We start from the raw sequence: 143380 nt of genomic DNA, 5'->3' as shown, positions 1-143380 counted from the left end.
TGTATAACTTCTACTCTTAAATATTATTCATAGCTCCTGTTTTTTTTCATTTTCATAAATTTTAAAAATATTTATTTAATGTGTAAAAGAATATAGTAAGCATGTGTAATAATAAAGTCACAATGTAAAAGTTTAAAAGTCTTTTTATTAAGAAATCCGTGTTTGAATAGAGGATCTTACTCCCACAAAAGATAAAGAAATTTAAAATAAAAAATAATATTTTAACTTAATATAGTACATTATTGTTTCAAAATATAACCTCTAATTATTTCATTTACTTCACCACTTATATATTTTATTTTTAAAATTTTATAATGTACATATGAATGGTCTGTACTTTAAAAAAACAACAAAGAATTTATATTTTACATATTGAAGAAAAATGAATGAACTATCATGTTTAGGATGAAGACAAAGATCTATATTGTATTCTCTAATACTAACCTAAATATAAATATTACATAATACTTCATTTAAAATAAGAAACTATCAATAAATACAATTTATATATATAAACAATGCAATATAATAATTTATTAATTTTTCTTATAACCTCGTGAAGAGGGAATAATTTCAGTCACACTCTAATATGGATGTTGATTAAAAAAATTACCTTTAGGCTTTAGTAAGTGCATTATATATTTAATAATCATGATTAACGTAACTAGTGCATTATATATTGAATAATCATGATTAACGTAACGATCAAAAAACTTTAATTTTCCGGTATTCATCATTTAATACAAAATTATAATTTTTGTGTGGTGCCATTAGGAATACAATAAATTTTTCTTTCGAAATATTTACTTCAAGTTGCAATTATGAATTAACTTTTCGTTCAAAGGTATACCATCATCTTTGTTCAAAGTTTTAATTAATTTTGAAAATTTTTATTATTACTTCCTTATAGTCATTATTTGAATTTTATTAATTTCTGGTGTGGTGATATTAAAGTGCATTGAGATCCTTTCATAGTCTCAAGTTCTCATATTGTAGAGAATTTTTTTTTAATAAAGGTATGTTTTAGTGGTGCAATTAGAAGCTTGACGGTCACCAAAAACATCCAAATATGGTAATTCACCATAATTTACCATATTCTATAATTCATCTTTCTTTATACTATAGAATGGCGTATGAATGAAATAATTTTTATTTCCAAGTTTTCTTATTTCAATATTTGAAATACAATAATGATTTGTTCTGTGGTGAAGAGCGGAATCAAGATTTCCTCTAAAGGGATACAATTTAAATATATAAACTCATGAAGAAACCAAGAGAATTAAACGTATAATGAATATACATAAAAGTTGAAAAAAAAAAAAAAAGTTCAATAGGTTCCGCAAAAGAAAAGCCTCCTAAACTCGAACACAGAAGACTTGTTCAATTGAACACCAGGTGTGAATTGCAACCTTAGGATTTACTCAACAACAATTTCTAAAACCTCTGTTAAAACTTCTATTGAAACAGATCCAGCAGCATCACCATAGCAGTGATTGCAAGCTCTTCAACCAGAGAGAATAGAGAGACGAGATATTTTGTATTTCTTGTATGAAAAGTTACAAACTGAAAGTGATTAGTATCACTTTATATAAGCCGTCCTTTTCCTCAACTAGCTAACTAATCTGTTATTTCTTAACAAACTCTAACACACTAATTGCACAATCAGTCCCTCATTTATCTTCTTAACTAACTTCTAATTACCAATGCTTTAATAACCTCCTTACTCAATGAAAGAAAAACCACAACCTACACCTCGTAGGAGTTCAACCAAACTTCGATTACAACTCAATAATCAAAGAACTAACTCAAGCACCTAATTCTAACGATTAACTATAATCGCAATTCAAACTCTCCAAGAAGTCAAACGCACTTTTTGTTACCAGCCTCGCTTTCTACATTAGAAAATTATAACTCAATAATATTCCTAAGTAGAGTTCAAACACATGAAATAACTTTCAGAAAGAAAACCTAAATCTAGTTCTTGTTTCTTCGATGTTTTGCTCTTGAACTGCAACCTCGCCTTTTGCTCGAGCAATTGCGATATTAGATTTGCAAAAAGCCAAAGAATCCTTTGTGCGGCCTTTTCCTCTTATAGCATTGGTTTTTAAAGACCTAGTTGAGTCCTACAAGGAAAGTATAACTTTTGTTTTATTGTTTTTTCTTATAGGAGTCCTAATGTGCCATCTTTCCTTATTTCTACATTTTTAACTCGTATAAGGATTTGTCCAGTTTTCCGCGTTTACCTAGCACCATCCAACAAGTGGACTTGGTTCTCAATTGTCATTATCAAAACCTACTTGAATATTGTCAACAAGAAAACATGAAATAAGCAAGTTGACAACTTTGGTAAACACATTTTAGAACCAAACATAACTAACAACCAATAGATAAATCAAATTAAGAGGTTGTAACATGATTTTGAAAAAGAAAAATGTGTCTCCGAATATACATGTTTGAAAAAGAAAAAGGCGTCTCATACATAAACAAATATTATATAAGTAATTTTGGAGAGATCAAGATTTCCGTTGAAACGAAGCCATCCTTACCGATATCAAGTTGAGGCCATAATCCAACTCGTCCTTTTGATGTCATAATTCCAGTATCTTGAAGAGTAATCAATTCAGTCCAAGATGTCTCAGACACCATAATCTTTCATTAGCCATAACTTAGTGCCCGACCTCTGAATAGTAGTAGAGAAAATACAAAGCATTCCTTCTAATACTGAAACGTCTAACATACCGCAGTTCGCTCGGGCAATGGTATCTCTTCATACACCTCATATGAAACACTAAATGAAATCATAGAATAATTTCGTGAAAGAACGAGTCAATGAAATGATCCATGTACAAAGGCCAAAGAGCTCCTACAATTCAACAAATAGGAAATGCCACTGGAATATTTATCAATTTTACTCCACGAGCCATTTTTTAGTGAGAGAAGTTCAGTAGATACTTTAGGATCATCATTTCTGCCCACATCAATCTTAAGAACCTTGTAGTCATCAGTAGTAGTTTAGTCATATCCCATTCCATATACAAAATCCCATTCCATATACAAAGGTTCTCTTTGGTGGAAATTCTCGACTGGAAGGTACTATTGATTCTCTTGTGAAGGGGTTCCATAGCAAAAATATGATATCTCTGTCAGGATAATTACTAACCCCCATAATTGTCACGACCCAAAATGGGTCATGAGTGGCACCCACACTTAACCTCCTAGGTGGGAGAACCAACGATACAAACCCCAACTAATAAATATAACAATAATGCGGAAGCTCAAATAAATACATTTTCCCCAAAACCTGAAAGTCATCACATTAAGGACATCTAACTTCTAAACTACTAAGTCTAGAATGTCAAACACTAAAATAAAATAAGTGACATAGTTCGTGTCCGAACACTAAGGGCATCATGTCGTGACTAAGAGAATTCATCGTCAGCTAGAAGGATAGCTCACCCTGATATCTTATGAACTGAAGATTGACTAGAGCTGAAGTCAAGTCGAAGCCGATGGAAGACTCGCTGCACTCCACAAATAAAACAAAGAAAGATACAAGTATGGGTCAGTACAGGACAACATGTACTGAGTAGGTATCATCGGCCGACTCAAAATAGAAATCAATATACATAAAATAATAGTGGGAAATCAACAACAACACTTAACAGGTGGAAACCAACGAACAATTACATAACCGGTCAACAATATCAAGATCACACATAAGGACTCAAGCCTCCACACCACACTCTTTGAAATATGAGTTTTTGGAGATTGGGTAACATTAAGTAATTTTAATTTATTTCCCTTTAATATTACCGTGCTGGAACGTGACACCCGATTCAAATATACTGTGTCGGAACGTGACACCCGATCCAAATATACTGTGTCGGAACGTGACACCCGATCCAAATATACCGTGTCGGAACGTGACACCCGATCCAAATATACCGTGTCGGAACGTGACACCCGATCCAAATATACCGTGTCGGAACGTGACACCCGATCCAAATATAATTAATTTATCATTCCTTATGATTACATTCCACTTCATTAACAATATTTCATCAAGCCTTCTTTATTCAAGGCACCATTTTTTATGGGGCAAGTTCAAGATTATGGATTTCATGGCCTCGGGATTTTAGACCAATCACAACAACATATCAACCATCCAAACCACAACAATTAAATGCGTAGTAAACTTCACACATATTACTCAATGAATATCAATCACTATTAAGAGCCTATCTATGATATAGAATAAAAACCATAACCTACCTCAACCGAAGAATCGAAGTAATGCAAGTTAATCCACCAATGTCCCTCCTTTCTTCAATGCCTCAGACCGTTTTCAATCTATCAAGTATATAATATTTATAAGTAAACTAGTTTGTAGACAGCAATATTATTTATATGTTTAACCTAGACCCCACAACTCATCCAAATCTATAATCAAATTCCTAAGTTTAGATACAACTAATATCTCAAGTCTCATATTCCTAAATCTTAAGAAAGAGTTAAGCCTTAATTTCTTCCAATATCATAAATTTGATGATATTCATATAACACCTTACACCTAATATTTAATTACCTATCTCAATATATCAAAACATAAATTAAAATATGATAATTGTAAGAATAATTTACTACAAAAATAAGAAGTAAGTGCGAAAGTGGACAAATTGCAGAACTGAGCCACAACCTATGTACACTATTTTCATTATAGCTAACTTTTTTTTTCATATTACCCAATGTAGGAATGACATGTAACATGATTTGGAAGTTCAACTTTTCCATATTCATTACTCTTTTTCCCAATACTAAATGGACATTAAGTAATATACTATATATATATATATATATATATATATATATATATATATATATATATATATATATATATATATATCCTAGCAGGTAATTGACAAAACAATTCATCACCTGGAACAAATTTTCTTAAGGAGGCCTTCGATTGCCTCTTCGTCTGCCTCCGCAGGTACACCCTTCTCTTCTCCTTTCTTTTCTAATTAAAATAATTATGTATTACAATTCATAAACCCTATTCTTTTATTTTAATAATAGGTATAGAGTATTAAATAAATTATTAACTTAACCCACTAAATAAATTAGTTATTTAAATTTATCTCTCAACTAAATAACCTTAATTATCAATTAGTCCAAAGTACCTATTAAACATTTATGGGGTGAGTCTTTTATGAAATAAAAAGGCCTAATATTCAAAACGACCATTAAGGGTCGTTACAATAATAGACAAGCCATCGAAACAACAATAGATTGCAACAAGACATGGTTTAAACTCTGATGGCCAATCAAGTTTTTGTACAGATTCAACCAGTTGAATTGACGATAAAGAAGAGCAATAGTAGGAAAACAGACCATCCTTAGGGTACGGTCGGCAACTAAGAAATTTCTGGGAATTTTGATTATTCTTGGCATGATTGAGATGCTTCTTCTAAAGTAAGGCTCGGAGATTTATTTCTTCCAAGGTTTTGAAACACATTTAAATCAAAGAAGAGATTGCACAGATAACCTACTAAGGATGTCCATAATTATTTGTTCTTGTAAGTGAATACCCATTTCCTAGATAAGAAAAGGCAAGTGAAGACATTAATTTTTCGCATAAAGCAAGATCAGATATGAAAAAAGAAAACTACATAGAGAGTATTATATGTACACTATACCTTGATTTGGTCGAGAAGACCAACGATTGCTACGACTGTTGTTTCTAAGAAGGAATACTAGTGGAAAGTAGAGTTTTGCATTGCTCTAGATTGTGCTTTATTAGTAAGTACTACTATGTTTTATAATAATCGGAAGGAAAATATTTTATTTATAAATTCAAGTAATTCTCCGATATATTTCACAAGTTTTCTCTATTGAAAATAGAGAGCAGCACTCTATTTGTAATAGGCAAAGCTAATTTAACTAGAACCAGAAAACTTATTCCTATATTATTTAGAATTAAATAAATATAAAATTTTAAACAAATTTAATTTTCTACTTCAACTTTAAATTATTATTCCAACCTAATAATATTTTATTTACTAATAAAGCACAATCATTAGATCAATACTTTCCACTACTTTGATAAAATTTTATTTTCTATTGGCAGAAATAAAATTTGATTCATAAAAGCAGGAGTATGGAATTCAATATAACTAAGTTTGTTCTTTTCCTAAAAGGCCAGATAAAACTATGTCCTGTCAAAACTAGGATGATCCAGGAAATTCAGGATGATCTAAAATAATGACCCATCTTTATTCTTAAAAAAAGGGAATAATAAAAAAATATGAGTCAGCTAGGGATGGCAACGAAGCAGTACAGGAGCCGTTCGATGCGGGTTTAGACATATAAAATGCGGAGTGAGTTGAAATTGAAAATTTTCAATTTTATGTGGGGCGGATATGGGGGCGGATTAAGGATTTCTTTTATTGCTAAACAGGGAAAATATTACTTAACAAAACGTCCTCCTGTATTATGTGTAAATATTGATCCTACTACTACTGCTGACATGGTGACATCGCCACAACAACTACAATAACTACAATTATATGATACTAATATAAATTCTAAAATGATATTTCTACAAGTAAATTATTATATTATTAATATGTTATGCAAAGGAAACAGCCTCTATGAAGTCTGACAATCTCAAGAATATATAATTTGGCATAGTCCTCTACTGAATTAGTAGTCTTAATCGGTAAGAAGTGGGCTAATTTGGTCATTCTATCCACAATCACTCAAATTGAATCATGCTGTCTGCGAGATCGCGATAATCCTGTAATGAATTCCGTATTGATCATCTCTCACTTCCACTCTGGAAGCTCTATGTTCTGAGCCACACTACATGACCATTGGTATTCAACTTTGACTTGTTGGCAATTTGAACATTTTGAAATGAAACTTGCAATGTCCCTCTTCATACCACTCCACCAATAGACCTCTCTCAAGTCATGGTGCATTTTAGTAGAATCTGGATGGATGAAATATCTGGAGTTGTGGGCCTCTGTCATGATTATGCCTCTGAGATCAGCCACATTAGGAGCACACAATCTAGCTTGATACCTCAATACACCATCTCCCCCTTTGGTAAAACCCATCACTTTTTGTTTGTGCACATCTTCCTTTAATTGAAGTAACATGGAGTCTTAGTCTTGATTTTCCTTCACTTCCTCTACAAAAGATGATTCAGCTCCATTCTGAACAATGATATCACTCTCACTAGAGTCAACAAGACGAACTCTCAAATGTGCAAGTTTATGCACTTGTTTAGCCAACTCCTTTCTCTCCTTCTTAACATGGGCAATGCTCCTTATAGATAACATGCTAAGAACATCAGCAACAACATTAGCTTTACTAGAGTGGTAGAGAATTCTCATATCATAATCTTTGAGAAACTCAATCTACCTCCTCTACCTCAGGTTTAGCTCTTTCGGACTGAAGACTCTAGTGGTCAGTAAATATATTTACATGCACACCATAAAGGTAATGACGACATATCTTGAAAGTGAATACCACTACTATCAACTCAAGGTCATGATTCTGATATTTTCTCTTGTGGATCTAAGACATACGCTATAGCCTTACCCTTTTGCATCAGCACGCAACCCAGTCGAATTCTGGATGCATCGCAATACATAATGAACCAATTGTTCCCTCGGGTAGGAACAACACGGGAATTGAAGTCAATCTGTTTTTAGCTCTTGGAAACTTCTCTCACATGCATCAGACAATTAAAACTTAAAATACAAATACCTTCATCAGATATAATATGGCCTAAGAACGACACATATGCCAGCTAAAAATCACACTTCGAAAACTTAAAATACAACTCCCTATCCTTGAGAGTCTGCAAAATAATCTGAGATGGTTGGCATACTCCTCCTCATTTTTGGAGTAGACCTATATGTCGGCAGTGAGCATGATGACAAACATGCTTAGATACTGCTTAAATACTCGATTCATAAGATCCATTAAAGTTGCAGGTGCGTTAGTTAAATCAAAAGACATAATAAACCTCTATCTCTCTCTAATTATTTCCTTGACAAAATAAACATGTCCAATGATAAGCAAAATAGACGTGAGTCACTCTTAATAACCTAGAAAAGTTAACTAAATAGATGCGTTACACCCCTAAAAAATTATTTTTTCTCTCAAGCTTTTAATCTTTTTTACTCCTATAATTATATATATTTGTTTTGAACACTAAAAATTTGCTAGACTTTCACCTATCTAGTACATTGTCTTTAACCATCAATGTTTTGATATTTTGTTATGTCCATATTCAATATTTTAATGGACAACGGACTCAATGTTTAAGGGAAAACAAACTTAATGTTTGATATTTTGCTATGTTCATATATAATAGTCATCTCGCAATCCAAACTTGTTTGTCTATTAACCACATAACAAAAACACTAGGAATATTTTAATTTTCAACACAGATATTTTAAGCGAAACCACCAGGACCGATAACCAGCCCTCAAAACCTTTTACCCGTTAACTCCAGCCACGACTCCATCTTCTCCCGCGAAAGACCACAAGCCAGCGAAGCTTCGAATTCCGTCAAACACGAGTTCTTTCTCTGGGGAACTCTATTTCTGGCCAGGTTTGTCATTTATATGAGCTCTCACTTTCAAATTTGACTAAAATGGATGTTCCTCTATGTTCAATTGTTTTTCTCTTCTTTTTGCTATGTATTGTTGTGTTTTAGATAGCTTGTTTCAGTTTTGGTTAGAGGGGTTCAAATTCCGGCTATCATATTTATATATTTCTGTTCAGGTTTAGTTGTTGATTGTGCACAGTTCTTCTTTATTGATGATTTTCTTTAATTAATTTTGGTTATGATGCTATCACTATTCTAAATGTGAGTTTTTTTGTGTTGCTGTTAATTTTGGTTAATATTATTATTGTTTACTTTTTTTTATTATTATTTGGTCAAATGTAATTGCTTCTATTTCATTTGAATTACTCAAATCCACTTGTTAGAATATTCTATACTGTTATCATTTTGGTTACTATCGTATCTTATTGGATATCAGTTTATATTATTGTTTGGCATAGTTTTATGTAATCTTGTATTATTATTTTTGATGTTATGCATCAGTTTTCAAACATTCAAATTAATCGTATACGGGGTTGTGAATGTTTTTGGCAGTTTTAACATTATGGTTCAATCCCTCCTCTTTTTTTAAGCTTAAGACTGTTGAGAATCCTTAGCATTAGAGTAGTTTAAGTTGTATCTGCTTAAGAAGATGAAGAGTTCTGTATTAAAGTGAGAACAATTTCTATTGTTGCTATTCTGCATTGTATGTGTGTCTAAATATGTTGGACGAGTATGACATGAGTTATTAAATGCATGAATAAGTTAGGATCTACATTGATTAGGAGAAGTTTGAGTGCCCCACATACTCAAGTACGTGCGTGTTTTATTTGTACAGATTGATACTTAGTCATGGAATTGAAGTATAGAGTTATTAATTAAGTCGATGAGGACCAGGGACTGTATAAAATAATAGAGGAACTTTTCAACAATAATTATGTGAATTTTATTCAGCATTTTTCAACGGTTGACAGAGCAAAATATGAGATCGATGTGTTGTTTAAGCTGTATCACTCTCCTTATGTGGCTAAGGGAACCTATGCAATCAACGACAACGATAAAGGAATAGGTCTCCTTGAACCTTTAGTTACCTTAGACACTTGGGTTAAGAAAGAAATATTTGGTTTTTTTGAAATACAATCAACAAAGGTCTAAATGCATTGGGTTTGGAACGAACTTCAGAAATATATGTTTTTGAGTTATTTCTATTTTAATTTAAAATTCTTATTTGAAAATTTTTCATTGTATCAATTATTTATTATTTTGTGAATTGTTTAGCCAAGTTGCAAAAGTCCTTGAGAGCATACATAAAGCTAAGCTTTTTCATGACAATATTACCAAAAAAGTCAAACAAAGTCAGAGTTTGCTTATTCTGTAACGGTAGTTTGTTTGAACATTTTTTTATGTTTATTTATTTCTAATATATTATTCAATACGATTTCTTTTTTAAACATCTTGTAGAAACCAAAATTTTGTCTAATTATGATACAACATAAGCTCAATTGAAAGATGTTTCGGGATTCGTACAACTCTTACCATGTATGGGCCGGAGGAGTTGAATTATTTCATAAAGTTTTGCAATTTAATATTTTATTTTCAGATTTTTAATTTTCTTGTTTTCTTTAATAGTTTGATTATATTTTTCATTTTTCTTTGCAGTGGATTCAGAGGATTCTCAAAATGAACTTACAATGCCACCTTTTTTTTGGAAGTCACCAAGATGCCTATTTTTCCTTGATGCACTCAATGAAAACATTGGTATTCTTGACATGAGTGAGTAGTTTTCTTAGTGGGTTTGTTGATTGGATAAATGTGCTTTTGAAATCAATGAATCTACTTTTGTGGCTTGCTTACATTTTGACGATGGGGCCACAGAGTATGGATATCCTTTTGAGATCATTCGATTCATGAAGATCTACAAAAAAACATTCATAGAAATGTTACCAGAACATTAAAACGGAAGTTCAACCCATTGAGTTCGTTACAAGACAATTTCCAAATTTTTATGCCAGGATATATTATGAAGTTTTTCATCATCGGAATCTATCAATAATTTTCGGCAATCAATGTAGGACGTAAGATTTCTATAATGCTTTGACATCATGACTTTTTTCACTTTGAGATCAAATTAATATTTATTTTCTTCTTCTTCTTCATTATTCTAACAACTTGAGGTTTCATCTTCATTTCAGATTTGATGATATTTTAGGAAGTAATAACTCATTTTTTGATAGGGTAAGTTTCTCCATTTTCCAGCTTGTTATGTTCACTAGTACTAGTTTATTGAAAATCAATTAAATCGTACCCTATATTTTCGCAAGATGACTGTTGCAAATGAATTATGGTAAGCATAATTTTTTTTGCAGCATTCATACTAGACTAATTAATTGTCTCCAAATAATTTCTTTTCAGCCTTTTACTTCGATAAAGATTCTTTTTATGATGAATATTAATCTATTCAGGTTTTATAATTGATTAATATTTATATGACACCTTTCTTATTTGCAGGGATTGGATTGGTGATCTTATATTTTAATAAAATAATAAAAGTAGAAATCTTACATTCGGGCCTTTGCAATAAATATCTAATGTATTTAAGACCTTTAAATACAATATATAAATATTTTTATATTTATGTAAATTAAATTTAAGCTTGTTGATAAATGTTAGAATTTTATAGTATCAATTCAAAAATTCATAAAACAGCTAACTATCAATTTCAAAGAATAAAAATCAATTCCAATATTTTCACGAGTCTGTTAAAATGACGTGTGCGTATGTATATATTCTGAACTATCAATATATTTTAAGTCCAGTCAAATTAAAATTCAACAAGCAGGTAGAAATACGCTCTCTACAACTTTCTTTGAATCTTGATTTCAGTTTGTCCAAATTCTCATTTCTTTACTTCAAGAGACGATGGAGCATACCGAAAAGGAAATTGGATCTACTTCAACTACAGATGATCGTTGAAAGTGAAATTGAAACAAATATGACATTAATAGGTAAAATACAAAAACAAAAAAACTTATAAAACATCTTAATGAAAAAAGTGTACAAAAAAAGTAAAGATAGTTTGCAAATGTTTTTACTTTGAATTCAAGAAATAAAAAATAAAGATCGTCAATATTAATGTTAAAATTATATTTAAATATGTAAAAACAAGTAATATTTTAAGAGGAAGAACATTAAGTAATCAATAATGTAAAAACAAAATCAAAGTATATGAAATTTGAAAATATTCCTTTAAAGAAAGGTCTTAAACAAATGATAAGCATTCCACAATTTTAACGATTTCAGTTTTTTGAAAAGCTATTTTAATAAAATACTTTTAAAAATAAATATTTTTTAATAGCAACGCTAAACAGACTCTTATTTCCTAATGCCTCGACAAAAACAACGGGAAGTAAAATATGGCACTGGAATTATTATGTTTTCATCATTGGTTGCAGGATGTGATGCCACCCCAAGTGATATCGTTACGTGTTTACTAAAAAGCTTTAGTAACTTGTTAGACATGTAATCATATCATGAATTTGAAATTATCATCTTAAATTAACATTTGGACATATTTTAAAATGATTACATATTCCACATTTCCCCTCAAAAAAAACACGATTTAAGATTTTAAATCATAATTTCAATTATTTTTTTAAAATACGAAATATGACACATAAGTTTATATTTTTATGAAAAAAAAGATCTATCATTTTAAATTTGCAAAAAAACATCATGTTCAACCTGAAGTGATTGTAGTACCATGTAAAAATATTATATTAAAAAATAATCAATTACTACTACTGTTGAATAGTAGATCTTTATAAAATTATATGAATTTAAAAGTTTGTAATCGCAAATAATTATTTATAAAGTGAACATGCAGATATGTGATTTATTAATGCATCGATTTAGGATATTTTGATATCTTATTTATGAACTATGATTTGCTCATTTTGTAAGATTGAATTAGAACTTGCAATTTTTTGATAGTTTTTTAACTTATGAGATTTTCATGTTTATGAGGAAAAAATATACAATTTAGGAAAACTAAATTACATGTCAAAAATATGTACAAATACACCTCTTTTGACCATGAAGATCAAATCACTTTAGTTTCTTAGTTTTAGGGGGGAGTTGGGGGATGATACAACACACCTACACCTCATGTCGTTGCAGTTTGTGAACATTGTAATCTGCTATAATATGCTAAGCAATAAGTTGAAATGTGCTTTGGAAAAATGAAACAAGCCTCATATGCTTATAAAAGTAACATACCATACTAGGTCTTTATACAGGGATAGGAGTTTTCTCTAGCCTTTCTTTCCCAGTGATGCCATCTTTCAGAGTCTTGAAGTATTCATTGTAATCTTTCTCTGGAGGAGGGTTTTCTGGATCCACCGTGTACGGCTCACTAAATGGAATGATACTTTTAACCTGCCAGAGGAAGCAGTGACAAAACAGGAAAATAGATAGATCAGATTATTGAATAATCAATTGATATAGATCACTAAGTAATTGTTTGGCGAACCTAAAATCATTGTGAGGATTTCAAACACATTGCAGGAAACTGTCTTTACTTTCACGGATGCTATATAAGTGTTGTGTATTGATTTGCAGACACAGACACAGTATAAGTTTTCATGACAGTGTCGACACTAACAGAAGAAGAAGATAGAATGGAGTACTTCGCAAGAATCTAATGAAATTCTCATAGCAGTTCTAATGAAATGATATGTACACAGTTCTGAAGATTGCTACTATTTGTCAGCACTTCCAGACTCTTAAAAAAATTTATCTGCCTCCTATCCGTATTGATTAAGACACATGAATTTGAAAAGCTGAAAATCCAAAAAAATCTGCCTAAGTTAATGCTGATCCAGATAAAGATACCTTAAAGATAGAATATGCATATACTTTTATCAACTAGCCATTGGATTAACATTAGAGGCAATACAAGCACAAGATGCAATGACTCTGGTTTATAGCTAGTAAGGATCAAGAGAAGGTAGTCATACAACATGTTTCTTGACAGACAAATATAAATTTGCAGATAGTCATAAGGAAACATCAGAAATAAGCACATATTTGTCATATTGTAAGGACAAGCACCACCTCAAATGTCTTGTCACATGCATAGGGGCTTTTCAGAGCTGCCACACATATTCGAGCAACTTCTTCACGGGATATCTTCCCCTGTACATACCAGATATAAATGTTCTCATGAGAAATTAGAAAGAAAGCTCACTGCCATCAACATTATGCAAAGTGATCTTCAGCTAGACTTTATGGAGAACATAAAAAGAATTACACAGGCTCCACAAGACTTGATAAATCAGAAAACAACTCTCTAATTCTGAGCAAATACTGTGAAATTACACAGGCTGGACAAGGTTTTATAAATCAGACGATAAATTTCTAATTTCTGAGCAAATACCGTGATATTGTCTCCTTGATCAAAAATGAGATCAGCTCCTGCAGGCTCCTCAGTTAAGGCACAAGGCCTGACTATTGTATATGGTATCCCAGATTCTCTAATCTCATCCTCTCCCTGGCACGAAACTTTATTTGTGTGAGAATAGGGATCGCAAGTAGCAGAACACTCAAGATAGAAAGAGTTCGATGTCCTTTTTCCAATCGATACTAATAACAGAATGCTCATTCTAAAGCAAGATGGAAGCTGTTATCAAATGGCATGCTCAACTGCAGGCTCTGATTTGGGACTTCATCCAGACCATTAAGCATTTCTTTTGGTGGTTAAGCATCCTAACTATTAATCATTAATAAGGCATTTATCCTCGTTTTGGAGGAAGTAGGAAAGCTCAAAGTACAAACCTTTAACTTGAATGTCAGGATGAAGCCCAATTCCTTGTTCAATCGCACAGCAGGAGGCTGTTTGCTTAAATCAATTCCTGGTCTTTCCGGTCTAGTTACACCGGCAGAACTCACATGTACAAACCTGCAGAAGAGTAGAGTTGGTACAAAATCGAAAAATCAAGGAAGAATGCTGCACTAGTTCAAGTTCAAATACAAACCAAAAGATCAAGGAAGAAAAATCCACTGCTTCAAGTTTAAAACTAACAATATAAAAGTGGGATGTAGAATCCAACCTGGGTGTTATGGGATCTTTAAGATAAGCCCGAATGCATGATACAGGAAGTTCAAAAGGACCTTCTTTGAAGGTTGGATTCAGTTTACCATCAGATTCGAATTTGCTGAACATAAGCTGAGAATTTTGAAAATAAAAAGTAAAAATGCAGAAAGCTGGTAAAGAGTCTGCAAGGATGAACAAAAGCAACTTGCTAATATAAAATACCTGTAATGACGTGATTTGACTGGGGTCAAAAGGTGGTGCATCTAGTACGGTTCGCGCACGGAATATAGGCATCAAAGAAGAAAAAGGCAAACGGACCTGGAAATGATGCGCTTAGGGTAAAGTTTAGATATGAGGAATGTTGGGTAATAGTTAAAATCCACAAGAAACTAACCGATTGCCAACCCTCAACGGTATCGAAGATCAATGTATAGCCCACAGTATCCCAATCACGGCTAGTGCGAACAATTAGCTTATAACGACGGCCATCACCTTTAAGGCGCAACTCTAAACCATCATAAGCAGAAAGGTCTTCGGGTTCGGAAAAGTTCTGCAACACATGGACAAGAGAGTTAAAAAGTAATATCTTTCCCTGATCATATTGTGATTAAGACAAAGTACAGTTAGCTCTTGGCTAAGCTACTACTCGAACTTCACTCATGAAAATTACATCTCACATGCAACTGCAATTTTGTGTTAAATTACCAGCCATAAACCCATAATGAAAAACTCTTACTGGTTAAGTCACTTTTTAGGAAATATGATTCAGCTTATTCTTGGATAACACCATGCTAATTGGGGCGAAAGTAGGAAAGGTGTAAGGATGGTAGAACCATCTTTCATGTTTGATAAAAACAAAAGTAACAGATAGGGGAGGTTGGACATCCTCCATGTTGGATATTTGTAGCATCTCTAATACAGGTAGTTTGGCATGATCATATATTTCTTTCATTTCCCAAACACTGAAAAATAAAAAGTGAATGATGAATATCCAACTAAGGAGGTAAGTCAATGAATATCTCTCAAGTCAACAGGTTGAATTTTAGTCAAATATTATGCTCTATACAGAATATAATAGCTTAAATAACCAGTAAAGTGACAGGCCTAACACAGATATTAAATACTAATACAAGATAAAGTAAAGGATTATTGCTTATGAGCTAGATTCCACTATGATTAAAGACTTAAACAACAACAACATAGACAGTGAAATCTCACAAGTGGGGTCTGGGGAGGGAAGGATGTACGTAGACCTTACCACTACCTCAAGGAGATAGAGAGGTTATTTCTGAAAGACCCTCGGCTTAAAAGTCACAATCCTAAGTAAGATAGAAAAACAATATATAGCATAATGGCAAAAAAACGAAAAGCCAATGAAATTTTTTACAAAACAAGAACAATAACGATAGCAAAGTAATGTGATAATCATAGGCAATAACAACACAACTATAAAGGCACGTCTAGACCTACGACCACCCTAAGCCGACACAAGGCAAGACACTGTTCTATCCCTACTAGCCTTCTACCTTAATCCGCGACCCCCACTCCTTTCTATTTAATGTCATGTCCTTGGTGATATGAAGTAACGTCATATCTTGTCTAATCATCTCTCCCCAATACTTTTTCGGTCTACCCCTACCCCTCTGCATAACCCCCAAATCCAACCGCTCGCACCTCTTAACTGGGGCGTCAACACCCCTCCTCTACACATGTCTAAGTCATCTCAGTCACACTTTTCTCATTTTGTCTGCCACAGAGGCCACTCCCACCTTCTCTCGAATAACCTCATTCCTAATCCTATCACTCCTAGTGTGTCCACACATCCATCTCAACATCCTCATCTCCGTAACATGCATCTTCTGAACATGAGAGTTCTATACTGGCCAGCACTCTGCTACATATAACAACATTGGTCTAACCACCATTCTGTAGAATTTACTTTTAAGTTTACGTGGTACTTTCTTATCACGTAGGACTCCAGAGGCAAGCTTCTACTTCATCCACGCTGCTCTAATGCGATGTGAGACATCATCATCGATGTTCCCACTACTCTGGATGATAGATCCAGGATATTTAAAGCTTTCTGTCTTGGGGATAGGTTGAGTGGCAAGCCTCCCTCTTAAAAAAGAACTAAAAAAAAAAGAGAGAGACAAGAACGTTCTGGGATAATGCTACTTAAAATTAATCAGTCATCAATAACTTCAAAACCAAACATGAAGTAGGAAGCGAGAAAAACAAAGTAGAAAACCAGCTTAATGATTTTCTTAGTTTTTTTTTTACCTTTGTCCTAATACTGGCAAAACCCCCATTGTTAGCAGTGGTAACAATACCTGAACAAACACGAAACAAAGTTAAATTGATGATTTAAGAATTAGATATCACCACGAACCGACAGACTTCTAACAAAGTATCACCCGGAACATTTTATCTATTAAGAAAGGTAACCTTTGAAGAGTCCTGTTGGTCCACCATTTTCCCCACCAGTTAGATCTATCTGGAATGTACTTTGACTCACTCCACCCATCACAACATCATCCAAAGCACCCCAAGGAAGTTCTTTAAATGAATTACCTGCATGGAAGTACTGAACAAAGTCAATCTATTGTATGAAACTAAACAACCTTTTATTGACGTAAACTCTGAAAATAAAGCAGTAAAAAGACGGTAAAGGGAGAGCAACTAGCCTGGGTGATTATTCCATACAAATGCGAACTTAGACACTAATCAGTCACATAAGAGCAAGAAGATTATATATTATCCCTCCGCTTGTACCCCCATTCCCTAATTGCACATTGTTATATTTTATGTAATTTAATGAAAATCATTTTCAAGTACAGTTTTTCCAGCTCTAGTATCTGCCGCCAAGATATCATGAATACACAAATAAGGGGATATAGCTCTTGACTGGAAAGAGACTTCAGTTGTTTTACTCCATGATGATATACTAAAAATCTCGCTAGATTTTCATTCTGTTCATTTTTGCAATTTGTTCTAACGTTGGTATCTGATTTTAAGAGCCAAATATAACACTTCAACAATGGATTCTTCATTCTGCAATAGCATACCTTCATATCCAAATAGTAGTTTTCCTGTGCGAAGGCCAACATTTTCTTTAACAGCATTTATTAAATTCTTCATTCCAATGTACTCCACCATTTCGGGTGAGTCACCTTTAATCTGTTCTGCCAAGTAAACAAGAATGCTTAGTGAACTGGTGCCCCAACAACAAAGTTAGCTTATAAAATTGGAAGGGAAACAGTACAATATGACTCCAAGGATAGGCAATCAGTTGGCCACCTCGGGTTCAAAGAACTTGATTCCCTGCAGATTCGCATAAAGAGTATAAGCATAAGTAAGAAGTAATATTATGTTAGGCTAAAAGATGAAACCAACGAACACATACAAGGACTAAAAAGAAAAAGAAATGATTGTAGTTTTAGGTAAAGAAGGACCGAGAGTTGAATTTTACAGCCTAGCAACAGAGTGATGTAAAGAATTCACTACAGGAGTTTGTCAAAAGTTACAGCTTATTTACCTGACTGTATTTTTCCCTGTCAGGGGTATCCCCTTCCTTTGGGCCAACAATGACAGAAACAGCATTAATTACGCTCGTTACTCCTTTGAAGTACTCAGGAAGCAGAGAGTTTGCTTTAGTAACATCTCCAACAACCTAAGATTTATTAAGTAAAAGAAAGCGTAAGTTTACTTCATTGAATATGTGTGTATCGCAACAACTGTGTGTTGGTCCTGATATGAATTTTCCATGTTGAAGTAATATTGATGAAAAAATAAACAGAAGGAAGTTCATGACAAGGACAATGAATTTGGCAGGAGCAGTTGCCTTTTCGGAGAAAAAATACAGAAAAGATCAACTGTAAAATGTAATGGAGCATCTCAGCTGTAAATCAGAGGAGAAGAATCACTTTCCGAGTCTCAAACTATATGCATACAGATAAAACCATGCTAGATATCAGAGTAGAGAGAGTGAGAATAACATGAAAATAATACTCACCAGGTCAACATCTTCACCAAGCATTCTTCTAGCCTTCTCTTCATTTCTGACCTAAAGTATTTAAGAGTGTGAAGAAGAAGGGAATTTTAGTTAAAATAGAGGGAGTGAAGATTATTCTTTTCTACTCAAGTAACATGTTTTTCCATTTAGTAAGCAAAAGAAAGAGTTATACAAATCTCAGAAAGGAAACAACTAAGGTAGAAAAGATTAGAAGAAACATACAAGTACTCGGATGGGCAATCTTTTGTTGCGTAATACATCCACCACTCTTCTCCCAACACCACCAGTGGCTCCAGTTACCAGGGTAATTCCAGAAGAATCCATCGAGTTAACTGGTTTACTAGGTGATGGACCAGTTAGTATCTCAATCAGTGATTCAAAGAACTTAAAGAAAAAGAAAAATCGGTTAGAAGTTATGAAGCGCCACGAAAAGAGTCATACGTCACTTGCCAGAAAGGAAAAAGAAAGGCCAACCTTTGCAGGGGAAGGAGGGCCATTAAAAAAATACAATGTCTTTATAAATCTGCCAAAATCCCAACCTTGTTTTCCAGCTTCTGCCAATATGGCCCCCTTAAATGTCTTCCGCTTATAAACAAAATTTTGATGTTTCTTGTTAGGTCTAGATAATGGCCAGGAAAGATGAGAAGGGGCACCTAAGGATTTCTGGGACGATCTTCCACCAATAGATGAAATACCCTGCAATGCATTACCACATACAAAGGTATAAATGGTAAAAATTAGGAAAGGCCAAGAATGGAGTAAAGGAAACACCAAAAAAAGAGAATGAAGCAATGCAGTTGTCGACAGATATATCTGAAGTCCCATTTGCACTTCAAACAAATTGCAAGTCAAAACCTTTTTCTAGTGGTTAAAATGAATCCATATTATACTCTATATTTTGGAGCTATGATATCACCAAATGCATCACAAAACCGGAAATAACTCACAAACCTTCATGGTGTGTCTAGTGGCATAGAATCTGATGTAAACAGGTTAAAAAAATTCATGTAAACAACCAAGTAGTTGGCATCAAAATGAAGTAAAAAAACACGTACCACCCTAGCAAAAAACCCTCAAGAAAAAATCATAGTTTTGATTCACATCTAATACTTTCTTCCCCCTAAAATTACATGTATTACCTCTGTTTCATTTTATACTAAGACTACTACATTATGGTTTTAACAATAGCTTCTCTATAAAAGCTGGTTTTTTTGATATTTTGCATATTTTTACGAAATAGTATGAGTGATCGATGATTCTAAGCCACCTAAAAGTAATCAGAATCCAACAACCTACAAGTAAAAAGGGACAACTGACAAGTGAGGGTTGCTCAGTTGGTTAAGCACCTCCACCCACGACCGGTAGGTCCTGGGTTCGAGTCACACTGGAAAGTGTATAAACACTATAAATCCTCCAAAATGGAGGTTAAAAAAAAAAAAGAAAAAAAAGGGACAACTCTTTTTCAAATATAGGGCTATACAAGCATGTAGATAACAAACAAAATTCATCAATATTTCATCCAGTCTTTGCTAACGAGGCAGTATGGGCAGACTTTCTATGAACTACATTTGAACAACAAATATTGGAATATAATAGTCAAATAACTAAACTACCTCGGAGTTTGTACATGTGCTTATTTATCATCAAGTCTCACCATCTATAAAGAATAAAGAATCAATTTATCAACTGCACCTAAAATTTATGTAAGCAAAAATAAAAATGAAAAGAAAAATAATAATTTTGTTTAGCCTCCCTCTACACACTAAGGATTCCCATAACACAAATAACCTGTTGCTATTAGCTAATTCACCCACTGATTACATATTCAGATAAGTATATTACAGAACAAAAAGTACACAAATATTTAAAAATTGTGCCATCTAATAAAGAAGATGTTGAAAGATTGTACCTGAAAATTCAGAATAGTTGAAGAAGAAGAAGATGATGATCGCTTTGTCACACTAAAATAACAAGATTCCATATTCCCAAGGAAACTAACTTAATTTTGCTTCAGATGAGTGCAAAAAATAAAAATTAAACAATATGTGGTTGATAAAGTGACAATTGAAGTTGTAGAATTAATTTACACCACATATTAGGAGGGAACCTTTGAATTTCTAGAAGAAAATGTGGATCGAGCCATTTACTGGATAATTTGGCCCATATTTGATTAACAGTTGAAGCCCAAAAGAGTTTACTTTTCTCATTTAAAAGCCCAAGGAAAAATACTCTCATTTAAAGTCCAAAAGTATCGGACCCAAGTTGGTTTGTGGGGTTTGGGCACGATCTCAACCTGTACATGTATATATAAAAAATGAGCAAAATACGGAGGAGGACATAGACCATAGCGTCCCAGCAGGCAGCAGCAATGAAGAATGTAACATAAGGGCTTTTCCTTTCCCTTTTCATTTTTTTAATTTGAACTGGAGGTTTTTTTCTCGATAGAATTCACAAATAGCTATCTTTTAACTATACAATTAAGAAATAACTATTAACACTTAGTTTTAAATTTTACAAGTTATTTTATTTGATGTTGCAGTGAAATTTCACTTTTGAAATTTAAAACTCTATGATGGTGACTATTTCTTAATTACAAAATTGAAAAGTGGCTAGTCCGAGTTATTGCTCCTTTTTTTATCCCCGGGGATGCTGGTGAATGAAAAACAAGTAGAATGGAAATGAGACAATGACCCCTCCCCCTCCCCCAAAAAAAAAGAGTTGAAAGAAAAAGTTTTGTTGTGCAAAAGTCTAAGATTAAAGACTGGCATGTTTTAAAATGCAGTACATCACTCTCAGAGAATTTGTGTAACTATTATATATAATACACTAATTATTACTTGTAGATTTAGTCAAGAAATGAACACATCTTGGTATTAGATACATTTTCTTTAGTTTATAATAATGGCATTATTAAAAGGAATATTAACCTAATTGGTAAATTTACTTTCATGTGATTGGGAGGTCACGATCGGTTCGAATTGTGAAAGTAGTCAGAATTACTTACAAGACAAGAAAATGATGCATACATACGATATACCATTGTGATTTGGTCCTTTTTCGAACCCCAAGCATAACAAAAGTTTAGTACACCAAACTGTCCAATAATAATGTTGCCATCTAACAATCTAAGATTGAGATTCCTTATGATGAAGCTATATATGTAATAAATTAAGTAGTATTCTAGAATAGTATATATCAAGTAAATTAATTAAGACCATCACGCTATACGCCTGTGTATTTTATTATTACTCTTCGCTTCCATTTAGTTATTGGTGGCATATTTCTTATTTATATTATTAATACAAATACAAAAAATAAACTTTCATTATTATAGATTTAACGCGTGAAAATTAACAGCTCCTTTTTTGTATATATTCCTCGCATTTGAATAGAAAATTCAGAGTCCATAGACAAATGCATATTGCTGATGAATTTTTTCTTAATTTTTCCATTAGAATATTTTAGAAACAATTTATCTAGAAAACAAATTCGTCATAAATTAGGAAATGATCACTTCTTGAGTAAGAATAGGAAAAAACATATTTCTTAAATAGTATTTTATGTTAATTGCCTCCTCCTCACATTCGACCCTCCCTCAAGTCCCCCTAAACCCCCGTGACCTCGACCCCAAGCCTCCAACTCCTACCACCTCCAGCCCATTTTATTTGTGTATGTTTTATATAAATAATCTTTAAATAATATTTTTTACTTACTTTTCAAATATTAATATTATATTTTTCTAGTTTCTACTTGATATAAACTAAGAGTTAGCCAGTCCAATAATCTTAATTTATTAATTCCAAGAACTGACCCAATTATATAGAATTATACGTATTTAACTCATGATGTATTACTTAAAGTAGAGGCATGGTCTGCATGTTGTTTTCTTGGCTATTACGAAATCATAAAAAATATACATCATTCTCATAGAATACTAACAATGGACTATTATAAATCCAATCATTAGAAGTGATGGATTTCGTCAAGGAATGAACAAAATTCTCAGGTTAAATCTCTGACGACTCTAAGATTCCTTAATTATTTAATTAGGAGCTATTTAACTATATTCAATTATACTCTTTATCCTTGTATTGTATCTAACTTAAAGAAATAAAAAGATGTAAATAAATTAAAGGATATCGTGCCTCACATGAATAGTAATTAAATATTTAATTAATTTGATTAGTCATATGAAGAATAATTTCTGTTATAATTAAGGCAGCTAGAAAGCGCCTCTTTTCTTCTTCTTCTTTGGGGTTTCAATCAGAACATAAAATATACATCAGAAAAACTAAATCTAAAAAAAATAATCTAACAGAAGATTAGCTAGTTGGCTAGATCATATTATTGATAATAAGCCTAAATATAATGTTGAAAATGTATAACTCATAGGCCATAGCTAGTTGCGTCCTTTCTTTTAACAAACAATTACTCAAATAAGAAAGTATATATAACAAGTTACTTATTACCATAATCTAAATGATCAGGATGTCATCTAAGTTGAAGGCTTCAAGCGATCATTGGAATAAATGTAATATAGTATAAAATAACCTAGAATGTGAAGCAACATCTTTTTTCAATTCCTTCTTCGTACTTGTAGTAATTAATTGATCCATATATTATCTGCCTCATTATATTTTCAGTCGATGATCATTAATTTTTCATTTTCTCTTGTTTCTTTTAAAAGAAAAGGGGACATGTGTACTTTTCACATTTTACTATCAGAATTGAGGCAACAAGTTTTACATATATAAATGAGAAGCAAGACACCTCTAAAGACAAATTTCATGCTGCCAACTCCTATATATGCCAAAAGAATTTTAGTGGCTATTCACTACCATAAATTAGTGCTTACAGCTAATTTCAAATTGCCCCGGCCCATCAATTCAGTTTTTTTTTTTGGTTTTATTCCTTAATTAATACATTAATGTGTTTTCTGTATAATTTATCTGTTAGTACACAGGATAAATTCTACAGTCCTCAATTCAAATTCACATATAAGTTGAATTGCAATAATAAATCGATACTTGTTGCACAAAATCCTATATATATGTGCTATTATCAGGAGTTAAGTCTAATTATATATTTTTATCCATCCCAAAATATGAAATATATATATAACTATGTAAATGCAACAACAACAAAAAAAACAGCACATGGAGTAAAACACAAAAGGGTAGGAAGGGAGATATATGTGTAAAGTGTATATGGTTGAAAATTGTAACAATCCAATCATGCATATTCATACTAAAAATTAAGTAATACAAAACCCATTGGGCAGCTAGTAAGAATAGCCGGAAAAATTAATTGTTGTGTCCATAAACAAGTGGACAAGGAGCCAAGTGTACAATTTTTGCCTAGCAAACCTCTCTTTTTCAATGCCGACAATTCACCCCATATTAAGACACTACAAACAAAACAAAACCTTGGGGAAAAAATGTAAGAGAAAAAGTATGTATGTGTGTCTGTTTCCCACCCCCCGCCCCCTTCCATTTTGACAATATTACAAAAGTGTGTATCTGTGTCTGTTTCCCACCCCCCACCCCCCACCCCCTTCCATTTTGACAATTTTGTAATATCACTATATGTATAAGATTTCTTCTATAATTATATTAAAGAAGGTGTAACATAAGAAGGTTGGGGTCAACGTGTAAATAACAGAACCTAGAGGCTTAGTTAGCAAAAGTTAGTTAGATGGTTAGAAGATAGTTAGAACTAGCTCTGTATATATACATGTACTGCACATTGCAGTTAATTAACAGAGTATTTTCTCTAATTCATCTCCTTTCATTCTCTCCCAATGTAGAACATTCTAGATTCATGATAGTGTTCAACAAGATATCTTCATTGATGATATCTAACATGGTATCAGAGCTTCTCAATCACTAGTGTGATTGCAATTTCGAGCTAACACATACAGAGACAGAAATTGATATAGATCAGCAATGGGAACTGTCGATAATGAGTTACTAGAAAAGCTGAGTCATAATCATCCCCTCTTTCTAATATTATTGATAATTCAGGTGTTATGCTTGTCTCTATTCAACTAACTAGAGCTGAGAACTTCTTTGTGTGGAGTGGAGCCATGCAATTTGCCATTCTAGGTCACAACAAACTGGATTAATCAATGGGTCCTGCAAAAGGGAAAATTATCGTCCAAACTTGACGAATCTGTGGGATCGATGCAATGTCATTATATTATCACGGATCATGAATTGTGTGTCAAAGAAACAACTTGGAGGCATTGTGTACTCGACTAATATTGCATCGGTATGAAAGGATCTTCGAGAACGATATGATAAAGTCGATGAATCTCGTATCTTTCAGCTTCACAAGGAAATTGCTACTATCAGTCAAGGTACGAATTCCATTTCTGTCTATTTCTCACGATTAAAAGCTCTGTGGGTAGAATTTGACAGCTTAAATCCAATTCCTCGTTGTAATTGTCAAAATTCGAGAAAATTTATAGTGTTCATGCATAATCAGAAGTTGTTATAGTTTCTTATGGGTCTAAATGAGAATTATGAACAAGTTCGAGGGCAGATTTTAATGATGATACTTCTGCCTTCATTGAATAAGGCTTATTTAATATTAGTTAAAAGAGAGAGTCAGCATACTATTTCATAAACATCTTGTAGTCAGTCTGATTTGCATGTCTTGTTCACCACTCGAAATGCACCAGCTCCACAGCCTAAACACAAATCACCACATACTTCCAGTTGTGATCCAAATGCATTCTTTGATTACTGTAAATGTAAGGGTCACACTCAAGCTATTTGTTATCAACTACATGGCTATCCTCCTAGTTATGAGAGGAGGAGAAAAGAATATCCTAACAACAATTCCTATACTAGTAAAGGAAAGTCTAAAACTGAGAGGAGAACCTATCCTACTACTAATCATGTGGTTAGTAATCCACCACCACAAAGGTACACTGGAGATATAGACTATAACTGGAGTATCAATCAAGGTAACTCTAATTTTAAAAATACTGGAAGCAGTACTGGGCAATCTGAGCATCTAGACTACAACAGAGGTATGAATGTGTTGCATGAGCAATATAATCAGATATTGCATTTGTTTGGTCGAACTAATGTGTAGGGAGGCACTGAAGCAATATTCATGTCTCATAGCAACACCACAGCAGGAGCTAATCTGGTTCAAGAAAGCTTCTCCTCAGCAGGTAATGTATTTTCTCTTACTACAGGACTTACACATGATAATTGGGTTATAGACTCTGGTGCAACCATCATATGACACATAACTCAGATTTGCTTGATCATAAAGAGCAACTATCCCAAGATACACTTAGGAGAGTACATTTGCCAAATGGTGATACTATTATTGCGACACATACAGGATCATGTAATATGACTCAACATGATCTCATCAAAAATGTTCTTCTAATTCCTGAATTTAAATTCAACCTTCTATCAGTTTATAAGATTACTAGGGATCTAAAATGTGCAGTCTCCTTCTTTTCTGACTTTGTTATCTTTCAGGACCTCTATACTGGGCAGGAGAAGGTAATTTTTGGAGAAAATGATGGCCTCCACATAGTATTTATGTGTCTTCTTCTCCATTCAACTTGTTACGCATAGATGTTTGGGGACCTTTTAAAACTCTCACATATTATGGTAATAGATTTTTTGTCATAATTATTGATGATTGTACCACAATATTGTGGGTATTTCTAATAAAATTGAAAAGTGATGTTTGTGCTGTGTTGCAAAACTTATTCCCTTTAGTTCACGCTCAATTTGGTTCATTGGTTAAGGCCATCAGAACTTATAATGGTTTCGATTTTGTTAATACTGAATATTAGTAGTTATACACTAGTATGGGTATAGTTAATCAAAGGACATGTATTCACACTCCACAGAAAAATGATGTTATCGAGAGGAAGTATAAACATATATTAGAAGTGACCAGGGCAATCAGATTTCAAGGTCATATTCCTCTCAGATTTTGGGGACATTGCATTCTCGGTGCCACTTATATCATCAACAGGTTGCCTACTCCTGTCTTACATGAAAAATCTCCATATGAAGCCTTTCACAATAGAAAACCTTTCCTCCAACATATGAGAGTCCTAGGTTGCTTGTGCTTTGCCAAAAATATGCATATTCATGACAAGTTTCTGCCTAGAAGTGTCGTTGCCACACTTATGGGGTACAGTGAACAGACTAAGGGGTATATTCTTTATGCTCTGAAAGAGGGCATTTCTTTCTCAGCATAGATGTCATTTTTAGGGAATTCATATTTTCCTTTGTTGTTCACTCATCCAGTGCAGAGCGATTATTTCCTACCACTACTACTCCTTTAGAGCATACCCCTCATTAAGCAGATTCTGCAGTTCCTAAGATACCTGCAAATCATGTGGTACCAGTTGATCCTGGTGTACCAACTTCTATAGTTTCAGCTGAGAATGATCATGCACCTGTGCTTCCTGCTTAGAGAAAGTCTCATAGGAGCCCCAAAGCACCATTGTGGTTGATGGACTATGTAGCCTCTGCTACTGTCCACTCTCCACCTCAACCATTATACTTAATTAATCAGTACCTTGGTTATGATAATCTGGCTTTCCCTTACCAAGCTTTCCTTTCCAAGTTTAGCACTGATGTTGAACCCTCAACTTTTAAGGAGGCTTGTAAGGATACAAGGTGGGTTGAAGCTATCAAGCTGAAATCGCAGCCTTGGAATCCAACAACACCTGTCAGGTTGTTCCTTTGCCTAAGCACAAAAAGGTTATTAGTGACAAATGGATTTTTAACATTAAGTATACACCTTCAAGTGAGGTTGACAAGTTTAAATCCAGACTTGTAGCAAAGGATTTCAATCAGAGAGAAGGCTTTGAATACAAAAAGACCTTCTCCCCAGTGGTGAAGATGGTCATTGTCAGAAGTGTTTTGGCCCTTGCAACTACTGACAATTGGCCCATCCATCTGATGGATGTCTCTAATGCCTTCCTTCAGGTAGATTTATTTGATGAAGTCTATATGACTCTTCTTCATGGCTTCCAAATTCCCATTGGATTTAATGTGCAGGGGGATAAAGCTGTATGTAGGATTATTAAATCCCTTTATGGACTAAAGCAAGCTCCAAGACAGTGGACTAATAAACTGATAAAGGCTCTTATCATACTTGGCTTTGTTCAAAGTCATCTAGACTACTCTTTGTTTGTTAAAAGAATTATTACAATTATTGTGTTAATCCTAGTCTATGTAGATGACATGATGATCATTGGTAATGACCTCATGCTCATTCAAGAAACCAAAAAAATTCTGCAAGATACCTTTAAGATGAAAGACCTAGGAAAACTTAGGTACTTTCTTAGAATTGAGTTTGCCATATCCCAAGAAGGCATTGTAATGGAACAGAGAAAGTACTCTCTAGAAATCATCTTTAAAGCTGGACTAGGTGCTGCCAAACCAGCCTCTACACCCCTGGATCCTAATGTTCAATTGACAACCAAAGAGTATGATGAAGCTAATGGAAAAGGGAACGATGACAAACTAATGGAAGATACCACAGTATATAGAAGATTAGTTGGTAAACTCTTGTATCTAAATGTTACCAGACCAAACATCTCTTTTGCTACACAGACTCTAAGGCAGTTCCTACATCAACCTAAACAGTCTCATCTCAATGTTGCACTCAAGGTTGTGAAATACATAAAGGGCCATCTAGGATTAGGTTTACTGTTATCCAGCAAAAGTCACAAGCAGTTAAAAATATATTGTGAGTCATACTAGGAGCTTGTTTACATACTAGAAGATCAGTCACTGGATTATGGTTAAGCTGGGAGACTGAACTAGCCCTTTTATATTGGTTATTGGAACACTAACACTTACTAAAAAGAGTTTTCCTTGGTCTATAAACGGGAAGGATGAAAGCGAGTCAGTATGCTAATTCCTCATCCGCAAATCAGCCCTTCCCGTAGGTTCTTGAATCAAACATTCGATATCCTTTTCCTTCTGCGGCGAAATGGAAGAAAAGTAATGAAACCTGCGATAAAAAACCATCGATATGTGGGGTGATCGAATCGACTCATCTACAACTCATCTTTGAAAACAAGATGCGGACTCATTGATATCTTGGAAATCTAAACAGCAGGAAATAATATCTAGAAGTTCAGCTGAAGCAAAGTATAGGAGCATGGCTAGTGCAGTAGCTAAAGTGGTATGGATAGTCAGATTGTTCAAAGAACTGGGAGCTGAGGTTCGAACACCAGTTACCATTCACAGTGACAATAAATCAGCAATTCAAATTGTTGCAAATCCTATACTATATTAAAGAACAAAACACATAAAATTGGACTGCCATTTCATCAGGGAAAAAATACAACAAGGGCTAGTTGAAAGAAAGTACCTTCATACCAAGGAGCAAGAAGCTTACATGCTAACTAAAGGACTGAGAAAGAATCAACATGAATATTTGTTATCCAAGTTTAGAGTATCAAATCTGTTCATACCCTCAAACTTGAGGGGGAGTACTAAAGAAGGTGTAACATTGGAAGGTTGGGGTTAATGTGTAAATAACAGAACCTAGAGGCTTAGTTAGCAAAAGTTAGTTAGATGGTTAGAAGGTAGTTAAAACTAATTTTGTATATATACATATATTTCACATTGAAGTTAATTAACAGACACATTGAAGTTAATTAACAGAGTGTTTTCTCTAATTCATATTCTCTCATTCTCTCTCAATGTAGAACATTCTAGATTCATGATAGTGTTCAATAAGATATCTCCATTGATGATATCTAACAAATTATTAAGTATCTATCATTCAAATTTATTGGCCTGACTAATTCATATCTATGTCATGTAGAGTCGATAAAAAGAGAAAGTGCTCTAAGAGACTTTCCATTTCCATATGATAGTCATGGCAAATGAATCGGTTGATAATTGAGCTAAATCTAGGTGTGTGTCGAAAATCAAATGAGTAGAGCTAATAAAAAAAGTTATTTAAGCTGCAATAAGTTTGATTAAAATGAGCACAACAATGAGTCGTAACCCAACCTACCCGACTATTATCAAGTTTAAATTTCTTTATTTGTTTTCTTATAATTTGTTTACTTACTTAACAAAAACTTCCTTCTTTATTATAACTTTATAAATAAATATCAAATACCAAAAATGATTTTTTGAAAAAATATTTTGAGAAGGTTTTTTATGAGTTTATTTGTGTTACATATCAACTAAATGTATTGAATTAAGCGAGCAAAAATAAGGTTAATTAATAAATAGGCATGTCAAATGGACTAATTTTATTAGTTATATTCTCAAAGCTTAAATTCGAAACTCGAGTCATGGACTCGCAGTAATAAGATTCATTGATCTTCCCTTTGTTGGAAAATCTTTAATTTAATTCTATGTATTAACGGGGATGTTCCAATTATTTTCATTCATTACAAGTCAATAGTGTCGGCCATCACCGGGCCACCTATGTTGTTTTATGCTCCTATTTATTAATTCTAGGGCCATAAAAATTCTTGTTAATTTTATGCTTGTTGAGGCACGGTCGGTCCTTATTGGACAATTGGGGCACAAATTATGGGGTAATGAAGGTAGAAATAATTTTGTGGGTTGATTTGAAGCATGTTATATGGACGTAAGATTAGGTACATTATACAGAGGAACAGTACTTCTCGAAAATTAAGTTTATATAAACAGTTTAAAAAGGAAAGTAAAGAGAGTCGACTTAATTTTAATTTTAAAAAAATGAGACTATATGTATATAATTTCTAAATAGTACAGTATAGTGTAAGGTAACTTGGTTTTATTGCATTTTCTGTTTTCAACTCTCTGAAATTGCATATACGTGCTATGTGACTAGTTTGGTTCGAGTAACCGTTGAATGAGCCCTCAAAAGCTTGAGGATTAGGCATTTGTGCTAAATCGACTCAAATCCACATTACAGTATATTTGTTTCTCTTATTTATATTATTGCTCGATTATATATACTCAAAAAATAATTAAAACAATAATATGATCTCTATGGCGTGACGTACTGAACATGTTTTGCTAGTACACTCACGAAGGAATGGCCTCCAAGTCTTAAGAAGACTAAATTGCATTGTTTTTGTCTTCCTTCTAGCTCGTAAAGACAAAAATAGAGGTAAACTAATAAAAGAATAATGAAAATTAATCAATTAAAACATTATTATACAATCGAAACAGTACCCTTGGGAATATGACAATTAAATAAAATAAAAGAACCAATCAACGCAGTACCCTTGGGAATATGACAATTAAATAAAATAAAAGAACCAATCAACGCATATGGGTTGTCACTTAAAGTGACAACCACTGCCACTATTTTAGAGAGTTTGTCTTATGGACATAATTATTATTTAAAATTTTGCAAGAAGATTTAGATCAAGGATTATCGTTGACTTTTTAATTTTAAATAAACAGGAATACCATTCAAAATACTAAGAAGGTATAAAAGAAATAGCTTGATCACTAGGGACCATACAAGTTAGCATGGCAAAAATTATATTTTCTCTTATTACTTTTCCTTATAAGACTTATTACGTGAGTGTAACTACTGGATGATTGCATGCATAAACAATAACAATATGTGATTTGTTTATTTCATTTTTCAGTTAGAAAAATTCAAATTTGTAATCCAAACTTAAGTTTAGGTAGATTTACTTAATCTAATCCCGTGAAATCTATGGTATTATTAATGGTAGGTGCTTAGAATATTTTTTAGCACAAGATCAAGGAAATTAATCATGTACTCTATGATATTGGTATATACCTAATTGACCATTTAATTTTTAAAAAAAGACGCGTGCTTAATAGTTAATATTTTTCTCTGTTGATTATTATTATTATTTAGCATATCATATCTACTTCCTAACCGGAAATGTACTTCTGTTTTTTGTTTATAATTGAAAAATACAAGAAGATTAATTCAAGCATGCCTCTAAACATTTCATGTGCTCGATTAAAAAACAAGATTGGAATGAATCCCGGAATAGAACTTTTATTTTTTATTTTCTTGATTTAGTTGGTAAGTGTTATATATTGACCAAAAGTAAATATATATATATATATATTCACGGTATGTATCGTCCGATTAGGACCAACAGATTTTACAGATTGTCTTTTTGGTCTTTGGGTTACACCATCATCCACGAGATAAAAAAATGTGTGTACCATGTGAATTTATGTTATGTCTTATGCATCTCTTTACTTTCTTCTTTCATTTTAATGTGGGATTCGCCTCAGATATCATGTGCACTATTTTTCAAAAGCTTGTCAGCCTAAAATTTTGTCAGTCCTACTCTATGATCCACCCTCATTGGCTCCCACCCCTCTTAAAGACTCCACCTTTTCATTGAGGTCTTCCCCTATCATTGTAGTGAGTGAGTGTTCGACTGAAATATAATATTTATTACGATTCAAACCCATGACACGTATTGTGCACTTTGACCTAATAGGCCTCATATATGTCTCTTAGGTTATGCCCTGATCAGGCTCAAACACAAGTGTACCATCTACTGAACCTATGTTATGCTCAATGATTTATTATATTTGGAAGGTGCTGTAAATTACAAGAGTAAATAGTCCATTTTCTCAAACAGATTGTTAAGAAAAGGGAAAGCCAGCTGTTGATTTATGTGTCTGCCGGCTTAAGCGAGGAAGTTAAATTTAAGGGAGAAATTTGTCCTAACTCTAATTAAGGTTTGAATATTTTTCTAGCTAGTACGTACTAAAACATTACTCTTATGTTCCCCCCAATAATAGTATTATTCTGACACATTTATTAAGAATTCATTTGATGGGATTAATCATATAAAGGAAATGTGACTAAATTATGCGTACGTATAAATGAATTATTGATGTGCATATGCCTTCTTAGGGCTGTATTAATGTATTCGTACAATTTCAGAAAAAAAACTAATGACTTATTAGTTCGACAAATATTTTGAAACAATTTTTTTTGCTATCGAATGATAAAAGGATCTAAATAAGTATTAGTAATTATAAGAACAAAGAAAATTGCAAGAATATTAACTCCATGTCGATAACATTAATTAGACTCGTATTTGTTTTTCTCTTTTTTAATGCAAATTGTAGCCGGTTAATTAGATGCTAATGGCATGGAGACGACAGCAACAAAACAAAGGCCAAGTTTTAAGCTTGTTTTTTGGTAAATAGATCTTTTTTTGTTTTGTGGTGTCCTGGCACAACCAATCTTGCTTAATTAACTTAATATAATTATAATGGTACGGTAAGAAAAGTTTATGATAAGTTAATTAACTGCACGCGTGGAGTGGATGGACTATAACTTTTGATTTTGATCTATATTCGTTTATCTCACTTAAAGTTGGAGCAGTGGAATTTAAGGTTTTTCGGTGAGCATTGTTAGTAATCTGTATTGTAAAACGTTGAAAAAGTAACAATAATTTTTGGAACTAAAAAACAGAAACCGGACAGAAACTTAAAATAAGAACAGTATCTGAAAAATTATGTAAGAACAAAAATCGAGCCCACTGAATGCACAATATGTCCTTAAGAAATTATCCCCCTCAATGTACCCGAGGTTTTTTTGGAATCTTTTCTTCCGGGATAGAACTATTTACTAACCAAAATAGCGGTACAGCAAATTAAGGTGATTGCGAACCATTCGAATGCAGTATATCACTTTTTTTTAAAGAAGTGCAGAAAAGAAGAAGAAGATGATTATAAGGAAAAAAATCGCAATCAATTCTAAGGATCAACAGAAATATATAGCATGTTTGGAAAAAAGTTTGCAACTTTTCAGAAAAATGTTGCAACCTTTCGGAAAATTCCGCCTGTTGGAAAAAAGTTTGTAACTTTTCAGAAAAGGTTGCAATCTTTCGGAAGAAAATGTTTTAAATTAATCCGGGAAAGAAAGAAGTCGGGTCAGAATTTTTAATTAATTAAATAATAATTAATTAAAATTAAAGGAAATTTGGTCCAAAAATCAAATCCGAAGCCGAGCCAAACGGCGACGACGACGGCGCGAAGGGAGTTCTTGACCCTTTAACAAAATGAAGGAGTGCTTTTACTTTTAAGTAGGACACCTTTTCTTTCAACCACATATGTGGGACAAATGTTTATTTCATAAAGCAAGAGAAAACAACTCATTTTTTTCTCCACTTTTTTTCCCCTCAATTTCACATTCAATTTATTAATTAAACCCAACAAGCATCAAATCTCAGTTAAATGACTCACGATAATTTCAAAAATTGACTAAAAAGTAGTCTGCATAGGACAACATGAATAAAAGAAAAAACACGAAAAATGTTCATTACTTTTGACGAATTGTTTCGGCTATCGGCGGTAGGACAAGAAATTTTGTACATACACATAAGGTTACACGTGTGGGCAAGAATAATTAATTAAAGCGCTAATGAAACTTAGTAATCTACTCTCTATTCTTTTTACTTGTTAAATTTTGACTCGACACACCTATTAAAAAAAATAATTGATATATAAGTTTACCATTTTATTCCTATTAATTGATAGATTCTTAAACATATTTACTCATTATATTTTTCAAAGACATTAACTCTACGTAATAAATTGAGGATATAATAAGAAAAAAATATTATCTTTTCTTGATTTGTCAAAAATAACAAGTAAAAAGGAAAATTAAATTAAGAAACATTTTACAAGTAAATAGGAACGGAGGGAGTGTTTGATTTGGACTATACTACCTGATTAAATCCGTTTTTCTTGGTTAATTTGTTTACTTAATCACAACTGATGTTTGACTATTCACATTCATATGTTGTTCAAACACGTACCAATTAACTTTTAGTAAATTTAATTTCTTGTTCAATTAATCAGGTACGAAATCTATTGGTTTGATTAATTTTAATTTGAGTTGAATAGACCTACTGTAAAAAAAATAGACACTTTTATTAAATGATCGTAATTCTCAGGGCTCGAATAACTGTTATTATAAAATGTGTCATGACGAAATTGTCATAAAAGGGCAGCCCGGTGCACTAAAGCTCCCGCTATGCGCGGGGTCCGGGGAAGGGCCTGACCACAAGGGTCTATTGTACGCAGCCTTGCCTTGCATTTCTGCCAGAGGCTGTTTCCAAGGCTTGAACCCGTGACCTCCTGGTCACATGGCAGCAACTTTACCAGTTACTCCAAGGCTCCCCTTCCATGACGAAATTGTCATATGAGTAGAAATTTGCAAATCGTTGAATTTCAAGCAAATTGCCGAAGGGCAAGATCTTGGAAAAAGAATGAGCCCTTAATCTTCGCAGAAATTCAATAGAACCACTAAAGTCAATAAGAAGACCAAAATCCATAACAAGACAGAAATTAAGGTGAGCCATTGACTAAAGAGGATTTGGAGCATGTTGTTGACATTCATACTGTACATACCCATGTGATGGTTGAAATTTTGACAATAATTTACATCCAAAACAACTATACTATAAAAATTGGTACATTACTGTGGCTGTTGACTGTATCTTTTAGGTAAAATTGCAAATATAGGAAAATCGAAAGTGAAATGCAGAGTACCACTATATCTACCGCTCTTTCGGAGTAACTAAAAATGCAGACTTTCGGTGTGTTTGGTATGGAAAAAAATATTTTTCATGATTTTTTCAAAAAAATTAAGTGATTCAAAGGAATTTATATGAAATCTGAGTATGGGTGTAAGTGCGCGAGGAGGAGGGTGGAGGGGAGCAATTAGTATGAGATGTCATTTATGGAATTAGTTTTTCTCTTTTTCCTGAGAAATCATTTTCTAAAAAAAACTTATTTTCGTAAAAAAATATTTTATTCAACCAAACATAAATATATTGAACAATATTCCTTAGTACCAAACATCGAAATAGACACACTAGTATCGCTACTTGACTTTGCAATTGTCTGACAATTAAGCTTGGAGCATGAAAATATCGTAGCAAGGCTGTAGTATGTACTAGTTTATATTTTGTAGCTAGCTAATTAATTAAATAATACTTCTTTTATTTCATATTACTTATTCACGTTTTCTATTACACTCCCCTTACAAAAATCATAAACAAAAAGAATATTTTTACTAATTTATCCTTTTTAACTTTTTTAATACACTCTTTATTGCAATTAAGAATACAGGATTTAGGCAATTAATCAACTCTTTGATTAAATGTGTACATGAAAAAGATCAACAATGAAGAAACTCTTTTGGAACTTTAAAATATTTATGCATGTGATTAATATCATCTACACTTTCATAAAGAAACAATTTTAAGGGCAAAATAATAATAAAAAGTTAATTCTATTTTAATATGATTTCGTAAATTGACAAATGACTTTGAGCAAATACCATTAATAATGCAAGTAATATGAAATGGAGGGAGTATCATTTTCCCATTATGAGAAACTATAATTTTGGTCACGTAATTGAATTCTGTTGTTCCATGCCCTACCCAATTCATGAATCATGGGAGTAATAGGTAACAATGTTTGGTGACTTAAATTTGATTTTACTAAACGTCACGCTGTAAGAAACATGACTTCATACTTTTTCTACTTTTAGAATATAATTACTTTTATAACTTGGGTCATTAATATAAGTACGTGGCATATACTTAATTTGTTTTTAATTTTTTTTGATGTGATACCATTTTATTTTCTTGCGTGGGGTTCAACAAAAATAAAAGTTTCATCTCTTATTAAATGGTTTTTCAATGAACTTAATTTGCAGAAGCCAGTTAAATAAAAATCATTCTTTCTTTTTCGTGTTGATTATGGGCCACATCGATCAATGTGTTTAAAGATCGCTATTTGGTGTTAGGTAAAATGTACTGTAGACCCTACAATTTGATGTGTATTTTGATGCATTGATGTTTCTCTTTTAAAGAAGTAAATAAAACTCATCTATTTTAGAGGTTTTAATCTGAAATTAATTGAAAAGATAGCGGGGACTTGAGTAAATAAAATGGTCCTTTATTTATCACAAAATCCCAACTTGGTACTTTGTAATCTTATGCAGTTAATAGAATAACAACTATTTAATTTTATTTTTTAAAAAGGAAGATCCAAATTCCAAGCAGTAAATAATAGGATTTCAGACCGACACAATAAAATTCTGATTTCCCTCATTATATTTTTAGATCGAGGATTTTTAGTGCATGACAATGCTTACTTGCTTATATTAGTACTTTTCGTTTAAAGTCAGAATTATGAGATACGGTTTTGGTTTTCTTATTGCAAAATTACATAAATTATAGTATCAAGGAATTAGAGAACAATATTAATATTTCTTCTGTTTCACTCTTTGTCTCATTTTAACTTAATATGAAATTTAAGAAAAAATATTTAAAAAGTTGAATTTATTATTTTAATATTAAAAAACATGTCAAATATGTTAAATTATTTTTTAATTTTATGAATTTAAATACATTATGTGTAAAATTAAAATTAAAATAATATTTAAAGAAATCTTTTTAAACGGATTAAAAAGATAAAAATGACAAGCAAATTATAATAAAGGGAGTAGTACTTTTTCCTGAAATGGAAAAGGGAATAAAAGATAGGACAAATAAAAGGGCGGTAGCAGTGAAATAGCCGGTCGTTGAATTTTGACCAATTTACTTTCTTTGTTTTTTGGGGTAAACAGTAGTTTCAATTTATTTGAAAGAAAATGATTATTTTTTTTTTAATTGATTGAAATAATGGTTATTTTCAAAAAATTTAAGTACGTAAAATGTATTAAAATATTATTTAATTTTATAATTTAAATATGTCATATAGAAAATTGAGATTAAGAAGTTAACAAAAAAGAAACATAAATTCTTTTTAAAATGAAATAAAAAGAAAAATAGAAACAAAAACCGTGGGGGTAGTAACTTTATTGACCAATAGGGTGTGCAAAAATCGAAACGATCGATAAATCGAATCAAAAAAAGTATTATTGATTTATTGTTATTGAATTATTGGGTTAACGATTATTTAATAATTTTATAAAAAATAATTATTGAATTATCGGTTCGACATTGGTTTTATAATATTGGGTTATTGGTTTAGCCAATAATCCATAAAATTGCTACGATGGCGGCTCCAGAATTAGAGTATTTGTGTTAAAAAGTTTTTGTTATTGGTTAAACTGAAAACTGAACCGTTAAAGACCAAAAATTGATAAATCAAAAACTGATAACAAATATCCTATTAGTTTGGTTATAGTTTTAACGTATTGCGAAACTGAAAATCGATAAACTGAACCGATAATACTTAAAATCGAATTGAACCGATCGATGCATACCCTCAACAATGCCACTAAGAAACTATATTGAAAAGCTACTTGAATTTTTAGCTTGATGATGAAGGTTCGATTAACATTTTATAATTTATAATTTGCTCTTCATCTTTCCTTCCCCTACGCAACTTTATTTTTTATTTTTTATTTTTTTTAAAAAAAACACTATGGTGTTTAACTTTTGAGTACCGGAAATGTAGTTAAAATTAAATTAACCCATAATAAGATAATTATTTATATAACATATTTAACATTATACTTATAATTGATTAGATTGTCTATATTCGATTTGAAAATTAGCCGGTGGCTGAGCTCACTCTTCACCTAATTATTTTTCCACGTGTCTCTTCCATATTCCCATTTTACTGAAACAGAAAACCCTTTTCACGACTTAAATCTCAGATAAAACTTATTTTTTACTTATATCAACACGTTACTCTCTGAACGAATGAATAAAAGTCGGAACAAATTAAAGGGGTATAAAGTCTAAATTATGGTGCTGTAATCTTAATATATTCTGTTGAATCGAGTCACAACAACTTTTAATAACAAAAATAAAAATCATCGTAAATAATTTCCTGATGCCCCATATTCAATAAGCTTATTTTTTGAAATAAAAAAAAAGGTTTATTTTTTATATTTTGAAATTATTATTTCAATTAGTTCAAATTTGCATTGATAAGTTCGATAAAGGATAAACGCTACCTCAAAAAAAAAAAAGGATAAACGCTCCCTATTAAAAGGTTCTTCATTTTAAGACCTTAAACACATGAATCACAATTATTTTTATTAATGATAAAGTGATCTCCATCATCCAATCACATCCTCTAATAGAATCTACATAATTTACGTTTTTTATTTATTTATAAGAAGTAAAAGTGAATCAAAAAGATGGATTAAAGAATATAATATAGATAAATAAAAAATATGTTTATTAAAGAGCCAATAATATTTTTGCCCCTTTTCATATGTCCGTCCTCCTCAATAGGAAAAAGGGTGGACTCTACATTCCGCCCCTCATACCAAAAGAAAATTGTACACCCAAAGAAAAGAAAACGCAACAATTTCGGAAAGAAAAAAAAAATTGATATTGACTTAGCCCAACTAACTTGATCTCCACGCACTCCCCCTTCTTCTCTTCTCCCAAACCGTCACGCGTTCTTTTTTTCAATAAATAAAATCCCACACACCAAAACTCCATATATATATATACACTTCAACCTACCCCTTTCCCAATCCTCTCATATTTCATCTTCTCCTTTACTCAAATCACCAAAAACAACAGAAAAGAAAAAAAAAAACTTTTAATACCAGCAAAAACAGAGTCTTCAAAAATACACCTTCTTCAATTTTTTTTAATATAAAATGGCTCTTTCAAGGATTTCTGCATCCATTTTCTTGATGTTTCTATTGGTCTTAGCTTCTGTTTCATCATCAACGGAAGCAAGAAAGTTATTAAACTCGCATGAAGTGAAAAAAATACCAAATTTAGCCTCTCTATATCTAAATGCTCTGCCTAAGGGCACAGTTCCATCTTCTACACCTAGCAAAAAAGGTCACTCTTATACCACCGATGAAAAGCTTATCGCCCGTCACCTCGCTGCCATCGATCGGATTCTCCGGTCAGTTCCTAGCCCCGGAGTAGGCAATTAATTTAATAACAGGCATGCGGTCAGAGCCTTGACTCTTTCGGATATTCATGGTCTATACATGTAACAACCATTTTTTTTATATTACAGTTTTGGATTCATTTTCTTGATGGAGGGAATTAAATTAGGTCAGGATTCGTAAACATAATATAATGCAAAAAAAATGTACAGATGGAGACTTGAGAGTGATGATATAGGATTTTTATTTATTTATTTATGGAGTTGTACACAACTTATACTTTTAATTTTATTATTGTTGTTGTTGTTAGAATGATTTGATTTGATTATTGGTTATTTTGTTTCTTCAATTTTTACTATTGCAGAATTGCTTACAACTATTGATCTCTTCCTTATATTAAATTTTCAATTTATTTTTTTGCTATAGTATTGCAAAAATCAAACAATTTTATTGTTTTCTCCAACATTAGTCATATTGGGTGTGCTGGCAGTGACAATTTTTTTGAAGAAAATGGAAGATAAAAATAATGGTCATTTACTGATTATAAAGGCTTTAATTGGGTGATTTGTACATGTGGTTGATGTACCAATCAAAACATACGTGGCTTCGGTGTGGAAAATTTGACTTTTTCCAATACTACTTGACTACACTACACTACTTTTTATTAAACTTCAATTTGCACATGTTACTTCTTTAGGATTTTATGAAATTAATCGACGGGATTTTCAGAAAATTTCTGTGAATATTCTTCACAGAAATAAAAACGCGTTAGGAGACTTTCTTGTTCATTTTTTCTTCCTTTTTTGCAAATTTGCCTTTTTTATAAAGTATTTTGATCATAATCTAACCTTTTTTTATTATATATAATTTGCATTTTGAAGGGCCATAGGACCATGACATTACATAACAATTAAGAGGTAGATAGCTAGCAGATGCTTCAAGAATGTTGTTTCCGGTTTCGACGGCTTATTTTCCCCCCTCTCTTGGTGGATTATCTTTTTGGTTTTCGATTCTTGGTGCTTATTCGCTTATTTGAAGGAAAAGAAAAAAGTGGATACTTTTGATTATGGAATTTGACTTACGTGCACCGGCAGTGTGCAGTTTTTTTGTTTTTTTATTATATCATGAACATAAAACGACCGATAATGACAGGGAATTGTCTAATGTAATAATTTTAAAATTGTAACCTAAAAGTTCAGTAAAATTATTTTTTAAAGGCAGTTACAATACATTAATATAGTAAAATCTATTTAAATGACTAGTTTGTACGAGAAAAGATACCATCACATCAAGGATGGTCGTGGAATAAATATGATATCTTTATTTTTAATTAGAAATTTTGTATTTTAATTTTGAGAATAAAATAAAAAGTGATAGGGTTTACCATTAGTGGACCTTATTGTCATAGCCCAAGTTTATTACATGTATTGTTCGTTTTTAACTAAGGCCTCGTAGATTTGTCTTTTCGATATTTTTATCAAGTCAAAAAATATGCATATTATATGAATTTGTGTTATAACTAGTAAAACTCTTTACTTTATCTCTCATTTAGATGTAAGTTATGCTTAAGATGTTATATATACTTCTTCAAAAGTTTGCCAATCTAGAAGTATAATAGTCCTCTTTATTCCGCTCTAGTAGGAGTTGTGGCAAAGCCGCGAATTTAAAATATATATAAAGTAAAAGAAAGCGAAAATTACAGAATAACTAAAATGAGAGAAACAGTAAAGGATAAAAATAATCTTAACCTACTAAATTTTACCTCGCCTAGTCATGTCGCCTTTAACAATTTTTACTATTTTTATCCCACTACATCGAGCTCTTTCTAAAATCTATCATACTTTCTTTTTTATTTCACTTTGTAATGTTCTCCTTTTTTTTCCTGAATTAATGTCCTTTTAATTATATATTATCTTTGAAATCATAACTTTCTTCAAAAACAATTTTGGAATTTGGATCAAGTACAAATAAAACTCTAATATTGACAAATAAATAATTAAATTATATTGATTAGTCAAACACAAATTATTAATATATAAAAGTACTTTGATAAAAAGTACTTTTCATAATAACAATTCTTTAAAATTTAGTCAATCACACTATTAATTTTGTTATTTTAGCTTTTAAACATATTTATTAGTAGTACCCTATTCTAATTCCATATTATATTCTTCATAAAATAATATAGAATTTTGCAAATATTATTTATGATGAAAAAAATTAATAGAAATAATCAAATGTTATGTTAATTTAATTATCATCAGATAATCAAACTCACGATCATGGACATAATTCTAAACCTCCTAGACTATTGAGCTAAGCTTCTCAATTGCTGAAGGGGTTCATTTGGTTATATATAATCATAATTATTAAATTTAAATTTAACCTTATAAATAAATACAATGTAGCTTTTTTTGACGAGGTGAACCCCTTCTCACCCACCTACATCCTCCCTTGTGTAGGAATTCCTATCTGTCATGGGTGTTATGCTTACATGGTATGAAACTGAGTTAAATGAGCCCGAATATGAGTATCAAACGCAAGTACTGTTTTTATGCCAAACAATCTTAAGCTTTTAGTTTCTTACTTAGAAAAGAAATTGTAAAAAGATCTATTACCTCCAACTTTATCTTAAATGCAAATTTATCTTCTAACTTTTAGACTATAGTCATTTTCATTCCTCCTCTACAATTAATAATCAATCCCCCATTTGTGTGTGCGCGCACATATATATTTATCACCTTAATATTTTTTAAATAATAACATATATAGTGAAATTCATAATTTGAAAAGTAAATACATATTTTTTAAGGTAGGAGGAAAACAATTAAATTGAGATTAATTATCAGTTGTGTACACATATTTTTAGTTAGTTAGTTACTTAACATTATTGGTTTGTTAGTTTCAATTAGTTAGATATTCTTTTCCTTTGTATAAATACTGCGATGTACTCATCTCTTCAATTCTGTTTTTCATAATTCAGAAATGAGAAATATCTTGTCTCAGTTGATTTCCTAGAATCCACAATTATTGGTGGATCTTTCATCTATTCTTCCGCTTCATTCTGCATTCTAACAAATTATAATACAATTGCAGAAGAATATTATTTTTTCAAGGTAAATTTGGAGAGGAACTATGACTAGCAAAAACGAAATATAATAGATCGAGCTTTAATTTTGAAAAATTTTATAAGGTTTTAAGTTTCTTAAGTTACAGAGCCGATGGACGGTAGAATTTCTCTTTTTTATTATTTTTTTGACGGTAACGTGTGATTGGTATAGAATCAAGTTTTTGAAAGGCCATGAATGAGCTGCCTAAAAGTTGGGAAATTTGATTCCAACACTAATCTAATATTCTTCCAACTAAAGAATGGTTCAAAATCTAGCTTAATTTGTCTCAACTTTGGCTTTATTTGGTCTTTTCCATTAAACATATTTTAGTGGGTTATGCATATTCATTAAATTGAACTAATCGAAAGCATGAAAAGGACTTTTAGCTAATTTTAGAAGGTTGAAAATAGAAAAAGGGAAAAAAAGAAAATAATATGTATATTCAAATTAGACTGTGAGAAGCTCCAAGGTTTCACTTCCTTTTGTTCCTTCGATTTTCTTGTGTTGTTTATCATTGCAAATTAGAGACTTTGCTTGATTGGTAAATATGAAGAATAAATTAAATTATATTGTATAACGAAAAGAACCACTCGACTTTGTCTAAATATTTCAGAATGTTGCTGAACACTTTTTTTTTCCTTTATTTTTTAAAAAAAATATTAAAAAATCGCTCAATTTTACTAAAATATTACAACAATATAATTATGTCAACAATCTACATTATTTCCTTTAATAACTTATTTGATACTTAGAAAAAATAGTTATCTTCTTACTACGAAAAAATAATAGGAACAATTTCAAATATATATAATAAACTAATTAATTTATAACAATATAGTCATGTTTTATTTATATAAAAATAGCCAAAAATCATAGGAAATATACATTAACTATGCAATATAGCTTGCAAAAGTCATATAAAATCCACACTGACTATACAATATAGATTACTTATACATGAATTATACACTGAATATATATTATAATATATTATATACGTGAAATATACACCGGCCAAAGGGTACGTTCGTGAGCCCATGCTAAAGTTTCAATCAATTCCTGTCAATATCCACAATTATTGTCTCTAGAGATATAGTAATAAGGAAAAGACAAAATTGTTTCAAGCACCGACAGAATCGAAAGCGCCCGTTATTTCAAAGAGAATGAAATCCAATACATAAATCAGTTAATAAAAGAATAGAAAAAGCTTTTACTGTGTCACTTAAGTTATATAGGAATTCCTGAGCCGAACTGGAAGCAGACATTCTCTAATCTTACCAAATTCCCAATTTCACTCGAGCAGCAGATATGAGACCAATAAGAGCGGATTCAAGACTTTCAACTTGGCTCGGCGATCAAGTTGGTAATTTTTCTTACATCTTCCCCTCCCGGAGCCTAGATATCGTATACACCCCCAAAATAAAGAGCCTTGAATAGTGAAAGTTAAATAACCATTTATAAAACTAATCCTTGATTATTTGCAAATTGCAAACATGATGAATCTCAAAATTTCTCTCAACTTCTTTTAAAAATAAAATAAAATTCAATTCTCCGTTAATGGATTTGTTCTACTTTAGGTAATGTACTAGAAATTATGTTTCGATCGACGTTCAGTATTTTATAACTTTTTATAGAATAAAAGCTAAAGAATTTCCTTAGGGTTCCTATCAGCTTTTAATCAAATTGTAGGACCAAACAAAAATATTAAATCGGAACGAAATTGATAGATCTTTGACGTGTGAGATGAACCCAAGTGAGATCGATCAAAATCAAAGGAGGGATAGAGCAAGGGCTCCACGCTCGAGGGACGGTCTATTCTACATGTCACATTCACGTGGGCTGCAAAAGGTGTAAAGTGTAAACAATAACTTTTGAGGGACTTCTTTTCTATATATATATATATATATATATATATATATATATATATATATATATATATATATATATATACTTCAACTATCATAAAGTACTAATTACTACACTTTAGTATCCACACTAGGCGATGATTCCTTTTTAGTCACTCAAATTTTAACTATTGGTCAAGTGTGAATAGAAGTGTTTTCAATTTTTTTATTGAGTGGCTTTGGTATTGTTGTTAATGGATAACCAAAACTATAAGGGGTAGTTTGATGCGAAGGATAAAATTAATATTGAGATTAAATTATAGTGGTATTTAAGTTGGTGTTAAGTACGGAATTCGGGATTAATAAATAGTATCGGGATAAGTTATCTCTCTTTTTGGGTGGTATATTAATCTCGAAATAACTTATCCCTGTATAAAATAGGTAAATAACAAATATATCCCTTTAAATATTTTTTGTACCTCACTTTTTACATTCATATATATTTACATTATTTTTAATATCATATATAACAACATTCACTCCTTATTTTTATGATAATTCTTTATATTTTTTCTATTAAAAAATTACACTATATAATATAATTTTTATTTATAAATTTATTTGACTAATTCTTATGTTTATTTATATTTTAATTTCTCATAAATCCTTTTTTACTTTAACAAACTTAAAATGAAAGTTGTATTTTTAAATTAAATAAAAAGGAAGTTTTATTTTTAAATATATACGGACGTCATGAAAATGCACACATAAAAATATTTAAGGTAAAGAAGATGAAAAATTATTTTAAGAATGAATATTGAATAACTAAAGCGTGCCAAGAAAATATCAAAAAACTAAATAAAGTGAAGGATATTTTTGTAAACAAACAACTCATTCTTAAAATTTATGCAATGCATATTATTTTGAATACAACAAACTTAATACTCAATAAGAAATAATCTCACATAACTTATCTCATCATAACTAATCTCAACATAACTTATCTCATCATAACTAATTTCATCACAACTTGTGTTCAAACCAAACGATCCTAACTTTTCAAGCTACATAAAACGAACACTTTTAGGGACATTTTGATTAACAGAAGACAATTAAAATGTGCAAACAAATTAAGATTTAAGCAAATAATCGCGCTAATAGATCAAAGAATCCTTTGATATTGCATTACGAGGGAATGAATCTATGATAAGAATATTTGTATAACAACTAGGGGTGTGCATCAATTGGTTTGGTTCGATTTTATATATTATCGATTCGATTTATCGATTTTTGGCAAATCAATAAGATATTTTTTTTTATCGATTTTGGTTTTTAACGGTTCGATTTTCGGTTTAACCAACAAGAAAATGCATATAAAATAATTATATGACTTGTCCAACAATTTGGTGGACAAGACAATAATATAACTTTACGGAATGCTCATAAAATATAAACAATGGTGACTAACAGAAAAAGAACTCCATAAGAGCAACATAAATAAAAGAATTCGGACAATAATGTGAATTGAAGGCTAAAAGGCAAATGTAGTAACCAATTAATATTTAATATTTAATATTTATTTAGGGATAAAGTAGTAAATTACTATTGTCTTAATGAGTTATTGGGTAATAACCCAATATTAAAAATCAATATCAAACCAATAACCCAATAATTTTTTATTTTTCTAAAATCATTAGAAATTCATAAGAAACAACATTCTATAAGTTCAATATGTGTCAAAATGGGGTTGTAAGTGGTTGAAGAGTCAACTTAGTGCATGGATAGTTAAAGCAGAAGTGACGTTAAGCAAAAAGATTAGTCACTTATCATGGGGTTGGTGAGAATTTTACACTTGACTGTCGCATTATTAATTACTAATTTTTAATAGCTTTCACTCTGGTAAGGAACCGAAAGAAAGATCATTAATTGTCTATTTAGGTAAGTGTTGAAATGACTAATAACGTTGACTAGAAGTAGAAGATGGAATTTGAAAAGTACCCCCCATAAAATATGACCTGACCAACTCGTTTAAATTTGCATTTATTAACTTAATCTATGTTGATCCACCAATTTTGGCCATGTTAAAATATTTTTAAAAATACATTTTTGTTTATTATGTTATATAGTCATACACAACAACAACAACAATCCAGTGGAGTTCCACATCGTGAGTTTGGGGAGGATAAAATATACGCAGACTTTATTAGAAATTTATATATATATTATAAAAATAATAATTAAAACTTGGTAACAATTGATCAAATTGAATAATGACTCGTTTCTTAATACATTTCAGTTAAGATAACTTTTGGGAGGGTCGTTGACCCCATATTAACACAATCCATTTTTATATTTAGCTGAAACTATCATGTTATATTCAGATTTTGATGAATTAACAAACTATGGGACATGAAAGATGGACCTAGTCTAATGCGCAAAACATGTACATACCATAATAATTAATGAGGACAAGTTGTAAAGCCTGCCACCTCCTACTGTAATTGATAAACATAGTAGAGGATAGCAAATTGTCCAGCCAGTCAAAGGACACTAGGTTGTTTCTGTCCAACGTTAATACTCACTTCTCGACAAGAAATAATCTAGTTTTTGCATATCAAGAATACACACGCAAAAGTTGATTCTCTCTCAAGGAATAACAACTTTATTATGACAGCAAGGACCTGATAGAGCCATATGCCAGAAAGTTTCAAGTTGTCTTATATTGATGTTGTATCTTATGTTCTAAAGATTGTAAGATCAGTTCCTATGTTATAAAGGAATATTGATCGTTTTCATACTGTATTTTTAGTTCCGAGCTTATGGCTAGAGTTAACTTGATCGGGTTGTTTGAAGTCAATGTCAAGTAGAGTTAGTTTGGATAGTGGCCAATAGAACTAGCTATTGCTTAGGTTTATCTTGCAATAGAGCTATTACAAGGGTTGGGGATTAAGATTTTAATTCTTAAGATTGCAAGAGGTTGTAATCTGAATCTTTACTCTTTATTTAGTAAAATTGGTTGTTAAACCCTGTGGAATAAGTCGTGATTTTCCCTCTCTTGAACAAGGAGATTTTCACGTAAAATTATGTGTATTGCATTTAATTTTTTAATCTATATTATTATTCGTATTATTCTCAAGAGACCTGATTCATTGACATTGTAGTAGACTCGCTTAAGCTATCATGTCACTATGACACCCGTATGATTTCTGCTTCGACATTTTCCGCCCACTTTAAGGACAAATCAAAACTGACCTTGTTTTATAACATTTCTTTAGGACACACTGATTTCTGACCGATGAATAAAATCTGGAAAAAATGAATTCCAAAAATAGGAACAGTTAACGGAAGTTTTCTATATAAAATGCCAAAATAAATTGTTATCAAAAGTCTGATCTAATTAATAATATATATTGGAGACATTGCTATTCTTTTTGAAAACTAGTAAAATAATATTACGGCCACATAAAATGAAATGGAAAAAATATTAATTTTTGGGGTGAGAATTACAAGTAACTCTCATTTAAATATAAATTATAATTGAACCTTTTAAAGGTAGCTTAATTCACAAATTTTGAACCTTACAAGTTTCTTAGGAAATTTAGTTTTTCTTCTTTGTCTTTTTTTAAAAATAAAAATAAAAATTTAAAAAGGTCACTTCAAATGCTGTTTGATATTTATCATTTTTTTAACCTTGACTCTTTGTTCTTTACAGGGTGGGTGCCATTTCAAAAACTTACAGCTAATTCCGTTATTATCCGCATTATTGAATTTAGAAACTTTGGGATTATATTTTTTTTTCCAAAAAAAGCTTTTAACTTATAAATCCAGCATATATAAATGAGCTATAAATGCTTGAGAAAACATCAAGCCATATTCCTCCGGGAGGTACAAACTGAAAGACACATTACACAAGTTTATTGCAATTCAAGGGATATGCCACACCTACTTTGTCGAGCCTCTTTAAATATTTTACTCATTTCGTCCATTTTTACGTATTCATTTTGAACATTGTCCACCTTTAAATAAATAATGATTGATATGAATTTTTTATATAATATTCATATTAATTATTGTATAGTTTTAAGTTTTGAGGAGTAAGTAATTAATTTTAAGGATAGAAAAAATTGTCTTTTTTTAATATGTTTAAAATGACAAGTAAAGTGAAAATCTATTTTGGAAACACTCCCTCCGTCCAACAATACTTGTCAATTATTAATTTTGCATTACCTTTTGAATATAATAAATACAATGTTTTGAAAATGTATTAGGGGGGTGACTATAATTAAAGATAAGAATAAATTAGGAATTAAATGTAAAATTATCTCTTGATTTGATAAATCAAACAAGTATTGTTGAACATCTATTTTTAATATAGTGAACAAATAAAGATGGACATAGGAAGTACTAGACAGTAGTGAACGGAGGGAGTATTCAATACACTTGTAATTATATTATATATAAACAGTCAAATATCTAGTGGATTTGTAACAATTTTATGACAAAATTCATTAATATAAAAGATATCTGTCGCGATGCTATTCTTTTCTCCCAAATCTTTCTTCCCGACATTCAAATTTGAATAGATTCTTCCATCACAATTTTTTTATATAGTGTTTGATGCTCAATGGGTTCTTTTAGTACAGTATATTGGTATGATTGTACAGTATACACATTACTCTCTTCAAACTTCAGTCATAAAATTACACTATATATATTATTATTTTATATAGAAAAAGGAGCCATGTTTTTGGATTTTAATCAAAGAAAATGAGTACTATACATACATCATGTGAAATGAGTACTGAAGAGTAAATGTAGAACATTCGTGTGGGAAATAGGACAGTTTTACTTTAATCAGTAATACAATAAGTTAGTTACACAGATATTGGATCAATATATATAATTATTATAGCACGTTACTTTTGTATTATTTTTTTTAGGTTATCATATCAAGCTTGTTATAAATATTTATCGAATGATGTAAGTGAATTTAATTCCAAAATTAAACATGTTTAGGAAATTGCAGATGGAGTGCACGTGTGAAGAGAAAATACATATTTACGAGTTTCACGAGCTTGTGAGGACGTAAATGGTACAATGATTTCAAAGATAGAATTCAAAATTAGACAGCTCTTGTTGTTGTTGATCTTCTTTGACTGGAATATTAGTAGCAGAGAAAATAAATTTGAGAGTGACATATGATGCCCTCATTCCATGGAAATATCAACACTGCAATGCAATAAATATAGATAAATACTAATTAATTAACAAGACATATATATATATATATATATGTGTGTGTTGCACGTACGTTTTCACCGTTATCTCGTGACTTTGATTTCAAACTTTCTACACCCTTGAATTTTTATTTTTGTTTTTGCTACTGCTTTGCCAAAATATACATTAAATAAATAATTTTATCAGAAAATTGATAAATAGACACTTATTTAATTACTAAACCGTTAATTAATTTGTAGCTAGGTCAAAATTATTTAAATTTTAGTCGCTTTTTTATGCGTAGTTTAAATTTGGACAAAGATAGATACTCCTATATAAAAAAAGGAAAAACTATTTTATCCGGGCTAAATTTTACACTAGACTGGGTGTCAATTCTCTGTGTTTTTTTATAAAAATAAAAAATAAAAAAATGGAGGTAAGGGAAAGGGAAATTGGAGAGGAAATAAAAAGGTGAAGAAACAAACTTTCACCTACACATTAAAAATTCAGGTAGTTAACCAATCAAATGAGCTATTAAGATTCTCATTTACTTAATTAATATAATATATAATATTAATCACGAGTTTTAATATATGTTTTAATTTTACCAAAGATGACAATACTTTTTTTACCCAAAATAATAATTAAAAAAAATATATTTTTTTCTTTTTCTTCCCCTCTCACCCCTTTTTTTTCTTTTTCCGTTTTTCACTTTCTCTCTCTTTCTATTTCTCTTTGTCCCCCTCTCCCCCCCTCCCTTCTCTCTCTCCTTCTTCGCTTTTTTTTGGTCCCTTTTTTCTCTGTCTTTTATCTTTCTCTTTTTTTAAAAAAAAATAATTATTATTATTATTTATCATAATTTAAACTTAATTTTGAATTAAATATTATGAAAATGATAATTTTACTACTTTTTTAAATTAGATGATTTTTTCTTTGTAAATACATATATCATGCATTTCTAACCTAATAAAGGAAATAATTATTAACAATAATTGAAATACATTTTGAATTCAATATATTATATATATTTTAAGCAATTTTCAATATACATTGTGAATATATAACTAATTTATTTTATCGTGAAAATAATATATTTTTGCGTCGTTAATAAGAGAAAAAATTAAAAATAATTATAATATTTTTTAAATTCAATATATTATACATATTATAGGCATGTTTCAATGCACGTGATAAATATATAACTAAAATATTTTTAATAAAAATGAATTATTAGTATTATGTGTGATTTTAAATATTTCAGTACTATTTAAAGTAATTTACATTGTTAGAAACGTATTATATTTATTGAAATAACAACAATCGAATTTCTATATATAATATTGAATTTGATTTGTAATATATTTTGAATTCAATATATGTTTCAATGCACGTGGTAAATATATTATTGTATTAAAAATAATTTAGTTATGTATTCACTATGTGCATTGAAACATGTCTATAATATGTATAATTTATTAAATTCAAAATGTTTTACAATTATCGTATATATTTATTTCTTTTATTGGGTTAAAAATATATTATATATGTATTTATATAAAAAAATCATTTAATTTTAAAAATAGTAAAATCATCATTTCTGTAATATGTAATCTAAAATTAAGTTTTAAATTAAAATAATTAATTCTTATTTTTTAAAAAAGGAGAAAGCAAAAAAACAGACCATAAAAGAAAAAATATAAGAAGGAGAGAGAGGGAGGAAGAAAGAGAAAAAGTACTTTTCTTTTTCTTTTACTATTTCGGGGTAGAGAGAGAGTACCAAATGTACACACTATTAAAGATATTAAAGTTAAGTTGTGTCATAGATGGTAATAATTTTAAAATAGCATTAATAAGCGTAATTAACTAAGTAAATTATATTAGTTAAATAAAAATTTCATTCTAAATTCTCATCTTTTGTTATAGGGAATTTTATCAGTCCACTATTAAAAAGTAGGGAAGGCCCATTATCAGTCCATATTAAATGTTGGGAAACCCATTATCCAAAGACCAAGAACTAATTGGATCAATTTTGATAAATGAGTAATTATTTCCTGAGAAGGTTTTAAAACTTGTTCATTTTCACCTCATGTTATGATTTTCCTTCTTTCATCTTTTAATTGTTAATTATCGGTTACACCAACTATATATAGAGTGTACTATGTTGAAAAAAATAAATACTCCATTATATAGAGTGAAGGAATATATAGACATCAATAAATGATGATAAGTGATGTACGTAATATATTTTCAGCATTATCTCGTGACCTTAACTTAAATGTCTGTGTTTTCCCCCATCTTATTTCTTTATTTTTTTTGTTTTTCATTGGGTGTTCCGTGGAGTCCTTCATTTCTTTCTTTCAGTGGTGGAAGACGCCCTCACAACAAGGGAAATAACAGGAGGGTAAAATATAAAACAAACTTACAAGGCAAAGCCTCAACAAGTGAATTTCACTATATACATAGATCATAGAAAATTATACCCTATATATAGGACAAAAATTATTACTACATAAAGATAGTTATTATTGAAATAAAGAAATAAATACGGATTTAGTAGCTGAATTGGTTGACTATCAGAACTTTTACTGTATTGATAAGGATTCGATTCCCCGTCTTATAATCACCTTCCCATTTTCCTGTGGCCTACCCCCAAAAAAGAAATAAATATGCAGTGGATCTCAGTTTCAAAGCTTCCTTTTTTTTTGAAAAAAATATGTATTTCCTTACATTTTTAATTTTCAAAATATAATGTCTTTTCTTCTTTCGTTTTTTCACACTGTTAATTGAAATGACTCAACTCTGCAGTTGTCTACAGAAGGTCAATCTTTTTGCAATTGGACTAACCCACGGGATAGGGCTTCTGTAATTTAAAGGGGGAAAAAAGGTAATGATTATTAAAAAAAAAAAGTAGTATCATTTTCCATTTTAACGACCATGGAGTAAGATGGGAAATGAATATCAAATTATTGTTCTTTTCTGACGCAATTTCCATATTTAACATCAAGTCCACTGATTTCACTTGAAATAAAATGTGCAAAAACCAAGACATTGTCAAAATAACTTTCTCCAAAAGAAAAGAGACAATAATTGATATGGCCATGCTAAATTAATCTTCTTACTTAACTTTTGTCTAAGTGCTTTCTAATTAAAAGTAGTTGCACAAACATGTTCTATAAACCATTGGTTAAAAAGTTAATATATAGTGAAATTGTCCTCTTATATCATCATTGCAATGCTCATGAAAGGTAGGAGAAAAACAGTGTTCAAGAATTCCTTATAACCAAATATATTCACCACAAAAATTAATCATTAATTTTAGAACTACATCACTTTCAAATATCTACTAGCAACATGCCTAAACTTTCCAATCCCACCCTCAAAGAAAATCAGGTAACAAAGTTAACTAGAAAAGAAGCAAAAAACAAAACAAAAGAGAAACACCTTGTTCATGATCAATATGATATAAAAATGTTACAAATGTGATAATCATGTGATAGGAAAAACTTTTCGGTGACCTCTTCTGCTTGGACCAGAGGATGGCACTCTGCGTTTCGCCATACTAACATGTTGGTATTTAGTATTAGTAGTATTCATCATTCTTGCACTTGTTGTTGTTGTTTCCATTGGCATTAATAATCTGTGACTTGTTGCTGAAGATGCAGCCATTAATATGATCATCACCACTAGAATGGAGGAGGATACACAAGGACGTTTATAAACTAAGTTGTCCATGCAATTAAATGTATGAACTCTATATGTGTTAGAGAGAAAATGTTTGATGATGATGAGTGTGTTTTCGTTTGGTTGTTTTTGTCTTTGTGTGTGTGTGTGGAGGGAAAGCATTTATATGTAGTCGTGTTTAATTTAATTAATAAAAAAGATTTATGTGATATCATCAGATAGTGTACTATTTTCACCAATCTATGTCCCAAGTCCCCAATTCAATGTCATCTCTTTCCCCTAGAAAAGTAAAACAAAAGATTATACAAAAAGGGTAAAAAGCAGAGAGGACAAATTGACGGATTTTAGTGATCTAAAACCTTTTTTTTTTGTCATTTAACATTTAAGTAATGATGGATTAGCTCGAAATTGTAATTACCAATAGAAGAATTAATTACTATCTAAGGGGTTGTTTGATTGAGAATAAGTTATTTCAAAATTAATTAGCTAGGAATTAACTATTCTGGGATTAACCAAACACAAAAAAAAAAATGAAAAAAAAGCTTGAATAGTTCTTTTTAAAAGTTTGACCTATCTTGAATAGTTATTTAAGCTCTCCTCTGTTTCTTTTTGTTAAATCCTTTTTAACTATAGATGTGTCATCTGTTTTCTTTTTCTTCACATTTTTGGCAATTCATCTTTTGCCAAAATTTAAAAAATGGTTTTCCTTAAATTGTATGCTATAATTATAATATTCTTAGATTATGAATATTAATGTTTTGACCTTTTCAAAGATTTGTTTCAAGTCTTTGTAGGGACAAAAGAAGAAAACTAGTTGATCACATGTTTTGTATTTATCCCATCATACAAAACCCTAATTTAGTGGTACTAAATTTAGGAGGAATTGGGAGTAGGTTAAGTAGTTAAAAGGCTTTGACTAATGTCTTTTCTTAAATATAAATCGAAATCTCATAATTAAGAGGAATTCTGCAGCACATGATTTTGTTCATTTATAACTTTTTGACAAAGTCAAATTCATTTCTTTCCCACTCACATAGCTAAATTCTAAAAGCAACTCAGTGTCTATTTCTGAGTGACTTCCAAAAGAAAGTAAGAAAAATAATTTCCAACTTATAATTAATTTGAGTGAGTCATCAGAAAGAATATAGGTAAGAATGAACTTTTTTTTAGAAGTGCTAGTAGTTGTTATTGTGTTTATCTTCTAAACTACTACTCCATCCTTTTTATTATAACTGGTCCAGAAAATCAAGATAGTCTTATTAGTATTTTATTTGTTATTAAATAACTATATAAAATAGTAGTAATTAGTTTTACCCTCCAAAACATCGTTAATAAAATTAGTTTAGTAAAATACATATCCAATAAAAGTTCTCCTAAGAACTGTGTTAACTCAATATATACCAAGTAAAATAAAACAGGGGTTTATAATATATATATATATATTGAGAGAGAGAGACATTGAATGTGGCTCATCTTTTGTATCAACTGGCTATTATTTGCATTTAGTCCAACCTCCAACGGCTGAAACATGTGCCAACTTATAGGGTTCATGCATAGTTTCCTCCTACTTTCTTTTTCCTTTTACTTTTTTCTTCAGAGTAAAGAAAAGGAAATGCTTTCCCTTTTTTATGTCAACAACATCAATAGTGCTGCCTTGCAGTATCATTAAGATTTGTTTGGTTCAGACATAAGTTATTGTAATACATGTTGTATATTGTGAGAAATATGTTTTGTTGGTTGTTTGATGTGTCAAGTTAATAATTCAAAATAGGTGTTTATACTCGTTAAATAAAATAAAGATTGTTTACTATATGAATGTTGAATTTTTTAATTTATTTGATTTCATGTATTAGTGATATCCGTATTCTTATATAATATCCTGTATTAAAAGTGCATAAATCCTCATAAAAGCTATACAACAACAACAACAACAACAACCTAGTGAAATCCCACAACATGGGGTCTGGGGAGGGTAGAATGTACGCAGACCTTACTCCTAAAAATTGTATTAGCAATGCTACTATATATTATTTAGAATTAATATCTCCTAATGCTATTAACCGTCATCTTATAGCACACTGCACACTGTGATACTTTTACTTTTTTCAAATCTGTTAGGATAAGAAACTTCGTATCCTAAAATGCATACAGTAATGTTAGTGAAAAAGCTGTCATGTTTGTTGGGGTGATCCAGTTCAGCATGAATGATAGGCCTCTGGTCACGGGCTGACCTTCTTGAGATCCAACCCAAATGAAATCAAGATATATGGGCCTTTTGGTGACATGGCCCATGTTAACTTATGGGCTATCCTAGCCCAATCTAACCCATAAAGACAGAGTGGGCTTGAGTTCTAAATTACTCGTCATGACTTTCAAGAAGTTGATTCTAGCTAACAGGAGCGAATTTATCGACTAAAATACGAGGCATGTGAATCTGCGATCTCTTTGTATGATATCGGCTGAAATATTTTAGGGAATTTATTGGCTGAAATGCCGATTAACAAGCATTCGGTAATTACACCACGTGCATAAATATTAAGATATGTGTCTTGTGTATACACTTCTAACGTATAATCATGATCGGTAACATATATTCTCATTTTAACACACAACTCTTATAGTTCAATTGCTTCATTTGTTTTCTCTTGAATATTTTTTCTTAATGAATTATTGTTATGTTTCCGAGAGAAAACTCCCTTTGTCCTTTTTACTTGTTTATTATACAAAAAAAAAATGATAAATGTTCACTTTTACTTGTTTAGTGTAGAAATTAAAAAATAATTTATCACATTATATCTATTTTATCATTGTTATTTATTATTTCCGACATTAGATAACTTGTAAAAATTAGGAATTATATAGTAAAGTTACTCTTATCATTTTATTTTTTATTTCTTAAAAGGTCATTCAAGTCAAATATAAAAATAAAAAAGTAAACATGGGTATTCCAATGTTATTTTATATTAGTGATACTAATCTTTTTGGATATTTAATTACTTGGTCAAAATATTTCTTCATAACCTAATCCTATTGTGCTGCTGGACAATGTATTCATTAAAACTCATACAAGTTTGGAATTTTATCCTGTTATTAAAGAAGAAAAATAAAAGGGGATGATGTTTTCCACTTGAATATTATTCTAAGGAGACATTCTCGATCAGAGACCTTATAACTCCTAGTTTTAGCATATTTATAGACTAATATTCATCAAATTTATTAGGACTTATCAATTTAAAACATTTTTATCACCAAAAAGAAAAAAAAAACTAGTGAATCTCTTTTTTCAATGAACTGGAAGTTTAAAAAATTTATGTTGTAGATAAGTAATAAGTTCATAACTGCATGTTTAGTCAAGGAAATAAATAAAGAAGCCAAGTGAAAAATTAATAGAGATCCAGGTCTCATATTCAAGTCTTTGAATAGAGTCCTAAATAGTCATGTGATTCTAATTTGAATTAATCGGCCTAGTAATAAGATCCAGAATCAAATGATTTAAAAAATATAGAAGATAAATGGATAACTCTCTAAGGTTTTGTACTCTGGATAAATTTTAAATTGGAAACTAGATTGAATATAGCATATTTTTTTCTTGAATGGGAACCTGTGCATTATTATATTACACCTACTACTCCAAGGTCTCATGCACAAGTCAATTTTGGGAAGCTGCTCTCCTAACAGACACCCACCACAAAATTGAGCAAGAAAAATACCTAAGATGTCAAAAATATACATAACCATTTAAAAACTTCACGCGAAGGACTAGGGGTGAGCATAAATATCGAAAAATCGAAGAATCAAATCGAATTAAATTAATTTGGTTTTTTGGTGTTGGTTCTTCGATGTTTTCGATGTTTTGGTTTGGAGTAGGTTATTTTTTTCGAAAACTTCGATTCTTCGATTTGGTGTTCGGTGTTAGAATCACAATTCAACGATGCATCGAAGAATCGAAGTTTTATTAAATAAATATAAAATAACATTTAACATTTTATTACTTATATATTTTGACCCAATTCCACGATGTATTACTCTATGTTGTTAGTTTTTACTTTGAAGTGTGAACAACTAATTGATATTATTACTTACTCCTTCCGTCCCATATTAGATGGACACTTTCAACTTTGCACGGCGATTAGGAAATCATTAATACATTGGAAGACTTTACCATTTTGCCCTTTGTTTATATAATGCAATATACATAGAGTATAAAAATAGCTAGTGTTGGTAATTGTTTACATTCAAAAGACTATATTAATTATAGGGGTAAAATTAAAAAAATTAATTAATTTTATTTTGATTTAGTAAGTGATCAAGTAATATGGGACAAACAAGACAGAGTGTGAACTGTGAACTACTCTATGTCCTTTTTATTTTTTATTTGCACCGAAAAATAATCGAACAGAAGTTAAAAAAAACAAATTAAACTGATCTAGTTTGATTTAAAATACGATGCACACTTTTTCAAAATCGAACGCCAAAAAACCAAACCAAACTTTAACAGAATCGAACGCCCACGACCAATTTGTCTTGTTGACATTTATACCACTATCTTTCAAATCTACACGTTTTCTTAACTAAAACTTTCTGAATTGTAACAGCTTCAACAATATTAATAAAATCGAGGTACCACATATATATTTAAGACTAGATGACGGGCGCAACAATTAAGTGTTCTTTATTAAATTTTAGAAAAATGGTTTAAAACATAGTTAGCCTTTGGAGAATTTTTTTGTAACATGTACAAACTTTTTGGTTTTATCTATCAAAACCAGTGTTCAAGCATGTAACAAACAATAATTGATATCATATTTTTTCAAATTTGAACTCAAAGGAATCAATAATGGATGTCCAAATTAAAACTCAAGTTAAAAGTCCATCGGCCAATAACAATATTTTGTAGAAATAGCCATTGATTTGCTATTTTGTACAACTTGCAAAAAGTGAGAGTTAAATATAGCTAATAGATTTATTTATTTAAATGATGCAGGTAGAATACACTCTTTGAATTAAATGAGTATATGGTCCAACTAAGCAAATAAAGGTCACAAAAATACACTATTTAATAGTCTAGGGGATTTGGGCATGTTATAGCAAATTTCGCCAAAGTTTTCATATATTTTGAACCATTTTTCTTTGAACTTTTTAGCATTTTCTAAGTGTAATATTTAATTACTTTATCGGTTCATTTTCATTTTGTGAGGGTTACTCCTCATCGTATGAACCTTACAAAAAGGAAGTTCTAAATAATTTTGAGCTATACAAAAGTAAGTTCAGATAAGTCGATATTATTAAAATCCTTAATGACTACTTCAATGCTATTTAAATCCTTGCAACATAATCTACAAAAGCATTCCTTTGTTTTTAAAAACGTATTTTGGTGTTCGATATGTATTCAATATGGGACCGATTAAATTAGAATTCACATAAATAAATCTCATACTAACACTTCCTAACAAATGTAATTGCATACTCAAGATCCGAATCCAAAGCTGACCCCTAATTAGACATATAATATTAGTACTTATCACTCCACTATTACACGAGGTTAAAAAAAATACATTCTTCAGTCTTTCACAAATATCCAGGAATTTGACTAAAAATGTGTTGGTAGAAACAGTCTGGAGCCAGCCAACAACAAGGACAATTACAAGAAAAAGACACGGAAAACAATAAATCCAGCTGCAAAGGATATGCCAGTTACAAAAACAGGTGATATAGGGCATCTGTTTTTACAGCCAATTTAATTTTATTTCTACTTCAACTATACGTTATAGTAATAACCTAATGTACTGACCCATATGTCAGTAAATTATTCAGAAATTTTAAGTGATCTCATATATAACTTCTATATATCTGATGAATGAAGAAAGTATAAAAGTTTAAAACAATAAGTTCCCACTTGAATATTATTCTCAAGGAATTGTCGATTGGATGAACGTGGACAGCTCAAGCTATTAAATACCTAATTTATTCGTTAAGTCGTTGGGTTATTTTAATTCTTTCTATTAAAAAAAAACCACTTATGTGTTTATGTACTGTAATAGCATTAAAAAAAAAAAAAGAGGGGGCTGGCGGTGGCGGTAGTGACATTTTGTTTCTCAGAGAATAAAGAGTTTAACAATCTAAATTGGAATCCAATTCACTTTTACTTTGCATAAATTTTATTATCATATTTTAGTAGAAGGGCAACTAAATTATGCTATTGAACAATTTCTAAAAGCTTTTAATTAGCAAAAAAGCATCAAAACGCTCTACTTTGACCACATTGACTAAAATGAATAAAATTAGTTAGTCATAATATATATTCATTCTATTCCAATTTATACGATAGCATTTGAATTTTAATGAGAAATCACGACCATTAAAATTTAAAGTTTAGCCTAACCTGAAGGTACACACATAGTCCATGAAAATTTCTCTAGTGATATTAATGTTAGAGGATAAATTGAAGCTCTTTGGCAATGCAGTTGTAGAAGTTTCTTTAAAAGTTGCCCAAAACCAAATTGGATTTGGTACTTATATGATAAGATGCCAATGGATGATTTGGAATATGCCAAAGAATGTGCAAAGATGAACAGTTACTATCCCAATAGAAAATTGGAAGTACATCCTAAAGTACATTAGACATATCCTCATCCTCTTTTGGAGTTATGGTTTTAGACCAAACCTACTCACCATTAAGAGGCCTTGGCTTTTCCTTGCACATGCTAGAGTCAATCTTTTACCTAATATTAAAATATTATTAACACCAATAAATAATAGTGATATAACAATAAATAAAATGTCTTTAGGTTAATACATATTTCAAGTTGTTTAAGCTTTTTTCTAGTTAATTTATTGGCCCGACTAATTTAATTTTTTATTGGGTAGATCCACTAAAGAGATAGAAGCATAAACACTCCTTATCAAAAAGTTATTTGTTGATTTTAGGGCTTAAATTAAACATTTTATTAAGGTCGGGGACTCCAACTATTCCATCTTACCCGATAGTAAATTGTTTAAACCTTGATTTTATATGTCAAGTTTGTTTGGGTTGATTTACATTAATCATTGTTTAGAAACAAGGTTATTTCTTAATAATTATTAAGTGAAAAATTCAAACCTAACAAGACAAATTAGAGATACGATTATTTGGTGAAGTGTTTTCATAAGAAAATTATTGAACAATTCAAATAGTAGACATAGTTTGAAAATAATAATTTGAATATATTGATAGAAAATAGTGTCTTGATTGTTTATATTGAGATTGAATAAAGTATTTCATATTTCATCCGATAAAAGTGGAGTTCGACACAAATCAAAAAAAAAAAAGCAAAGAGGAATTCTAAATGAAGGACCCAGTCTCAAGGGGAAAGCTTCCCAGCCTCCAAGTGTCAACTCTTGAGATCTTGTGTCCATTAAGAACTTTTTTTTTCTTTTTAATCTTTCCTTGTAGGCACCAAAAGTATGACATAGTAATTAATAAAAGTAATAGGATAATCATGTGATTTCATTTAAAATTTTGATGGAAATAAAAATACTAGATTTTCCCCCCATCTACCTAAGGAAAAGGAGATAATAGAATAAAAATTAATCACATGGCAAGTTGAAGCAATGCTATGCCAAAGCAAAATGAAGAAGAAAAAACGGAAAGAAAGAAAAAGCAACAACCACCAATTAATAAAAATAGGCACATGCTAAAGTTATTAGCATTTAAAGAATATTCCAACGAATTTAAAGGAAAATAAATAAAAATAACGTGTACTCAAGATCTAAAGCGTTTCTCATTATTTTCATTTTAATCTTTGCATTAATTGCGCTAACGCAATTATCCAGCTTCACCTCATTAAAAAAAAAAACATGCTAATGCATTTTAAAACACTTGACACTATTTGCTTTTTTTTTTTAATGTCTGATATTCATGTTGAAACTCTTAAATCTATGCAGCGTAAATTGTAAATTTTTTATTTTTTAAAAATATTTACTAACAGAATCATTCTAAGAGCCGGTTTGGATTGACTTAAAAAAAGTAACTTTTATGTATGAAGTGTTTTTAGAATTTTGAAGTGCTGAAAGTTATTTTTATAAATAAGCAGTTGAGTGTTTGGATAAAAGTGCTTATGATGTGAATTTTAGGGTTAAAAGAATAAAAAAAGGTAGTTTGAGAATTTAGTTAAAATATAAGGGATATAAAAGTAATATCCATGGTCAAAGAAAATGACTTTAAGCACTTTGGAAAAAAAAGATAGGAATCCTAACTTTTCATTTTTGACTGACTTTAAGAACTTTATGGCTTAAAGTCAGCATTAGGCAAACACGTCCAAAAGCTAAAAAGGGGCTTTAAGTTGATTTTGACCAACTTAAAGCCAATCCAAACAGGCTCTAAATCTTTAACTAATGATAGAGGGATATATACATCTCATTATAATCCTAGGTGGTCATAACACTATTTGCAATTGTAAAAAAAGTAGCAAAAAAATAAAATTAGGTGAATTTTGTATTGGATAGTTTGAATGGACAGATATGTTTGGTCATAGCACTATTTGCAATTGTCAAAAAAAATACCAAAAAAAAAATTGGGTGAATTTTGTATGGATAGTTTGAATAGACAGATATGTTAATTAATATAATTAAAGAAACTTGTTATATATTTGAGGAGACAAATTTGACCAAAACACTACCATTGTTTGTTAAAAGTAGAGATGAGAAGAAATAGGAGAAAAGATGTGGAATTTTATTACGTAACAAAAAAGGAGAAAAAAGAAAGACAAAAGTTTGACGAAAAATGACGGAGCCCACTAAGATTAGGTAATAGTTTAATACTATTTGTTAAATTAGTATAAAATTAAGAGATTGTTCCACAAATAAAGAGAGTTTTGTCTCCACAACTCAAACCATCATAAATATTTGACAACTCAGAAAATGAGTCAAAAAACTCTTATCTCTTATCCACCCAACTCGACTATTTCCGTTTGGTCGCTTTTGAATATTAGCTAATTCCCATCTTCCAATTTTATTTCAAAAATACCCCTTTATTCTTTTGCTTTTTTAAAAAAATTATTTTTATTTTTGCATAAAAAATATATGCCTTTTGGATTTGATTGGCTCAAGAGGGGGCGCTTGTCATTCCATTTAAAATAGATATTCTTTAAAAAGAAAAAAATCAAATCAAATGTATGGGATTGTGTTTGGTCATCTAATGATATGGAACATTGGATAGTTTTAATGCATGATAACACAAATAGATGATTTTTTTGCTATAAGATGACGTGACATAAACTTTGTAAGTTGGCTTTCACCCTTTATATCACTAAGTATAAAACAACAATTATAAGTAATGATTAAATAAAATATACGTATATTTTTTTTCTATTTTCGTGAAATATAAAAATTATTTTTAATAGACATATTACTTAAAAGAACAATGCAGTTACTAAATAATACTACTAATAAAGAAAGAGGATATGGGGCAAGGCCGCTACCCCTCCCGCCTAGAGAGGCGAGATCACACTTGAATATCACCTGCTAATCTTCTACTTTAATTTTCGATCTTCATATTTTCTTATCTAAAATCACGTACTTAGTACTCTGAAAGTGTTTCATGTCGTGTCTAATCACTTTCACCTCCACCCCTTCTACCTCATTATTTTTTCGACCTATCTCTTTCCTTTCATAACTTATGTCACAATCGGCTTCTCACACCTCCTCCTACAAAGTATGATTACATCATATGATCCAAATTAAAAAAAATAACAATAATGTGATAAAATATTTATGTCAATCATTTCTTAAAGCGTGTGTAAGTCTAAATATATGATAATTAAAAGTAAACAAATTTTTAAAAATAATTTGATTTTACTATTCATTCTATTGACTTTTACTTGTCATATTTGTACTTGACATATCAATTAAAAAGATAATAATTGATGTGACTATTTTACAATATTATTTCTATTAATTGATGTTTCGTATTATGTCTTGAAAAATGATTTGGATGATAAATAATTAATAATAAAGGTAAGCATGAATTTTTTTTTTTTTATGATATATTAAAAGTGAAAATTTATTTTTAAAATAGTAAACAAGTAAAATTGAGAAGAGAGAGCTAATTATTTATTTGGATTTCCATTTTATCATAAACACCCTCAAGTGATGGAGAAAACTTTTTTTGTCAAAAAGGGCAAAACAGAACATTAATACGCCTACCACATCACCAAACTCCCTGACCTCAAACGCCCCAACGAGAAAATTGCCGGCAACGTGTAGCCAAGTCGACATGTTGATGTCACGGATGACGCGTTTTCATTTACCAGGTCATTTCTCATGCCTTATCCGCTAACTACACCCTGGATATGCCACGTGGAATAATCTCCTGTCCCCACCTTAATCCCAATTTTTTTCATATTTTTATGCTTCGCATCCACAACAATCATCAACTCCCTCATTCATTTTCATCCACGAGTCTTATATTCTCATATATAAATATGTCTTTTAACTTGATTTCAATTAATATTTATCTTTAATTTTTGATATTTACAACATAAACTTAAATTTATATAAAATTAAATAAATAAATACACATGACAATTTATATATGGTACAGTATTCACAAGTCTATTACAACATTAAGAAAAATAAAATCAGCGCGTGACATAAAAGACAACTAAGCCTGCCATTTGTCCTGGCAAGGCGGAAAAAAAAAAAGGCCAGTTGGCATAAGTACGCGTCTGCTGGCCGACCTTATCCTCTTTTAATTTTTTCCCCCATATTTTGGTTTGTAGTTTATAGTTTTAATGAAAGGAAAAGTAAATTAACATTGATAGAAAGAGAGGGTATGAAAGATGAATATATATATATATATATAAAAATATATATGTATAGAGAGAGAAAGAAAGAGTAAGAGAGACTAAACCCTAGATTTCATTCTGACTGAAAGCAGAGTGTTTTGTATTTTGACCAACAAAAAGCTTTGTTACATCAATTTTTTCCGTCATTATATACAAAGGTTAGTGATTAAAGTTTTCATTTTTTGAACATTTTATTAGTGTTAATGTTGTTTTACGTAATATTAATTATGTGAAAAGAAAAAAAAAATTGCTAATGGAGTTGTCAAACACCACCTGCATGTATGGTGATTATTAGGTATAGGTTGGATTTGATCTTGTTTCGTTCAAAGATTGAGTTTTTCACTATATTTAGCATACGGGTTTCTGTTTTATTGCTTGGATCCTATTCCAGTTTGATGTTTTTGCAACTATTTGCTTCTCTTTTTCAAGTTTAATGAGTTTATTTTGATTCTTGGATTATACCCATTTTTTTTCAGATCCTTTTGAATTGTACTCCGTCTGATAATCAAGAACAGGCTATTGGGTTTGGTTGGGTGTGATACATTCTGAGGAAGTTATTTTGATATATGTGGTTTTAGTTTGTTGAAGAGAAAAAAAGGTTTCTGTTTGACCTGTCTTCTTATTTGAGGATCTTGCTGAAGGAGTTTTTGCAAAAAGGCTTGTAAAGATGATGTCCAAATCGTATACCAACTTGTTAGATCTTGCATCTGGGAATTTCCCGGTGATGGGGCGCGAGAAGAAGCGGCTGCCACGGGTAATGACAGTTGCTGGAGTTATTTCTGAGCTCGATGATGATCAAGCTAATAGTGTTACATCAGATGTTCCATCATCAATTGTTGTAGATCGAATAATTATTGTGGCTAATCAGCTCCCTGTAAAAGCTAAGCGTAGGTCGGATAATAAAGGATGGAGTTTTAGTTTGGATGAGGATTCATTGTTGTTGCACATAAAAGATGGTTTGCCTGATGATATGGAAGTTATCTATGTTGGTTCTTTGAAGGTTGAGGTTGATTCAAGCGAACAGGATGATGTTTCACAGTTACTGCTGGATAGGTTTAAATGTGTTCCTGCTTTTCTCCCTCCACACATCTTATCTAAATATTATCATGGTTTCTGCAAACAGCATTTATGGCCGCTTTTCCATTATATGCTTCCGTACTCTGCCAGTCATGGCAGTCGATTTGATCGGTCATGGTGGGAGGCATATGTTGCAGCAAACAAGATATTTTCCCAGAAGGTGATTGAGGTGATAAATCCCGAGGATGATTATGTCTGGATCCATGATTATCATCTAATGGTTTTACCTACATTCTTGCGTAGGCGTTTCAATCGGCTGCGAATGGGGTTCTTTCTGCATAGCCCTTTTCCTTCATCAGAGATATATAGGACTCTTCCAGTGAGAGAAGAAATCCTCAAGGCCCTACTGAATTCTGACTTGATTGGTTTCCATACATTCGATTATGCACGGCATTTCCTATCCTGCTGTAGTCGTATGTTGGGATTAGAGTATCAGTCAAAGAGGGGTTACATTGGGCTTGAATACTTCGGACGGATAGTGGGGATCAAGATTATGCCAGTTGGGATACACATGGGGCAGATTGAAACTGTCCTTCAACTAGCTGATAAAGCGTCGAGAGTTGGAGAACTTAAGCAACAGTTTGAAGGTAAAACTGTTTTACTTGGTGTTGATGATATGGACATTTTCAAAGGTGTCAATTTGAAACTTCTTGCATTGGACGAAATGTTAAAACAGCATCCGAAGTGGCAGGGAAGGGCAGTGCTGGTACAGATTGCTAATCCAGCTCGAGGAAAAGGAAAAGATATTGAGGAAATACAAGAAGAAATACAAACAAGCATCAAAAGAATCAATGACAATTTTAGACAGCCTGGTTATGAACCTATCGTGTTTATTGATCGCCCAGTTTCTCTTAGTGAACGGACTGCCTATTACTCTGTTGCTGAGTGTGTAGTTGTAACAGCTGTAAGAGATGGCATGAACCTTACTCCGTATGAATACATTGTGTGTAGGCAGGGCATCCCTGGTTCAGACTGTACTACAGAGTCCAATGGTCTGAAAAGCAGCATGCTAGTAGTGTCTGAGTTCATTGGATGTTCTCCTTCACTAAGTGGTGCTATACGTGTTAACCCATGGAATGTGGAAGCAACTGCAGAAGCAATGAATGAGGCAATCTCAATGGCTGATGCTGAGAAGGTGTTGCGCCATGAGAAGCATTATAAGTATGTAAGCACACATGACGTAGCTTATTGGTCAAGAAGCTTCTTCCAGGATCTGGAAAGAACTTGCAGAGACCATTTTAGGCGACGTTGCTGGGGTATAGGTCTGAGCTTCGGTTTTAGGGTTGTAGCACTTGATCCTAATTTTAAAAAGCTGTCTATCGACACTATTGTTTCTGCTTACTCAAAAGCCAAAAATCGGGCAATATTGTTGGATTATGATGGCACTCTCATGCCTCAAACAGCCATCAATAAGGTCCCTAGTCCCGAAGTTATTTCAATTGTTAACTCGCTTTGTGATGATGAAAGAAATACTGTGTTTCTCGTGAGTGGACGAGGAAGGGATAGTTTAGGCCAGTGGTTTTCTCCATGTGAGAAACTTGGCATTGCTGCGGAACATGGATACTTCTTAAGGTATTCTTGGAACAAGCTTATTCTCATTTTGTGTCTATTTGTCATATCTCGTATGTCAGTATGTACTAATTGTCTTTATCTCTACCAGGTGGTGTGCTGATAAAGAATGGGAAGTGGTTGGGCAGAGCAACGATTTCCAGTGGATGCAGATTGCTGAACCTGTTATGAGGCAGTATACAGAAGCTACAGACGGGTCTTACATTGAAACAAAAGAGAGTGCTCTTGTTTGGCATCATCGTGATGCAGATCTTGGTTTTGGGTCTTGCCAAGCAAAAGAGATGTTAGATCATCTTGAAAGTGTGCTTGCAAATGAGCCTGTTGCTGTGAAGAGTGGGCAGTTCATTGTTGAAGTTAAGCCACAGGTGCGGTATCTCCTAACCTTTGCATTTGTCTCTAGTTTTTTGGATGAACATTATTTGATGTCTAAAATATAGTCCATTCATCCATTGGATCTGCTCTAATCTCCAGCATATATACTGAGTACTTATTTGGTCCTCTATCTTGACTTGCATTATAATTCTTTTGTTTATGGGATGTTATATACTGAGTAGCTGTATTTTCTTATAAGAAAAGTAGGTATGATCAGACTGTTTATGAAGTGGCTTTGCTGATTCTAGATGAATGTAGACATCAAAAGCTGCTTCATTCAAATATATTCAAAAAATTTGAATGTCATATTTCATGAAAGTAGTTAAAGGTGATGGTTGAAATATTTTTTTGGAGTTGGTGTTTTAATTGTGAAGTTTTTGAACTGTCAACCAAGAAAGTGCAACTGTTAGTTTGGACACAGTCAAACAGATGATAATTACTGTCAACTAAGTTAAACTATTCATTTGTAAGGAGGTTTAGAACAGAAGTAAGTAGACACCTCGTTGCTCTTTTTGGCTCTGTTTGTCATATTGAAGCCAGGCATGAGAGTTACCATGTCAAATAAAGCAATTTATCGGACGTTTGTGGATTTTGCCAAGTCACTCTTGGTTTGATTCATAATTTCTGATGGATTATTACACAACTGCAGGAAATAAAATTTTATCTATTAGATATATGCCTCGATTAAATCACTATATAATTCCAGCACAATGCCAAGTAGGTAGGGAATATATTATTCTCATTTTGAAATACTCCCTCCGTTTCATTTTACTTGACCCTTATACTAATATAGATTTTTCTTTTTACCTGTCCATTTTAGCAAATCAAGAAAAAATTATTAGTTTCTTCTGATTCTATCCTTGTCCTCATATAACTACATAAGGTACTTGTAGTCACCATTATTAATAAGGTTAGTTTAGTACAATAAACTACTAATAAATATTTTCTCAAAGGGGAGTGTCAATTCAACATGGGCCAAGTAAAATGAAATGGCGGGAGTAACAAGAATACAAACAACCATGTTCCTAATCCATGTACTTCTCAATCAGAAATTTTTAGTAAAATATATTGTTGAGAAGGATGGCTTGTTTACTTTCCATAATATTCTTCTTGCTATACCTGTATTCTCTTTTCTACCTGTTTTATCGCATGCACATCCATGTGACCTTATCTAGTTTCTGTTGCTGACTCCAGTTTTATCTAAACTTTTAATTTTTGCGACAATTCCAGGGAGTCAGTAAAGGTTTAGTTGCAGAGAAAATTTTCACAACAATGGCTGACAGTGTCCGGCAGGCTGATTTCGTGCTGTGTGTAGGTGATGATAGGTCTGACGAGGACATGTTTGAGATTATTGGAAATGCAATAAATAGTGGTATACTTTCTGCAAGCACAGAAGTGTATGCTTGCACAGTAGGACAAAAGCCAAGTAAAGCCAAATATTATCTTGATGACACAACAGAAGTTAGAACCATGCTTCATGCTCTTGCCGAGGAATCCACTCCTCCACCTTCATCAGAAATTGTAACATGAAGCTCTGTTTGGAGTATATCCTTTCATGTTTTCTTGTCTGAGTGCCCTTCTCATTGACTCAACCCTTTGAAGTTGTGCAAAGAAATAACATTAGAGCTTGTACTGACATGTGACTCATATTACATTATTACTCTCAAAGAATGAATGGAGAGGTATTGTACAGAATTCTTTGTCAGATGGCCAGTCCAAGCAGCATCAACCTAAAATTAGGCTTATCTTCTTCGAGAGACCATTGACTCATGGGGGTGAGATTTAATTGATCCCAAATGTTCCAAACCCAGAAGCACTGCTGGCCAACTGGTTACATATGTGTGAAGTTGACTCTGAAGGGAGAGCTATGCCAAATGGTAATCTTCATAGCCTTCAGAAACTATATACGTGCTGCGCTTGTTAAATACATACCCTTAATCAAGTTCTTTTAAGAAGGCTGCACCTCAGTTTCTTGCCTTGCATGTGGCAAGATGGAGCATTGATTGTCAACGACTCATAACTTGCATTATTAGATCAACTGTAAACAGGTGATTTTTCTTCTCTTTTACTTCATTTTTCTAAGGATCCTTCTTTTTCTATCTAGGAGTGAGGATATTGTTGTTTGGATACACCAATTTTATTGGATTCTCATAATTGTAAATGCTATAGAAATTTACCCTCTCTTTCTTCCTTATGATAAGAATTCTAAACTAAATTTCGTAGCCTCTACGACAAACCTGGTGATTGTTAATAGTGACATCAATGACAGTATTTGTAGTCCATCAAGTGCAAGTTTGCAGAACAAAGATAAATGTCTGATTTAGTTGTACTAAACTTTCAGTGGTGATCAAACTTTATTCTGTATTGCTCCCTACAGCACAAACATTTGATTCCTAATCTTTGTATCATGAAGATGGAAGTTTTTATCTAGATTTGTGTGCATCAGCTGTTTTTTAGTTCTTTCTTTAATCAGTCCATATTTTTCTTGTTGGTGAGCTAGACGCTCTACTCTCTCTCTCTCTCTCTCTCTCCCTCTCTCTCTCTGTCGCAACTCATGGTCAAATGGCTTCCGATGTGAGTTTTTATCTTCTCTATGTAGTACTGTAAGAACTGAGGTTACTTGTCCTACTTAAGCTATTTAAGGAGGGAGTCGAGAGAGAGAGTGGTAGCTCCTTATGCGGTGACCTTTCTTTAGTTTTGGCTTTCCTGCAGGCTGCAATCCCTCCCCTCATTTTTGATTCTCATCTTTTCATTTAGTTTATACCCATTATTGAGCAAATCGAGAGAGGGGAACAAAAACAAGACATAACAAAACAATCTTACAGTTTCATGCATATGCTGTTGTCGGGACTTATTGTGGTTATGTAGCATGATTTATGATTTTTCTCTGAAGGAGTTATAAGGTGCCTGTTATTATGGATCATAGCAACTAATCTGATTAGGTGGCTACCTTTTTTTCCACTATATTTTTATATGAATTACATTTGATTGGGATAGGCTTAAAGCTTTTGGGTTAGTTTCAAACTTTTGTTCCTGTGTTTTTTTCTATCTAGTTTTGCATAATGAGAAAGGGTCAAAATTATTCTTTAATATATTAGAAATGACTCAAAAATGTTTCTTTCACTTATTGGATCAATCATGAGCTTATGATGGATAGAGGGCACTTTTGAGTTCATTCTATTACGGCAAGTGCATTTTTTATCCAAATAGATGGAACGAGGACATTTTTTATCCTTTTCTGTTAGCTTAATTACCCTCTCCTCTCTGGTTTGGTAGTACATCGATTATGCCTTTATGTTTTATTACTATTTGCTTAGATCATCTGTGTTCTTATTTTCTCTCATGTTTCAAATTGTATGAATCTTTTCTATTTTGGGACATCTTGAAATATTTGACACCAATCATATAAAAGTACTGCTTTATAAATTCCACATCACTGAAGTTGGAATAGTCTAATCAAATTTAAGTTTTAAACTTGAAATTATCTTTTTCCAAATTGACCTTCAATCGTGAAGAAAAGGTTGGACAATTTTGTTATAATTTTAACATCTCTCTCATTTTAAATTCATACTATTCCTTCATACACTTGTTTTTTTAATGTTCTTTATGAAGTGTCACAGCCCTTACTAAATACATTTCCCTTTCTTGGTCATTTCTACAATTCAAGTTGTATAAATGATGTAAGTTCTATTGTTAGTAAGTACAAATTTGGCTAACATTTACATAATTTTGCATTTCTTCAACAATTTTTAAGTAAATATTTATTTAAAGGTGCATATCAAAGATGTTGAAATTAAATTAAGAATTCTCGCATTCGAGTGAAGTTTTATAAAATATAGGAGGTAACCTATAATCTTATCAAATTCAAGGGAGATATTCTAAATACTAAATAAGTACATGTATAGGAGAAATAATAAAGAAAGGGGCACGACATGCGAAATTATTATTATTTATTTTCTGAATCAAATAGTAATAGTTTGATAACACTAGTATCTTATATATATAATTTCACAAATAGCTATTAAGAGTATTTTAATTATGCTCCTTAGCTACAGTTTGTCTAATTACACTCCATAGCTGTAGTTTCGTTTTCTATGGGCATTATCCTTTGAATAATTCGCTGTCAATACACAAATATAATAAATATATACAAATTTTATATTTATACAGTTAAGAATTTTTCAGAACTTATACCAATCAAATAGATCAACATGATAATTATATACAAGTTAGCATAAACATATACAAATTCTGAATTTATACAAGTAAGAGCCGAATCATACAAATTCTAGACATGGACCACGTAATAATGATTGTAAGTTAGTGGCAAATGGTAATTTAATTAAACTATAGCTATATTAATTAATTAACTAGTATACATTTGCTTATCCGCTTAATTTTTCCTTCTTTAAGATCAACAATTCAGTCATAATTTTACAATCCAAGATCACCCATTGTTGCTAAATTCTACCATTTTGTTGTAATAAATAAAGGAAATGCAAAAACCAAAAACTTAATTAAAAAACAAATGAGAAAAGCACCCGTGAATCTGTTTTGTAAATATTTGTATTGTACATATATATGCCATTTCCTTTTCACTGTGTTGTGGTGTCCCCTTTGCCTGAGAAATAAGAATCATTTCTCCCAAATACTTCTGACAATAACTTCAATGATTTTTGGTACATGCATCATCCACATCATACTACTATTCAATTTGCACATCTTGCTGCTAACAATTACTAGAATTTTTACTAACTCAAATTCTTGCTCATAACATATTAATATTATAAATTTAAAAAAAATTAAAACTAATGACTATATATATATATATATATCAACCCCAAATCGAGGAGCAGAGGTTGATTTAAGGCAAATTATGTGTTCAACTTAAATCAAATATATTTCTTATATATAAATAAATTATTCATTTCGAACTTAGTGACTTCAAATTTGCCTAGGGATGTGTGATCCCAGGGAGGGAATATTGTTAGATTCATATTAGTATATTTTATAAACATCGTAGATGTTCATTTTAGACAAGATCTATCAACTCTTTTTGTCTTTGCCGAAAAGATTGAACTAGTGTACATTACACACTTCACCTTTTTGTTTGTTTTGTTTTACCACATACGTTCAATACTCGTATTAAGGCTAAGGTATTTCCGAATGCAGCATTTTTATTCATTTTCCTACCTGAATCGTCTTTGGAAAATTGGAATTATTCATTTGTAAATAAGTTGTTACTTCATAGTAGAGAAAAATTGTGTGCAAGTTACTTAGATCCAAATTCAAAGATACCATTGCATAATACTAATATTCATTTTATATATTAAATAGTACTACTTTAGCTAATTTTTTTATACACATTATAATGTCATATGCAAGTTGCAGGCATATGTCTGTCATTCTTTAACGTACAATAGGAGGAATAAACAACATTTTAGCTATTTTGTAATGCAGAAAAGAAGGGTCCCACCATGCCCCTTTCTACTTTTGATATACCAAAGAAACAAAGACGTATACTAGTTGGGCCCACAAACTGACTGAGCCTACTTTGCCTTTTGTCTCACCGCCCAATCTTTCTGCACTATACTCCAAACGATCCAGTTCACAATTTCAAAAAGCCCTGAACCACTTTCACTACGTGGGCCCAAAAGCCCACTTATACTTTGGGACCAAGGCCCATCACTTTCCAATAGATAATCCGTACCGCGTCAACCTCACGCGCCTCCCTCATTGGCAATAGGTATGTATGTCTGTGCTGTGTAAATTGTTTGATCAACTCATTTTTATTGAAAGGAAGTTTGGTAGCTGATCCAACCATTTACACGCTGTGGGAGGAAGGGAGATCCACCACTTGAGGTGGCGCGTGGTGATTAGAGCGAGTGGGGAGTTTTCAGCTAATATTTTATCATTAGTGCTTGGCCGGAGGAGTGATCGGAGATAAATATACCTGACTTTGAACTACCGTTTGACCGACTTTAAACCCTGGTACCACCGTGAACGCCACCTTGAACTCGCCGCCGGCGACGGAGAAAATCTCGTCTGTGACGCTTTCCATGTAGACCTCAGAGAATCTAGAGTTCTTCCGAACTTGAAAAATGCTAACTTGTTGATCAAAAGAGAATGCTAAGCAATGCAAAAGCCACACGCGCCTCCCCATCTCACTAAAAACCTTGAAGAATTCTGTTTCCGGGAACTCGCCGGAGTTCACAAGTTTCCTCTGGTTCAAGTTCCCGGAGAAGGAAAACTCCATTTTTGGATGAACCAAATGAAGATATTTGGCCTTCAAGAATTTCCCAAACAGAGAAGAAGGGTTCTGCTTGAGAAAAGGAGCAACATTCACAGATTTTAACTTCTTGAACTGATCGAAGAAGAAATTCCGGCGTTGCGTCACACCGGAAAATAAAGAATCGTCATTCTGAACAGAAAACGTAGGCTCGTTAAACCCACTGAAAATCTCCCTGCAAACAAAAGATTCAAAAGAAAAAGCCCTGTGATTGCTCTTCTGGAAAATGACACCAATTTGGATAGATTTCGTAGCAGCATCTATATCCCAATTTGCAGACTCCATTTCCCGAATCAAGAACTTGACAAAATTGCGAATAGATCTCAAGGCATAGTGCAAAACCATGATGAAATCTTTAGGATTTACATCTGAAAATTTGACATTATCAAGAATGGAGAATGATCCACTGGCATTGAGCTTTCTTTCGAGTGATTTGTTGTTGTGAATGGTTTCTTGTAGCTCCTTTTGTAGAGAAGATATGTTGTACCCTTTGGATTCAATTTCTCCCTGCATTTTCTTCATGGTGATTTCATACGTTTTCATGACAGATTGCTGTTCTTGAATCTCAGCAAGCATTAAAGTTACATGGGGTGGTGAAGAATCAATTTGGTTTTTGAGATAACTGTGTTTGAGCTCAGATAAAGCTTTGAGTTCATCCACCACAGCTTGATCTGCAACTTGAATAGCTTCACTATCATAAGGGAACTGAGCCAACTGAAGCTCAGCATAAGCAGCTTTAACAGAGGAAACGGTAGCAAAAAGCTTAGCAACAAAAGCCTCCATAACAGCTCTATTCTTGGTATGCTCTTTACACTCTTCAATTTCTTCTTTGTCAAAGTGCTGTGACTCACAACACCTAAGCTTTTCTTGAGGTATGAGTAGGCAAAACCCATTGTTGGAAAAAGGTTTTGAGGAGTTTTTCCTATGGATTACTCTCTGAAATGTCTTAGCTAGCCTGCTTTTACTAGGAGCTGGAGCTGGTCTCACAGAGTCCATTTTGATTTGCTGAAAAAGAGTGGGCAAAATAAGTGATTTTAGGACATGAAAGATGGAGTCTTGGAAGTGTGAACTGAAGAAAGAAAGGAAAAGGGTGTACTGAAAAAGTGTTGTAAGGAGGAAATAAGCAGAGGGATAAGGAGGGAAAAACAGAGCCCCTTTTGTTTGACTCAAGGTTGAAGATAAGGAAAATGGAAGTTGGATGGTAAAAGCCAAGATTTGGCGCGAGAGAGAGAAATAGGAACACTAATTATTGTGCATTTGGAGACTTAAATATAAGCTAAAATAAAAAAGTTTTTTTTTAAGATAAATATTTTTGCATCAAAGGAAAAATAAACTCATCCAACCACCCTTGAAATAATTTGCTGGTCATTTAAGTGACTGAAATAGAAGAGTGTATATTTAAAGCAAAGATTTCTAAAATCATTCATGTATACAATATTACTTTCTCTTTCATGGATTCTTCTTCAGCACAAGTCTCACCTATCATCTAATGATTTTGCAAGAATATTCTGACGATTTACTATTTGATCTCAACATTTTTAGTGCTAAATTTTTTTCATCCGTTTAGTCGTAATTATTTCAACGTGTGGTGTATACAATGATATATCCAGTAAAATTATATAATATAAAAAAGATAGAGTGTACGTAAATATTATCGCTAGTCCATAAAAGTAGAGAAATCCTCAATTTAAATATAACAAATCTAGCTCGTGGAGGTAGAGAGACGATCCATTCAAATATAACAAATCTAAGTACAAAAAAAGAAAAAAAAATATTGAAGGAATCATAATAACTAAACAAAAAAAATAGCGCAAAGCTTACGAGAAAGAAACAAAACCAACAAAATATTTTGACAATCAAAACATTATAAATAACAAATTCATTTCAAATTTTTGAGGGGTTAATGTTCATTCATTTATTAATTCGATCAATTTTGACTCTATCAATTCAATTTATTTAAATTTTCAAGTTAATTTATATTTTTTTAATGTGATAGAATATATATAAATACAATAGAAGAAAATATTAAATAAATTATAAAAAAATAAATATAAAATCAAAACTAATACGATGTTCATTGTTTAATCCATTTTAACTCAATTTATTTCAACTCAAATAATTATAATCCATATATATAATAATTCAATTTATTTTTATCTGTCAAAATTACTTCAATCTACCGTTTTAACACACATTTAATATATAGCAAGTGTATAATAAATTATACTAGTACATTTTATTATGATTTTCTCTTTTTCACTGTGCGAATGCGTTAGGATAATATTGTCTACAATTATAAGTGAAAGTGTAAAGTAGGTGGTAGACACTGTTTAATAATGTGGGGTCCAGTTAATGAATCCAGCCCAAATACCCCAAAAGAAAAAAGGACATTACAAATTTCATTTTATATTTTATTCATTTTATTATACATAGTTATTTAAAATTTTATTTAGTTATTTATTAAATTTAAAATAAAAATTAATCACGATATTCTCGTTTTCCCTTATAGTTAATACATTTTGAAAAATTACACAAATTTATAAATTTCAAAATAATAAAAAAGGAAGGAATAAAGATTAAAATTAATAAACTTACTCAGTTTAATTTATAATTTTTTAAAGAACATAAGAGAAAAGTGAATAACTAATATAAAATCATAAAAATATTGGGTTCTATTATACGGACCTTGTTTGAGTTGAGGCGTGAGAGAGGGGCCTCCAAGTTAGTTGGTGGGGGTACTTAAGAATCTATAATTCATGTCCTTCTGTATATCAAACTGGCAACAACTATCTCTGATTAGATTACTCAACTTTGATTAGAGGTTTTAAGAGTAGTAATCTAAATTAGTCACTTAATTTATAATATTTTTTTTTATTTAATTTATGTAACATTATTTAACTTGATATAGAATAGACGTTTTTAAAATTTTTAAAATTTTAAAGTTAAAAATGACATATTTATTAAGAAGAAAAATGTATCACCGTATTGAGCAAAAGTAAAAGAAAATACTAATAATATAGGCAACTAGGCAAGTTATAGATTACTACTGATTAATGGTACATTGACATTATTCTGAGTTTTAAAGAAATAGTGCAATACAATAAAGCGGTGGCGAACATTTTATTCTATTCTAGATAGTTCTTTGAACCATCTGATACGAATCGTGATATTGTTTTTAATAAATTTAATGACACTTACCACAATATAATTAATGTATATATTGCCGTTTTCTCTGAAACACATCTTTGATGCTGAGAGTATAATAATACATCACAAAAGATGCACCATAGTAAATGAAGTTATTGTTTTCTTAGATATTTCAATTTTGAATATTAAATATTAAAAAGAAAATTGAATTAATAGTTATATACTTTATTAAATGTATATTTAAATTATGAGAAGTTTTAATTATCTTATTAAATATGAATTTTTTGAATTATTTGTTCCTTAATATGCCACGTGATTTTAAAAAATTATTTTATTTCAATTTATATGACTCGCTTTCATTTTAAGTAAATTTCAAGAAGAATAACACATTTTTATATTTAGTAAAAAAATTAGTTTTGGAATTATTTGCCCCCCTAAAATACCACATGATTTTAAAAAAATACTTTGTTTTAATTTATATGACTCGCTTTCCTTTTAAGTAAATTCCAAAATGAGTAACACATTTTTATATTTATTAAAAAATTAACTTTAAATTTTTCATTTTATCCCTAATAAAATAATTATTGCCAAACAAATATTTATGACTTATTTTAGACCACATTTTTCTTAAACTTTATTTCAAGTCAAACTACACTACATAAACAGGAACGGAAATAATTTTTTTACCAAATATAAAAATGTTTTTTTTGGGGAATTTACTAAAAAAGAAATCGAATCATATAAATTGAAACAAAGTAATTTTTTAAAATCATGTGACATTTTAGGGGGACAGATAATTTCAAAAACATTTTTTTTCTAAATATAAAAATGTCTTATTCTTTTTGAAATTTACTTAAAAGAAAAGCGAATCATATAAATTGAAACAAAGTAATTTTTTAAATTCATGGGGCATATTAGGAGGCAGATAATTTCAATAATTCAAGTTTGAGGGGGTAATTAAGACTTCTAATAATTTAGAGGGGTGAATAGTTCTAAAAAAATTTATTTGAATAGGTAATTAAAACTTTTAATAATTTAAATATGCATTTAATAAAGTGTGCCAAATTTAACGATAATTTTAACTATTAACTCAAAGAAAATTTGGTAGAGAACATTATTCTGGATTTGACATTATCAAGCGCAAATACAAATTGGTATAATTCCATTATAAATATTGGATGTTGAATTGAAAATTAAAAATAAAATAAAAAAGTATATTAATGCCAATTTTTTAAAAGTCAATTTAAGTGACAAACACTTTTTCTTTTGCCAGTAAAAACAATACTAGTAAATTGGGAATTTCCAAATACGAATCATAGGTAAAGTTTTTTTTTTTTTTTTTTATGGGAACAGACCCTACACGAGGCTCCCACCTCTCGTGCACAGTCAGGGGTTGAGCAACACCCCCAAGCCTTAACATAAATAACAAAAGTAAAAATACAAGGAGGGAGACATAAACCTTACCTCCGATCCTATGGTGGTTCATAAGTCAGCTAACCTATTAAGGTCGGCTAACTCATCCCCGAAACAAAAAAAGGGCTAACTATAACTAGAAAGCAGTAAACCTATGAGAGGACTCCTCCCGGTACAATTCGACTAATAAAGCATAAATGAGGGAGACTCTCCCCTTCCATGAGAAAACAAGAAAGTAACCTACACTAATCCTATTCAACTATGCTACGTACCATACATAGCTAAATTGAAAGAAGAACAAGTATATGAACCTTCTATCTCGCATGGGGTGGGAAAATTCTTTTCATCTTTGCCCTTTTTAGTCTTGTCATACCAGGTAAGTCCCAATGGAAGGTTGCATCCACTTCAGGATTGAGCATATATCAGCTAAAGAGGATGAATGTAGCGTAAATATGTAGCAACCAACATCCTTGGAGTTGTTGCGGAAGGCCTTGAAAAAGCTTATTGCTTGCTGCAAATTGAAGCTGTAGTAGCTTTGCTTGTGGCTATTGTTATGGAGTAGAACTGTTGCTGCCTTGTACCTAGGCCATTGATGATGTGGTTGTTCAGCCCAGCTAGTAGATGATCTTCTTTTGTGCCTATATTCACAATCAAGCACCTGCAAGGGGATCCAAATAATTTGGTATGGTTGCTGCAGGTAGTGGAGGATGTTGGAGGGTGATGGAGAGCTCCTGGTATGTGGATCTGCACATACAAATAGCCAAAGAAGCAAGCAGTGAAGCTTGCTGCAGTCCTGTAACCAGTTTGTTGTTGCCTCTGTAGCTGAATTGGTAATATGCTTGTTGTAGATCCCTCTTTTGAATTTGGGATACCTGCATAGACAACCAACAACAGAAAAATACACAAACAAGCAAATGTGCATCTCCTTGTTGCTTCCTTTGTGATTAGGTTGCTTGTTGGTGTCAGTTACACAAGAAGGGAGGTTCTTTGTTGTGATCAGGTTCAGCTTCTTGGAGTACCTGCACAGCCAAACAAAACCAACAAAACATACAACCAAAGAAGTATAAGAAAATTACATTATATATATTTTTAGTTAAAATTATTATTATTATATTTGTATACATTTAGATTTTGAATTCCCGGGAAAATTCTTACAAATTTTCAAAGAAAAAGGATGAAGGAATTTTTCTTTTTCTTTGGGTTGTTTTTATTATTTCATCCGTTCCATATTAGATATACATTTTCTATTTTACATGATAATTAAAAATCATTAATAGATTGATCAACTTTATTATTTTGTCATTTGTTTATATCAATGCACATAAAAATAAGTTATAAAAATTATACATAAAATATAAAAATAGCCAGTATTGGAAATTGTCCAAACTTCTAAAGGTCATATTAATCGTAGTAATAAAATATAAAAAATTTAATTAATTCTATTATAATTTAGTAAGTGATTAAGTAATATGAAATAATTATTTTTTTAAAATTAAAATACACATGTAATACGGGACGAAGGGAGTATGAGTTACCTCTCACTAATTGCATCCATTTTTAGTAGTTCACAGTGCTACATGAAAAGAGAAATTTTTATGTATGATATTAATTGTTGAGTGAATTATAATGCAGCATTATTATACCTAAAACGTATATCCAGCGCATGCTTGAAAAGCACAGCTCCCAAAAGATAGTGATGATTATGCCCAAGAATGTTTCTATATTGCCAAATATTATTATGCATATAATATCAAAATAACGTATACTTCCCTACACAAAGGTTCCTTAATCACCTCAAAAGGACCTTATGAGATTTTCAATCGATTTGATTGAGGATTTTCTAAAAGATATAAATATATCATTATTCTCAAACATTCAATTTTTCAACCAAGATTTTCTTGCATTTAATTTACTTATGTCTATTCTTGCTCAAATCAGAATTATTATGTATAGGCAATCTTTCGAGCCGGTCTAATAAATTATTTTCTATTTTATTTCCCTCTCCAAATATAAATACCATTCAGATAATTCCTTAAGGAACCTACATTTCCTTGTTTTATTAAAGAGGCATTTCTCACTTCAAAGCATTTAAGACAATGATTTACATTATGATACTTACACTTAATAGTACTACATGTAATATAATTTATCCTATGAGCATGTAAACGATAAAATTTTAAAAAGATAAAAAGTAGTCAAAGCTGTTGTTACTGTTTTTTTTTTTTTTCTTCTTCTTCAAAATGTTAATATTTTTTTAAAAATATTAATAAAATTTCACATGAATCAATTTAAATTGCATATCAATCTAATTTGAAAATAACTAAGCTAACTGGATTAAAAATAAATTCAATAATTAAATAAGTAAGTTATTAACGTTTGATTTAAGTAAAGTGTGAATTGAGAAATGTGAATTGAAAAAAGTGGGGGAATAAAATAAACGAAAAATGAAAGTCATTTCTCCCTAATTATAGAATAGATGAAATTTTTTCTCCTTGTATTAAGAAACATTTCTTTTAACTCTTAAAAGGTTTAGAAGAGAGTGTCTCGCACCGTTATCGCTGCCCACTCGGCTTCTGCTTCTGCTTCAACAAATAATGTGGTTGAATGTTGATTGCTAATTTATTTATCAGTCTCATTAAGTTGTTAAGCGGAAACAGCCGTCCTACATTGGTAGGAGTCAGGTCTGCGTACACTTTACCCTATTCAGACCCCACGATGTGGATTTCACTGGATTGTTGTTGTATTAAGTTGTTAAAATTTGTGAAATTTTTTGCAAAGGACAACATACACCATATCCATTCGGAACAGATGGATTCACACTTATTCAACCCAAAATATTGGCTATAAATAGTGAGGTTTTTCCTCATTTTTTGCATCAAATTTTTTACTCCTTCTGGAGTCGAATGTTTGTGTGATTTCATTAATAGTTTTTGAGTTCCGTTAAAGTTATTGAAGTTTGAGATATCGCTATTTTTTTAATTGGTATACTCGTTTCATTTTGAAATAACAATGAAAAAAATAAATTCTTTAAAGACACATAATAAATTTTGTGAACTCACGTATTTTTTCTTTTTATCTTAATTTTTTTTTTGATTTAGATTGTGAACTTCAGAAGAATTAACTCGTCCAAATACAAATAAATTGAAGAAATTATACTTATTTTATCGTTCCTGCTGCTCCAATTTCCCCCGTAAGCCTTAATTCTGGGAAAGTGGAATCCCTTAGATAAGGGTTTCTGCAGTTTGTTTGGTGGCTTCTTTATCGATGGACATGTTTTCTCTTTTTTCTCATTTCGGCTATTAGTTTTCACACTTGCACAATATTATACTTTTTTGATTTTTTTTAATTGTTAAATTTTAATTTAACATATTTATTAAAAAATATACTTACTCATTATATTTTTAAAAATATTAATTCAATATTAATAAATTAATAATATAATATAAATAAAAAAATTATCTTTTTTAATTTGTTAAAATAAAAAAATAAATTAAATTAAATTAAAAAATATTTAATAAATAATTAAACACGAAGGAGTATTGTTAGTTATTCATCGTATCTCGTATTACGAGACAAAAACATCAATAACTTGAGAGAAAAAATGACTTTCCCTCCCTAATCTCGAGACACCCTTATGTACAAGTCATCAATGCAATAAAGTCAAACAAGTGGAAATCCAAACAACTTTGTTCATTTGATTTGCGAATAAAATTAATAATTTTAGAAATTAATTTATTTCACTTATGAGATAAAATAAAATAAATTGAATGGACTAAAATAAAATATTAAAGATTAAATTTATATTTCGCCAGACATTCATATTATGTGTTTTATGCTCTAGTTAACATCTTTGATCATGCAGACATCGGGGTGAAATATCTAAAATATTTGATCACTTTACTTAATATCGAGTAATCCTCTTTTTAGTAAGTTAATTTTTGAAATTAAATTAAATCTAAATATTATTTTCTTATAACGTTTTGAACGTCCAAGGGTCAACCGAGCAAGTTAATTTCTTGTTTTTAGTAAGTGATGGCTGATGCTAAAAAGAGACTTGTCATAACATAATTAACACTTTTATATATATATATATATATATATATATATATATATATATATATAGGATATGACTTAAAAATGATTCATCGATAGATTAATGTAGTAAAATCAATATCATCAAGCGAAAAAGGATAATTTGGCCAAATGGACACAACCATTTTCTCGGGATATCGATAGGTATATTTATGTCCAACTAATTTAAATTCGTACAAAATAAATCCAATTCAAAAAAAGTATTTCAAATTGGCACAACATAGGCAACCACATCCTTCTATTATGGACACAACTGTTGATGGTGATAGATGATGGAAAATGGGGCTTGCTGGTACATACAGCACTATACAATGCCCCTTCTTCCTTTCATTAATTTGGAATGATTGGTGATTTTAATTTAATGAATTTTAGTTTTAAAATTTGAAAATTCAAAATTGTATATAGATTTTATGATAATTTTTCTTCTGTTTTTTTTTTTTGTGTGTGTGTGTGGTCAGTGACTGGTTAATGATTTACAGAATATATACTTTTTCTTGTCAATTAGTCAGGGGTATACATGGTCCACAACACAAATTACTCTCTGCTGTTGTTTTCAAATGATGTTCAAATTACCACTCACACGATAGCAAAATGTCTCAACAATTTTAACGTGTGTACTCTTTGTCCCACCTTTTTTTTTTTTAAAGGAAATAAATTCGATTTTAGGAATTACATTTTAGTTGAAATTAATGAACAATTAACTGAAACTACAATATTAACAACTTATGTATACAGATTAATGTCATCAAATGGTTAATGAAGAGGAATTTTCTCTTTTTGTTAATCTTAGTTTTCCATTTATTTCTAAGTTTATTTTTGATTTACTTAGTTGCAGATCACTTTCTTGTTATTCATAATTAAACACTTTACCATCCTAGTAGTAGTGAAAATGTTCTATACGCAAATCAGAATTCTCATCATAGAACACTAATTTTCATTCAAATTTTTCGCTCAAAAATGTTTAGTGACTATTTTCACAAATATTTTTATTAATCGATAAGAAAATAATAATAATAATAATATATTCATATAAAAAAATATTATTTTTTCATTATTTCAATGAAAATATGTTTTTCACTATATATTTTTCAGTGTTTTACTGATTTGCTACGAGGAAAATATTGAGGTGAGGGACATTGATAATGATTACGCCTCACTCACTAACCTCCAATTTCTTTTAAAGAAAGTTGAATATAGAGCCCGTTTGGATTGACTTTAAGTTGGTCAAAACCAGCTTAAAGCCTTTTTTTAGCTTTTAGACGTGTTTGTCTAATGCTGACTTTAAGCCATAAAGTTCTTAAAGTCAGTCAAAAATAAAAAGTTAGGATTCCTAACTTCTTTTTTTCAAAGTGCTTAAAGTCATTTTCTTTGACCATGAAAATTACTTTTATATCCCTTATATTTTAACTAAATTCTCAAACTACCTTTTTTTATTCTTTTAACCCTAAAATTCACATTATAAGCACTTTTATCCAAACACTCAACTGCTTATTTATAAAAATAACTTTCAGCACTTCAAAATTCTAAAAACACTTCATATATAAAAGTTATGCACTTCAAAATTCTAAAAACACTTCATATATAAAAGTTATTTTTTTTAAGCCAATCCAAACGGGCAAATAGTAATATAAGTATGCATTCTAAAAACACTTCATATATAAAAGTTATTTTTTTTAAGTCAATCCAAACGGGCTCAATATAAGTATGCATTAGGCTCCAATTTATTACTCAAGAAAAGAAGTTGAATAGTATCAAATAAAATTAATGAAAGTCCCTACCATATGTGAGGAGGAAATCAAGTTGATTGTGATTTTAAAATATTTGATAGAGAGAGCTATGTATGGTCATAGGCCTGCCCTACAAAATCATACTTTCTCTAGCTTCTTAATGGTCTAGTCAAATAATAATGCCCTTCTTGATATCATTAGGAGACAACCTACCTCCTTAATTTGTTTTAAAAATATAGTAATGGAGCCAATATTTATTCAAAATCATAAAAAGTAGTGCAGCTACCAAAAATAAAAGATACTTAATAATTGGAGCTCAATGAATCTGACATTTATATATCCACTAGATAAGGAATTATTTTTAGTCATTCTATATGTTTAAAATTTGAAGGATAATAATTAATACATGTGCATATTCCAAGGAAACAGAGAAAAGATAGATGTTGATGCTACAAAGAATGAAACAAATATAGACATCACTGGTATTTGTAGAACAGTTATCTTATCTCCATGATTTATGCTAAGGGCTTACAATTTAATGAAAGAAAGAATTTTCTTCATTAGAAAATGTTTAAATAAGGGAAAATATTTATATTTGTCGAATTCGTCTTTAGTTAACAGAGGTCATTTGGATTGACTTATAATCTGTTTTCAGGGTTTTTTTGAGTGTTTGGTTGATTAACTTAAAGTTATTTTATCCTTAAAATAAATTTCAATAAATAGTTGAGTTTATTTGAATAAACTTATTTTAAGCATTTTATAAGTTGAAAACAACTTATAAGTCAAAAAAAAAATTTAGCTTGCACCTACTTTTTTTTTAAAAACTTATAAGCAATTTTTAATTTATAAGTTACTTAAAAATAAATCAATCCAAACAGGCTAATAATCGTAGTCAAATATACCCGAGATGTTGAAAATTTGCTATTGAACTTATTACAAATTTATAAAAACAAATCTGAATCATTTTGCTTTAAGAATAAATGTGACCTTTTTTTTCTTATAGAAGAGTTCTCTGTGTTGAAAAGCTTTTATCGTTAGTTATAATTATTTATAATGACAAATTTGAACCATTTTGTAAAGTTCAAGAATAATTTAAAATATTTTTCCTTTGTTAATAAAGCAAAAGTATATTTACAACAAAAGAATAGCAATGCAATTTCCGAAAATAGAAAGTACAAATTGACATGAGGTGTAACATACATTCTAAGGAAATGATCATTTGGCTGGTTGCGTACATAATTAAAGATGGTCAAGTTGTGAATAAAAAAAATATAAAATTAGTATTTTAGAAGACTGATTCGGTGTTTAACCTGTAAAAATAATAGATTGAAAATATCTTAATTATTTTTAATAAAATGATTATTTCATTCAACTTTTGACATTACAAGTTCAATCATATACGTATTCTACATAGCGTCAATTAGAAGTTGATACGTAATTAATTAGTAATTATGATCCTAATTGTTCTATATATTGCTTTAAGCATAGACAAATTTATTACATAGAGACTTGGGTGTGCAAAAATCGAATCGAAAAAAATGTTATTGGGTTAATGGATTTTTAATGATTTTATAAAAAGGAATTATTGGATTATTGGTTCAATATTGGTTTTTAATATTTGATTATTGGATAAACCGATAACTCAGCAAGACAATAATAATTTATTACTTTACCCCTAAGTAAATATTAAATATTAATATCAATACATTATTGTTTACTACCTTTACGTTTTAACCTTCGATTCACATTATTGTCCTAGTTTTTTTTATTTATTTGCACTTGAGTTCTTTTCATGTTAGTTACTATTGTTTCTATTTTATAAGCATTCCGTAAAGTTATATTATTGTTTTTTCGCTCCAAATTATTGGAGAAGTCATATAATTATTTTATCAGCATTTTCTTATTGGTTAAATTAAAAATTAAACCGTTGAAGATAAAAATCGATAAACTGAAAATCGATAATACATAACATCGAACCAAACCAAACCGAGTAAGAGACTTCCTTTTGGGAATAGCTAAATCACTGTAGAATACCTGAGGAAACTAATTATTTCCTATAGCTGTAGCACTTCCCAATTGCATTATGAATTTCATAACAAACTTATTAATGAAATACTACTTGAATTTTATGCTAATTATTACTACTAAATGGATCATTATTACATAAAAAGTCTTGGACAAAGAAAGCTTTTGATTTACGTCTCAATTTATATATGAGCAAAAAAACAGTAATTCTTGCCTGCTCATGCGATCCATTTTTCGAATCTTGCAAGAAAAAAATATGGTGCAATTTTCTCATACATAGTGACATCGATCTCCTAAATATGCAAAGAAAAAAAAAGGAATTTTCCCATCTGTAAAAAAAAGATAAGATCAATATTGAGTAATAATACACCTTTTTTACTTGTATATGAGTCTGAATTTCATGTGCCAAACGTGCATCGGTAAGTACTTCATCATGAGTTTGGTGGTATATTCTTATAAAGCTTGGACAATCTTCTTTCTTTTGAGCTAACTTTTGGAGTGTGAGCTAGGTCTAAGATCTAATTTTACATGATATTGAAGAATGCCCAACCCTGAGTGTGAGGAGGGGTGTTGAAAAATGCAAAAGTCTCACATGAGTGGTTATTGAGATAAGTTACCTCTTTATAAGCATTGGATAATCCTTCTTTCTTTGAGTTAAGTTTTTGAGGTATGATTTAGGTCTTGGACCTAATTTTACAATATTTAGGTTTAAATGCTAAAAAAACGATTATAAAAAAAGATCAAATGTGTAGAATCCATTTATTTTGATACAGTGACAGAGATACTATCTTTAATCTCTCAAGAAATTGTGGCAATCCTATCATACCCAAAGTAACTGTGCTGAAATTTTCTCCTAGTCTTTGGACCCATTTATATATAGGAGCTATATATGCCTAACCTTAACAAACGTGGAAATATAAATGTTGAAAACAACAATTTTGAAAGCAACTTTAACGATTACTTCTTTTGTTTCCCATGTTTAATAAGGGACCACAATAAGATGATAAACAAGACTACCTCAACCATATAAAAAAAAATGGAGGAGTAGACAACATAAATATAAAATTAATGATTATGCCTTTGTTGGTGTTTGTTTATAGTATAATTTTTTTTATAAAATGCCTATATATATATCCTTTGATTGAAAAAAGACATGGCTTTGAGTTTATTACTTATCATACTTATTTTGAGCACTCCAACTACAACCTTAATCAAAATCCTTTTACCTTTTTTCGCATGTTGCTTTGAAGTAAGAGCTTCTAATAAACATCATTATTAATTCAACTTACTTTTGTATCCATGAAATAATATTTAAACAACACAGTTTTAACCATAATATTTCTCCCCAAATTAAAACCTTGCCTAATTTTATCAAGCTTCTTGTGATACAAATTAAATGCCTCCACCATATAAATACATATAGCTTTCATTTATCGATCATGAGCTGTCTTGATATAAACCTAGAAAGATGCCTCTTAAGGGATCTTTTAAAAGACTAATGGCTCAAGTTGGAATTAAATTATTTTTTTCGTCTCAATTATGTAGTGATATTAAATCTAACTTCGGTGGCATAACATAATATAAGAGGTGGCCAATTGAATATTCTTTATTAAAAATTTGTATTTATATATATAGCAAAATTCCTAACTTTGTCACAGCAGATAAGAAAGGTGCTGATCATTCTAAACGTGACTTCAAGTGTTACTACAATACGTCCGGTCTCATATTGAACACCTTTCCCTTTCTTTTCCACTTCAATTTTAATTTCCCTCAATGTGATTGATGAAAAAATTATAAACAAACAAAAAGTGAATGAAGATTTTACATATGTACTCAACGTGATTATTTATTTATATAGAAAATAAAAGAAAGTGCATGCTCCTAAAAATGTTCATCGAATTACTGCAATGCAAGTACATGTCAACCTCCCATAAGGCTGTTTATCTTTATTTCTTTCTTTTAGAGAAAGAACTAGGGTTGGCATAGGATAAGGATCCAAAGAACCAAAGTATGTACATGTATATAATTTTGTTTTATAATCGTGGTCTTCGGATTAATTTGCACGCCCCGATTAATTTCACGATGAACCTGCTAGCCACTTCCCACAAACACAGGCAAAAGGGAGGATTTATGGGGTCACAACGTGGTTTATCCAAATCTCCTTTGTTGAAAAATTATATGGTATATATATATACAGTCAAAACTATTTTTTTATATATAAATAGTAGATGTTGAATTTTCTAACTGGCTTTTTCCTATACAACAACAACATACCCAATGTAATTCCACAAGTAGTATCTGAAGAGGCCGGTAGAATAGACGCAAATCTTACCACTAACTTTGGATTAGAGAATTTGTTTTCGATAAACCCTCGATTTAAAAGAACTATTTCAAAAAAATAGCTTCTTCCTATATTTATTTTCTTATATTTTAAATTTCACCGCTAACACAAATATCGAATAACTCTATTCACCACCAAATCAAAGTGAGAATATATTACTATTACTAGTTTACTAACTCTTTCAAGCCTTATTCCAGAGTGACCATTGGCTATACAAAAGGGACAAAATATGCACCCTAGAAAAAAGGGTTCAAACAATTCCATTGAGAGCTAAAAAGACTACATATGCAATATATGCAAACAAATTTTGTGGTATCTCAGCTTTACATGTACATTGATTTCACCCTTTGGCAAAAGCATAAATGTCTAATCAAAGATACAGAATATCTGATCAGAGTTATTATTAAAGGTATCTAATAAGGCTTATAAGACTACTACCTCTTATCTTTTTGCTTTAACTGCCTTAAATTCTCTGAAAAGGATATAGTTTATTATTATACCACCAGCTACTTGCACTTATGTTACATGTTGATTGTAGCAGTTGGGACCAACTGGAGATAAATTAAAATTTGAACCTGAGATACTATTGATGAACCTTACGTGAACTTTTCTTCTCTATGAAATTTCTTAATTCTCATTTGAATATTTGAAGACCGTGTAACTAATTTTCCTAATTTCCTTATTCATTTTCTTTTTCCCAATGAATGAAGTAGCATTACCACCAAAGGTTGTGGTTGAACCTAGGAATTGAATCGTCTTTGGCACATACTGATTTACCCTTAAAATGGGATTTTTCAGCGCTAATCTAAATTAATCGACTTTAATGGATGTCGGAGATCGTGTGGGAAAAAAAGGGGGAAGGATCTTTGAAATTCTTGTACATTAGTTTGCTTTTGCGTTTCAAAAAGAAAGGACCCATGAGACATGATTTTCCAATTTCGTATCTCTATTCTCGTGTCAAAGTTATAGTATCTAGTTAAGTAGGCGTTTGGATTTGGTAATAGATTTTAAATATTTTTTACTTTATTTTGCATTGTTGGAGTTGGAGTTGTTTCTGATTATACTTTTTACAAAGCATATTTAGATTAAATTGTTTTCCAAATTTGAAATATAACTTCAAGTTGAGTTTGAAATTTTTATGATTAAACATTGAAGTTCAAAAAAAGTGAATAATTTTTATGGCCTAATGGGTCGTAAATCGATTCATATGTTCACGATGCCCTTTTGCCGCTCAAAAATGGAAAGAATAAACAAAAGCAAAGCTAAAAATGGATGAAAAGGAATCAGTTTTTCATTTAATATTGGATACAGTATCACTGTAATGGAACAAAAGAGGATAAAAGACAAGTTCAATTCCAGTATTACTAAGCAGCATATAGCTCAAAGCAAATATTCCTCTGAAAAGACAATCTATTCGTAAGCCGCAAAGTTAAAGCGACAAATCACTAAAGTGCAAAAATAGAAGATAAAATATAGATTAACAGGTACTAGGAGTATGCATCTAGAAGATTGTGATATTTTGGAGTTTAGATTAAAGACGTTCACGAATGGATTATTGATCAAAATCAAATTAATTCAAATCGATTTTTAAAATGAGGGATGTATTAATATCTGTATCGCGTCTCGATTTGATATTTGCATCTCGTAGAGAATATGATAAATGGGATGACAAGTCCCCGTTGTTTTCCCTATTATTTTGCATATCCATGAATCGTGATCCAACCATTGGTTAGGATACAATGAAGTATTTAAAACATTATTATTAAAAGAAATTGTTATACAAGTGGCACCACTCCGTACACTAGTGAACATGAAATTAATATGTAGCACTACAAGATTGTGCTGCTTTGGACCTTCAATTATAAAGGGTTTTAAAGAATGTTCTACAAGGCTGAGTATACTTATCGGAGAAGACAAGTATCTCCGATAGGCTCATTGAAGGAATCCAGAAATGAATATCAATCCCAAAAACTAGCTAATTGCCTAGTGGTGCCGTAGCTTTTGGTTGCAAAGGAAATGTCCAAATATATGTATTCGAAGAGGATAGAGTGTATACAAACCTTACTGGTATCTCGGAGATAGAGGATGTTGTTTTCAATAGAACCAAAAAGGATGGTGTTTTCGATAGAACCCTCATGGAAAAAAGCAATTCAAAAAAAGAAATAACAACAGTGAAGGAGCCATGTCAAATACTATAAAAAGCACAACACAATATTTTTAACAGTAGCTATAACAAAATATCCATGTTAAGTTGAAATGTTTGGTATGAATAGTGTTTATCATTGAGTTAACCTAGTGTTCAGCACTTTTCTGGCTTAAGAAACAGAACTATAAGACCCAAAAGATTATTTGTTGTCCCTAGGCAGCAACGGTGATAATAATGGTTTTATTGTCACAAAAAAAGATCCGTTGCTAGTAATCTACTTCCACAGAAAAGATATATTCTTGTTCATTCGGGCTAAGGTAAATTTTGTAAAAGTATCTCTACAGTATACTAGTTGTTACAATATAAATGGCCAATTCTCGTTTCACTTTCACGATGAACTCCACGTTCCAGCTTGAAGTGTATGTATATGCTGTTTATCTAAATTCACATTGTTATCTTCATTATTCTTTTTCTTAATTTTGTTTTGGCATCAATTTTCATTTCTTTCACGGCAACTAAAGGTCCAAGGACAAAGGTTATCTACACACCAGCCACCAAACAGTTGAGATCCATTTTATATATTAAAAAAATGAATCTGCTTAGAACATTAACATGTTGAACTTAAACAACGCAGCACGTCTAAAAACATCTGCTTAGCCCAACACATCACGGAGTGTAGGAGGAATTGAAGGCATTATAACATGGCTATAAACCGAAAAGCAAAACACAAGGTGCCTAAAGCTTGTTTGTGCTCGATGCTTGTATCATCCACATTATGCAGACGAATCAGGGGAAAGGTAAAGCAACATTCAGTGAGAATTTCTGTAAATTAACCTAGTCTTGACTTGTAACATTCTGGCTCATCAGCACAGTTAAAAACAAAAAAAAACTTACAAAATTTAACAGAAAAAAACTTGAGGCCTTAAATATCTATCCATTATAAACCAACAAGTTAACTACATTGCTCTCTTGGCTTGAAGGAGGGACAAACTAGCATAAACGCTACAGCCTACAAACCAAACATACCAAGTTCAGTGGCCTTCTCCTTCTCGAATGTCTCAAAATACTGGTAAATGATTGTGACTGCAAGAAGAATTCCAGTTCCTGATCCAATCGCTCCCATCAAGTCTGCCAATACTGTCAATGCACCAATGCAAACTCCTCCAAAGGCAGCTGCAGTAGGTATGTAACGATTTAATTCCTTCTGCAGGTTGGAATCACGATGACCAGGCATCACCATTTGTTGCTCCTGCAAATCAATCACCGCTGAAAGTGTCATACCGATTATATTCATGGGAGCCATATCTATCTATAAAATATCTAGAAGATAACATAACTTTTAATGGCAAAGAGACAATCTGAATTTGAGACGAGTTTTGGAAGAACTCGTTAGAAAATTATCTGAGTAAATCAGTCTTCTTGGATTGTTTAATTTTGAGAAAAAAATAAATTTCTCAAAATAATTACTCGTAGCATTTGTTCAAGAAAAACAGTTGCTCTTATTTTTGAAAAACAAGTGTTTCTAGAAAATACACAAACCCTAAATTGTACAAAAACCACCGTGATCCTGTCTCATAACCTACGGGCTACGTGAGGCAATCAAGCTCCAAGAACCAACATATTCCTTTCAGAGGCAAAAGTAACCAACGCTTTAACCGTGATTCAAAATTCAGAGATGTGGGATATTACTGTCAGATATTACAAAATTTCATTAGTATGTTATGGGCAAATGGAAAGAAAAACGATGTCTCTTTTAACCTGTTTTGACTGGACAAAACGAGTTCTTAATAATTCATTCAGTAATAATCTATAGCAGTTATTTCTTCTCATAATCAACAGCATGGGGCAAAGTTAGAACCCAGCGAAAAAGTTGTCATTCTGGTTGCCATCCATAACACAGCACCACAACCACTAACAATGACCAAGTTGAATTTCAATTAATTTTACTGCCAAATCACTTTGGAACAAATAGAATGGGAGACTGAAAGTTTACACAACAAAAGCAAACAAGATCATTTACCTTAAGTTGCTTGGCAACATCTCTGGCAGATGATCCAGAAACTTCAATCCAGGTTTTCGAGAACAGGGCACAGGCTGACAACATGAACACTATATAGAAAAGAGCGTGGAATGGATGTGACACCATTTCTGCCAAGCTGAAATACATAAAAAAGTTGACAGTCAATGGCGTTCATGGAAGAAGCGCCAAGTGCAAGGTGTGGGGCTAAACCTAGATTCGTGAAGAACTTTTACACGAAATAGAGATTGATTGGCTGAAGAAAAGGGGAACAATACCTTGATGGCGCAGTGACAAGGTAAGCAAGACCAGCAACAGGAACAGATTGTCCAGAATATTCAGATTCTTTCCAAGTTCCTATCATATCCACAATGAAATTTCCTCCATATCTCCTGTAGAGTAACTGATCATAGAGAAAATAGAAGAGGGCAAAAAGAAAAAGAAATTGTCACACTCTTGGAACATGTAACGGCAAGTTGGCAATCAACCAAAAATACTTAACAATTAGGTACCTGAGAGATGAAATACAGGTTGGAGACAAGTGCGGACTGCAAAATAATAGGCATGTTTGAGGTGTAAAAGAGTTTGATTGGGTATGAACCTTGCTGTCCACGAGCGTTCTTAGATCTAACTGGCAAAACTACACGGAATCCTTGGAAGTAGATAACAATGAGGAAGATCAACACAGTTGCAAGCAGATTTGTCACATTCGGGAGACTTTGCCGGTAGAAAGCCTCACGCAGGGCACTAATTTTATTTGCTCTAGTAATAGAAAGATGGAACAGAGCAATAATAGCGCCTTCAAATTCAGCACCACGCCCAGTATTGATGGTTGTGGGACTAAATGCTTTCCAGATAATGCTTTCACTGAAAATAAAATTAACTCGGAACCATAAGCTCCATGAATGTACTGACAAACGCAAAACAGGTTTTTTGATAGAAAGTAAAAACATACCAGATATTGGTAGCTATGAACAAGGAAATTCCAGAGCCAAGACCATATCCTTTCTGAAGAAGTTCATCTAAGCACATGACAATGATAGCAGCAAAGCAGAGTTGGAGGATAATGAGGATAGCATTTCCAACACCCAATTGGCTAACACTGCCATACATCCCTGACAGGACATAAGCAACTGCCTCACCGACAGCAATCAGGATACCCAATAACTTTTGAGCACCATTACTGCATGGGATAAATTTGTTAAGAGAGCACATGAGACAGCTTCATTGAGCAGAACAGCTAAAAGAAACATCATAAAAATCTACTTAATAGCAAGAACAAAATTTTGTTAGGTAACTGAGTAACAAGTACCAAAAAAATGCATCTCAATCTTTGGGGATATGCGTGGCGGGGGGGTGGGGGGTGCACAGAGTGATGTAGTCTACATACAAGAATCAGATGGCAGCAGAATGTTCAGTATAAGTTCAAAGGTGAGAATTTGAAACATGAAATTTGTCTTGCAAATTCAAATAACACAACTAATCTAGGTTCTGCAAAATGATTTCAGCATTAAAGTTACAGATCATATCATCCTCATAAGCTCCACTGTATATGGAATTAAAACAAGAGACAAGTAGCAAAATGGAACTGATGCAATATATATATATACATATATAGTCGTTCAAGGAGTAAAGAAACAAAATATATAAAAGAAATAAAAATCTTGAAAAAAAATCAACTTACAGGAGTGCTCGGTCCTCACGGACATTGTTGTCCACTTGGATGATTTTTGATCCAGCTAACAATTGCATCACCATTCCAGAAGTCACAATTGGAGTAATTCCAAGTTCCATGACTGTACCACGGTTTGAGGCAAGAATGACACGCATCCAGTAAAAAGGATCCGCGCCAGTTGTAGAATGTATGCCATAAAGAGGGAGTTGACTGCAAACCAGAAAAATAGCAAGCGCAATTACAGTATAGATGACCTTCTCCTTGAATTGAACCTTCCTGTCAGCACTCTGAACTTCGGGTAGGAATGAAAGAAATGGTTTCACAAGGTGCAGCACTCTGAATCCTCCTCCCATTGTTCACTATAAACAGAACTATCTCTGTTCAAACCAGAAAAAACCCAAAGACAAGAACTATTAGACAAACAACAGGGAAGATATGGTGCCTCAACTATACCAGCAAAAAGTACAAGCATATTCAAAACTTCTAATTGTGGGATTCACTCATGATCTTGTGTAATTATAATGTGCATAGCTACCAAGAAAGATTAATTTGAGAAAGTTTTCAATCAATGAAAGGTGCTATCATTCATTCAGATTCAGTGAAGCATATAGATTAATTGAGAGCACATGGATATGCTTGGAACCCAAAAACAGGAAGCATATAAATTGAGCTGATAAGGGTAAACAAAATGAGATAGTTTCTTTCTTTTTAAGATGAAAAAATAAGATTGTTTCTAGACTCCACCCCCAGCCTCCAAATTCAAGGACTAAAACATGGAAATCACAGATATCAATCAATCAACAGATTCCTGCTAATAATAGGACAAATTAAACCTCTAAATATACAAATAATATTATATCCGTGCAACAATTCTCTTCGGGGTTTACATAAACTTATAATTGTTGACATAACTAAAATAGAGAAGAGTTTTTTGATTGAAAACAACCATACTTATATCAAGTTGAATTTTTTTTATGCCATCAGGAAAACAAAATTTGGAGTTCATGCAGTCTAAGTCAATAGTACTTATTCAATGCTTGCAACAAGATCAAAATGTTCATACAGATACAAAAACATCTCGGCTCTGTTGTTCATGTACCACTTCAAATATTTTTGCATTGCATGGTCGATGAGTGACCATCACATAGATTAATAAATCCATTTACTCGTACTGTCCATCAAGCCAAATCTTTATCTAGATATCATGAAAACGTAGGAAGATACACAAATATACATTTCAGATCTAGATCCTTTAACCATCATATTACAAATCAAAATTTAATAGCCAAAAACCTTCAGAATTTCGTACTCTACGGAATTCAGATATATATGCACACACATATAACATAAAAATAAACGCATACATTTCATCAACTCAGACACAAAACAGATCTTGAGCTAAATAAACTCATCGATCTACGGATTCTAACTACACGATTCAGATCTCAGCTCCGCGAAATATTATCATTTCACGCCGTTTTTCGATCTGTCGATCTCTTCTTCCGGTACATATATGATGTCATTTTCTCCATACACAAAAAAATCAATTCTCTAGATCTCAATTATGATAAAAATACATGCAGAAGAGATCCGAAAGACTCACAGAGGCAGCGACGATCTGGAGATGTCCGTGGACTGTTATTCGCTCGATTTCTCCGTCGAGCTAAGCTTCTATTTGTAGGGTTTTGACCATGAGAGAGAGAGAGAGAAGCAGCGGATCTGACGGGTTTATGTGCAAGCGTCACCAGTTAACAGAGACGGAGAACGCGTGACGCCAAGTGGGATATTAATTATTTAATATAGAAAGAAATATATAAATATCTTCACTTTGTCACAAATTGGAAAATGCAGTTGGTGATGAAAACGTGGCAGTGGTGTTCTTTGGGAGCCACGAAGCTTAGCCAATGGGATTGTCCCACGTGGCTGATGAAACGGATTTAGTGGTCACTGTTTGGGTTGTAATGGTGGCAAATATAGCAGAAATAAGAAGTACATGGAATAAGTCAAACCCAAATTTTTCCATTGATAAATGATATATTTAGTTTTAAGAAATGAAAAGAGCTTAAAATGCCTTTGAATTAGTTAAAATAGTATAAAAATATTTTTTATATCTAAACTGTCCTTGACATTTATTTTAGATCCAAAAATAATCTTTTTTTTAATAAAAAAACGGATTTGTATCACTTTTAATAGTTCGAGGATATTTTAGGTTTTTTTCCGTAATTAAAAATTTATTAAATAAATTTTAATTCATAATTAATTCTAAATAATTAAATTTTAACCAATAGTGGGTTGCCACGTATTTAAAAAAATTATTCAAATTATTTAATTAAAATTTTATTAAATAAATTCTGATTTATAATTAATTTTAAATAATTAAATTGTAACCAATAGATGACCGCCGTGTTTTTTAAAAAATTATTCAAATTATTTCATTAAAATTCTGTTAAAAAAATTTTGATTTATAATTAAATTGTAATCAATAGATTGTCACCACGTGTTTAAAAAATTTATTCAAATTATTTAATTAAAATTATGTTAAATAAAAACTCATTTTTTGACTTAAAGGTGGATGACAAGGGTATTAATTTTTAGAATTTTATATGATAATCAACCACATTTAGTTCTAAAAATGATATTTTTTTAAATATAATTTTAATTAAATAATTTGAATAATTTTTTTACACATGTGGCGGTCATCTATTGATTAATATTTAACTATTTAAAATTAATTATAAATCAAAATTTATTTAATATAATTTAAATTAAATAATTTGAATAATTTTTTTAAACACGCAAGCCTTCTATTGGTTATAATTTAATTATTTAAAATTAACTATAAATTAAAATTATTTAATAGAATTTTAATTAAATAATTTGAATAATTTTTTAAAACATTTGACAACCATCTATTGGTTCAAATTTAATTATTTAAAATAAATTATAAATCAAAATTTATTCAACAAAATTTTAATTACAGAAAAGGGCCTAAAATACCGTTGAACTATTGAAAATGGTACAAAAATATCCTAAATCAAAATAATTCAAAGATATTTTAGGGCCTTTTTTGTTAAGAATTATCGATAAAATAATATCTCAAAATCAAAAAAATAAAATAATGAATTTAATAAATTTTGATTTGTGAATGGAAGTGACAATAAAAGCTTAGATACATCATACAAGCAATTGGATAAAGAAAAACAGCACCTATAATGGTCATAGGATTAAATATTATATGCCAATTAAGAATTACAAATTAATATGTTTAGAGTGATTCTTAAAGAAACAATAAATAAATCATAAGTTACATATAAAATTAAGCATATTTATATCATATGTTAGCTTGGTTCGGCTTTTCCTCGCTTAATACCAAACCAACCAAATGTATATTAATTTGATTATATTTTTATATTACACATTTCAAGATATAAGTTCGAATTTTCACTATATTTTTTTTCTTCTTCTCTATATAATAAGAAGATAAAAATTATTGTGTTAAGCTCAAGTTATAGCGTCATATTTATGTCATATTATAATTTTTGAATGTCTTACACAAAAAATAAGCAATTAATGTTTCTTTTGTTAAGTTTTAGAAAAAGCATAAATTATACGTAGATTATTTTGGAACGGGGTATATTTGTATCTTAAAAAAATTAATATAATTGACTTTTTAAAAATAAAAATAGCTTAAGTGTACAAATAACTTTCATTTGCAAATTAAATAACTATATCACAAAGCTAAAAAAAAACAATAGTTTTGAGGTAAACATTAAAGCATGCTCTCCATATAGTCTACATTAACATAATCCATGTTTGATCAAAGCAAACTTTAGGGTCTTAGACTTATTCAACCATAATTTTTGTATTGATTGAAATCCTTTCGATATGTGCAAATTGAGTTTAACTTGTCAGAATTTATATATCAATCTCTATATATTCTATATATACAGTATAGAAGAATCTTGATTTAACATGTTTATTATTAGACATTTAATTTTTAAATTGAATACATTTTAGTTATTCTACAACTTATATGCGGAGGGTGCGCTAACGTGTTTAAAAAATTGCTAGCACTATCTTAAAGTGACTTTTATTTATCTTTGCCTTCAATTAATCGTTTTCTCTTTCCTTGTCCCTTTTTCCTTTTTCTCTTTTTTCTTTCGTTCTTTTCAATTCCAAAATTTGTATTTCCTTTTCCTCTATTTAGGTTCAAATTTCTCTTGGCACCAATTAAATTTAAGTTCTAGTAAGTTTTCTCCCTTTTATTTTTTTATTTTTTTGTTACACCTAATTATGTTTGTTATTTCAATTATAGGCATTATGACTTTGTTATAGCTGAGACAAGCTAAGGCAAAATATTGAACCACATTTGCCACTGAGCTAGTCCTTTGACTTATGCTCAAGGGTTCAATGTTAAATATATACACATAAATTAAAAAAATTATCTTATATAGTGTAATTTTTTAACGAAAGGGATTCGGATGACCCCCTCAATTATACGTGGATCCGCCCCTGTGCATGTCAATTCAAATCTCCTCTCCTTTTTACCTCTGATATGATTTGATTCGAGTTAGTGTTTGACATGTACTACTGTGGTATATTGCTTACGAGTTGAGTGCTTCGATGAGCTTAGTAACTTAAAACTTTACATCATAACCTATTAACTAGGATATTTATTTTTGACTTAAAACTAATGTTAGAGTAAATTTTTATAATATAGGCATTATGACTATTGTATTCTTTGTTAATCTAAAACTTTTAATTTAAAGCGTACAAAATAATATCTTAAGTTGTTTAAAAATTAAATAAAGAATACTGCTTTACGTAGTGTCATTTATTACAATTCGTTCAAGTTATTCATAAATGAAACTTTGCAAACTGTTTCATTACTGTTGTTAGAAACTAAATTGGATCTTATATTATATCTACAGGTCCAAATATGCTCTCAATAAGTTTAATATGAAATATATAAAAATATTTTTTGCTTGACAAAATAATAATAAATACATAGTCGGACCAAATTATTAACAGAAAACAAAAAATGAATTTTACATTCTTTGGAGATATTTTTCATCCTTCCCGAATATAAAACGCTCTCTAAAATTTAAAAAACAATTATTTTCAAAGTTCAAACAAATAGTAAAAAAATTCGAACTAAAAGTGAATAAATATATATATGATCAGTGTCGTTTTTCTACCTATACATGCGTCGTGGACGTTTGGAACCGACACGTGTATCTTATACTGCTTCTTACAATTTTATTTATTGTATGCAAATACAAAAATTATTTGCCGTGTCTCGTTTCTGAATTCTGAGATCCCAAAAACAAATTCCAAAAATCCAAGTTCCATTTCATTTCTACATTTCTATCAACTTCCAATCTTCAACCCGTCAGACCCCAAATCTTCGTCATTTTCTTCAGGAATTGACTCAAATCTAGAACAATCTAGGGCTGAATAGAGCGCTTTTCGCAGTAGCAATCATGAATATCTTCAGACTGGCCGGGGACATGACACATTTGATTAGTGTCTTAGTTCTCCTTCTCAAAATTTATGCTACCAAATCATGCTCAGGTATTCTTCTTCCCATTTCCATTTTCATCATCAGTTCCTCGATCAGCTATTGTATATATTTTTTGTAGCATGTTGTTTTGCATCAGAAGGTGAAACATGGAAACCTTACGGTTCTGTTTTCAATGAACTTCGTTCACTTTATTCGTGTTGAAACCCGAATGAGTAGTTTTGCTTTATACATGAATGACCGTATCTAATTGGCTCTTAAATTGAACATATACTGAATGAATTTGCGAGTTATATTCCTAATTTTGTATGCATTTAAAATTGAATTATGTATTGAACGGAATTTCTAGAGTGATTAAGGTGTGTTTGAATAGGTTCCAATTGAGCAGTTCACTGAGTGAAAAAATTAATGTTCATTTGATAAATTAAGAGTGAGCATTATTCCATTTTTGTGCTAGTTAGTGAATCAGGCAATGCACATGGTACATTGTTTATAAGGAAGTAGTTACATTACACCAATTCCTGAAACTCCTAGGACTCGGGCGTTATTAGACCTACTGAGAGATTGCAACAAGTCAGCGTTCTTTTTGATTTCACTTAGGAAATCTGTGAAAATAATGTTTTGAAACTTCTTTGAGCTCTGGAGATTTTAACTAGGTTATCTTCTTGCCATGTAGTATGTAGATATCTGAATTCATGTATGACATTTAGTGAAATTAGTGGCATTGTGAGTAATTTGAAATATGGAAAGACATGTTATAATGTTCGTTTGTACATGATGGTGTCTATAAAAGTAAATCAACAAACCAGATGAAGTATGGTATGTTAGGACTTAGACTACAAATAAGCAAAGTCATAATACATTGGTATTAGTACTGATGTGACGGTATAGAGTATCATGTCCCCCCCTCCTCCCCCCCCCCCCCAAAAAAAAAAATTAAATACAAAAAGAACCGGAAAAGAGTGAAAGATGACCTTTCTTGTAATATCAAATAAAACATATGGACTTGTTGCATCCTCTGGTAGCTTGAAGTATACTTATGCTGAAATCTGACTGACGTGTAGCTGGAAAATAGTTGTCATTGAGAGTCTTTGCTGTATTCAGGAATATCATTGAAGACGCAAGAGTTATATGCTATTGTGTTCTTAGCTCGGTATCTGGATTTGTTCACCGACTTCATCTCTCTTTACAACACTGTGATGAAACTGGTTTTTATTGGGAGCTCTTTGGCAATTGTCTGGTGTATGAGGTACCATCGGGTTGTCAGGCGCTCATATGACCGTGAGCTAGACACTTTTCGTTATTGGATTCTTCTTGTTGCATGTTCCATTTTGGCACTTGTTCTTCATGAGAAGTTTACCCTTCAAGAGGTTAGTGATTTCTAAATGTTCTAAATATTTCATGTGGATTGTTTTAGCATTGATAATCATGCTTATTGTCACTTAATTTGTAATGTTAGATGGTGACTTATGTGAAGTTGATTTTGACAAGCATGACATCCTGTTGGTGCTTGCAACAACCATATTTTCAGAAATTCAATAGGCTGGCTACTGTGAAATAATAATATTCATTCTAGAAATGTTGTGTTGCTTTGAGTCCATGAATAGTGAACTTGAATACAACAACTATGCCTTATCCTAAGGTAGTTTTGGTCGGTTTTGTGAATCATCATTCGCCATGTCGCTCCATTTAATCTCATCTCAAATACCCGTGTGCTGATGTAATGCGTGGTTAGGTGGGTACGTTTCAACGAAATATTCTGCATTATGAAAATCCATTGCAAATTGACTAGTTTTATGCTGGCTGACTGCCTACGCAACTCTCCTATTGTATTCGGATTTGGAACCAACAATATGAGCATTCTCGCAAAGTCAGTCCATCACAAGTGGATGAACACTGTAAAATTTTTTTTGCTTATTACTCGCATGCCTCTGCATGTACCTGGATATAGCAACCCTTGACTAGTGCTTGTACAGACCTTAAAGTGACCCATTTGTTGATGGTCTTTGTTCATGACAAGCTATGAATGATCTGTGAATGATTTTACACTTGCTGAAGAGTTCTCATAACAAGTATAAGCCCTTTTACGGTGACAATATACAATCAGCAGCCCAAAATATGTTAAGATAATATGTTTGCAGTTATGTGAATTGATAGACCTCCCTTAACTAATCAGCCCGTTAACATCTGAATCAGTCTGCCCTACCTTCAAGAATAATTTCTGTAATAGCCATTTATATTAGTAGTTTGCTAAGTGCCTTTTGATGGAAATGTTTGTTATGATGATTTATCCAGATTGAGGGCCAACAAAGTGGTGACTGAAGTTTGATCTTGTCTATTTTATATTTTCTCAGGCTACTTTTCCCTAATAAAAGTCAGCTGAACCCCTCAATTTTTTTTTCCACTGGGCTGTTCTTATCGTCTATATCCTTGCTAGGTCATTGAAACTCTCCACGTGTATGGTTTGGTTTCTTGTGCTGTTTTTTTATGACTTGGTGTTGTTCTTAGTATGCTACATTGTAATTTGCATGAGTAAAGGCATCTTCTTGTCTATATCATTTGCAATATCATCCTATATTTTCGTTATTGATTCCCCTACCCTTTTGGTCATCTCCAGATATTGAATGTCTGTCTTGGCTGTTAAAAGATGAGGTTCATCCACTACCCCAGTACATTAAGAGACAAAATAGATAACTGAGATTTTTCAGTATGCATGATATCGTTATAGTCAGACTCATCAGTTTATATTTTTAATGATTGAGTTTTTTTCCTTTTTTTTTTTGTGGGGGAGGGGAGGGAAGCGGAGAGGAGGTTTTGGGGGGTTGGGGGAGCTCTGGTAAGGATTGAACCTTGCTCTTGGTTGCGAGGTTCTCTACTAATAAGCTGCCATTCAAATATCTAAATGACTGATTAGAATTTCTGTGAAGACCCCGTGGCAGAGATTGTGTTACTTGTTTCTTTTTCCTTTTATGGGATAGTCTTGATTCTCGACTTTATATTTCCTCATTCCCTGTTTACACTGTTGATGCTACATATAATGTTGTTCCAGGTGTTCTGGGCTTTCTCAATATACCTGGAGGCAGTTGCCATTCTTCCCCAGTTGGTGCTCTTGCAAAGAAGTGGAAATGTTGATAATCTGACTGGACAATATGTGTTCTTCCTTGGGTATGCTTCCTCCCTAGTAAATCTGGCCACTTCCTAAAAGGACATTCTTTTGCATCATATGTTGAAAATTGTAAAATTTTGTATTGATCTGTCCATATCTATTTTTTTATATATATATGAGTTCTATCATCACTCATAGCTGAAATTTGACAATTCTTCATTTTTTAATTCATAATTAGTGCAAATTTGCTTGCGAAATAGCGCCAATAGAATGCTGGTATTTTACGTAAAGCTAGAAAAGGCTTGTGTCAGTTTAAACTGTGCAAGGAGTTAATGAAGTTCATCCACAAATCAATATCATTTACAAATGATTGTAAACATTTGAACGTGAAATGATGTGGTACATTTTTTCTCCCTTCGAAGCATTGGTTCCAAACGATGTGTGGTGGACCTGTATTCCATAATCTGTCTTTCTAGTGTCTGTTTTCTCCAGCTTATAAAAGTGTTCTTCAGTACTGCACTTTAACCACTGAGCTTGAAATAGGTTTAGGACTCCAGATCTTCCATACTTCAGTAGAATGCAAAAGAAGATGTCTTGGGTCCTGGAATCCTTTTCACCTGCAACATTATTGCAAGTAATGATTTCCTAACTCTGCAGGTTATCCTAGTTAGGTTGACTTTATATATTGCTATAAGACAAAACAAGCCATTTTTGGAGGTGCTTTTGATTTCTTAAGCATTTTCCTCGCCCCAGTGAGTGATTGTTGTTTGGCTTTTACAATTTACTTAACTGAAAACTCTTCTGTGTTTCAAAGCAGTGAATTAGATTCTGAAGTTAGCCCCTCCTTCTTCTCTAACTTCTTAAAAGAGCCAAGCTCATCTGCGGACCTCGCAGTCCATGGCAATTCTTCCAGAACTTATTTTGCTGGTAATTCTTTTTAATCTAAGCTTTTCTGTGTATTTTTGCAGTAAGCTTTCATGGCTTCAAAAAAATATGGCAAAAGGTCTAGAGATATGGGATTACCTCCTTCAGGGAATCCAAGCCAAGCATCCTGTTGGCTTCTTATCTTTTTTTTCCCCATCACCTTCCTTAAGATTCACCCTGGAAGAGAATCCTCCCATAAATTTCTTACATGTATTCATATTGCAAATCCATGAGTTGATACTGGATCAGTTCACCAATACGCACAACTCCAAGCATCTTGCCATCATCTTATATATTTTTCACCATCATTTACCTTAACATTCTTTCTGACATTGAATTTCTCCCACTAGATACTTATAAGTTTCCATTGCATAACGATAAGCTGATGATATTTGATTTGTGCATTAAGAGCCATCCATGCATAGTTTTCCTTTGATGGCATTCTTCAAGACTTTCTTGTTCATTACTAACTGCACAACCATTTTAATAATAGGAGCTTGTATTAAGCAGCCTCAGGTTCTTTACAGCTAAACCACTTTCCTTCTTTACCAATTACAATAGTCACTGCCATCTATTTCACAAGTGATTTTTTCTTTCCAGAGTTACCTCCGATGTCTCTCTTAATTTTTTCCAACCACCTCTCCACTCTTGATGGAATGGGCTATGAGGTATAGTGACATTATATAGGCTAGGATACCCTCAAGTACACTGTTTGAGGGTCAACCTACAACCCATGGATTGGTAATGCTACTTTCAAGTGGTTAATTCTTCCCCAAACTTCTGACTAACCTCCTGCCACTTTGAGCCATTTTCGTAGCTTGCCCCTGAAAGGGAAGTCTCGTGCATGCTGCTGGAAAAGCTCCATCTTTGCATCCCAGCATCCTTCCAAGAATGAGGAATAGATGACTCTTTGCCAGGTTTATGAAGCCCAGAAACTGCCACAAAACCAATAGTATAGCTCGTGTCTCACAGATATCTTAGCCTTCTATCCTCTGTTCCAACAAAAACTTTGAGTAAACATAGAGGAACTTCGAGATTGTGACTGAATTATTTCTTTTTGTGCCCTCTCTAAACCTCTTATCCAACCTTTGTCCATAGCTATATATAACATTCCTCCAGTTGAACAATCTGAAGAGAAAAGGTGGTAGAGGGTGTCCCTGTCACAGCCCCCTCTGAAAAAACTCTTGTCCAGTTGACCCATTTGTCTTCATTCTTCAAAAGCTACAGTATTACATTAATATGATCATAAGTTCACCAGGAATTCCTAATCTTTAGTACCATACTCCAGCTTTGATTCTTTGTGCTTTGGTTTATGAGGGGAACTCAGAACAGAAAGCGAATGTGTTCCTCTCTGACATTTATCTCTACTGCAGTTCTTAATGTGTATTTTCCAACTTCCAATTACTGTGCCACCGGGTAACTTTTTCATGACATCCCCCATACATGCCCACCAAACATCTACATACAAAATCCAACCTACCTCAATGATCCTTCTTCCGCCACAATTCAACTGCCATTACAGTCAGTTTTGCATGTGACTTTGGTGTCCATCTGTACAATTTTTCAAGGCTTTACATATGAATAGCCTTTCTCATAGGCTGCATTGCTAACTCGGTTGGCCAGATAATTTGGTGAATTTTATTGGCTTCTTGTCGACATCAGTCCTTTCATTATTTTGGCTAATTTTCAGAGTGATTGATGCCAGATTTTTAGATGGATAAATCTGCCATATGTATTGAAATTTGAATGACATTCTTCAGTTTTCAAGGATCTTGGATAGTCATAACTTGATTCCTTATGAAGATTGTGGAATTTTCCAAGTATTATTAGGCATTAGATTGAGGTACTTTAGATGTACTTAGCTTGTTGGCACTTAAAATCTTGAGCCTCCTTTGGCAGTCAAAACACTGTCATTTGAGGACGTACCTAGAGAACGAACGCAAGTATTAATACTACTTGGGGACATGCGTTTAATTTTTGGGGTTGCATGTTTTAACTTTGATGCCATTATTGTGGTGTGCTCCCGATGAAATGAATCTGTTCAAGCATTGACATTTTGTTGTGTTTTAAATTTGGTCTAAGCTTTATATGGTGCTTTGTGCTAACGTTCCCTCTCTTGTGATTGCTTGCCATGAGCATCTCCATGATAAGGTGAACACAATAAATGGTTTCTTTTCTGAGCTGAGTGCCCGTGCTGTGAGTTTAAACAAAATCTTGTCCATAGCTTGATTGCTATGAAGAGTTATTCAGATCCATTAAATCATGTGATTTATGTCTGTGTAGTAGTTACACTTACAAAATAGAATGCCACTATTTCTGAACCGAAGTACAGCATAAAGCTACAGAAATGATGGGGTCTTTCATTTAAATGGTTTGTTGAGCCATGGAACATTTTTTGTGATAGCACTTTAATAGCCATGTCACTGCAAGACAAGGGAAAATGGTTCCCTTTTTCGCACCATTCTCTCACTGTGTACCCATATTTATCATCTCTTAGTTTTGTTTCTCTGGCATTTCATATTATGATACTTGGAGCTGAAAGGATCTAACAATTAGAAGTTCTTGTACATGCAACATGTGTTTCTTTCTAGTTGAATAATGTCGTGCGATGACATTTACAATTTGATTTCAAGTAGTTAGGATTGATTGGGTATTGTTACTGACATACTGGTTTTATGCGATCACAGGGCCTACCGTGCATTTTACATCTTAAACTGGATTTACCGCTATCTGACCGAGCAGCATTTCACCAGATGGATTTGTAAGTTTTTGGACTTACAACCAGTACTGTTTGTTTGCAATTATTTGCAACGGTTCTTTGAAATTGAATTTTTCTTTTCTATTTGTAGCTTGCGTCTCTGGTCTTGCCCAGACAGCCCTTTATGCAGATTTCTTTTATTATTACTTCATCAGGTAACAATTTGTTAAAGCTTGCTGAAGTGGCTCCTCCTTGATGACATAGACAAACTGCTAATAAATTTGTTTTGCAGCTGGAAAAATAGTGTCAAGCTTCAACTGCCAGCATGAGGCAAAGAAGATATATGATGTGAATAGTTTTAACACCTTTTCTTTAGACGTGAGATCATACATGGAATTTGGCCTGAGGGTCAAGTATTTCACTGAGCTCGTCTTACATTGTTAGATCAAGATACAGTACCCTTGTTAATATGTCAGAAATATGTTAATTTGAAAATGTTGTCTGCATTCCTGTCAAATGATTGGAATTTTCAAAGATAATAGAGGTACGACTAATGAATTATTTTGCTTCGTACATATTAAGGTTCTCAGATGTCTGCATATCTTCTTCCTTTTCCAGGTGTCTTTATCTTTCGTTCTTAACAAATGCTGAACAATTTTAATTTTCAATTTGCCCTGAGAAAGTTTTTTATTTTCAAGCACACAGAACAATACTTTTCGGACAACCCTGTAATCTGTAAGCTCTCTATATTTCTTTTGAGGTCTGAGATGGATTTGTCGAATACAATAAGTAATACCAGCAATACTTCAGGATAGACCACAGGCTGCAAATATCTCTAAGCTTTGAGATATTTAAATCACCCGTCCGGATATTACATTTTTCGGATGTCACACCACCTTCCAACCACATTGCAACTGGGTTTTGATACAAATACATAGTTGTGGTGCTTTGTTGCCAGTGTCTATGACATTAATGCATCACCCAAAATTGGAAACTTATGCCGTCTTTATTTAAAAGGAGAACAACTCTCCTTTCCTCATAATTTGGTTTTGATAATGGCAAAAGTGCTTGTAAAAGTCACAATAAGCAGCGGAGGTTGGGGAAGGCATAATCAGTAAACCTTCAAAACCAAATGAACAAGGTAAAGAAGTTTTGAATACAGGAACTCTTTGGTGGCCCTGATATACTTCACCTAATCATAATTTTTAAAATTCGAACCATTGGCTGATATATCCAACAATGGAGGAGTTAAAGCTTTACATGCAGTCACATCCAGAAGCTTTATTCTTATTTCCATAATTTTTGGCTGAAAGGATATTATCAAAGCGAAGGTTATCATCGCGATAATATCTAATCAACATGAATGGGAAAATGAATACTCTTACAGTCTATATCTTTTGATAAATAACAACATTACAATACAATAAGAAAGACAAATGAGAATGGGAATTTCTTGTTTTCTTTCTCAGAGAGGACCCGGCAGCCAGTCGAGCATTTCACCAGCAAACATGGGAACAATATCTCCGGATGCATAAGAAAAGGATTCGGGTACCTTCCATGGTGTCTTGCTCAGCTTAATCTTTGAATTGTTCCTAGGAAGCCCATAAAAGTCTGGTCCATTGAAGCTAGTAAATGCTTCGAGCTTGTCGAGTGCATTTTCCTAAAATGCAGACAACCAAATTTATGCCATTGACTTATAACAATACCGCTACTAAACTAAGGAATCTATCCGATGTAATTAAAAACATTATAACATGGAATGAGTCTTAACACACAATAATATGAGAAACACGGTAGACATCTATTGCAATTACCTTTTCAAACACCTTTGCATATACTGACAAGGCTACAGGAGCATTATAAATACCAGCACATCCACAAGAACATTCTTTTCTTCGTCTATCATGAGGAGCACTGTCAGTCCCAAGAAAAAATCTTCTACTTCCACTTGTTACAGCTGACACAAGTGCCTCCCCTGTGTTATTCAAAGCAAACTTGCTTAGATTAGAATATATACCAAGTGAACAAGAGAAAAGAGAAAAGTAGTAGGAAAAATGGGACAAGACCAATGCAATAGAACTTGTAACTATGTAAGTAATGAATCTATCAATAAAGACGAGTTTTTTTTTTTCAAGCACTTGTTCACTTTATTATTTTCAAAAGTATGTGTAATTGATACTTTTCCAAGTCTCCCTCCCACAGTGGCAGATTCTTAAAAGATATGGAAGCACCTTGTTTCAACAAGGACATTCAACCTATACATACATTCATTTACTTTTTTAGCACATTCGCAGCAGCGTTTGCATCAAATGCTCAACAAGTTCACATGTCTAGGAAAACATAAGGCAACGGATATAATTAGCAAATCAAAGAGAGCCTGATCAAGAAGTGACTCGTGACACACATTAGCATTAAGACTAAAATTCCAAGATAGAAAGCTTCTACCTAAGATAGATGGGTCAATTACAGGCAAATATAACTTCTACCTAACTTTCAAAATTCCAAGATAGATGGCTGAATATAAGTTTAATCCAATTCTTCTTTGTTATGGTGACAGTATATCTTCGATAATCCATAAAACAAGATCAAAATGCCATATTCCAAAAAGATTATAGGCTTTTAGACAATATTTGATTTGACGAAGTATAAGCAAGGGCAAATTAGTTTTCACAAATAGTGTTTTGGACTCTCTTCCCACTTACACATTGTCTTTATTACCCATTCCTAATCTCTGGCCAAGAAATTTGATAAGATTCATCGAATCTGGAATGAAAACAGAGACAAGAAAGTTTTTAATCATGCCAAGTGGGAAACTGTTCAGAAAGATAAAAATCTGGAGGCCTTGAAGTACGGAAATCTGAAAGCACACAATGATAGCCTCTTAAACAAATGGTTATGGAGATTCACAAATGGGGAGAATGCACCATGGAAAAAGGTTACTAGCCCTTCTTATGGTTTATTTCTCGGGAAAAGCATACAGACTTTCTTTTCATGAATTCACTGGAAAAACATGTTTCAGGTTGGGAAATGGTAGAAAAACCAGCTTTTGGCATGACTCATGGAAGGGCCATACGCCTCTCAAGTGTGCTTTTCACTCTGGCAGTCAACCAGAATGCGTAACAGATTATTACTCTGAACATGGCTTGAACATCATTTTTAGAAGGCATTGCAATGGTTGGGTAGTTGATAGAACCTGCAGATTTCTTTAACTTGGGACTTACTCCTTATGCACAGACAAGAAGGACAACATTTGTTGGAGGCGCAAGAAAGATATCTATTTACAGTTAATTGCTACACTATTCTGCTGAAAAGTTGGATTAAGAACATAAACAATGCTCTCTCTTGGGAAATGTGCAATTTCTCTTTTCTTTCTTTCACTCCTTATCCTCTCTCCGACGTACTCTTCCTATAATTTTTATTAAGTTATGGAGAAGAGAACTTTCTTTGTTTCAGGAGATGAGTCATTCGAGCTTATTGATATCAATGAAGATAGATAGTTCACGATAGTAGAGTGAAGCAGTCACTTCACTAACCCGAGAGGATGGCCACATTTGAGGTTGGGGTGACATGCCTGGAAAAATCTTGTGGTTCTTGGGGAAGCCCTCCGCAACCCAAGGTTCAATAAGCTTATTCATAATACAAAATCATTCATGAATGTGGCCAAGATCCCACAGTGGTAACAAAACAGTTCAAGATTCGAAGCTGGCACCAAACAGAGCTGGGATTGACAAGTGGATGATAGCAATCATTTTCTCTCTAAATGTTTGGTTACCCCTTCAGTCTTAGCCCAGACTCAACGTTGATTCACAAATGGTTTATCAATAGGTGGCAAAGCTACATTGGTTTATCAGTAGAGTAGGTTCCTTCATATGCAAAGAAAAGGAAGACTAATCGTGCAGGAGCAGAAGTTACCAAACTCAATAAAGCATCTGGACATTCTAGTCAAGAAACAGAAGATGAGGATGATGGAAAGGGAACTTCATATGAGATTCTGATGGTGACATTTTCAACTGTTGTTTCTTTGCCATCAGAGGATGAAATAATCCAAATATATAACAAGTTTGGAGATAAGAATAAAAGGAAACGAAAGTGTTATCTGATTCAAACACTGTTCAGATAATCTGCAAGTATGGTTCAGATGCCTTCAGAGAATCAGTAAAGCAAAGTCCTTTTGGTGCTATAATTGTTAACTTTAAGCTCAGTTATCCCTCCTCAAACTCTGAGATGGACTCTCCTAGCTGAAAGCAGGAAAGGGTAAGTCAAAGGTACAACTAATCAACCACAAGCTGAAGGGGATGACATCAATGTTGGAAAAATACAACGGTAAGATTACTACGGAGGAGAAATCAGAGTTGGAGAGTGCAATAAAAGGCTTGTGGAGAAAGTAAGTCCTGTGACATCAACAAACCCATAGGGGGTACCTGCATACTAGGATGTGAAGCTTGTTGCTTCAACTTGATATGTGCTCCTTTTGTTGATAGTGTTAGTATATATTGTCCAGCTTATGTTGATTAAATACTAATGACCTCAATTAGGTTCATGTATGAAGTAGGAGCATAGAATGCTAGCACTGTACAATTAATTTGCTCAAGTTACCTGTACAATTGCATTTACTTTGATTTTTAAAAAAAGCATTGTTGGGCTGAAAATTACAACTCTCAGTCATCATCAATTCTTATTTGATTTTCCCTCAAGACATGAAGCAGTGAGAGTAGAGCAGTACAGTGGTTCTGGAAAATAAGGAGGCTATTGCCAAATTGGAGGTTCCCGACAGTGGAGCGCAGGCGGCAGCAGAACATCGTTAGATCAAAGCATTCAATATCCCACTTCACCCCTGGCTATAGAAACTGTGTGGAGTTATGTGGGAGTAGATATACAAAGAACAGAGTTCATCTCCAATGGGCTAGGATTTGCTTAAAAGGTAAATCAGGAGAAACGACAGTGAAGTTAGACTTGGAAATCGGGAACTGGAGCTGAAATCTCACACCATCTCTAGAAGAAAGTCGTACCGCATCGTATGGTGTTTGTAAGTCCTTCCTTTATTCTGTTTAGACACTGGCAGGAAAAAAAAAGAGATAGAGAACCTCTAATTTTAAAGAATCCCTAATTTTCCTTCAAATTACTGGAACAATATTAACCAGGAGTAGAGCGGAATAGACACATGAGGCATAGGTGTTAATATAAGTTGCACCCTAGATCTTTTCAACGCATTTAACTGATAAGGTCTGCATCTGTTGAATTACATCTTTACTTGAGAAAATCTGGAAAAGAAAAATTATGTGAACAACCCAACAAGGTACTTAAGTCTAAAAGGACAGAGCACAAGCTAAAAAATAGCCTTGGAGGAAATTCTAAGACTAGTTATATTCTCATAAATAAATTTACCTTACAATCTCAAAAAAAGCTATGTTCTCAGAGATTATGGTTGGTTGGAGTGAAAGGACACACTGAAAGGAAAATAAAGGAGGGAAGAATTAACCTTGTTTGTTAAAAAGCAAAACTGTAGGTATGCATGCAATTCCTCAACTTTTCAAAACCGTCTATAATTGGAAATTAGGAAATCAACCTCTTCCATTTCAGTTGAGTCTAACCAAACAAGTGGAGGTTAATCGTAAATACTTTATGCAGGAGAAAAAAATGAACAAGTTCTTGTCCCCTTTGTTGAACCAAACAAGGTCTACATGACATTGTAGTCACTATAGGTGGTCAACCAAACTCCTAGTTGTTTTTCTCAAAATTTAAAAGTAATGTTACTTCAAGATTGTTCTGGAAACCAAAAGACAAACACCAAGCGATAGAAGAAAGAATTTGAGCATCAATATGAAAGAATAAAGGATATTACTGTGGATCTCTCTTTTAAGCACTGGAAGGCAGTAATTATGCGGTTGCAAGCCCCCTTGGAAGAGAGAATTTCTGTTCAAAACAAGATGTTGTGGGGTGACAGTCGCTGCAACAAATCCTTTTAAGAAATGACAGAGAGGTTAAATTAGCATTTGAAAAATGACGGTCAATAAAGATCTTTCATCTGACAAGAAGACTAAAGTTCAAAAAGGTGGATAAAGTAGAAAAGATTACCTTCAGTGCAAGACTCAACAAACTTTACAGCATCCATGGTGGTAACATGCTCCATCACGACCTTCAATCGTGGAAATTTCTGCACCAAAGGGCTTAGAACCGTTTCAATAAATACCTTTTCTCGATCAAACATGTCAACCTCAGGATTTGTAACCTCTCCATGAACCTGCAGTTAAATGTAATACATAAAATCCTATAAAATGAAGTTTTTTCAAGGAAAATGACAAAAAACACAAGCTTTGGCAGAAAATTTGGGGGAAGAAAAAGACATGATTAAGGTGAGTCATTACAGTTAAATGCTAAATCTATTTTATAGCGACCCAAGATAAACTGAAACTAGAAAACCGACTAGCATAGGCAAGAAATAATAAGAGCAGGTTCAAGGAACAGAGAACAACATTTCTATTTGAAATCATATATATGTCACAACAGCTATCAATCTAAAACTCAATGATGAACAAATATTACCATAAGAATTTTGATGATAATGAATCGGCATTAACACCTTAAATAGGGTGAAATGTAACCAACAACTTAAGATAGTATGATGAAAAATACTTCAGAAACTTCATATAGAAGCAATCAATGATGTGTTACTTCCTTTTAAAATTAAACTGACCAATGCAAAGACAAAACCATGGACAGTGAAAAGTTCAAATCACATGGCAAAATTTGTACATGTAAGAGAGTTTGCTGCGGCGTTGTGCAGTAAACATGCTTTTGCACCGTCATCTTGTATGCCGATATAAGCCTCTTTAGTTGCAGCAAGTGACATCATTCTTTTGCATCTCGCTTTAATGCTTTTAGAGATGATGGTTTGGGCATGTGCAGAGGAGGTGTGTCGACGCCTCAGTTAGGAGGTGCGAGCGGTTGGATTTGGGGTATGCGGAGGGGTAGGGGTAGACCGAAAAAGTATTGAGGAGAGGTGATTAGATAGGATATGGCACAACTTCATATCACCGAGGACATGACCTTAGATAGAAAGGAGTGGAGGTCGCGTATTAGGGTAGAAGGCTAGCAGGGGTAGATTGTGGTATTGCCCTATGACGGTCTTAGGCCTAGGCGTGCCAGTTTAGTTGTGTTTTTACTGCCATCTGACTACCATTTTCTTGTTATTAGTATTATTCTTGTAGAATTTGTATCGCTTCTTGTTTTAACCGATATGGTATATATATATTGTTGCTCTCTCTTTCTTGGGACATGTACTTTTAAGCAGAGGGTCTTTCGGAAACATCCTCTCTACCTCCATGAGGTAGTGGTAAGGTTTGCGTACACTTTACCCTCCCCAGACCCCACTTGTGGGATTTCACTGAGTATATTGTTGTTATTGTAGAGATTCTTCCACAGAGTGAAATTTTTTTCTATTAATATATTAATAGTTTGTTCCACTTGTGGTTCAATATTATGAGAACATTATTACCGAGTGCCCTATTCTTGAGTGTGTCAAGCCCGTTTACCTAAAGCTAGCACAAACATAAAGAGACAAGTTTAAATGTGCAGCTTTCTACAGTGATAAATAGCAAGTTTGGGGTGGTAAGATTAACATGCACATTAGAGCTTATGCAATGTTCTAGTGGAACAGGAAGAAATGCTTAGAGCCAAGTTTGCATCAAGTTACCAGTAGAGGCATATTATGTTCAACCAGTTCTTGTAGAACTGGTAAACACTTTCCGAAAAGATCAGTCACTCCATCTTGAGAATTTGTCGTGGCACCAGCAGGGTACAACTTCACCCCAAATACGATCTGGCTCTCTCCTGTGTTATTAGTCTCATTATATTAGAAATAGTGGACAAAAAATAGATAAAGAACCAAAAAGAAAAGATGATAATCAAATGATTTCATGGAAAGAAAATAGGAACATGGGTCATTCACATTGAAAGAACTGCACCCAGATGACAATACACAATTAGTTCAACTTAAATGCTACAAATTTTGTCATGTTTACATTTCCTCACAAGAGATTAGAGTTGGCTGATCATCCTCTCGGACCAGCGACTGATCATCGCCTTGGTAAGCTATTGCCTCACCAACTAGCTAATCAGACGCGAGCCCCTCCTCACTGACTTTATGAAGCACAAGAGACTCGTAATACTGACTTCTAATTTAAAGGATTATGATCTGATATGGAAGTAGACATAATAAAAGACCAAAAAATAAAAGTTGGCATAGCCAAGAATCTTCAATTTTGATGTCTCGAGAACACATAGAGAATTACACTTCCCTAAACCCTAGGTGCAAATTTTACAAACATCTAGAAAGCCAAATCACCCAAGTAGGATTCTAAAAGCAAAGAGACAGGGTAAATTTAGTTCCTGACTAAATATGAAGAGAATTATAAAGTCTTGCGATCGAGTTTCAAACTAAATTTCCCTGACCCCCTAGTGTCATTTATAAAACAACTTGAAATGCTATACAAAACGACTTAAGTAAGATGCTAGAAGCAGGGCTGCAGGAATAATAGTTTTTGATTAACCATAGATATAAATTGTCACAATAGCAAAACTAAAATTTCAGCTTTAAAATGAGATTTAACAAAGAATTACAATGGCTATTAAAGTTCAAGTCTACTTAAAAGTTTCACTGAACTGGCTTTCTAGTGTTGCCTTTTCCGTCGCGATCTTGTTGATGCTTATACACAACCGTTATCATTCACTGAAATTTATTTTTTGTTTCCTACGATATATGATAGAAGAATGTCCTACACACACTGTTTAAGAAGTCATAATATAGAAGAATAACATCTAATATTATTTTAAATGAAAGATATTTCCATATCAAAATTATATTGGTCTTACTTGCTAGTTTGATTTCCATAGGACTGGTTGTATCTGTCAAATAAAGTGTCATGAGAGGATTGAAATCACTATCAGCAGGCAGAGATTTCAATATTGCCTCCCGGTATGCTACAGCAGCAGCAGTGGTAGTGATAGGAGGCTTCAAATTTGGCATGACTATTGCCCTCCCAAAGTGATGTGCACTTTATTAAATAATGCAGCATGAACAAGTCAAAATCAAGATAGATAAACCGAATTTACAAAGTGGGACAAGAAGTAAAATAGGAACTAAACATAAACTATAAACTGAATCACAATCAGCTACTCAATATTGATTGGAGTCCCACACCATCAGCTGAAGTATTTAAGTAGAAACCTGTGAGAAACAACTGTCTTAAGAACGTCACCATCACGGAGATGAAGATGCCAATCATCAGGTCGTGTGATTGAGAGCTCCATTTTTGCACTGTAGGCTTTTAACGAGCTTTTCCGTTCAAAGCTAGCAACTGATATATGTGAAATCTGAATAGCAACAATATTATTTGATTAAAGATGTCTGATTTTTCAAATTCAAATTTGGATTATCTTAATAGAGTACCCAAAAGTCCAGAAAATCAAAGATACTGATTATAGAGCTGATAGGTTCATAAATTCTTATGCATTACTCTAGGAGGTTATATATCTTGTATCAAGTCATCAAAGCAAGGGAAGGGTTTTTCCACAAAGAGAAGTTATGTTCCTCGGACTCTTCAAAATTGAAGACGGGTGCTTGTCGAATCTGACACGAGGGCGGCAACCCTTTTGGAGGGTCCGAACAACATTTTACAGAAGTATTAGTCTACGGATTACCAGAATAAAAGCAAATATGACTGCAAACACCCTTTAAGAGTGTTATTACATACATTGCAGGGGGAGAATAAGGTCCTCATCACTCTAGAATCTGGGACAAGTGCTCCTTTAGAAGCCAGCATTTTTAACTGTTGGATTGCAGGGGAAAAAGAGAGGAATTTAGGGAAGAGGATAGTGATACGAAGTGTAATATTTTGATACTAGAAATTATTTTACACAAAAGGGAATTTGATGGGACTGCAAAAACTAAAATCATGCTGCCAAAATAAGGACATTAACATATCTAGCAAACAAATGTTCAGATTCCTATCAAGATGCAATAAATACCGTTTCAAGTCAATGAACCAGGAAATCATATATATAGACTCAAATTCTAGCAATAGAGAAGAAGGTTACAAAAATGTAAAACATATAGTTTGGGTAATAAGAGAAGTCCATCACTTTTCAACAGAGAAGCAGTTCATATAAGTGGAGGAACATACCTGAATTATATGCTTTCTCGATTCCCTTTTTCAGCTTTAAATGCTACTTATTTAACAGAAATGGAGTGGGTGTTCAGACCTGAGACAACCACCACCAAGAACAGAGCTAATGAAACGCAGTATTTGGGCTTAAATACTTGCGGGTTCTCATTAGAATTGGCCCAACTCATGACCCACACGGGCCCAACACATATCAGGCGATAACTGTCACAAATATTGATAGGGTGCCAAGTAGTAATATATACACATATATTGTTTATACTATTAGGAAGAAGTGGATGTTCTACTAATTTTCTTCCCACTTATTTTTCCTCTTTTCTTTCCACTCTCCATTGTCCCCATACTTTTTGCCTTTTTCTTTCTTATAAATTGCCTAGTTTTGCAATTGAAATGAATAAACAGAGATACAAAAAATATAGCAAACTCTTTCTCTTTCTATTAATATTTCTTTTACTGTTTTTTTTTCTTATTACGTTGCTAAGTTAATTTCTTTTATAAACGTTATCAGTACGAAGTTTTAATTTTTTTTCCAAAAAATTAACTTCTATATCAGGTATATCTATTGAAGAAATTTAATTTTTAGTTGTCTTTGTTATTTTAAAATTATTTTTCATCATGTCAAACTTGTCAAAATTGGAATTTATGCACTTGATATTTCTGGAAAAAATTATTTGTCATGGGTACTTGATACTGAAATTCACCTTACCGCTAAGGGTCTTGGTGATGCTATAATCGAAGAAAATGCAGCATCAAGTCAGGATAAAGCAAAGGCTATGATTTTCCTTCGTCATCATCAAGATCAAAGCATAAAGGTTGAATACTTGACAGTGAAAGATCCACTTGAATTGTGGAAAGACTTAAAAGGAAGGTATGACCACCTCAGGGCAACGGTATTTTCAAGGGCTCGTTATGAGTGGATGCACTTACGGTTTCAAGATTTTAAAACTGTAATTGAGTATAATTCTGTTGTATTTAGAATAACTTCTCAATTAAAATTATGTGGAAAAACTATAAATGATGAGGACATGTTGGAAAAGACACTAACTATTTTTCATGCCTCTAATGTAATATTACAGCAGCAATACCGTGAAAAGGGTTTTCAAAAATACTCTGAATTGATCTCATGCCTTCTGGTGGCTGAGCAACATAATGCCCTTTTAATGAAAAATCATGAAGTCCGTCCCACTAAAACTGCTCCGTTACCGGAAGTAATATGGTAGAAGTACATGGTCAATCTGAAAAAAGACAATAAAAATCAAGGCCACAATAATATGTGTGGGCGTGACAATGGCAGAAGATGATATAATAATAGTTGTGGTGGTGATCAACATAAAAGGGAGAACAATATCAGTTCTTAAAATGGCCCTTCAAGAAGTAACTGTCATCGTTGTGGCATGAAAAGCCACTGAAAAAATGAATGTCGGACGCTTGAGCATTTTGTAAAGGTATGGAGCACATCAAGGGGGATGGGATTGAAATCTATAAATCTATAAGTCATATATGAGGAAATCCAATCTGGAGACTAGAGATCCTATAAGCAGGTTCAATGGAAAAAACGAATCATATGATGACTTGTTGTGAAAAAATGCACTATTTTTTATTCCCTCCCTATGATATGAGTGCATTGTTTCCTGTAGTGAATTGTGGAGGTTGAATTTAAAAAACTCTTAATGAAAATTTGTAGCCCGTATGGGTGGAGTGTTAAACTTACAGGAGCACTCTCGACAGATTTCACCTATGTGAGTGTGGAAGTAGGCCGCTTCCTATGAGAATTAGGCTTATTCTCAAAAGCACTCATAAAATCGGGATAGCACAAGGCCATAATGTGCTGACTTATAAAGCTCGTGACAACACCTTGATTACTATGTGTGAGCAGTAATATTTTATGTCTCTTAAGCAGTCATAGTTCAAGTCTGAGACCACTACAACTCTGGAATAAAAGTTATTGTTTCACTAAGTGGAGGTTCAATGCAGAGCACACCTTCATTATGTATAGTAATCTTCCTTCAGCTGATAAACTCTCTTATATAATATTAAAATGAGTGGGGGATTGTAAGTGTTTAAGTATTTTAATATCAATATTGATGGATATTAATTTGCATAAGTGACATATGTTATTATTCTCTCTTTAGTGCATAAAAATATTTTTCATTATCATCTTTAGTTAGTGCAAGACTGAATCATTTCATTATGTATTTTTAATCTAATTATCACTAATAAGTGGTGCACTAAATCATTCTATTATGTATTTTTAACATAATTATCACTAATAAGTGGTTCACTAAATCATAATGGTGCACTAAATGATGATAATGATGACATTCCATTGTTTTTTTTATTTTTTTTTTATGATTTTCTCTCCTATAAATAAAGAGTTTTATTTGTTTTGAAATGTAAGATAAGAGAAGAAAAAAAATTGAGAGAATTAAGTTTGTCTAAAAAGAAAGTTCTTATTAGTTGAAGGAGTGTTCTTTGTGCGGAGTTTTAAACTCAACTCTTGTTCAGAATTTGTTGAGTTACATTTTGTGATAAGACTGTTGTATACTTGAGGGGACAAGTCAAGAGAACTACTGCTGGACCAGTGAAACGATTTACTGCAGTGGGCTTGAATCTCTCGCGCCTCAGCCAAGAAATGAAGTTAATTTCTTCATTTTATTTTTCAATTGTAATTTGTAATCTTGTAATTTCATCAACACAATCTAAAAACAAATGCAAAAATCGAATGGAAAAATTAAAATCAAAAGACAAAGGAGGAGAAATCATGTGAAGATGGAAAGTTAAAAGATCGAAATCAAAATTGAAGAAAGATACGGCGAATTACCTCAAGATTTCAGCAGCAGTTGGAGGAGATGGAACACAAAGAGTACTTGCAGAAGCCAAAAAGCTTGTGTTCCTTTTTCTAGTTCTACTAGAAGATGAAAGCAGGCATGTAGGTGATGGCTACATAATCACGTGGGTGAGATGAAGATAGGGTTGTCAACTAAAATGACCAGAATACTCTGAATCAGTAAAAGGAATTACCAAAAACAGATATGTTGACACCACAGAGTATACTGACTCTTCTATTATACACTAGATGGAATAAAGCCCGTGTGAAAAACTCACATAAATCTCATTAGTTTAGGAGTTAATTACTTAGATGCACTTTAGTTTGTAATATTACGCATCTTACCAGATTATGGTGCATCCATATACGTTCAAATACATGTATTTTGGAATACATAGAGTCAAAATTAGGTGTAATTTGTTCTTGATACATTATATCCAAGTGAATTCACATATTTCTGAATACAAAACAAATCTTGCTCACCTACCTTGCCTTCCTCCCATCTCACTCGCCATTCTCCCTCCCCATCTCGCTCGCGTCTCTTCCTATTTTAGTGTATCTGATAGCAAAAATACATATATCTAAGTATATATCCCTCGATATATGATAGAAACTCATTAATTAGTGGTAAGATACGTAATATTTGAAAGTATAGGTAATAATAGTATATATGGCAATGAAGTATGTCTAACTATTTAGTTTTTTCTTATTAAAATTGCACGTTATGTCTTTCAAGGTTGATTTTTAATTTTTATTCTTTAAATTGTCTCTTTTTTAAGCAATTGAATTTAAGATTTGTGAGACGTATTTCTTTAGAAACTGAAGTCACATTGGACATAATTTTTAACATATTATGATACGAAATATACACTTATGTTTCGCAAAATATGTATATATTATGCGGTATATAAATTAAAGACAACACAAAATACGCAGAAAATTATAAATGACCCATGATATTGCGAGTCATTTTTTTATTTTGAAATAATTTGTGAAACATTAGCACTTTTAGTTATTAATATACTTAAATTTTAGTTGCATAATTTAGGTATTTCGCAAAAAATGTATATATTATGCAGTATATAAATTATAGACAACACAAAAGACGCAGAAAATTGTAAATGACCCATGATATTGCGAGTCATTTTTTTGTTTTGAAATAATTTGTGAAACATTAGCACTTTTAGTTATTAATATATTTAAATTTTAGTTGCATAATTAAGGTATTTAATCTTCAATTAATTATATTTGTTTATTGTCATAAAAAAATTATATTTTTTTATCAAACTTATTTTAGGGTTAAAATTTATCTTTTTTGAGATTGAAACAAGTTATTCTTTTCTTATGAAATATTTATTATTAAATTATTCAATTATCATTGTGTTACGTAAGTGTATATATATTGCTACGCTATATTGGAATATATTGAAAGTAATACAAAATATAGCCTAAATAACAAAATGTCTTTAATTTAAATTTAAGTTTTTGTTTAAATGTAACAAAACTTTATGAGGGTAAATTTTTAAAATATCTCTTCATATATTTTGTGTTTATTACATTCTATAAAGTGTCTTTGAAATATTTTGAAAAATCCTTTTAACTTAAGATAAAATAGTTTTTTCTTGATCAATTACAAAAAGAAAATGAGTTAAACTCCAATGTAAAGCCACCTGACAAGTATATAAAAACAAATTCAAGTGGGACCTACTAATTCAATGCATACTATTTTTTTTGTTTCCCACCCAGTGTCCGAAACCTATAGAGTTTTGACTAAATTCGAATCGTGCATTGTAAGGTCCATTCGGGCGTGACGCTCTCAATAAGGTTATTTCTATATCAAAGCTCAAACCTGAGACCTCTGTTTAAGAATAAAATAGTCTCACCACTGCACCACACCCTTTGTTGGTAATGGATGCTACTTAATGAGAAGGAGTAGCTTCGACATTACTATCAAACAGTGACATAAGCAGGATTTTGATTAAGAGAATTCAAAATTTGAAGAAGTAGACACACGAACTAATTAAAGAAGATTAGACATTTACTATATATGCATAAAAAATTACTTTAATCATATATAAATAATATAATTTATGTTGAAGGAGATTAGGATGAACTTTCTAACTATAAGGTGGCTCCGATACTGCTATCAAATGTACATTATTTAAAGCGCATAGCACATTATACCAGACCATCGTTCTAACAAAATTATAGCAATCGACAAAAGTAGACAAAAGTAGCTATTGAAATATTAGTTAAATGACATAATTATCCTCATTTTGAATTTTAAATCCAACAAACACACATGTTGATACCAAAATTATCACTCACACTTTTATATAGCAGAAATTTTGGAAAAATCTTTTCGGCCAAAAAAAATTGGCCCAAATTTAGCCAAAATGATAAAAAGACACTTTCACATTATAAACTAGTTTTTTTTGGACATTTTTACCATTTCCTTCCAAAGTTTAAATTATGCTTATCAATTTATTTATTAACTATTGCCCAATATATGAGGAACCTTCCCAATACATGGGGAATAAATTAATTTTCAAATATCCATAAACTCATAAATGCATGCTTATTCCATGTTTCTTTAAGTATGCCACAAAACTACCAAATATGTATAACATTACGTTTTTTCCTTCTTTTATATATAAAAAAATCTATAAAGAATACAACATTTGAATTGATAACTAGAAGATGAAATTGAAAAATTGAATTGAAAGACAAATACACTAACAATATTAAATTCAAAATAAATTTAACTTACACTCAATTCAAATTTATAAAATAACTTAATAAGTATAAACATTAACACTTGATAATAGTACTTGATTTATTATTCTTTTCTTCCTCCCATCGACAAATTATACCACCAACACACAATAATTATTAAATATGCAAATTATTAATTAGTACTTACTTTATGTAGAAATTATAATATATACTAATATTTTTCATTTAAACACACCATATCGTAATACTAGTGTCAATAACATCTTCATTTCGATTAATCATATACATTCACATTTAATACACATATACAACCTCTACACACTGCACCCTCATGAGATACACAAATAATAATAATAATAATAATAATAATAATAATAATAATAATAATAATAATAATAATAATAATATCTTGTAACGACGGAAAAGTACATATTATAATCAAATATTGTAATTATTTAAACAATTCAATATAATACAATATATTATGCTCGCTTTGTCCAATAATATAATAGTTATCCACTATTGACTTGACATATGAATTAAAAAGCAGAAGGAGTAATTTTATCAAATTACCCTTATTAAATATAAGTGTAAATATTAAAAAATAAATAGTATTTAATGAAAAAGATAAAATAGACACAATATAATAAATTATTTATTAATTTTATAAACTGAACAAATATTATTAAATATTTCATTAAAAATAATATAGCGAACAAATAAAGCTAGCCGATGTAGAGAGTATAACTATGGGTAACAATTATCCAAGAAGAGTTCTATGTAGATGTACACTAGAAAAACAAATTTCTAATCTCACCCAAAATCGAAGTTCTAGCCTTAGTACAAAAACAAAGAGAAGAAAAAGCTACTCTATATATTCTCTTCGTTTCCTTTTATTTGTTAAATTTTGATTTGACACACCTATTAAGAAATCAATGATTGATATAGTAAATTTATTATTTTATTTTTATTAATCATTAAAGTCATAATCCAAATTTCAAAATATTTGATACTCTAAGTTTATAAATAAATTGATCAAGATTTCAAAAAATTCTACATATTTTAAAGATATTAATTCTCTTAATAAATTGAGGATATAATAAATAAAAAAAATTGTACCTTTTTAATTTATCAAATTTAACAAGTAAAATGAAAAATTAAATTAAATTGTTTTTTGATAAGTAAATGAGAACAAAAATAATTAGTATATATAGTACATAGTGTCACTGTAAGAGATATGAGCACGCAATAATACTCCTCAGAAGAATCACAAAGCAATTCAAAATTTCCCCTTTTTGCATATAAAACTTCTCCCCATCAACACATAGTTGTCAACCATTGACTGGGAATTTCACTCTCGAGATCGGCTCAGCTGTTCCTGGATACTGGATTTTTGGGCTACTCTCTTATTATGGGCTGCGCTGGATCCTCACGTTCCAAAGGAGATGGTAATTTTTTTTCACCAATTTTTAGTGATGACCATTTGGTTTCCTGATGTATGAAGCCAGTTTTCGCAGTGTTTGAAGTTGATTGCTATCTTTCTTGATGAAGTTATTGTTTTCTTCAATTTTTAGTGATACCCATTTGGTTTCCTGAAGCATGAAGTGAGTTTTCGCAGTGTTTCGTTTGTGTTTGAAGTTGATTGCGTTCTTTCTTGGTGAAATTATTGTTTTCTTCAACTTTTTGTGATACCCATTTGGTTTCCTGATGTAGGAAGTGAGTTTTCGCTGTGTTTCGTTTGTGTTTGAAGTTGATTGCTTTCTTTCTTGGTGAAATTATTGTTTTCTTCAACTTTTAAGGATGCCCATTTGGTTTTCCTGATTGAAGTGAGTTTTCGCTGTGTTTCGTTTGTGTTTGAAGTTGATTGCTATCTTTCTTGGTGAAATTATTGTTTTCTTCAACTTTTAGAGATACCCATTTGGTTTTCCAGACATAAAATGTGTGTCTTTTGTGTAATTCCACTTTCAAAGATTGCATTTGTTTTGGAAGTTGATTGTTTTCCACGTATTATTGGTGAAATTGACTGTTTTAGTAATTTTTGGAGATCTTCAATTGGTTATACTGATATATGGCTTTGGATGATTTTGCCTTTCACGGGGAAAACTTTCAATTGTTTTTCTGGTTATTTGACTCATTAATTGGGGCTCAAGTAAGTGACATTTGATAATGGATAATTAGTGATGAATTACTTATTGGGTAGGTATTAGTACTAGTTATGTAATTGTAAGTTCCATTTTTTTTAGATATTGTGTTTGTTTGATACTAATGGGTAGGTTGTAGTTGTGGGGATGATGATGCGTTGCTTATTGACTTAAAATATGAATTTGACAATGAAGAATAGGTGGAGAAACTATTGTGGTAAATTGGTTGTCCAATTTATTGAACTGTTCTTTGTTCTTTCCTTTACATTTGATAAAGAGACATCACTATTCCTTTTCTCTTTGATAAAGAGAAATCACTACTCCTTATCACTTGCATTAGTCCAACAGTAAGTTGTATCTAAAGAAGATTTAACTGGAAGAAGAGCTAGGTGCATTTGAATAGACGGAGTGTGTTATTTGAGTCAGGAATACCCTCAAGCAATAAATTAGATACTTGGAAGACTTATAGACAAAGATGCAGAAATAAATCAAAATATATGCATTGGCAATAGGTCGTCCAAGTATATTTACCTGCTTCTTAAATAGATGTACTCAATGAAATTGAAAGGAGATCATATTACCCAATGAATAATCATGTATCAGTAAATGTAAAATGTTAGGCAACTGAAAAATAATGCTTAATCTAGAGGAAAGTTTACTCAAATAAGATAGATATGAAATAAGAATGACAGAACTTGAATAAAGGAGCAGAAGGAAAGGACTGAAAAACAACATGGTTTGGTAGTGTTGATGGAAAAAAAACATGTTTAATGAAGAATGTGTGTTAGTCTCTTAGATCAAGTCAGTGTTGATAAGTTAAAGATTTTAGCCGATAAAATGGAGATGGTAGACAATATTGGAGTTTTTGTCAAAATCTAGAGTACTTTCATCATTAGATTTTTTAAGATTTGATCTTCAATTCCTAATTATCAGAGTTCACGCATGCTAGTCGACTGTTTTGATTCTTTCCTCTGAAAGAGATTAACTCAAATAATCAAATCAGATAAAAGTTTATCTTAATAACAGGAGCTCGCGGTCTATCAGCACTTGAAGGGCTATACAATGGAGATCGGATCGGCCTCGTATGGAGCGACACTGAATATGTAAATGCACTTGGAAAAGCTTTTTTCTCTATTGAACTTTGTATGGTTACTTTTTGTCTGAATAAATCCTTTTTTTTCAATGGTATGGAAAGATGCACTGCTGGCTGTTGCTCATTTTCTTAAAGGTTGTGTTGATGAACATATGGTAAAGATTTAGCATTTGTTTGTATGATCTGAAGTTTGTTAGCTTTGCAATTCAACATATTTTCCAATTCACAACCTGTTAAGTTTGTATGCCGGTGTTGCTTCACTTCTTTACTAATCAATTACGCAGGACTTTTGGTTTTGTTTGTGGACTTGCAATTTAGCTCTGTTTGTTTTCCTTGATAAGTTGTACTTATTGCTATGCTGGCTTAAGCTTTTAGTAAAAGTTCTAGGTATTTTGCGTTGCCTCATATTTTTCTGTTTTGCTATAATTGATTTCTCATTACCTTCTTAGGCTTTTGTTATGAGAATGTGCTGTACTATTCTTTCATATTCAATGATCTACAACTGTCTATTATTTTCTTTAAGAATGATCTACAACTTTCTATTATTCCGGACTAAATTCCCTTTTATAAATGATCCTTCTAGTCTATGTTTCTTTTCCGCTCATAAGAGGCATGGTTCTTTCTATTGTTGCTGATATTCTTCATCACCTGCAGAATGTGTTGCAGAATGTTATATTGAAGCATTGATGATTTTTTAGTTCTACTGTTCGAACAGATCCATGTAGCTTGTTCTTTATCTAATTAAATGTTGTATCATTTGTCTCTTTGCAGTGCATTCTAGTAGAGTTATATTCCTAAAAAGATAGTCTAGATCAGTGTTAGATCACTAGTGATGTTACTATCTACTTTTTAGAGGCATTTGTTCTCAGATATGTGTCTTTGTCCTTTGCATGTTGTCTAATTTAATTTAAAGCATGGGAGGATACTGGTCTATGTCCTGAAATGTTGTAAGGAACTTTGGAAAAGGAAAAGAGATGCGCTAAAGCTTTATTTCTAAAGTGAAGATTCTGGTTTTAAAGGAGGAGCAGTGCATGATTAACAAAATTATAGTGTGATTAAACAATCCAAAAATGTGGGACCACCTTACACCCAAAAGCAAATTCTAGTGCCAATTTATCATGCCAATATAACTCATTTTTGGTGGCTGTTAGTGAGCATTATGATTTGGGTCCACCTTACTCCCAATAAGGGGGTTCGATGAATTAAGAATTCTAGATACGTTGGGATATTTATGCAATGGACAACTTTTGACCCTCCAACTTTGGGATATTTGACTTTTATCCTTTCCCCTTGTTACATTGCAGATAGAATTCTATTTATTTTAATTACATCATCAAGGATACAAAAAACAAAAAACCTTGTTCTCACCTTTTTGTCTTCCCCTACTTTTGGACAAAAGCATTAAGCAACCCAGTAGCCTTTTTCTTTATCTTTTTTCCCGTTCTTTGTCCTTTCATTTGAAGAATTTTCCTCCAAACAGCTAGCTTGTCCACATCATCTTGCAAAGATGGTGCCTCCGTCAATCACATTCATTATAAGAACTGAATAGTGGGTAAGTGGCTATTGTTTGTTTCCTTGCTTTTGTCAGGAAATTTGCCTTTGGTCATCCAGACTACTTTATGAGGCTGTAAGTTCCTCTATTATCATCCTACTCCTTTACTCAACGTCTTAACCCAGAGAAGTCAGTGGTGGCTTCATTCTTCATGAGATCCATTCCAAAAGAACACAATGTTATTTTCTTTTCTTAGTTCCAACAAACATGAACTTGTATAATGTCATATGTGCTCATAGATATATGCTTGTGTACCTAACTGCAGTAGCAAAAGATAGAATAACACTATACGGCTCTAGTGTCTAAGTAGGCCAATGTGAAGCAGAGAGATTGTTATTAAGAGGATTGTCCATATTTAGAGAAATAAAGAACAAAATGAATTGAAAATTTATAATAGAGGGTTGATATAGGATCTGAGGAATATTCAAAAAAGGGATTCTGGAAATAAGGATTTTAATTCTGGAATTGTATCAGATTATTTGTTCTAACAGAGTTCAGAGCATTAAGGATGGATGTTAAATTTCCGGTAACCACGTGAAAAATTATTTATCTTTTAAGAGTTGTTCTCCATTCTCCTAGTAGAGGTTTCAATATTAAATTGTTATGTTAATACTTGAATGCTGCTCATATTAGATATATGTTTCAATTATAAGTATTATACTTCACCTACATCTTGTCTTACTCCTTCATTTGCAGAAACTGTTAAGAAGATAAGAAAACCAAAGCCTTGGAAACATTCAGAACCGATAACAAGAGCTCAGCTTGTACAGATGCGTGATGAATTCTGGGACACTGCGCCACACTATGGGGGACGAAAAGGTAAATTTCTTGATAACTTTTACTAGCTTCTGCAAGTTTCTGGAATCTCTGGTTCAATAGAGCTGGATGTGTGATCTGGTTACGGTACAATAGGCCTCTTGTGTTTTTATTTGAGCAACCTGTTAGTGATAGGCCAATTGTTAACTCTAGAATACACATGTGATGATGTCTGATGTGTAGGAAGTAGGAACTGCTTACGTATGGATCAAAAGAATCTGTCTTGATGATAAGTTGCTCTAAGTTTGGTACTTTAGGAGGTTTTATATCATGCATTAAAGCTTTCTCATAACGATCTGGCTCCAGTAGTTAGTAACTTGGATATTTCTTTCAGAAAAAAATGACTTTAAATTTGTGAAAATCAAGCTGAGTATGATATCTTTTAATATGCATGCTACATCTAATTTTAAGTATTGTGCCCTTATTGGCTGTTCTGGAAACAGCCGTCCTACGTTGGTAGGAGTCAGGTCTGCGTACACTCTACCCTCCCCAGACCCCACAGTGTGGGATTTCACTGGGTTGTTGTTGTTGTTGTGCCCTTATTGGCTGTTCTCAGATAACATGATCATTTCAAGAAGTAAATTCCTAATTTGCTCCTGAGATAACAACCTTAATGATCCTTGATAGCGTTTTGGTGCCCTCAGTTTGGCAAAGTTGCTGCAGGAAGAAACATACCCATCTCCAGATCTGTTTTGCCTTTCCATATTGTTAGAAAGAAAGCTGCATTGTTTCTTTCAAATAGTTCATTAAAACAAGGCACATCAGCTAATGGAATAAGCAATTTCAACTTCTAATTAAATGATATTAATGAAAGACAGAAAAGGAGTAACTTTCTTTTTTTTAAAAAAAATGGGAAGCTAATGTCTGCTTTCAAGAGAACCCTTTCTGATTGCACCAATGGCAAGGAGCTTGTATATTCAGAAGAAGTCGGGAAAGCTCTCTAGTAAGCCTCACTATTAATTAGTTTTCAGATCATCATAATTGAGATACCATTCAATGCATTGAACCTCATATTTTCACGTTGTGAATGAATGTGACACCAGCCATATGATTTCTTTTTTCTGGTGGTTATTGTTAAAATTTAGAGATTGAAATGAAGCTATTGAAAGTATTAACTGATGCTAAGGTAATAGTATACTTGTAGTAGGAGGGTCCATTCCCCAACAGTATAGTATATGAAAAGATTTTTTCTTACAACATATTATACTCCATTTTCAGAGATCTGGGATGCGCTACGTGCTGCTACAGAGGCAGACGTAAGCCTTGCACAAACAATTGTGGACAGCGCTGGGATAATTGTTCAAGCCCCTGATTTAACAGTCTGCTATGATGAGAGAGGTTTGTAGTACATGTCGCTAAACACCTCCAACTTCCATTCGTGAGAATCTCAGTTAATATTAATTCTTCTAATGCAGGTGCCAAGTATGAGTTGCCCAAATATGTTTTGAGCGAACCAACAAATTTGACTGGTGAAAACTGAGAAGGCAATATAATCAAGTGTTCATGCTTCATTGAGAATGTAAATGGTGTAAATTGCTCTCACAAGTCATTTTTCTTAAACATTCATTTCGTTTTATGCATTATGGTCCCCGTTTCAAGACATCAAGAATCGTCTTTGCCACAGCAACATGCACCATGGTATTTTTTTGGACATAATATCTCTAGCTTGAAGAGGCCTTAGCATAAGTTTCAATTTCATAAGTACATTTTGTCTAAAAATTCTCTCCCCAGATGCTCTTTTTGACTTGTTGGCAAAGCAGATGAGCAAAACTTTATTGTATACTCTTTAAATTCTTGAGCTCCTACTCCCTTATATTCGCGATAAGGGGTTTGGAGTGATGTTCTGTACTCCTGATTAAGGGGTTTATATGTACTAGTGCTGCAGAAATTTGTCAATTTTGAGTTGAGCAATCTACCTCTGTGTACTTGAGTTGGCCGTTTCTTTATCATTAGTTAACTCATAAGTCTACCTAATTCTGTATTCTATGCTTCTAATTATCGTATTAAGTACACTTTACTTGGTTAAACCGAATTGGACATATAAAGTACTCTTTACTTCGTTAAGAGATTCCATGAATTCTAGCAGTGAGTTTATTGCTTCCAACTATAGTGGCTAGGTTTTATTCAGCACCTATAGTAACAAACTGTCTTGTGGATTTTTCACTTTAGGTATGTCAAAGGTGGGCTTCACTTCAATTTTGGTGTTTGTAATTAAGCCCATCAATAATACATGTGACCTAATGTGTTTATATTGTAGGATTATAAGATAGTAACTAAATGTGGCATATGATTATCAAAGCATGATCATACACACGTGTACGGACAAGCAAACTAGGAATAACAAATTGCTCCTTTGTGATGGTCTAACAAATTTTCATTTATTGTGTTCTTTTATTTTCTACATCTTTCCCTCTTAAATACATATTTAACGTTTGTATATATAGTGATGGATTTACGAGGTTATTTTAAAGTATAGTCCTATAAACTTTTTTTAAAAAAATAATCATTTGCGGTAAGACAACTTAGGTAAAAGATTCAAAATTCCATTTGCCTCTTTAAAAGTTGCGGAGTCCTTGCTGCTAAATAATTGATAACTCATGCTCAAAAATTTTCCAAAATGAATTTTAATTCCATTTTTTTATACTTTGCTTGAATTTGCGAGGGGTGGGGGAGACACTCTTCCCTAAAAGTTGAGTTAATTTATTAATTTATAATTAGTGTAGATTATGACTTCTTTTCGAGGTATGTGATTGTATACCCAAACACAAATTAAGTAGTCGCCTCACCTTAGTACACCAATCAAGATTTAGTTCTTTCCACCTTTCCTCCAAACGAGAATACGAGCCAATCGGTTTGATCCACCTGTTATTTTCTCATATTTCAAAACTTTTATTGGTATGGCTATCCACAAAGTAAATAACTACATTCTTGTATAAAGCTACACATAGATAATCCCCTAATTACACCCTAAGATGGGGGGAATTAAGTAGGAGACGGCGGCCGCAAAGGTGCATTTTGAGTACTTCTGTTTCAAAGAAAAAACATGATTAACTTTGAGAAATTTCAGATATGAGAGATTTAATTACATTTACCCATAAAAGCAAAAAAGATTAGGAGACTTTGGTACTCAAATCAAAGATATTGTCTCTTTGGAACTAGACATCTTATTCAGTTCCCAACGTTTTAAAATGATGTTCTCCACCTCTTACATAAACGGCAACACTGACTTTAAAGCAATTAATTACTCCTTCCATTTCATTTTATTTTGTCCATATTAACTTAATGAAATTTATCAATAGAAATTTGATAAGTTTCTTTGAAAATAATAATCCCTTCATCAGAATTTTTACTTAAGATAAATTATTAGCAGGTGCATATAAACTAACTCGAAACACCTAATATTAATTTCTCTCTTACGAATAGCAAAATCAAAGAAAATTTTATCCAAGTTATATATTACGTTAGCATTTTCATAATTGGGAAGAAGGTATTCCCCATGACATACTCCCCACAAGTATTTTGGTACATCTTTCGTAGGGCACCAAATATATTGCCATGTAACGTGATGACAAATTTGCACATGCTCCTCATCCTGTTTTTCCGATGGATCCTATGTTTTTTTCTACTTCATTTTGTATTGATTTCAAACGCTACTTTTTCAACATATAAAAATTCTCTAAAAATATTTTATTTTTATCTTGACGGGTAGCAAGACTGTTTCCAATAAAACACGACTCAAGGAAATTAAAGTAAGAACGCAACATTATATATGGAGACATAAGCAGTAACAACAACAAGATAGTAAAAACCAAGGAATAAGAGACAACAAATAGTAATAAAAAATTAAGAATGAGAAATATGAAAATATAGTAAAATAATAAAAATATCGAAAATAATACCAATACTGTTAGCATGAAAGATAAGACATGTACAAAACTATTTACTACTAATCTTTTATCCGAATTATCAACCTCTACATTCTCTTTTTTTAAAACAATAACAACAGCATGATAGGATAATTGTATAAAATTCTATACCAATTTACATAAAGTAAAGTTACATAGTTCGAGATATAGTTTAATCACAAAAGTTATCATGCTGGTTCTGGATCTATATATGATGATTATTTTAGTTAGTTTACGTTAGTCACATCAACTTTCAGAGCACTTAAATGGGAGATGCTCAAGATGGTTTGGTATCCTAGGAACTGGAAGATCAGATATGGTTCAGATCAAGTCAAATTACTAAATCTTGACTGCCTTCATTTAATAATTAGAATTAATTAATTAAAACTACTTAGTATTATCATCTGCATGCGTGAGTGTGTGTGCATGGATTTGATTTCTCTTTATTTTTTTCTTCTTTTGTAGGTTCAAAAATATAAATAAACAACGATTAAAAGGCGGAGGTAAATTTGTGCGTAAAAATTAAATTTAAAACTCAATTAGTATCGCTTAAGATTGCAATCCTAATATTCATAACCCATAAAGATCAAATCCTACATCTTTTCTCCCTGCACCGAGTTTAATTAATTGAATGATCTAGGATATATGTTCTTCTCTTGATGGATCCTATAAGCGTTTTGTTCTAATATATATATTTGGAGTTACTATTATGTGTTGTCTTATATAATATTTACATCTGAATAAAATACACAACAATTACAACTTCATCTTTAATAAATAGGAATCGATTATATAAGCCTTCACTATAACGTAACCCTGATGAGTAATAACACTTTTTCCTCCCTAAGCAAATAATCATATTTATATGATTTGCTCAAAATAGAATAAACAGATATTTTACATATCTATATTCAGAACTTCTCTTAATTATTATGAATCATGCACAAAGTTTAATTTGCACATGTTCTAAAATCTTTCATTTATTTATGTCCTTTTTGTGACTCAAATCCAAGTATCCAACTAAATATGAATATCTAATTAATTAATTAATTAGTAGGTAGATCTAATTTAACACTTAAAATTAAGTGTTTTATCGTTCATAACATAAAATACGTACATCAGGTCTCAAGAACTAGCTAGCCCCAAACTCGAAGCAACTGATACTCACATGGCTAGATGGATAAAATTCAGTACATATATTATATAGATCTGTGGTTGGCATTTGTAAATTAAGTAAACTATTATTTTAACTTGACCTAAGTTTTTATTACTCACAACACAAGTCACATGGCTAGGATAAACTTTAATTTGTGCAGGCAAGAGGCCGCCGTTCTATTTATGCAATAATAATACGACTTCTAGAGCATTTATATATATATTCCGCCTTTTTCTCATTTCATTACTTATTTTAGGGATAACTTTACAATTTTGAGATATTCATAGGCTTGTAACAAAAAGATTTAATTAAGTCAAAGGCTTAATATATATATAGTCAGCTCCTTAAACTTGTTAGAATATTTCATTTAGACATTCGAATTAAATTATATTGCAATTCAACACCTCAACTCATAATAATAAAGCGTTTAAATTACACACTTTTGGTTCAAATTTCGGAAAAGCATTTGTTCATGTTTTCATTTGTCTATTAGATACTTCCTCCGTTTCTTTTTACTTGTCAAATTTTGACTTCGCATACCTATTAAGAAAATAATGATTGGTATAATGAGTTTACCATTTTACCCCTATTAATTAATAGAGTTTTAAACATATTTACTCACTATATTTTTCAAAGACATTAACTCAATGTTAATAAATTGAGGGTATAATAGGAAGAAAAAAATTGGTCAATCTTGATTTGTCAAAATTGACAAGTAAAAAGAGAAATCAAATTAGGAAATATTTGACAAGTAAATAGAAACGGAGGGAATAGTTAAGTTAATCACATATAATATGTCTATCTCTTTTAATTATACTCATCAACCTTAAGCAGAAAACACTTGGATTTTATGACTTATTGAGATAAATTTGTATAACTGAAGCAAGACGACATACTATTTTATGTTGTTAACTAATAAACTAATGAGAAAACACACAGAAAAAATTCAATTTAATGTCATTTTCTTGTACCATTGAAAACTTCTGAAGAGTACCAAAATTCAGTTTCACTTTTGGTCCCCTCCATTGTTAAGTTTTATAAACTAAGACTGCGACCTAACTGAAACTGAAAAAAGAACTAACAAGTACTTATAATGTTTAGGATTATTTGGTTTGAAACCTTTTTACAATTTTTGTTTTATCCCAAAAGACGAAACTAATGTTAATGTGATCAATCATTGCATTTAATTTGTAGGTTTATAAATTTCCCTACATTATTAAGATACTCCATCTGTCCCTTTTTACTTGTCAAATTTTGACTTGGCATACCTATTAAGAAAATAATGATTAGTATAGTAGTTTACTATTTTATCTCTATTAATTGATAGAGTTTTAAACATATTTACTCACTACATTTTTCAAATACATTAATTCAATATTAATAAATTAAGGATATAATAGAAAGGAAAAAAATTGTCCTTTCTTGATTTGTCAAAATTAACAAGTAAAATAGAAAATTAAATTAGGAAATATTTGACAAGTAAATAGAGACGGATGGAGTAGTAAAGAAGGTGAATAACCCAAAACCAAAAGTTTATCTTAACAACCCTTGGGAAATTAAATAAACTTGTGAATAAGTAGTTGGGACTTGGATCACTAAATAATTAGCTGGTGAATAAGTATAAGTTACGTTTATTAAAAGATTTATAGTAGTAGCTTCATAATATTGACTTTTCGAAAGAATAATAGGTTTATTAAAATTATTCATAAAGTTTGTCTTAATTATTAATGCTTCATTTATTTTGAATTTAGTTTAATATCTTCTTACAATTTCATCAAACTAAGTGTGCTTGGTCATAACTTCACTTATTGCAAATAGTAGTGAAGTTGTCAACAATAGTTAGGATTCGATAGAAGTACGAAATTTCGATTGTTCAGAGAATAAGATCAGTTCTATTAAAAACAAGTTGTATTGATGACCAAGAAAAGTCTTCCGAAGAAGCAAGCTTCAACGCTCCTCAAAACAACAGAGCCATCATTGTGGGGAGATTAAAGAGTATCTAACACAAAGCCATTCTCCGAATAGTAACACGGTAAAGTTAAAGATTTGATTCACTAGCATAGGAAACCTATTGAAACCCAAGGTAAGGGAGGAGCGTCATGGCTAGAGGTCGAAGAAGCTCCAATCCCGACGATCTAAGCGAGGCGATGCCTTTGAAGTAACGGACCTATAGGTGTGATTAAACTCGTCGATCAGGCGTATACTGATAAAATAAGTAGTTTTGACAAGAAGAACAAAAAAATTGTCCACTATTAATTTGGCATATCACTTAAGAAGCAGTAAATAATAGTGGTAAATTTACCAAATCAACCTTATTAAATACTCCCTTCGTTCCTATTTACTTGTTAAATGTTTTCTAATTCGATTTCCCTTTTTAATTGTCAATTTTGACAAATTAAGAAATGACAATATTTTTTTCTTCTTATTATACCCTCAATTTATTAACATTGAGTTAATATCTTTGAAAAATATAGTGAGTAAATATGTGTAAAACTCTATCAATTAAAAAGGGTAAAATGGTAAACCAATCATTGTTTTCTTAATAGGTGTGCCAAGTCAAAATTTGACAAGTAAAAAGGAACGGAGGGAGTAAAAATTATCTACATTGAAAAATGAATACTATTTAATAGCAAGGATAAAATAGACGCATCATGACAAATTGTTCATTGATTTTGTAAACTGGACAAGTATTGTTCGACATCCCAAAATAATATAGTGAACAAGTAAAAATATATTGAGGAAGTATTTTAAATGAATTAATAATTTTCACTTACCCTAGTCATGACTAGCTCATTTTCAAACACAACTTTCTCATACTAATCTTTGTGTCCCATATATAATAAGTTCGTTTTAATTTTTTTCACGCTCATTAAAAAAATGCTAGGTATTGTTTACTATGTTGTCTTTATTTATTAGATGTTTTATTTTAAGATTTGAGCATTATTAAGAATAAGTAATTTTCTAATATTAGGGTATAGTTTGAAACAATTATTTCCTCTGTTTTAAGTTATATTGATCTGACACATCTTTTACAAAAATATATTTTACTAAACTAATCTTATTAATGATGTTTAAGAACTTTAAATTTAACTACTATTGTATGAGATATAGCTATTTAATAATAACTAATGAGGGTAGAATAAGAAAAAATAATAAAATTTTCTTGATTTGCTAAAATGGATAAGCAAAATAAAAATATTTATTTTTAATATAAGCTAATGAAAAGAAATGCGTAAGAAATAACAGATCTGCGATAGAAGTCGAATACGATTAAGTAACTAGGGGCAAGATACGGACAATGGTCTAAAAATAATAATTGCAAAGATTGTGGAGATTGATACTTCCCCCTTTGACACCAATAATGTACTACAACGGAATGTATGTTACACATACTTCAATTTTCTTTAAAATTTCAAGTTTTTCCTATTTTGTTTCCTCTTTCCACCACATGAACGTGTCCTGTCTCCTCAATTTTTTAAATCTGTTTTTGATTATTTCATTTCCATTATCAAGTGTTCAAAGTGAAATCATGTTTTCTTCTTTCTTTTTCAGTAAAATTATATAAGAGTTTGGTTGGGTTATGTTATAATGGTTACGAAAAAAAAAATCTGAACTTGAACTTATAGTTTTCGTCATTAGAAAAATCTTGGCAGTAAAGTTTGATTCCCCACTATAATTTTCTCTCTCATTTTTCCTATCTTAATTTTAAAAAAAAGGTTTTTACAAATCAATTAGACTTAATTCATTGAAGTAACAATAAATACTAAAAATAAATTTCATGTACTAAAAATTAATTTATAATTGAATAGAATGATTCACTTCCAAAAAAATTGGAGTGGCACCTCCAACTAATTTGGGACTGTTGATTTTGCTTCAGATTAATTAGGAAGATTTTTTTTTCTCTTTTAATTTAATTTTGTAATTATTTATAGTTTACAAATACACGAGTTATGACAAAGGGTGTTTTTTCTAAAGTGATGATGTGGCATGTCCATAATACTTCATACTGTTTACTTCCTTCGCAATAGTGAAAAACACAACTAATTTTTATTTCCAAAGTGGAAAAGAAAATCTGAACTATAGCTCGATTTTAGCCATTGCCTTTATTACTTTCTTGCATTATTTTTAATAATCCAATTTTATAAAAAAAACAAAGGGTATCATGTTGGAATTGAATTATGAGAAGGAAAAAAAATAGGACAGTTGGATTAATATCAACAACTATTATTCCTTATTTGTACTTATTCTTGTTAAGATTTTTTAATTTTTATTATTAATTAAAAAAATTGCTAAACATTCTATTTAGTGATATAAAAAGGAAAAAACAACACTTATATGTCAAAAAAATAAAATATTTATCTTTAAATGCTTCATTACTTTATACCCTTTTTTTAATTTTAATTTCGTCCTCCGACTCAGCCCAAAAAAGTAAAATATTTATCTTTAAATATTCTATTACTTTCATACCCCTTTTTAATTTTAAATTCGCACGTAGACGTTAGCATGACATTAGCGTCCACCCTTTTTTCCTCTCTGATAACATCACCGCATATTACAGTATATGAATATACTCTGATGGTATCAAAGAGTAACTGGACAGTGTCTTCATTGAAGAACTGTTTCTTCCTCCTTGATACCATCAAAGTATAATATACTCTGGTGGTATCAAAAAGTAACTGAACATTATTTTTATTGAGGTTTGTTTCAGTCCTTCGATGAGATTACTTAATCATTCATGATACAATTACGGTATATCTACGTACTGTCATGACATCAATGATGTATGTTTCACTTCTTCATTATTTTAATTTAAAAAATAATTAAAAAAGTCATAATTTAGATACATTTTTTTTTAAAATATTGTAAAAAGAGAAAAAAAATTATAAAAATATATTTTCTATTAATTTAGAGTTTAGTAAATAAGATCGTGACTTTCATAATTTTCTCTTAATTGTTTCTTAAAAAAAGAGTCAAATCCTATATGATACCGATAGGGTATCAATATACCGACGGAGTATCACAAAAAATTAAGCTCAGTCGTATAATATACCGACGTAGTATCACAAATGATTGATTCATAGTTGTGATGCCGACGTCATGTACGAAATAAGAAAAGAAAAAATTAGATAGACGCGTAAATAATTTGAACCATGAGCCCATTAATGATAAACAATTTAGGCTGAATCCAATTTAAATAATTTCACTAATAGGTTCAATTTATGTAATTTTTCCTATAAAAAATTCAAAAAATGTTATTCATCCTTCAAGATATTTTGGTAAAGTTAACCCGTTTTGCTAGGTAGCTAATTTGGGTAATCCTACAATGTAGAGTACCTTAAATGCTTAATTGTTTATCGGGAATTTTTTTAAATGTAGAGCTGGAAGGTAATTAAAAGAACAGAAATGTTACTCTTTGGATTAATTCCATTTTGCTATACATAGCTAATAGATTATGAGCCCGTTTGGATGAACTTTAAGTTGGTTAAAACCAACTTAAAGACCCTTTTTAGCTTTTGAACGTGTTTGCCTAATGCTAACTTTAAGTCATAAAGTTCTTAAAGTCAGTCAAAAATGAAAAGTTAGGATTCCTAACTTTTTTTTTCTAAGTGCTTAAAGTCATTTTCTTTGACCATGAAAATTACTTTTATATCCCTTATATTTTAACTAAATTCCCAAACTACCATTTTTATTCTTTTAACCCTAAAATTCACATTATTTTCCTCATTTAAGCACTTTTATCCAAACACTCAACTGCTTATTTATAAAAATAACTTTCAGCATTTCAAAGTTCTAAAAGCACTTCATACATAAAAGTTACTTTTTTTAAGCTCATCCAAACGGACTCTATATGAGGTGGAGTTGAAGTTTTGTTTAAACATGTAACTTAAATTTTTAAATTTATTTTTTGCTCATAAGCATAAAAGAATTCTTAAGTCACGAAAACTATCAAAATTACCCAATTTTTTTTAATACAATTTTACCAAATAAGCAAAAATTTATGTAAAAAATATACTTATTACACTATCACCAAGCTAATCTAAAAAAATACAAGAATTGTAATATACTACTCTTTAGATAAAATTGAGCATGGTCAATATTATTATTAATTATATCATTATATTCATATTTTGTGAATATTTCATCATTTATTTTTGTATCTCTCACAAAATTATATAGAAATAAAATAGTAATTTTTTAATAAAATATTAATTTATGGGTCAATTTTATATTAAAAAATATATAAAATCATAATATGTAATTTTTAAATTTAAATTTTTGGAGAATTTGATTTTTTTTCTTCTGATTTAAAATTACCATATGAAAGCGCATGTGCAACCACCTGCTAAAACAAAAAGGAAGCAATTCCCTTTCTTTTTTCCCCCTTTCTTTTTGTTGTTGCCTAAGTAGTCATTATCAGGGGCGGATCAATTTATTCAAATGGGGGCTATGTCACTCGGTGATTTTGATTGAACATCTATCTATATATATATATTTATAAAAATAATATATATATTAAATGTGATATTCTTAAAATTATGTGGGCCTTGTTGTATGGGTGTATTTTTAAAAGTTTTTTTTGTCTCATGCAAGATCGCGATAGTGAATTTATTATAAAAAGAATTGTGAATAAATAGATTAGAACCATAAAGCTCTTGTAAGTATAATCTTAATTAAGCCAATAGAAAAAATCTAAATTTTATATGCAAATTTAGTAATAAATATTATCTTGCTCTACGACGAAGTTTTTGCTATAATTACTATTCAAAATAGTCTGATATCCAAAAATTCAAAATCTTAAATCCATCTCTGATCATTATATTATGCTTTTTTTTTTGTTTGAAAAGGCCCTTTTGCTTTATCAATTTAAGTTAAGAAAATAAATAAATGCAGGTAAGCAAATTAGTGCATGTGCAGTCCCAAAAACGTTCAAAGTCCAAAAATGCCAGTGGATATCACAACGGTATTTCGAAATCGAACCAAACGGAACTAAAAGGCCCCACATAATTCAAAACTTCAACCTTTCTTTTCCTCTTTCCTTTATTACTCCATTTTATAATTACATTGAATGATGAATAATAAAACATAGCTTAAGAAAATTAATTCTATCATCACTTTTATAATTTTGTACGAGGTAGTTGCCAGCTAGGGAAAATGAACTGCTGCACTGTATATACATCTTATAATTTCTATCATCACTTTTATAATATGGTCTCCTAATAATAGTATGGATTATTATAAAGAATGTGTAACATAAAATAAAGTTTTAAAAAAAAATTCAAGAAATTAAAATGATATTCTCGTAATACTTTCCCAAAGGATTCGTTCAATTTAAAAATTTGCAACTTAAATATTTGCGTTCATTCTGGTATGTATTGATAATCTTATAGGTGTTGTGTGCCATTATTGATTTCTCTCACCAGCTACTTTTGCTAGTATATTACCATTATTAGATAACTGCCACTTGAGAGATTGACCAAAAGTTCAAACTCATCCTTTTTTTTCTTTTTCCTTTCGTGTTCGGTATTTATATTGAACCATTAATATTTAGTAAATATATTGAAATCTGACTGATTACATTCACGTATTATATTGATTATTTTCGGAGACGACACTTTTAATAATTTTTTTTTTTTAGAATTTGAATTCGAGATTTTTAATTAACGATGAAGAAATCTCAACTATCCTGCTACAAGCAATGATGATACTCACCCTCTATGTTACTTCCTCATAATACTACCTCCGTCCCATATTAGATGGACATTTCTAACTTTACACGATGATTAAGAAATCATTAATATATTTGAAGACTTTACCGTTTTACCCTTTGCTTAAATCAATGCATTATACATAGAGTATAGGAATAGCTAGTATTGAAAATTGTTTACATTCAAAAGGTCATATTAATTGTAGGGATAAAATAGGAAAAATTTAATTTATTCTATCTTAATTTAGTAAGTGATCAAGTAATATGAAACTAACAATTTTAGTAAGATGCCCATCTAATATGGAACGGAGTAGTAAATTTTATTTTTTTTAAAAAAAAATTGAATTCAAAATTTCTAATTAAAAATGAAGAAATCTCAACTGATCCAAACAATGATCGTACTCACCCTCTATGTTACTCCTAGTAATTAAGTACAATTAACATAAAAAGTTTTAAGTTTTTCAGTTAGAAGGACGAAAATCAAAATCCAAACTTCCTATAAGTGAAATCTATGCTCTTCCTTAAATATACTTTCATAAAAAGTATTCGGACTTAATTACTCCAGTTTATTTTTATTTTACTATATTTTAATAATAATCACCATAGTTGGAGAATTCAAATATATGACTATTTAATTATTAATCAAAACCATGAGAAAAGACTCATGAAAAAGAAAGAAAGCTAAAAAGAGAGGATTTAATTCAAAATTCCCCATCATTATTTGATGCTAAAAACAAAAATTAAGCTCTTTTGCTGTTTTTTCTCTTGCAAATATGTCTCCAATTCCTCAGCAAAATTTCCAAGATTCTTCCCTTTTCTCAATCTCTATTAGACATTAGACTAAAAAGTATAAACATTTATATAGTCTCTGCTAATTGTTTCTCTCTCTAGCCCACCCCTTATTCTTCTTACAAATTTCACAAACACCCACGAATCTTTCTGTTTCTCTCTCTTTCTGCTATAAAAAAAAAAAAACACTACCCATTTCTGCTCTGTTCAGCTCATAACTGGTTGTCTCAATTTCTGCAAAAACAAATACATATAAACACACAGTAAAACAGGGGTTAATGCACATGTTCTTCTTCTGGGTGTGTGGGTTTATGAGGTGAGCGGCAACTTCTAACGTTTTCTTGAAGAAAGCTCTCGTGAAGTTCATGTGAAAGTATGGTAAGATTGAAAAGAGATCTGAGAAAAGTAAAGCAAAAAACTAGAGGCTTTTTTATGATAGTAACGGGTCACTTGCTGCTTAGTTTCCCTCTTGATTCAGGTGAGTGTTAGTGTTCCTCCCAACTTTTGCTTTCTCTTTCCACATTTTTTGTCAGCATATACGGTGACCCTTTACTTCTAATAAGCTATAAAAAGCTTGAAAGTGAAGAAAGGTAGAGTCTTTATGCTCTAACTGAGATGGGTTTTAGTTTTTGCTTTGTTTTCTTTGTTGGGTAGTAATAAGCAAGAATGGCAGCTGGCTATGGGTTTGTGGAGCTTTTGGATTTTTAATGGCTAATGATTTGTTGTAAGATTTTTCTGCTTTGGAGTTTTAGCCGTTACTGGACGTGAGATTCGTTTAGTGGGAACGCATATAATGATTTTTGGGCTTATTTGATGGTTTTGGAAGGTAAATTTTGTTTGATTTGGTCATTATTAGTTGGTTTTGGGGCGTTAATAGTGAGATAATACTGGTGAATTGGTAGTCTTCTTAAGTTGGACTTTTCAATAATTGGGAAGATTTGGGACTGATTTGGAGAGAATGATGCAGTTGTTGATGTCTAACCATAATTCAAGAATATTTCCGTTTTTAGATCAATTTATGTACTGATCATGACCAGGGCTGTCCGTGACCGGATTCTTAAGGATGCAAATGGAAACATTGGTGATCACTTACGAAATCACATACATTTGACAAATTGTATTCATTTGAAGAACCACATGCATAAACATAGCCCTATCTTGGCTGATAGGTCCCTTATGAGGGACCTTGTCGTCCTTCAGAGGTCAAGGTCCTTAAGAGACCCTTCTGCAAGTCCACCCTCATGGCAATCTCCTTCAGTTGTCGATGCCCTTCTTAAAAGAAGTGAAAGGGATGCTGTTGTGAGCAATGCTAGACGGTCTGTAGGCACAGATCGACCTAGGGATGGTAGAGTTTTATCTGGAAACTCGCCTCCTTTAGCTGGCCGATCATCGTCCAGAGTGGCTTCTGCAGAGATTAACAAGCATAATATTGAGCGACTCGCAGGGGCTCCAAGTGACCGAAGTAGCAAGAGTGGAGTTCGAGAACGGAGGAGAATCAGGAGAGAAGAATCAAGCCATAGGAATCTGGGAACTGACTTCATTGCTGAGAAAGATGAGCGTCTGGATGATGGAAATGATTTGGTCCCCAATCCTGTTTCAGAGAACTCTGAACTAAGGGATAGAATTAGCAATGAAACAGTGAGGCAGAGGCATGATGATAGAATAAGGACACTCTCTGAGCAATTAAATGATGTTCCAATTGACAGTGATGGGGTAGCTTCTTCTCACATTCATGCTCGTGGAAGGGATACTCATAATGAGAAAATTGCAGAGCAAATGGAGGCGACAACTCGTGGCAATGGCAGAGTAAAACGGCGTAAGTTTCGAGGGGCAAGAAGAACTCGGACTTCTGTTCCTTCAAGAGATGCTCTTGCCCACAATGAAATGTCTGTGGCCTCAAATTCATTAGGTCAAGTTTCAGCACACCAAGAATATCCTGCAGAAGATGGCTACGAAGAGTATGTCAACCAGAATGTAACAAGAGATCAAAGGAATGGATGCGGAATTCCTTGGAACTGGTCAAGGATTCATCATAGGGGAAAATCATTTCTTGACATGGCAGGTAAGAGTTTATCTTGTGGTT

At 31.7% G+C, this 143380-nt stretch overlaps 9 protein-coding genes across 17 annotated transcripts in view; 5 read left to right on the top strand and 4 right to left on the bottom strand.

The window, feature by feature from the left end:
- Positions 1 to 12652: 12652 nt before the first annotated feature.
- On the bottom strand, positions 12653 to 20777 carry LOC129873112 (protein HIGH CHLOROPHYLL FLUORESCENCE PHENOTYPE 173, chloroplastic). 3 transcript variants are annotated; one of them, XM_055948121.1, is made up of 16 exons: positions 20633 to 20777; positions 19198 to 19419; positions 18946 to 19107; positions 18724 to 18774; positions 18247 to 18381; positions 18009 to 18032; positions 17777 to 17888; positions 17157 to 17282; positions 16992 to 17041; positions 15106 to 15261; positions 14934 to 15029; positions 14728 to 14843; positions 14453 to 14576; positions 14055 to 14168; positions 13733 to 13813; positions 12653 to 13054 (listed from the first exon to the last, which is right to left on the bottom strand). In XM_055948121.1, the coding sequence occupies exons 1-16, from the start codon at positions 20702 to 20704 to the stop codon at positions 12908 to 12910; spliced, it is 1788 nt and encodes a 595-aa protein (XP_055804096.1). In that variant the 5' UTR covers positions 20705 to 20777; the 3' UTR covers positions 12653 to 12907. The 3 variants fall into 3 exon arrangements, with proteins under 3 accessions (XP_055804096.1, XP_055804098.1, XP_055804099.1); XM_055948123.1 differs by having other exon boundaries at positions 18946 to 19055; positions 19263 to 19419; positions 20633 to 20776; XM_055948124.1 differs by lacking the exon at positions 20633 to 20777 and adding an exon at positions 20337 to 20361 and having other exon boundaries at positions 19263 to 19419.
- Positions 20778 to 39194: 18417 nt separating this feature from the next.
- LOC129873628 (precursor of CEP14-like) lies at positions 39195 to 39894 on the top strand. Its single transcript, XM_055948756.1, has one exon. It carries the CDS (start codon positions 39340 to 39342, stop codon positions 39625 to 39627), a length of 288 nt encoding a protein of 95 aa, XP_055804731.1. The 5' UTR covers positions 39195 to 39339; the 3' UTR covers positions 39628 to 39894.
- A 24336-nt stretch (positions 39895 to 64230) lies between these two features.
- On the top strand, positions 64231 to 69705 carry LOC129872918 (probable alpha,alpha-trehalose-phosphate synthase [UDP-forming] 7). Its single transcript, XM_055947871.1, has 4 exons — positions 64231 to 64415; positions 64734 to 66906; positions 66995 to 67268; positions 68506 to 69705. Exons 2-4 carry the CDS (start codon positions 64925 to 64927, stop codon positions 68803 to 68805), a joined length of 2556 nt encoding a protein of 851 aa, XP_055803846.1. The 5' UTR covers positions 64231 to 64415; positions 64734 to 64924; the 3' UTR covers positions 68806 to 69705.
- Positions 69706 to 72580: 2875 nt separating this feature from the next.
- On the bottom strand, positions 72581 to 74740 carry LOC129874777 (protein GRAVITROPIC IN THE LIGHT 1). Its single transcript, XM_055950130.1, has one exon. The coding sequence runs from the start codon at positions 74558 to 74560 to the stop codon at positions 73190 to 73192; it is 1371 nt and encodes a 456-aa protein (XP_055806105.1). The 5' UTR covers positions 74561 to 74740; the 3' UTR covers positions 72581 to 73189.
- A 16513-nt stretch (positions 74741 to 91253) lies between these two features.
- On the bottom strand, positions 91254 to 95941 carry LOC129872218 (uncharacterized). Its single transcript, XM_055947120.1, has 7 exons — positions 95751 to 95941; positions 94157 to 94524; positions 93428 to 93655; positions 92985 to 93339; positions 92751 to 92875; positions 92476 to 92611; positions 91254 to 91704 (listed from the first exon to the last, which is right to left on the bottom strand). The coding sequence occupies exons 2-7, from the start codon at positions 94498 to 94500 to the stop codon at positions 91465 to 91467; spliced, it is 1428 nt and encodes a 475-aa protein (XP_055803095.1). The 5' UTR covers positions 94501 to 94524; positions 95751 to 95941; the 3' UTR covers positions 91254 to 91464.
- A 3475-nt stretch (positions 95942 to 99416) lies between these two features.
- Positions 99417 to 106997, top strand: LOC129875001 (ER lumen protein-retaining receptor A-like). The gene is made up of 6 exons (XM_055950427.1): positions 99417 to 99721; positions 100773 to 101038; positions 102718 to 102833; positions 106386 to 106459; positions 106548 to 106611; positions 106689 to 106997. The coding sequence occupies exons 1-6, from the start codon at positions 99631 to 99633 to the stop codon at positions 106723 to 106725; spliced, it is 648 nt and encodes a 215-aa protein (XP_055806402.1). The 5' UTR covers positions 99417 to 99630; the 3' UTR covers positions 106726 to 106997.
- Positions 106998 to 107531: 534 nt separating this feature from the next.
- Positions 107532 to 119587, bottom strand: LOC129872029 (dihydroorotase, mitochondrial-like). 6 transcript variants are annotated; one of them, XM_055946865.1, is made up of 11 exons: positions 119399 to 119587; positions 117663 to 117812; positions 116578 to 116656; positions 116149 to 116223; positions 115623 to 115768; positions 115268 to 115449; positions 114090 to 114226; positions 112472 to 112637; positions 112239 to 112355; positions 108211 to 108371; positions 107532 to 108056 (listed from the first exon to the last, which is right to left on the bottom strand). In XM_055946865.1, the coding sequence occupies exons 4-11, from the start codon at positions 116215 to 116217 to the stop codon at positions 107862 to 107864; spliced, it is 1173 nt and encodes a 390-aa protein (XP_055802840.1). In that variant the 5' UTR covers positions 116218 to 116223; positions 116578 to 116656; positions 117663 to 117812; positions 119399 to 119587; the 3' UTR covers positions 107532 to 107861. The 6 variants fall into 6 exon arrangements, with proteins under 6 accessions (XP_055802840.1, XP_055802842.1, XP_055802841.1 ...); XM_055946867.1 differs by lacking the exon at positions 116578 to 116656; XM_055946866.1 differs by lacking the exon at positions 117663 to 117812.
- A 3792-nt stretch (positions 119588 to 123379) lies between these two features.
- LOC129874779 (uncharacterized) lies at positions 123380 to 129679 on the top strand. Its single transcript, XM_055950131.1, has 4 exons — positions 123380 to 123588; positions 127623 to 127745; positions 128961 to 129080; positions 129158 to 129679. Exons 1-4 carry the CDS (start codon positions 123552 to 123554, stop codon positions 129220 to 129222), a joined length of 345 nt encoding a protein of 114 aa, XP_055806106.1. The 5' UTR covers positions 123380 to 123551; the 3' UTR covers positions 129223 to 129679.
- An 11658-nt stretch (positions 129680 to 141337) lies between these two features.
- Positions 141338 to 143380, top strand: part of LOC129872897 (protein STICHEL-like 3) — a 9669-nt gene continuing 7626 nt past the window's right edge. The window contains exons 1-2 of one of the 2 annotated variants that reach the window (XM_055947848.1): positions 141338 to 141775; positions 141952 to 143380. The exon at positions 141952 to 143380 is cut by the window's right edge and continues 1007 nt beyond it. In XM_055947848.1, the coding sequence (XP_055803823.1) occupies positions 142327 to 143380 (1054 nt within the window). In that variant the 5' untranslated portion in view covers positions 141338 to 141775; positions 141952 to 142326. The other variant, XM_055947847.1, reaches the window with a different exon arrangement.

The sequence above is a fragment of the Solanum dulcamara genome, chromosome 11, assembly GCF_947179165.1.
Source record: "Solanum dulcamara chromosome 11, daSolDulc1.2, whole genome shotgun sequence".
NCBI classification, from domain to species: Eukaryota; Viridiplantae; Streptophyta; class Magnoliopsida; order Solanales; family Solanaceae; genus Solanum; species Solanum dulcamara.
The sequence above is the reverse complement of the archived record's forward strand: the minus strand, read 5'-3'. Positions and strand labels throughout refer to the sequence as shown.

What these genes read in the sequence shown, in the direction of transcription:
- LOC129873112 (XM_055948121.1), bottom strand. Translation starts at nt 20,704, where the DNA reads ATGGAATCTTGTTATTTTAGTGTGACAAAGCGATCATCATCTTCTTCT. An exon ending in ACCAACAGGACTCTTCAAAG is followed by an intron (nt 17,042 to 17,156) that starts GTTACCTTTCTT and finishes GTGTTTGTTCAG; the next exon opens with GTATTGTTACCACTGCTAAC. An exon ending in CCGTTGAGGGTTGGCAATCG is followed by an intron (nt 15,030 to 15,105) that starts GTTAGTTTCTTG and finishes CATCATTTCCAG; the next exon opens with GTCCGTTTGCCTTTTTCTTC.
- LOC129873628 (XM_055948756.1), top strand. Translation starts at nt 39,340, where the DNA reads ATGGCTCTTTCAAGGATTTCTGCATCCATTTTCTTGATGTTTCTATTG.
- LOC129872918 (XM_055947871.1), top strand. Translation starts at nt 64,925, where the DNA reads ATGATGTCCAAATCGTATACCAACTTGTTAGATCTTGCATCTGGGAAT. An exon ending in GAACATGGATACTTCTTAAG is followed by an intron (nt 66,907 to 66,994) that starts GTATTCTTGGAA and finishes TATCTCTACCAG; the next exon opens with GTGGTGTGCTGATAAAGAAT. An exon ending in TTGTTGAAGTTAAGCCACAG is followed by an intron (nt 67,269 to 68,505) that starts GTGCGGTATCTC and finishes CGACAATTCCAG; the next exon opens with GGAGTCAGTAAAGGTTTAGT.
- LOC129874777 (XM_055950130.1), bottom strand. Translation starts at nt 74,560, where the DNA reads ATGGACTCTGTGAGACCAGCTCCAGCTCCTAGTAAAAGCAGGCTAGCT.
- LOC129872218 (XM_055947120.1), bottom strand. Translation starts at nt 94,500, where the DNA reads ATGGGAGGAGGATTCAGAGTGCTGCACCTTGTGAAACCATTTCTTTCA. An exon ending in CGTGAGGACCGAGCACTCCT is followed by an intron (nt 93,656 to 94,156) that starts GTAAGTTGATTT and finishes TATCCCATGCAG; the next exon opens with TAATGGTGCTCAAAAGTTAT. An exon ending in TTCATAGCTACCAATATCTG is followed by an intron (nt 93,340 to 93,427) that starts GTATGTTTTTAC and finishes TTTTATTTTCAG; the next exon opens with TGAAAGCATTATCTGGAAAG.
- LOC129875001 (XM_055950427.1), top strand. Translation starts at nt 99,631, where the DNA reads ATGAATATCTTCAGACTGGCCGGGGACATGACACATTTGATTAGTGTC. An exon ending in TGCTACCAAATCATGCTCAG is followed by an intron (nt 99,722 to 100,772) that starts GTATTCTTCTTC and finishes TGCTGTATTCAG; the next exon opens with GAATATCATTGAAGACGCAA. An exon ending in AGAAGTTTACCCTTCAAGAG is followed by an intron (nt 101,039 to 102,717) that starts GTTAGTGATTTC and finishes ATGTTGTTCCAG; the next exon opens with GTGTTCTGGGCTTTCTCAAT.
- LOC129872029 (XM_055946865.1), bottom strand. Translation starts at nt 116,217, where the DNA reads ATGCTGGCTTCTAAAGGAGCACTTGTCCCAGATTCTAGAGTGATGAGG. An exon ending in TATGGAAATCAAACTAGCAA is followed by an intron (nt 114,227 to 115,267) that starts GTAAGACCAATA and finishes CTAATAACACAG; the next exon opens with GAGAGAGCCAGATCGTATTT. An exon ending in GCTTAAAAGAGAGATCCACA is followed by an intron (nt 108,372 to 112,238) that starts GTAATATCCTTT and finishes TGAATAACACAG; the next exon opens with GGGAGGCACTTGTGTCAGCT.
- LOC129874779 (XM_055950131.1), top strand. Translation starts at nt 123,552, where the DNA reads ATGGGCTGCGCTGGATCCTCACGTTCCAAAGGAGATG. An exon ending in ACACTATGGGGGACGAAAAG is followed by an intron (nt 127,746 to 128,960) that starts GTAAATTTCTTG and finishes CTCCATTTTCAG; the next exon opens with AGATCTGGGATGCGCTACGT. An exon ending in AGTCTGCTATGATGAGAGAG is followed by an intron (nt 129,081 to 129,157) that starts GTTTGTAGTACA and finishes CTTCTAATGCAG; the next exon opens with GTGCCAAGTATGAGTTGCCC.